This window comes from Mercurialis annua, linkage group LG1-X (genome assembly GCF_937616625.2).
Source record: "Mercurialis annua linkage group LG1-X, ddMerAnnu1.2, whole genome shotgun sequence".
Classification (NCBI taxonomy): Eukaryota; Viridiplantae; Streptophyta; class Magnoliopsida; order Malpighiales; family Euphorbiaceae; genus Mercurialis; species Mercurialis annua.
This window is the reverse complement of record NC_065570.1, coordinates 61207603-61351173: the sequence shown is the minus strand read 5'-3', so window position 1 is coordinate 61351173 and position 143571 is coordinate 61207603. Positions and strand designations below refer to the sequence as shown.

The window sequence follows — 143571 nt, the reverse complement described above, 5'->3', positions numbered from 1 at the left end:
AGAACATTTTCCCTGGCATTAAGAGACGATCATCGGCGGCCTCTTGTCTATTGCTTTCTGGACGTGGACAATAGAACGGAAAAGTGATTCAGCACGTTGGCCACACATGCAAGATAAGTTCTTTTACTGTTTCATTTTAATTCTCATTTACTGTCTCTTTTAGCCTAATATTCAAGGGATAAATTAGTTTTTGTGACGGATGAGTGATAAATAGATAACTTAATATAATAATTTTGATTTAAACAAGTATAACATTCCTTTTGAAAGCTAATACATTGTTAAACATGTTTGGATTGTTCCATACATCTATGTTTTAGATGACGGTTAATTTTTCATCCAAATAATAAACACACTCCAAACTCTATACAACTAATGGCCCATAGTAATTTTTGCGTAGTAATTTTCTGTAAAATATACTTCCTTGGTGTTGAATCTTTAAATCTTTGTTCGTACTGTTTCAAATATTATAATAGTTCAATCTGTTTTCATGTCGTGTTTCTTGATCGTTTTTGTTTAGTTGGAATTCAAAATTGAAATTGTTAAGATTAATCTAAGATCTTTATTGGCTGCCTTTTGACATTTGTAAATTGCTAGAATTTTTAATGGGTGTCTTATCTTCGTTATCAACCTGTTGCAAAAAATAAATTCTTGTTTAAATTAATTTTTGAATTATATACTCCTTTTCCTTTTTTGTATTCTGTCAATTTTAATAATGGTTTAATTGTTCTTTTTGAAACAATAAATGAATAGTTTTTGTGCTTATTCTATTTTCTTATTCTTTCACTGGGTTTTGAAAATCGAATCCATTTATGACAAACTGGGCTTGTTTCTAAAAATGCTTCTCAAGGTCGTAATTCTAGGCGACAATAGCCAATTTTTTACTTTTTAATAATTCAGATATACCTGAATTTGTGATTTTCTGCCATTTGCAAATAAACTTTTACGCAACAACATTAATCTTACTATTTTATCATGATTTAATATAACTATTTTAAAAATATACCCCACTTATAAAAATATCTACTCTGATTTTCCAGAAAAGATTTTTTCTTTTTCATTTTAATTGCATTATTAACCGCAAAAAATTGTAATATTTTTCCCTGTAAATTATAACTATAATTTTTTTTTCTTTAATTTCATTTACTGAATTTGTCAATTATATTGTCAAAAATAGATATTCATACAAATTCAGTTTTAACTATTTTTGACACGATTCTAACTATTGAAACCTCAATCGAAATCAAATTCATTATAATAAAATTTAGTATTTAAATTACCTACTATATATTATTTTTAAATATTTGTATAATTATATGTTATTTTTTACTCTATTTAGATCTTATTATTTATATATAAAATTTGTCATTTCAATTTGTGAAGTTAAAGTACTCCTTGTGAGGTTAAAGTACTCCTTGTGAGGTTAAAGTACTCCTTGTGAGGTTAAAGTACTCCTTGTGAGGTTAAAGTACTCCTTGTGAGGTTAAAGTACGTTGATGAAGGCATCTACCGTCTGCAATGTTTAAGATAAGTTCTGATGCAGATATAATATAGTATCAAACATTGGTATGATTTGTATGAAAATTTTGAGTTTTATCACTTATTGTAGTTCTCATTGTTTTTCAGGAATAATATCACCCGAAGTTGCGACGACACTGGAATAAGTCGAGAAAGATATTCCATCAATAATAGAAGTCATAATTTTATACCGTTCGCTTACTTTGCATATGTTAAGCGAATGTGTACTTGGATGGCCCATGAAGTGGCTAAAAAGTCCTTAAAGCCTCCTTTTTAGGAGTATTATTGTAATCTCTATTGTCTAGATCTCACAAACGTTATGTACTTCTATTTTCCGAAATTAATACAATTGCTACTTTGCCAAAAAAAAAAAACTAAAATTCAAAATCAATCGTGTAAAATAATCATCATGCAATCAAAACTTGTAAAAATAAATTCCGGAAATAGATATAATTTGGGATTTGGATATATTTATCCCAATTCGTAATATTCATGAACAAAAATGTCCAAATTCTTTTTTGAAAATTTATTTGACAAAATTATTAAAATTGTGGATCTAAACAATTATTTTACCTTTAGTTTATTAATTTTAAAAGTAAAACTGTAATTTGTACCAAAATAGTACCAAAAATGTACCCAGGCCTGGTAAAATTACATTTTGCAAAGAACAAAAATTTTCTGCAAACTTAATTGCAGGAAACTCCTGCAACAGGGGTTGAGAGGATGCCACGTACGTTATTTTCTTTTGTCTTGATAAAATGGCTAATTAATCATTTAGTTCCTGTTTATTAACTAGTTCAGTAATTAGCCAAACCTTTAGAGAATAATAATTAGCCAACTGTTGGTAACCCACTGTTAGAAGATAATTTGGTTAATTTAACATGCAATATTCCGTAAATTGAATACATATATATATATATATATATATATATATATATATATATATATATATATATATATATATATATATATATATATATATATATATATATATATAGGATTGTAGAAGATATGGAAAATTGCAAAATTATTCACACTAAATGATGCCTATATGCTATATGAACAGCTTCCTGTGTACAACTTCAACGTCCAGTCATTGTAACGCCTCATTGGATAGGTTCATGAACCGGATCTAGGTTAGGATTTTCCTGAGTATATTCATATATAACTTTACTTCACCAAGCATTGTTGAAAAGATAAACAATCAGAACAACTAACATCTAGGAGTCTGGAGGGACAAATAAATTATAGTTTCCACTACTCTATTCACTTTATGAATATGACATGCCTGGAAATTTCCAGCTTATTCTCCTTCACATTCAGGACAAAAGAAACAACCCTCGTCAACTTAAAGTGTACATTTTCAAGCCAAGATGGGTGATAAAAGCAAAGATATCCTATCTAAATACAAGATACCCACATCCACATGGACACACTAATCATAAGCTACAGGCAAAGTTACTAGATTTCAGAATGTTACATATGCCTTTCTTAACCTCGTTTGGAGTTCTAGAAAATCTAACATACAGTGGTGATAATATGTTAAAAATATGAAGTTCTAAGCTGTACTGATACTCAAGAAAGGCCTCATCCTATTCACATTTACTTTATCCTTCATCCAAAAACAAACAATTTTAGAGAAAAAGCATGTTTTTTGTTTTTTGATATCTAATTTGGAGAATGTTGAAGTGAACTATAATTAAATAAGTATGATTTTAATTTGGACTTTTTAAGTTAGATGATTTAATAATATATTCAAAATCATTTACTTTAATTATAATCGGAATCTGTTCCAATAAAGAAAAATCTCACCGTACGTGCTTTTAGTTTTAGGTTCATATTTTTGGTTAATTAATCAGTTTAGTACCTGGACTGAACTGGTTAATTAACCAACATTAATTGTTAAATTAATTATTTTATAAGTGATAGGTGGCATCCTCTCAACCCCTGTTGCAGGAGTTTCCTGCAATTAAGTTTGCAGGAAATTTTTATTCTTTTGCAAATATCTATCTTGCAACAAAATGCTCATAATCTACTTTTAAGTGGTGAAGCTCAAAGAAGTCTGATCCTCATATATAGCTAACATTGAAACACAAACTTAAATTATAGACTAAAACAAAATTCCCTACAAGGAATCAGAGACTGGAAGATGATACATAATTTTTTTATGTCACATCCAAAACCTAATGACCTTAGATAAAAGTTGATAATTAGAGATAATATCCTGCATATACATAATATATATATCACTTGCAACACAAAAGTAAAATTGATGTAAGCACGAGATGCATATAATAATAAATGGTTACTTGAATGGATTGTTAACGTTGTACTGGTCTCTAGTTTCTTCCGGCATTGGATTCCACTCCCACAATCGATCTGAAAAGGCAGCGGCCGGTAGCGAGCTTGGTAACATAGTGGGAGGTAACGTGTGCGGCTGCATCATGGAGAGTTGTTGTTGATGAGTAGTAGTTGTGTAGTATTGCTGATAGTTTAGTAATGTATGAAGATCATCGACCGGGTTTGATGAACCGGCGTAGAGGCTGTTGTTAGGGACTAAAGGAGAAGCTTGTCGCGACTGGTGAAGAAACATATCCTCTTCTTGTATGGAAGCAGGTGGTAATCCAAGTGATGAGGTAGTAATTGGATGATGGTATGCATTAGTCAATCCTAAAGCAGTGGTAACATCTGAGCTACTGCAGCTTCCATCTGTTTCGCAACTAATCTTTTCGGCTTGTATCGAGTGTCCTCCAGAAACGTGAATTTGAGGAAGCTCTATGGATTTTGATGGTCTAGAAGATGAGGATGCCCTTGTCGGAAATGACCGAGGGACGGATGGGTGATCTTCCACTCCAGCTCTCTTGTATACTCGGCAAAGTGATATCTCAGCCTGCAAATTATGAATCAAACTATTAATTAAATTGGCTACTAAAAGGACTCAAAACTGAAAATACTGGTTCCCCACTGAGCGATTGTAGTTATGAAAATCATGCAGCAAGGAAACGGAAACGTCCAAACCACTTAAATTTGAAAATTGAAATCTTAAAAAACCAGTAATAACTTTTTCCAAAGGACGGACGGACACGGACATGAAAATGGAACACTTGAACATGGATATGGTGATAATTTAAAGTATTTCAGTTTCCTATAAATGGGAAACGTTGATTGAAGGAAATATCCATACTACCTTGCTCTTAAAGATAATTTGGACCCTTAAGAAATGAGAGGAAGAAAGATATATAGATGAAAATAAAAAGAGAGAGTTCATCTTATAGTTCATAATGAAAGTAGCAGTAGTAAGGCTAAAGCCGGTAAGAAAAGTAAGAGTAAGAAGAATAAGACTAAATCTTGTTTGATTACCTTCTGATAACGTTCAGTGTCGATGTGAGGCAAACGGTATTCATTCATGATCCAGCTTGTTCGGATGCCTTTGGGAGCTTTCCCAGAGTAGAAAACTAGGGTTTTCTTCAACCCAATAGACCTGCAATTCTCACTTCTAATCATCCGGTCAGCTCCAGTCGCCTTCCAGTACCCAGAAGTCGTCACACGATTAGGCCGATCCCCGTTTCGATACTTTCGATCTCTCGGAACATAGAAGAACCATTCTTTCTCTCCAATTGCTGCCAAAGCTGACCATACACAAACCAAACTCATTTCAAGAGATACTTATAAGTAAGAGACAAAAGAAAAAGAGAAAAAGTGCCCTAAGGGAAGAAATACCAGGAAGTTCCCAAGGGTCATAACGATAAAGATCCAAGAAAGTAATGAGCTCAACGTTGAAACGTTTGCCCTCAACCTTACGGCGAAGGTAGAACTCAACGAGTTCTTCTTCAGTAGGGTGGAACCGAAACCCCGGCATAATTATGTCATGTTCGTGATCATCTTCTTTATTATTAATATTAATATTACTATTACTATTGTTGCTGCTGCCGTCGTTAAGGCTCATCATTGCTGCAATTGCCATAAACTAATCAAATAAAACTCTATTTCTGCTTTACCCTCCCCTCTTTATATTGCAAGCGAAGATATATTATTTGTACGAATTGAGACGTGCAAGTGGCAGTGGATAAAAAGAAAAAATTAAAAGAAAAGATAAAAATTGTCCCATACTAATTAATCAGTTTCAATTTAATCACATAGAAAAGAAATTTATTAATCAGGCTTTGTCTCTCTCGCTGTGGAGTTAATGCAAAGATCCACAGAGAGCTTAGAGGGCCTACATGAGTGTTTAAGATAAAGAAAATGACATCTCAAAATATAGGAGGACAATATGTGTTCAATCTTGTGCGGTGGTTTTGGACCTTTCTTCTACCTCTACCTTTTTCATTTTTTTTCTTTCGGATCATTTTTTTAGGATGCTACATGAGATAGTGCATCATAATATTTGAAAATTTTTAAAATATCAATTTATTTTACTCTATGTAGTCAAAGAATTTGTGAATATTCTTTTCAAATTTTTATTTTTTTTAATTCATCGGATCTTATTAAATTGAATATGAAACAGTTACATTTGTAAGAAATTCGGGATAATTTGAAAACTAAACCCGATGACCTGACATGAAATAGACAACATGCTGTCTGATTCGCAGACCTTACTTGCGAAAATAAAAATAAATTACTAATTGTTTCGCGAATTAAGTGCAGTCTTCAATCACTCTTAATTCGTTCAAACTTCTCCAAGCACCCGCAATCTCACAGAATCCGATTCAATCAACACTTGATATAACTCCTTCTAAAAAAGAGACAACAATTTCTAAAAAGGAAACAACAAACCTTTCCTAAAGAAAGGACAAAGTAAAACATCATAAATAAAACTAGTATAGCTCATAGACGGATCCATTTTGTTACTGAAAGATCTTCAATCTATCGTCACTTCTTGATAATTGAATTGCGTTTCGTGATAAATTTTAATCCGTCAGAAAAATGAAAAAGAATTGGCTATTTATTATATTTTATGAAATTAAAATAACATAAACAAAAGGGGTGGCTACCGTCAATAGAAAAATTAAGGCATTGACGGCTGCCGAAGAAAAAATAAGAAAAAAACTCTAGGCGCCTAGGGTTTGTTAGAGTAAAAGGCAGAATCTATCCCCATATCTTTATATTTTTTATTTTTTATTTAGTTCGTCTTTGATATATTTTTTTATTTAGTCCTTATACTTCTGTATTTGTCGCCGTCCTATATAAAATTTATTATTTACTTAATTTTTTTGAAGGTTATTTTTTGTTTACTTAGTCCAATTAAGGATCAAATAAACAAAAAATGAAAAATACAGGAACATGAAGATGGGTTTTGCCTATATAAAATTTAACAGTTTTTTTCATATATAAAAGGATTTAATAAAAAATTACTAACTATTGTTTAAAATCGATTTAAATCTTCATAATTTTATGGATTTATTTAAAAAAAATGGATCAAATTTAATTAATTTTTAATAATTAGATTTTTCAATCAAATAGTAGTAAATTTGATTACTATGATAGAGAAAAAAAGTAGATATTTTTTAATTGGGAAGAATTTAATTGTTTTGACTAATTTCAGAGGTTTTCAAGTCATATTAGTAAAGTTTTTAAGTTATATACTCCAAACAAAAAATTCTACAAGATATACTTCCAAACAAAAAATTCTACAAGATTTCCATAAATCCGTCACGAAGTCTTCTCACATATAAAGACACAATTGTAAAGACCTTCATGATGAGTTGACTTTCAGTTTAATGTGTCCAAAAGGTGAATTATTGCTTCCATCAAATGTTGTGGTGTCTAAGAATTTGCTTAAAATGTTAGGCTAAATCCGTGTCGATGCTTCTGTATATTTTTATTCAAAATGTTGTTATTGTAAAAATATAAATTTTTTAATTTCTGTAGTTATTTAATTTGTGATTTTATGTCTTTATTTTAATTTTTCAGTCGCACAAAAGGACATAAAAATAAAAAAATTAAAAGAAAATAATTTTACAATAGACATTTTCTTAAATAAAAATATTAAAATACAGAATCATCAAAAATGAGTTTTGCCAAATATAACGGAAACAAATATGCAAATTTCAATTGTCATTGTTCTATGGCAGTGAATTGCAGCAAATGCTAGATAATGTCGAATAAACCCTAAAAAATTATTTTGTGTACTATGATCATGAAATTAATAAGGATGAATAAATATATCTATCGATAATTATAATGTTTTTACTAAATATACCATAATTTTTTAATTTTACCAATTTGGTCCATTTATTTAATTTTTGCTAAATATATCTAAGACTCGCTTGTTGCCAAATATACCCAAATATGCTTAAATCTTGAATATATTTGACAAAGATCGAATAAATGACGGATCAAATTGAAAAAAAATTAATAAATTATAGTATATTTGGTTAAAAAAAAGATAGTTATGGGTAGATAAATTTATTTTACCAATTAATAAACGCACATAAATTCAAATGTGAAAATTTCATGTGGACATAAGGGATTTCTATAATTATTTTATTATATTTATATATTTTGTTTATCTAAACATCGGATGAAAGTAATGATGATCATTCATTCAATGGTAACAAGTGAATAAAGTAATGATTATTTTATAAAAGAAATAAAATAATCAGAGAAAACACCAACATAAGATTCTTATTACTTAACAATCGTATAAGTTAGTATTACTTTAGTTGATCAATTTTGCATTGATAGTGGCTAATAGTATCACAAATGTACATAAAAAAATTGAATGAAGAACTGAAGATTACATTAAACTCTTAATCTTTATCAAATAATTAGTCAATTCAAAAAGTTAAACAATTAGATGAAGCTCCAATAATCTCGATTGGAACCGGTTTACTGGAAGAAAGAAAAATCATATAGCCAACTCTACATTTATATACACTAGTGCAAAGTCTTATGTGAACATAAATTAGAACAGAATTTTCATGTGAATTGTCTTGTCATGTAATTTAAGGTATTTAAAACTACGATTTTGAAGAAAACGAATGTCAGAGATATGAAAATTTACTACAAATGTCAGATGCTACTTAATTATGTCGCTATTTATCAGACTCTTGTTGTTCATGTGTCCATAATTAAGATTATTTTATTTCCAACTTACCTGGCTGCCTGGCTATAGTTTTTAAGACATGATTAAACAATAGAGGTTGAGAAAATACGATCAATTTAGATGATTTTAATAATTTATAAATTTACATGCGATTATATGCATATAAAAAAATAAAAAACAATTGCTGTAACCTTAATATTATGTGAAAATTATTTTTTGCTTTTATATTTTAAAAATGATTGTTATTTTCTCTTAAGGTTTAGATATTAGATAACTGAAATCTCTTTTATAATAGAGTTTCAATTATGTGAAATTAAAATATAAAATAAAAATTAGAAAATATTAATGTTAATTTAATGCCAAATTATTAAAAAATATAGGAATCTAGCTGTGGAAATGCAATTGGGGAGGAGATGAAAATGTGGGGCTTGAAGGAGGCAAGAGGTGGAATTGATATATGAAAATGATGATAGACTCAAGAGATACCCGTGACCGTTACTCTTGTCATCACATTTACATGGCCTCCTTTCTCCTTATTTTTATTTTATTCGCACACCCTCTTTTTCAAAATTTTTGGCCAAATTATTTTTAAAATTTAATTTTTTAAAAATTAATTTCAGTAAAATCAAATATTTGCATGTTTATCAATTATAACAAACTTTTTAAATCGGCTAGTTTATACCACGATCCAATTTCACAGATCGTGACCGGCGCTAGGATATGAGTATGGTTGTACCGAAATTCGTAGCTAGTCTCGCAGATAACCACACAATACAATTAATCTGCACAAATTCGGGGGAAAACTAAACATTTTCCTTAACACTCAAATTGAAAAGGAAAACTAGAGAATTTTTTTATATAAACTCAGTGCAGCACGTCATTTGTGAATTAAGCCTATTATATTATGATACATCATTAAATAATAGCAATTTTATAAATTACTATTCAAAAGTGTAAACAAATAACGAATTTATAAAATTACCATCGTTTTAATGACGTGTCATAATATAATAAACTTATTCCATGAATAACGTGATAAATTGAATCTACATACGAATTTCTCAACTAAAACCAATGATAATACATATACTATTTTATCTTACATTCTTATCTTACATGCAATAAGTAAGATAAAGTTTTGTATAAATCAAATCAACTTATGAGTAAGATAATTTAAATTTATGAGCAAATTATTTTAAGATTTTTTAATTTAACCATTATTAATAGTTTAATTTTTTTGTTTAAAATTCTATTTAATTGTCCCTTTCAATTATGTTAAATATTAGGTTCGATTTATTAATTTTGACATTTACACCCCACTTTCAATTTTGTTAATGATTTAATCCTTCACTTTTAAGTTTGTTAACAATTCGGTACCTCACTTTTAATTCCGTTAACGATTTGGTACTCCAAATTAACAAAAGGGCCTAATAGTTAACAAAATTAAAAGTGAGGGCTCATTAAATAAGATTTTCAAATAAAGAATATCAAACTATTAATTTTTGATATAAATGAAGACCTTCATAATAATTTACTCTAAATTCATTATTACTCTCTCATATAGTAAACTACTCCCTCCGTTCTAAATTGATAGGCATTATTTTGAATTTTTGTCCCAAATTATAGGCAGTAATTTATTATTTGAATGCTTGAATTACATTTATATCCTCATTAATTATAATATATTACATTAAAAGAGAGTAAAACCCACTAAGAAATAAAGTCAACACTGCTTAAATAAAGGCAAGTATGGTATGTTTTTATAAAATTACTCATTTGTATAAATTTACTAAATTTTTGAATAATTGTGTTTGTCTTACACTGGCTATATATTTAAAACGGAGGGAGTATTTAATTACTTTGAAATTTGTACTACGCATCAGAATGAGCATTAATTTTAAATTTTAAATTCAATTTGATTATATATGTCTCTCTTTTCGAATGAAGATTATTTTAAATATGAAAGGCATAAAAATATTGTTCGATAGTTAAAACTCATCATCTCATGGCAAACCAAAATGAATCTAATTTTATTTTTTTAGTCTTACATAATACATCTTAAATTTCATCCATCTCTCAAGATCATCCCCATATTATCTGCATTTGCATGTTACGAGGAACTTGGATCATATTAGAAGTGTATAGAAACCGACTGAAATTGAAAACCGGACAAAATTGGTTCAGTATAGTTTGAAATTGTAAAATAATTTTGATTAGTCGGTTTGATTTAATTTAAAGCATAAAAAAATTTGATCAGTTTTCCATATAAATCAACCAAAAAATCGAACCGGATCAATAAAAGCCGATCGAAACAATAGGTTTGGTTCGGTTAGATTTTACAATTTTATTTTCATCCAAAATTTCAGTTCGGTCAGTTTCAGTTTAACCAATTGCACATTCTTAAATCTTCACTCAATTACGAATCAAAAATACGGTACGACTGTGTTATATTTTTTTTTAAGGGCACTGCTATTTGGCCCGAAAAAAATGGACACAAAATGGACAGAATATTATTTTTATTTGCAAGTAAGGACCGATATAGGAACTGTTTGCATAATAACCTCGTTATATTCTTTGATGAAAAGAGCAATTAACACTTAGATTTCCAATACAAGTAAATTTTCATTTCCACTGCAATTAATCTTTGTGACTATAAATGATAAACTATTTCCAAGACTAGATTATTAAATTAAAATTAAAACTACTAACCATGACAAACTACTTTCATCATATTATATGCGTGATACTTAATAAAAATTACAGTGTATATTACTATTTGTTGACTTCAATTAATTAATTTACTTTTTATTATATTTCTTCTAAATTTAATTGTGTATTGTCATATTTAGTTAAAAAAAATTAAATACATAGCAGAAGATTATTTTGATAATTATTATTTTTTTATTAAAATTGAGACAAGCTCGAACTCGGATATCTCATAAGTTATTCGAACTCGACTTCTCGAATGTTATTCGAGCTCGAGCTCGAAAAAATTAAAACTCATTCAAATTCGAGATCAAACTTGTATAACACACTTTGATGTAACTCGAATTAAACTCGGCCCACTTTAATCATGTAAAACTAGCGGATTTAATATGAATTATTCACATAAATAATCTTATATTTGTAAATATTTTAAAATTAAATATAATCCGATAACTCATGTTAGCCAAAAATAATGTAATTTTTTATTTTGATTATATGCATACTTTAAAAAAAATTGACACTTCAGCTAATATCTACGTACTAATATGAATTCTTTTAAATGTAAAGAGCTACTTTTTTAACTCTTAATAAAATTTACTAAATTTTATTAATTTTCATTTTTAATAAATTATTAGAATATAATTCAGCTAAAAAATTTAGCTTGAAATATGTGGTCAAAACGAAAATAAAAATGTATATTTGAATAAAGAGTCAACGTAGTTCTCAAACTAGTGTCTCGGTGTCAAATAAATTCATTTTAACTATTTGGATCAATTAAATCCAAAACTTGTATTTTCGGGGTCAAATAAGTCAGTTAGTCAATTAGGGCTTCAATTTTGCGGTTTGGGATCAAATAAGTTCGCATTTTGAGGTGTACAAATTTGGGAATACTTGATTTAAATTAAGAGAGTTTTGGGTCTATAGATATGTCCTTTTTAGATGTACAATTTGGACAATCGTGTTTTCTTTCTATAGATATTGCGGCTTTATCAAGAATTTTTTTATTGAAATCATGTCGAGCTCGACCTCAAGTTGCTAAGATATTATTCGAGTTTGACAGCTCGGATGTTATATGAACTCGAGTTTGAGCTTGAAAATTTAAACTCGTTCGAGTTTCTGTTCAAACTTGCATAATGCATCCCAGTTCAAGCTTGATGTAGCTCGGGTTAGGCGCAATTTATTTAAATTATGTATTCCCTCAGGTTCACAAACATTTTTTGTTTTCAATTTATGTTAAATAGTCAAATACGATAAATATTATCGATCGAAAAAAATAAAACTAGTCAACTTAATATGAATTACTTTTATAAATTTTTTTATTTTTGTATATTGTTTTTAAATTAATAATTTGGGAATGATCTCATCAACTATTATTAAATTATTAGACTAAAGGATTCACAATAAATTATTTATCAATTTTATATAGTACACATTTTGTATAAAAAAATTGTTAAATAATCAGATATTATATATAAAAACATGTGTATGTATTATATTTTATAATAGACATTTACATCGAAAACCAACACTTCACTTACCACTTACATACTAGTATCGATTCTTTTAATTGTGATTATTATTTTTAAATTATTTTTATTTGATTTTATAGAATTATTTTATAATTATTTAACTCCTGACCAAAGTTGGCTGACAAAATTTTATAAAATTTTATTAGTTTTTGTTTTTAATAAATATTTTAATTTGATTCAGCTAAAAAAATTATTTTCTATAAAGTATATGATTAAACAAAAGCTTGTATTTTAATTCGTACTATTATATATTTATGTCTACATTTTCAATTATATAATTTTTTATAAAATATCATTTAATTAATTATTTTAATATTAATAATTTATTCCAACATATATAAAGATAATTTTATTTACCATTATCTTCTAAACAAAAATTAAAAAGAAAAAGTTGGATTATGTATGCCTATATTCAATGATATGATATAATAAGAAAGTATAGGTTATTTTTTGTGGAAGAAAGACATAGGTTATCTATTAATGTGAGTTCCACGTCATAATTAAAAAAGGAGTCCAAATGGCAGTTAGTCCCATTATCTTATGCATCTTTAATAACCTATTAATTATCAAAGAGAAAATAAAACAATTAATATTTGCTGTTTTTTGCAGAGATAACCTTGGCTGTATTTTTAATTATATTGTCCTCTTTCGGGCCATTTTATGTCCATATAATTCGGGTCAAATAGATTTTCCCTTTTTTTAAAGTACTGTTTTATATTTCATATATGGCGTTTTTTGGTGTTCAAGTCTACCGTACAGCTGAGGTCACATTTATTTTGTCTAAGTATAAAACACTAAATCATGTTCCAGTTATGAATGACAAAAAGTCAGAGAAATAAATTTAACATAATAAAAGTATGTTTAAAATTTAGATAATGATTAGAAAAACTTTTGAACAGAAGATCAACGCGGCTTTTAAATATATGCCTCAAAATTAAATAAATCTACTTTAATTTTTTAAGTCAATTAAACTCAAAATTTGTATTTTCATTGTCAAATAACCCTATTTTAACTTTTAGCTCAATTAGGCCCGAAATTTGTGTTTTGGGTCAAATAAATCTACATTTTGAAGTGTATAATTTTAGGATTATTTGACCTAAATTGAGAGAGTTTTTGGTCTAATTGATCTAAGAGTTAAAATGGACTTATTTAATCTCGAAAATACAAATTTTGGGTCTGATTAACCTAAAAGGTTAAAATTATCTTATTTGATTTCAAGATACAAATTTGAGAGGCATGTTTACCCTTTATTTAAAAACTTTTCGTTAAAAACATACGAGAGGGAGAAAAATACAAGAAAATTATATACCTGAAGTTGGAATAAAATCCTTAAAAATAGTTCCTCAATCCTAAAAAGTTATCCACTTTTACATTATCACACACTCTAAGAAAATGTAATTAATGTATAAATTTTTATAATTTTTTTCTACTTTTTTTTATTATATTTCTATTTAATGTATCTACTAACTCTTATTTATTTAAATTTTTTACTAGATGAATATAAATGTTAGCTCATTAGTGGGAATTAAATAAGAGTGATACTGACAAAATAGTTTTAAAGACCTGTTATTTACTATAAGTGGATAATTTTTTTGGAACAAACAATATAGAGAAAACGGACAACTCTATTGGGATCGAGGGAGTAGATGATATCATATTCACACCTTTACTAAAATTGATACTAATAAAAGTGCAAATTACTTTAAAGCCCTCCACGTATGTTATAATTCACAATTTGGTTATTTTTATTTGAAAATCAAACGATTGGGTACCTCGGTTATAATTTTGCAAATACTTACAGCTTTCTATTAAATATAGGTATTAAATCGTTAACGGAATTAAATGTGAGGTACCAAATCGTTTGAAATGAGGTACCAAATCGTTAACATAATTAAATGTGAGGTAGCAAATTGTTTGAAAGTGAATACTAAATTATTAAAGGAACTAACAAAAGTCCCTAATTATTGACGGAATTAAAATGAGGTATCAAATCATTTAATTTTCAAATAAAAAATATCAAAGTGTGAATTATGACGAATGTGAAGAGTCTTAAAATAATTTGCTCTAAAAAAATGCAAGTGAGCTGTGGCCGGTTTGGCTAAGCTTTCCTCTGCAATCACTAAAGGTAGTGGTTCCGATCCAGCCTCTACAGCAGATAGTCTGAAATTAAAATTTAAACAAGATTGATAATATCTCTCTCTAAAAATAGTGCTCCCCCTTCTCTCTAAAATCAAAAGAGTTTTTCTCTTCTTCATCTTATTAAGGATGGGAGAAGATGATTTTTTCGCTTAACCGAAAAATCGTTATCTCTCCGACCATAGTACTATTAATCGTAGATCTACTTTTTTTGTTTCAATAAATCTTTTCTTAAGGTGTTTGTTTGAGAATAAATTTTTAAATGTTGTTGTAGATCTAAGAATTGGGAGATAATTTATGAATATATATGAAGATGAGACTTGAAAAGTTTGAATCTTTAAGAATCAAGCTGTTTCAAGATCGTATTTTTAATTTAAACCATTTATATTTTAGGTAATCATTTGATGGTTGAAAAATCCCTAATTGATGACTGTATTAACATCGCTCATCATTATTTTAAAATAGTTCTTTCAATTTGTTGAAGAACCATTCATATATGTAATTTTCATTCCTATCAATGAAAGTTTTAGCCATTGATAAAAAAATAACTAATCTTCAATAGACCCTAGTAAGCATATCTCAATAAAAAAATACTAAAAGAAAGATTGTTAAGTACACATCAATATAAATTAATAATTTATAAAATTAAAATTACTATATAAATATTGTTCAATAGAATTTTACATGTATAAAAGACATAAACCTCAAAAGTACAAATCAATTAATATTGATATGATAAATTTTAAAGGCAACGTCATAAAAATTTACAACTTTATACGTTTTTTCAATTTAATCACGTCTTTTAAAACTTGTCATAAAAATACACCAATTTTTATTTTTTTTTTCCAAATCCATACACGGTGCTGAGATTACACTCATTCATTGGTGAATTTGCTGAGGTGGAGATCATTTTTAACCAATGAATGAATGCCACGTCACCACCATGTATGAATTTGGAAAAAAATAGAAGCTGATGTATTATTTATAACAAGTTTTAAAAGGTGTGATTAAATTGAGAAACGTATAAAGTTGTTGAATTTTTATAACATTAACCTTAAATTTTATAGGTATTTAAAAAATACGCTTTTTTAGGACAAGAAAGTTATTTTATTTTTGTGAGATACAATGAATTTAATATGTGTAACTTATTTTTAAATTTCAAACACCAATAATTTAAATTATCTATTCGTAATCTCACACGTATCATAATGAAGAAAGTACACAATTATTATTTTTAAATTTAGTTATAATAATACTGCAAAATTTTGAAACTTAAATATGCGTTAAGAAGTGCATGACCCCTAATGAAATAGGTAGGTCGGTATAGCTCACCATCAATTATATTATATTTAATAATGTATGATTCCTCCTTTCTAACACACCATTCAACTGTGGTGTTTATACTCATACTTTAAAAAATTCATACTTTTGATTTTATTTTTATTTTTTTACATTGTTTAAAAACAATACTTGCAAATCCGCCATAATCTCACCAAAAAAATTTTCGGGCCCCGGAAATTAGCTGGAAAAATTTCATGTACTATGTGCGTTGTTGACAGTGGACTGTTGACTTTATTGATTTTTTATATATAAGTGTTTTCGGTGTTTTTCAATGCATTTTTGATTAATTTGTTGTATTTTTATGTGTATTTTTTGATTTTTTTTAAATAAGTTGCAGCCTTTTTTAAGTGCATTTTTCGGTATTTCTGTAAATCCTTTTTTCCAGTATTTCATTTTTATTTGAAAATTTGCCCAGTATTATTATAAATATTTTTCTCAGATATTTGAAAAAAAATCCTTAGCATAATTTGATAATAGTATATACTAATAAATGTGGTTTATATTTATTAACAGTTTTAATATAATTGTGTTATGTATCAGATTTGGCTAATAATCAACCACAGATCCTCTACTTAGGCCTTCCTATCAGTAAATTCCATGTACTTTAAAAAGTTTTCGTAAACTCCCTATACTTATAACGGCACTCATTCACAGCCCTTGTGGACGAAAATACCCGTATCACCGTTATTCGTTAAAAAAAAATTGGCGGCGCTACGTCAGCTGACACATCACCAAAAATCTAGAAAAAAATTGAAACACCCAAAACACCCCTAAAAAAATTTAATCAAACTAAAACCCAACCACACCCAATCCAACCAAATCACTTATCCAACCACACTAAATTCAACCAAACCACCCGATCAACCACCACCCACCGCCGCCTGCCGCCGGTCGTCTTCTCCGGCGGCACTCTGTTCTTGGAAGAAGATATGTGAATCTGTTCGATTTCTCAGGTGCGAAGACGACCGGAGGCGGCGAGTGGTTTGGATCTGAATGGGTTGTTTTTGGTTTGGTTGTTTTGGGTTGGTTAAATTTTTATAGAGTGTTTTGGGTGTTTAATTTTATTTTTTTGAATTTTTGGTGACGTGGCGACCCAATTTTTTTTATTTTTTTTAAGAATGACGGTGCCGGGGTTTTTTCGTCCACAAGGGCTGCAAATGAGCGCCCCCATAAGTACAAGGGGTTTACTGAAACTTTTTAAAATATAGAGGATTTACTAATAGGAAGGCCTAAGTAGAGGGTTCATGTTTGATTATTAGCCGTCAGATTTTGAATACATAATTTATAGTCCTATATTTTTTAACTGAGTTTATCGAAATATTTTTTCCATCTTTAATGTTTGATGCGCAAAAAAATAATAAAAAAAACTGGTTAATTTTTTAATATCAGAGAAGATAAGTACTGTCTTTATCTTCACATTATAAAATTTAAAACAAAAAATAAAATACTAACTCATTTTTTCATTCTTAAAATTATACTCCCTTTGTCCCATTCTAATTGAAAAAATATCAATTGCACATTGTTTAAAAAAATTTAGTAACTTTACTTTTATATCCCCATACTTCATTAAATGCTTCATCACTTTTTAGAAAAATGCTTTTAAAATGCATTAATTGATGATGGTAAGAAGAAAAGTGGTGTGGAAATATTCTAGGGAACGGATTTTCGCGCTCCTCACTTTATAATTGCGCTCCAAATGAGTTTTATATTGACTAATGTACCCTGACTTATATTTATTCCCCAAACAACAATACAAGTCCTTGAATTTTGAAGTTATAACGATATACATTTATTCATTTAAATAAATTATATCTTTTTATTACTCTCAATAGTTGGCTTAATTATTGATTGTGATACTTACTTGGACCGAATTTGTACATTTATATTTTACATGAATTTTGGCCCGACTCTGATATTAAACTTTTTTACATGGAATTTAGACTATTATAGTCGGTTAAATTTAAATTTACGTTAAAAAAATACGGTTTGAACTTGCATAAATTTGATATATGTGGCAGGTTTGGATATAAATATTAGCCCCGAGCCGGACAATAACCGAGCTTGGACTTGTATTTAAAAAAATCAAGCTTTTTTAGTTCCAATTCAAAATCATCCAAGTCTGACACATGGATAAGTATAAAGATAAATAATGATATAATAATTAAAAAAATAATTTAATACAATTTTTTTTAAAATAAATTAATTTTGTTTCAAAACGTGTACAAAATAATTCATTAATTTTTTTAAAAAATTAATCATATAAATATAAAAAACAATACAACAGTATAGTACTACTTTAATTATCATTTAGTATCACATTAAATTTATTTAACATTATAAAATGTGAAAATATTTTGTAATCTATATTAAAAAGTTAATTTTATAAAAAGAATTAATGATATAAATATATAAAAAACAACACAACAGTGGTATAAAATTATGCTTTAAAACGAAGTCTATTTGTACTACATTACAGCAATTTTATAGTTCATGACTTATCAAATAAAAAGAACTTACTAAGAAAGAAATAATAAGGGTATATTAGTCTAACTAAATATTTTTGGAGTGTGAGTAGTAATAGTTGGAGCGGGAAAATCGCTACCCAATATTCTATAAATAGAAATTTTCAAATAGAATGGGACACTCAAAATAGAAAATTTGGTCAATTAGAATGAGACGGAGGGAGTAATAAATAGTGCGATTTAATATGTGTATTTTTTTAAAAATTTAAGGCAAATTAAATGAAAGATAAAATTAAATAATTAATTATAGAATTACGTGATAAATAGAAACTCATTTAGAGGGCCTTACTTTTGAGAATTTTAAAAAGTTTAAAATTATCATTTTAAACAATTATAAAGTATTAATTTATTTGAATTATCCACACAAAAAATAATTGACAATCTAATGGACGAAAGGATAATACTTTTGTGTTTCAAGAAATATATTACAATTCCTTTATTTTAAAAAATTATGAAGATATTTTCAGCCTGTCGTTTAGTCATTTCAATATCAATGCAAGTGATAGTGTTGGTGCTACTACAAATGTACGTACGCATAAATACAGATTGGGTTAGTTGATGCCTAATTCCTGATATAAGGTTTCGGTGGCCTCGACTGAATTGGCGGTTGTCAACCCTCAATCTTGCCTTTTTCTGGCTTAATATCATATTTTTATGTTCTTTCTTCTTTTTCATAGTGATTATTTAAATTAATAGTGCAATTCAGTCGATTCAACTTGCGGGATAAATAAAATTGATTCGAAATAAATGTAAAAAATCGAGAAAAATAGCAGTAATTTTTTTATAAATTGGCTGTGGATTTCGAAACTACCACTTCTATTTCCTACCACGGGACGATGTGCGTAAAATCAGACTTTTATTTTCAATTGTGATTACACCCTTATTTAAAAATATAGAAAAAAACAAAAAAAGTTGCGGTTATGTAGAAGCTAACATTAATGAATATTGGTATATGGACAATTACAAGTTGGGGTACTCACCGACCATCATTTGTGCCACTTTTATTATGAACCGTCCAACCAATCCTTGTGTTTGTGAGATCCTCAACTTATTTGTCTGTTCCAAAATTTATGATAACCAAAAAAAAAATCTAAGTCTTTTTCTTGTTACTTTTTCGCAAAACAACAAAACTTAACTTTTTTGAATAAATTCATTCCATATATCTGTGTGACGTCTCCTTGAAAATGGCTAAACAAACTCTTATCTATTTTGCACACTATATCTTTTAGGCCACATTCTTACGAACGTTTTTATACTATATTATTTTTATTAAAAATATTTTTGTATTATTATTTTATTTCTTCAGTCCCTTCACTTATTTAATTTACAATTTTTAAATTCTTTTATGTGATTAGAGAATAAAAAATTGTAAATAAAAAAACTTAAAAACACTAAAAAAAACCTGAAAATCAAAAATTGAACAAATAAAAAGACTAAAAAAATAATGTAGGAATTTTTTGAATAAAAATAGTACAGTACATAATTCGGAATAATCGAACTACATTGATTTGTTTTTTCAATATATTAATAAGGGTGTGATTTATTATAGATATCATAACCCGGAATTTCCTTTTGGTGGTAATAATGTATTCCGTTGCTTAGATTCTTTTACAAGGATCTAATGTTTTTTTGCCTATTACGTCATCTTGTGTTAGAGTCAATATAACTACCATTTACCAAAAAAAAAAGTACAGTACATAAACTTTTAGATGAGTTTAACATATTTTTTAAAAACATTTCCAAATATTTTTTTTTAAAAAATTACATTTTTAAATTTAAAAAATCTAATAATAAATTAAATATTTTATAAACTCTTAAAAAAATATAGAAAAAAGCTTATATTATTCTTAACAGTTTTATAATTTCAACAAATTATAAAATGATGTTTAGTTACTGACAGATCAACATTAAATAGGTATACATTTTTGAAAAAACATATATATATTTTTCTAATTGTATTTTTAAAATATAGTAGTGAGTAAATGAATTATACAAAAAGATAATCACTATTATCTTCGAAAGTTTAGATCTATATTACTATCTCCCCCATGAATTTAAAAAATTACTATTTTCTATTTTAAGTTTAGTTTTTTTTAACTAAAACCCTCATTTATAAAGGAGTTTCAATTACATAAATTATAGATATGAGATAGAAGTAATTCGTTAAAATTTATAGAAAAAAACAGTATTTCAGACCTAACTCGTGGGAACAATAATAATAATTATTCATACAAATAATTAGGAAATGTAATCATATTATATTTTCATGAAGTAACCTTTATGCTTAACAAAGAGTTGTATCGGATATGATTCTCGTAAATGCTGGACAATTAGATCAACAAAACTATTTATACAATATATATATATATATATATATATATATATATATATATATATATATATATATATATATATATATATATATATATATATATATATATAGTTTAGAGAAATTGATGAAAATACACCAATTTTAAAAATAATATGATTTCCTACCTCGATAAAAAAGTACAGAAAAAATATCTCACCTTTTTAGCACTTCTATTTTTTTACTCTAAAATTTGTTTATATTATAATAATATCTATGTTTTATTATTTTTTACTTTAAACTTTTTTTACTCTCTCTCTCTCTTTGATTTTTCTTCTTTTTTTTCATTATTTTTCTTTTTTTTGTCGCTCTGCCATCGTTTCGCCGTTCTTCCGTAACTAATATTAGCGATTTTTTCTTAAATCATACTCCGTCCGTCCCATTATTGTTTTTCACACATATTAAGAAGACAAAAAAAATATTGTTTTATCCTTATTAATTGTGTTTTGAAATTGTGCATGTCATTAATTACCTCACAAGAGTGTTTAATTATTAAGATAAAAAAAAGGATAAAGAAGTAAGTTAAATCTAAAAACTTAATAGGACTTTTTAAGTGGGACACAAAATAAATGAAATGTGACTTTCTAAATGAGACGGAGGGAGTAGTAATTATTACAATTTATTTTAACTTCCAGATCTGAAAAAATTGCTCTTGAATCTTTCCAGTATCAGATCTAAAAATTTGTAGAAAAAATAATTTTATTTTGAAAAAAAAAAACAATTTTCTGTAGAAAACAGCCCCTAATTATCATGTCAGTATCTGATTATCATATCAGTATCATACCACTGCAGAGAAAAACAATTTTTTTGTAGAAAAAAAATGCTTGATTATCATATTGGTATTATTACATTATCATAACGGTATCATAATATTATCATATCAATATCATAACATTATACGTTTATAATAATTATTAAAATCAATATCACTTATATTTTCAGTTTAGGCTTTGTATATATAAATTGAATAAAATTTTAGACTATTTCTTCTATGCTATAAATCTAGGATTTAATGCTTATATATGACAATGTTTTTCTAACTTGACAGGATTAGCCGTTGAATGTAAACTTGACAATTTAATACACGACACGGTTAAATGATATGACACGACATGAAGTTAAACGGGTTTGGATTTGATGTAAACGGGTTTGGGTTATAAACGGGTCAACTCATTTATGACAAATTATTTCGTGTCTAAATGGATTATACGTCTAACCCGTTTAAACACGTTTAATATGTCCGTAAGCGAGTGGAACGTTCTACAAATCTCTCGAGTAAAAAAGGCGACGACTAGATCACCAAATTATCATAAGTCTGAATGAATCGAGCCACGACTCAGAGACTGCTCACCTCGCTTTCACATATAATATGAAAACTATTTTTAGATGGTTTTTAGTATTGTTAAAAAAAGAAGCTGGTTTTTTAGTGGAAAAACGTAATGCCTATTTTGAAGAAACATATAGGCAAAAGACACATTTGAATCCTCACGCTATCATATTTTTTGAAAATGTGACTTTCCCCTTTTATCTATCAACATTGAATTTTTATATTTTAAAAATAGCATAAAAGAAAAATAAATTCAAATTTTTACGGATTGTTTAATATTAACTAAATTTTTTATTTTTTATAATAATATTAATTTCATTACAATTTTCACCATTTTTTAATTAATTTAATTTTTTCAATCTTTCAATACTTATTAGCTTTATTTGATTTTTCTGGTTAATTTTAACTTCGATTTTTTTTTTTTGCTTTAGCTGTCAAAAATTATAGAATTTAGAATTAGATTTTAGGCCTAATTACTTAAAAATACCCCATCTTGTAACTTTTTTTTATTTATACCCTAAACTAGGAAAAAGTTCAATTGTACCATATTTTGAGTTTTCATGTTTCGTCTCTAACCCGTATGAGGGTACAATTGACAATTTAATTAATATAAGGATGAAAATGTTAAAAATAACTAAATAGAAGGGCTATATCATATTTTTTTCTATTCGAAAAAATACAAACATGTTCCCCAACTTTAAAAATGTCCAAATAAGTTTAATAATTAATTATTTTTAAAAAATTATTAAAAAAATTAGATAAATTATTAAATAATGAGAAGGAGCTGCTGCTCCTCTTTAGGGTAAAGACGATACATGAAAACTCAAAATAGGGTATAAACGAAAAAAAGTTACAAGGTGGGTTTTTTTTAAGTAATTAGGCCTAAATTTTAATATTATTTTTAAACTTTTTTAATATTAGAAATTTTGAAATTCTGAGAAATGGATTTTGCTAATTACGGAGTTAATTTATTTATTCAACTAAAAGTTGGAACAATTAAATTATTTAAAAAAAATGGCTAGATTTGCAACGAAATAATGAAATCGGGATATTATATACAAAATTAAAAAATTTAGTTAAAATGGCAAAAATTCACAAAGTTTTGGGTTTGTTGTACTATTAAACTTTATTTTATAGACGTTAGGTTTCTTTGTAGCGCGACTGAGATAAACTTTGTATCCGTTTTTAGTAACTTTTTTCATTTGGATTCATATAAAAAATGAATAGAGAAACTCAATTGAGAAAAGTATGATAAGGTGGAAGCTCAAATATGTATTTTCTTTTTCAAATATATATAAGTAAAATGTGTGATATGCATGCATGGGGAGGCGTAAGAGTGTCCCTGTAATTGGATGATAAATGGCATTAAAAGTAGTAAGGATCGGTGAAGTTTGGTAAAGCCATAATGAGACTTATAGTTGAAGTGTGTTGTAGATACAGAAATAACGAAAGAACCATCACAATCCATCACCGCCATGCCATAGCCACCACCACTACCAATCTATCTCTTCATTGTACACTATTAATGCATAGTTGAGGTGTTTTCTAGCTAGTTTAGCGTTTATCGATATATTTTGTTCATTCTTTTTATAAATGATGGGCAATGAATATTGTTTTATATCTTTCATGTTCAAAACATTTCTAATTGATAAAAATAAGATATAAATTAGCTGTTTAACTCATTTTTAAAATAAATTAATCTATAATTAAACGAAAAAATTATTAAAAAATTGATAAATAATACATAGATATTTTGTTCATTCTTTTTATAAATGATGGGCACCGATTGGTTCTCTTGCAAAATGACCATGCTGAATATAGAAGCATTCGATGAGATACGACTCTGAACTACAACATAGTAAAAAAATGAATTCTTGGAGGAATTCTAGTTTTTCAGATTCGTTGAATGAAGGTCTGAATATTCTGAATGCTCCTGAAAGTATCGACATGTTGGTGCAACAAAGAAGCCATAGAAGCCAAAGAGAAGACCGGTTTCCCAAGCCAAAATAGCCGAAGATATTATATTGCATCATATTTTTATTAATTAGACTCTTCAACTTTTTTATTTACCTTTTGAATATAATTGACTAAAACTGTAAATTGTTGAATTAAGTTATCAGTTTTTTATGCAGGATATGTTTATTAATTTAGGGTATTTCAAATTCTAACATTTTACGTTTTTGTATTTTATAGTCCAAATTTCCTTTCCAACAATTCCTTTTTCATACGTGGCATAAAAACGTTTGATCATACAGCCGTCTCCTACCACGTTTGATTGCTACAAACATCATATTTTGAAATTCAATAGTCAATATCTCATAAATTTATTATAGTTGTGGATATATATATATATATATATGTTTTCTATATTTGAAATATTACAATTTTAATTTTTAAGGTGTTTATTTACTGTTTTTATCAAATGTTTTATCATTTTTGGTCAAATTAAATAAGATATACTTCCTCCATTTTTTTAATTGTCTATTTAGTTAAAATTGTACTCCATATTAAGATAGTGAGTGTTTTGTTTTAAATTATAAAAGTAAATACTAATATAATCTTATTAATTAATAAATACATTGTAAATTAACTTATAAGATCATTTATTAGAAAAAGATAAATTTGAAAATAATAACTAAAGTCATATTGAAATTCTAAAAGTATAAGTAATTAAGAGACAAATATATTTATTTAAATAGTCAAGTAAAAAGACAAAGAGAATTTTGTTGAATTTCAATACCTCGTAATTTTTAACAGAACCGATCAATAAAAAAAATTAATTCATTTAACAATGAGTTATAACTCAAATGATATAAATGCTGAGCAACAAACTGTTAGATCATAGGTTTAAATATTTCCACAAACACTCTCTCTTTTCAATTATATAAAAAAAAAAGTGAATTAGTTAAGAGATGGAAAGACAGTTATCTGACCAAATCAGGTTCTCCAAATGCATTCCTGAAGTTTCGAAAACGAGATTTAGCGCCGCCATATTTAGGCGGAGATTAACATAGAATAAATTATATTTAACAACCAACATAGAATATGGAAGAAAAAAGATAGTAGTGAATTTTGTATGAGCTGTTTCTTTTTAATCATTTGGAATTGAAAGTTAATCCTATGAATTTTGCAGAATGCTTAATATTTTTAAGTGGCTTAATTAATAAACAAGGAAGAGAAGATGACAAATAAAGAATGGGGCAAAGCAATATGATGCGGACAGCAGCATAATCTTAGAAATGAATAATTAGAGAGGGTCCACTACCACCGTTGGATTTAATGAAAAAGAGTCCAATATTTGACTATCTGACCACTGGACCCTCATTGACCGTCTGACTGTTACATTTAATGGTGATTTTAAGTTAAGGTTTCTGGACTCAAATTATTATATGCTCTTCTACTTAATTTTAGAGGTGGAGTTGTTGTTGTGCCCTAGCTACCATTTACTGCTGTTTCTGTTAGGTCTGAATTTATATTATTTGGGATTTGTGATTGTTATTCTATTTTATTTCGATAATCCTACTATGGTTTATTTGATTTGGTAACAGTTATTATCTTTTAAATTATGAATTATTCATGTCAAATTTTATTTCTATACACATAATAAGCTAAGAATCAATTCGATGTTTATGTATTTGGTAATTAAAAAATCTTATTGTTGTCATTTAAAGGCAAATTCAGTTATCTAATAGAAATAAATAAAAATATGGTCATCAAAATAAACATATAAATCAAATATAGTGAAAGTCGGAATAATAGTTTTTTTTTTTCATTTTAATAGAGTTGTGAAGTTCTTTTTATTTATTCTTTTACTAAATTTTTATTCATTTTTGATAAATAACAATCTTTAAAATTATTATTTTTTATACTTATATTTAACAGTTACTAATGAGCAGGTAATTTATTGTTATCTGTTAAAATATATAAACTTTTTTAGTAACTAGTTTCGCATTACGTGCTATGCACGTGGCTCGTAACGTGACTCGTCAATGAACATATTAATAAATTTATTATAATTATATCAATTTTTTATTTATAATTAATATTAAATTAGTTAAGAATTTTTATAAAAATAAATATAATATATTCGGTTATTAAATTTTTTCCATACTGAATTTATTCTTCTTTTGGTTTTATAATAACCATAAATTAAATAATTAACTTAATTTTATTAATAATATCTTTAAAAATAATAAGATAAAAATTTAATAAATTTTTCCATACTGAATTTATTCTTCTTTGATTTTATAATAACCATAATTAAATAATTAACTTAATTTTATTAATAATATCTTTAAAAATAATAAGATAGAAATTTAAATAATAATATGCTAACCAAATACAGTATTTTAATTTTATAGTTCAATCAAACTAAAAGATAGATATTCCTACTAATTTGGAGACAATTTAGTTATTTTTTACATACTAAAAACTAAATTGGAGATAATTTAGCTATCTATTCTAATTAGGATTTTAATTACAATAATAATTAATTAAATAAGTAATTAGTTAATGACTATAAAATCTTTATTTAGTACTACACTGAAAAGGATTATTCAGTAAATTTGCCTGTCCCACCCCCCCCCATCCGTGCTTTTATATATAGTATAGATTATACTAAATAAGGGGTATAGTAGGAGCCGAAAATATGAAAATAAAAAAATTTATAACATTAATGTGTTTATTAAATTGAGTTATATAATATCTTTAAAAAGAATGTGTGATAATGAGAAAAAAATGGAAAATTATATTGATATAGAGTGAGTATTATTTAGCTTATAGTGTCAAAGATTCAAATCTTCGGGTGTTTTAGCAATTTAAACCAATTTTTTTAATTTTAATAAAACTATTTTGATTTTTTTTCCGCTGCAATTCTATCTAATTTTTTAAAATTAATTTTATTTTTTCACATGACATGCCACGTTGAAATTTAATATGGAATGACTATTTTACCCAGTTATGTGGTATCTAGTCAGCAGCCTAATGGTGACAGATATTCAATTTTTTTTTGACTTTTTGCATATATATCTAAAGCTTTCAAATTTGTACATATATTCAAATTAACAATTTTGTTTTAATTTTATTTGTTGTTTTCAATTAAATTAATTATATTAATTTTTCAACTCAGTGCAATACCTATTTGCCTTTTATGGTTTTTCTAATCGTTAATTAGTTTTAAAATTTGCCTATATTTACTTCAACCACCAAAAATTAGATAATTAAAAAATTGATTTTGACATTATTTATGATCGTTTTTAGATTAGAAGTTAACTTTTGAAATTTTGAAAAATTGGATTTTTTAATTACGAAGTTAATATACAAAATCTACTGAAAATTTGGAACAAGTAAATTAATTAAAAAAATTAGACAAAATTGCAATAAATTATCAATTTGAGTTAGATTTGCAAAATGTCAAAAGTATTGGCTTATTGATTCAAAGTTCAAACAACATAATTGAAAATTCTAGCGTGGCATTTGCCACGTGGATAAAATTAAATCGATTTAAAAAGATTGATTAAAATTGCAGTGAAAAGTAAAATTAAAATAATATTACATAGAATAAAAACACACAAAAATTTGAATTAATATTAGACGTGATAATTTTACGTTTATAGTAGATGTTAAGAGTAAAGAAAGACGGCAGATGTCTCGTGAATAATCCATTCCATTAAAACCTCTGCATAATAAGTTGACAAAACCTAAATGCACTTCTCTTCTCTTCTCTCCCCATCTCATCATTTCTACTATACCATACCCATTATTCTCTCTCATTTTTACACCAGGAAAAATAATTTAGTGACTCTTAGTTTGTTTGTTTTTTTAAATCTGCTAGTTTTTATTAATTTTTTTGTTTATATTTTTTAACCGTGTATCAAACGAGTGTTTAATGTCAAAAAATAAGTTTAATATTTCGTTGATATGGTTTATCTGATGTTCATTTAAATTCAATTGGCATTATATATATATATATATATATATATATATATATAGAGCATAAGCGAGCTTTGAATGGTCAGAAATTTCAATCTTATAGTATACATGTAAGTTTACAGACCATTTATTTATGTGTGTGCACAGTAAGAAAGATAGGGATGAAATAATAATAGTAATATGAAATATGAAATATGAATGCATGCATTTGTATTTAGATGGATTCGACATCAACCTCTAAGTTAGGGTAGACAACTTTTTTTTTGACTCTGAAAAAAGAATGCCCACTTGTCGTCTTGAATTGATTCAGAAATAGACATTCTTCTAAATATCGGAGATATAAATAATTTAAAGCAATGTATACTAAGCTACGTACGTAACTGATTAAAGATTTGAATGTATATATAATTTTATTTTGCCTAATTACAAGTTTCTTCTTAATTCTCCACTTTCTATTGGTCTCTCACATCTTAAACATAATTTTTTGATAAAACACACACGATAATATGGATGTTATAATATATATTATTTCGGTCTTTACAACAATATTTCGTTATCAGAAAATTGTTCGATGTTCTAAATTTCAAAATATTTATTATTCATATTTGATATTGCCAAAAAGTTTGTGAAAGGGTACATTAGGTGCCATGGCCATATCTCAATATTTACATTGCTAAAATTTGTATTGTCATCGTAAAATATGTTATATTTATGATTTAGGTTGCATCCAATCCTAATAATAATAAAAAAAATATTTAAAATTTAAGGGTTAATTTTATATAAATTTACTAATTATACATATTTTTTCAATTTAATCATGATTTATAAAACGTCTCAAATATATACACCAATTTTTATTATATGTCAAATTAATACACCGGCTCATAATCTGGTAATTTACTATGGTGCCTGCCATTTTCTGGTATAATTTGGTGAGGTGGATGTTATTTTCCGACTGCCCAGTGTGTCGATTTTAACACAAAATGAATTATATCGCACCAATTAGGGAAGTATCTAATTACTTTTTTGCATCCCTCACCTCCGATTTGTATTTTATGCGTTTTAAAAATATAATTATGGAGTTATTTGATTAAAAAATAAAGAGTTTTGGAGTTAGTTGTTTAAAAAAGTATAAATAAAATTAAAATGACCCCGTATCACAAGTTTAGGGGGCATGTTAACCCTTTGTTCTAATTTAAATTGTTGCCTATAGATTAGAGAAACAAACTGATTAAATGTGCAAAAACGTTTATCTTTATTAAAAAAATACTTTTAAGTCTTTACGCATAAATATCAATTAATCATATGTACCCAGATAATATAATAGGTGTTTTTTTTTTTTTGAGAGGATATAATAGGTGTTAGCTGACCATATAATATAGGCCAAATGCACATCCATTTGTGACCTGGATTTTAGTACCTGTTTGGATCAATATTAATATAAAATTTATTCCCTTCTATTTTATTTTTAAATAAATTTATTTAAAAATTATTTGAAAAAAAATTGTGTATTTAGTTTTTCGAATTTTAAATATAAAATTAATTTTAAATGAAATAAAATAAATTAAATATTATATATTCGAATGTAAATACAAATTTAAATTGTAAAATTTCATTTGAACCAAACACATGTCTTGGTAGACATTTAATTGAATTTCATAAAAAAATATAAAATTCATTTGGACTAAAAAGACCCTTAGTCACTTCCGCACTCAAAAATTGGTAAAATTATTTTCACACTTAAATATGATATTTTCTTGCAGAAATTACACCATTTACTAAAAAATAAAAATAATTACAAAAATAAATGTTGACTTTTTTATTTACAAAAATATCAAAAAATAAAAAATGATTATAACAATACGGTATGTATATTGTTGATATAATTTTAGTATACTAAATTCTTGTACATAATTTATATAAACTAAAAATATACTAAACATTATATCAAGAGTATACACAAACATATTAACATTTCATTAATATTAAACAAAAATTATACTAACATTACGCCACATCATATACTAACAATTAAATTAACACTATACTAAAATTATACTTATGAAAATAAAAAAAATTGTTATCGATATACTGAAGGTATATTGAAATTATACCAATATTGAACCAAATGCTATTTCTAAATTCTCTGGTTCATAAGTGTTAAATATGCTAAAATTATACCAACAATATACATTATCGTATTTTTGTAAATAATTTTCATTTTCTTATACTTTTATAAATATTTTTAAATCAGCCCTTTTATGAATGAAAAAAACTACTGCCTATTCTTGTAAATATATTCAAAATATTAGGTATTTCTGTGGGTAATTTACACAAATCCCTCAAAAGTGCTCTAGTCTAATGTTTTTACCTCAGCTTTTTATTTTTTGCAATAATCACCCAAAAAAATTAAAAAGTTTTTATAAATCTCTCATATCTCAAAATAAGTTGGTCTTAACATAAAATAGGACAACCTTACCCTTTTATACAAAAATATTAGATTGGTCAGCTGGAGCCACATGTGCTTCCCGTCACCATCACGCGCAAATGAAAAGATTCAAACATAATTAAAAAAGCTGTGCATATGGTAAGGATTTCTAAAGAAAAAAGGCGGCAATTGCAGAGAAGGAAAATAGGGCCACATGTGCTGTTCTTTTTCTTAAAATAAAATTCGTTTAGTGCTTTTATCTTAGTATAAGATGTTTGTGTCTGTGTGTCCCATCTTTTTGTTTTTAGTTTAGACAATATTTATTTGATTTGAATTGAATTTTTTAATAATAATAATGATATTTCATTAATAGGTAAATAAAAACATAACTTGATCTAAATTTAAACTAAACAATACATTCAAGAAGTACATAGAGAGTAGGACATCAGTAAAATACACATAAATTCATATCTAATTTTTTCAAACGCGTTGACGGAGCTCTTTGGATGTGCAACTCGGCGATCCGACCGCTACACTCGGTGATTATTTTTTAAAAAGACAAATCGACTCTTTGGTCTTTGTATGAGTCTGATTGATAGAATAATAGAAATAAAAATTCTCTTGATAATACTTTAGATCTACACCCTAAGATAATTTCCATGAAGGAAATAAGAAATCCCATAACGGGTAAAAACAAATCCACAAAGGGAGACAAAAATGCCATAAAAGGAAGAGAAGAAACACAAAATAAAACTAAGATATGTTGAATTTTGAACATCGGGTGTTGAATACTATATTTAATTTAGTATTTGTGTGCAAATGATTGGAATTTGATTGAACAATTCATAATTTTGATGATTTGTGATACATCAATTTTGCTATGTATGATTTTGTCAATCGATATGAAGAAACGCGTAAAAATCGTTGTTTTGCGGTCATGATGCGTTTGTTTTACTTTACATTAGCCTGATTCTTGTGATGTTTGGTTTCACTGTTGTATAGCTTGATAATTTAAAAACGCATGTCGTATGTTTATGCCATCTTCGTTTAAATTAGTTTACATTGAGTTGATATTAAGTTCATATTAGGTTGATATTGAGTTTACATTACGTTTATATTAGGTTCATATTGAGTTTATATTATATTTACACCGACCACTGAGAAAAAGTTTAAAAGTTTACTTTCAATTTACTGTTACTTTTTTTATCATTTCAAAAATTTATTTTTGAATTATAAATAAATTAATTTGATTAGACCAAATCAATTTTAAATTTATAACAATTTAAAAAAAATTACATTAAATTGACATTGAGTTTATATTACGTTCATACCAGCCACTATATTTTTTTTAAAAAAAAAATTACTTTCAATTTACTATTAGTTAATTTATCACTTTATAAATTTATTTTTAATAGTGTAAATTTTTAATAAATTAATTTGATTATAATAAGTTAATTTTAAATTTATAATAAGTCCACTAAGACTTTATTTTAGATTAGTTTATATTGAGTTAATATTAAGTTCATATTGAGTTGATATTAAGGTTATACTGAATTTATATTAGGTTCATACTGAGTTTATATTAAGTTTACACCGACCACTACGAAAAACTTTAAAAAATTTACTTTCCATTTACTATTAGTTTATCTATCACTTTAATCACAATTAATAAATTAATTGAATTATAATAAATTAATTTTAAAACTATAATTAGTTTATTAATAATTTATTTTATATAGTTTATTTTGAGTTGACATTAAATTGATGTGTTTTCAATACATTAAGTTTTAAGAGACCACCACAGCATAATTTAGATAGTTTATTTTTAATTTCTTAATAGTTTATATATCATTTTATATATTCATTCTCAATAATATAAATTTTCAATAAATTAATTGAATTAGATTATGTTACTATTAATTTTATAATAAATTTAATAAGAATTTACTAATTTACTCAAGCCTGGTTTTTTAAAGTTGATATTAAGTTTATATTGAGTTGATATTAAGTTTGTATTGAGTTTACATTAGGTTCATATTGAGTTTATTTTAAGTTTACACTGACCAGTATGAAAAAAATTAAAAAAAATTTACTATTAATTTATTTATCACTTTATAAATTTATTTATAATTGCAATTTTTTAATAAATTAATTTGATTAGAGTAAGTTAATTTAAGATTTATAATAAGTTTACTAAGAGTTTATTTTAGATTAGTCTATACTGAGTTGACATTAGGTTCATATTGAGTTTAGTTTAAGTTTACCGACCATTCCGAAAAAATTATAATCAGTTTACTAATAAATATAAATTAGTCCACACGGAGTTTACATTTAGTTGACATTGAGTTTATATTAATTGTTTACCGACCACCGACAATAATAATCGTAGATGGTTTACTTTTAGTTTTATTAGTACATTCATTATTTTATAAATTTATTCTTAATAGTATAATTGTTTAATAAAATAATTTGATTAAATTAAATAATAATTCAATTATTTATTAATTTTGCATAAATAAAGAAAATGAAATATATATTTTTAGAAAATATATAAAATTACGTTTTGTAATTAAAAATAATGTATTCTATTAAAATTAAAATTAAAATTTAATTTTGATTTTAATTAGAAAAATAATTAAGCAATTCACAACAAAAATTATAATAAGATATTTTTATATTAATTTTTTGGAAATTCTTATTTAAAAAAGATATTAAATTAACAGTAAAACTCTTTTGGTTCTTGTTAACATGGAACTTAGTCACAACAATATTTGAAGAATTAATTCCAATATTGACAATAGAACCATTAATTTCCTTCTAGTGATGCGCTCCATGTGGGGTCTTGTTGGCAAGCATATTTTAAATACTTGTACACCTGTCAAGTCAATCCACCATATAATAACAGATTACATGTCTATTATTTTTATATTCCCGCCATTATTTTGAATGAATGCATGAAGTAATGCATGAGCAGGTAGCACGCATGTATAAATAGAAAGGAAAATAATTGAGTGTAATAGAAACATAATAAGTAAAATATACTACAAGGATAAAATAGGAAGGGAAAATATAAAAAGGTAGACATGAAAACTTTTTTAAGAAATTGAGGGATTTTTGCAAAAAATAAAAAGCTGGGTGATTAACATAAACTTTTGAGATTTTGGGTGATTTGGTGTAATTTTCTCTATTTCTGTAAGAGGCTCTTTTTTCTTGATGTCCTTGCATATCCACCAAGTGGGAGACTCAACTTGTCTGGATAAAGGTTGATAAGCTCCATAAACTTTAAAAAATGAATAAAATTGATGAAAATTTACTTTTTTGTCAATTTATTCTGGATATATTATATTTTTAACTTTTTAAAAAATATAATTTTTATTTTATTAATCATCTCTCAAGTATAATTTATGTAATGATTCAACTATTTTTTTGTGTTGTGTTTAAAATTTAATAAACTTTTTGTTTTTATTTTAAATTAAAAAAGTTTCTTAAAATTTTAAAATTCATCAATAATACAAAATGAATAAAATAATTTTAACATAAATAACTATTTACATTAATTTATTATAAATTCTATAATGCATAAAGCATATAAAAGATAAATTTTTTAGAATTGGTAAAAAATCCGTAAGTTTAATATTGTATTTCTAAAAATAAATAAATTTATATAATTTTAAATAATATTTTGAGCGTTTCAATAATAAGCCTTATCTACCATAACCTCTAAACTTATTTTATTCTTAAAATACGTCCAAAAATAACTTTACTAGTATAAAATTTAATTTTTAGAATGTAAATTGTTAAATAAGTTTTAGCTTTGAATTAAAATTTAGAATTTTCTGTTAAAATATATATTATATTTTAATAACTGAAACTCCTAAAGCTATAATTTTATAAAAAATATATATATATAAAAAAAAAACTGTTTCAATATTTCTGTTTCTGTGCCATATAGGTGATAGTACAGAAATATGTAATACGTTTATAAAGCCAAATCAGCTTACTAGGCGCTTAATTCCCCAAACCGCCATGAAATGAGATGAACACACTCAACTAGTGTAGCCTTATACAAGTTCAATTCACTTTTGATACGAGCCAAACCAAAAATAAAAAAAAATCAACCGAATTGACTAGTTTAGTTTGACTTAGTTTGAAATATTTAAAATTCTTATATATTTGGTTCGGTTTGATTTTAAAAACAAATTAAAATTTTAGTATCATTTTGCAAACAAGAAATCAGATTACAAGCAGCAGCCCACTCCCAGGAAAAATACAAATGAACAACCACCCTGGAAAAGGTAATTACATTGGCAAATGGTAATCTTAAACTGCCTATTTTTCAGTGGCACTATTTCTTTTATACATTTATCAAACAGAAACTAGGCCACTAAAATATTAAATATAAAAACATTTGATCCAAAACAAACTTTGATTACTTACTTTTTGACTCATTCTGGGCTAGCTTATTCCTTAGATCCTTGAGAGCATCTACAACTTCAGAATCAAGATTGTGCTTTAACAATTTACCTTGAAAAGAAGTGTCCCTGCATAAATTAACATCATAATTCTCATATATTAGCATTAAACATGTAATCCACATTTGACATATACGCTAATGGAAAACGATAAAATGAAAAAAATGGAATAACAGCATGTTTTATAAGAAAGTGTTATAAATATAACATTTTGGAGTTTCAAAATGGAAACATAACACCGAAACGTATAACTCTATAAGTTTTTGTATAACATAGACACCAGCACAAAGCAAAGAAAGAAATATGTGTTACTAAGTGTCATAAACGGATCCTATGTCAGTGCCATCAAGTGAACTAATAAAAGGTTTTGACAAATCAATGCATCACAATCAAGTCAGTTAAACATTTTGAATCCCATGTACCTTTTGTTTTCATGCTCAGCGATATTAGTTGTTCTTAATAGTAAGAAGCAACTCAAACTATATGAAAGACAAATTTTATTCACATTTTCTAATTTGCATTTTGAATTTGCGAGTTAAAAAATTTCTGAAGTAATCAGTCTGTTAAACAAATTCTAAGCAAGATGCAAGCTGTTAAAAAATTTACAAGAAAATATCTTGCAGGGCACATACTGGTTTAAACCAGGATCAAAAAAAGTCGCAACCGAGTATTTCTCTTCAAGGATCTAGCAGGTGCCCTGCTATGATGAATCTGAAACTTTTCATGATTTGGCTTCATTATTTTGTGTTGTAACTGATTACTTAACTTTGTTTATATTGAGTCATAGGCCAATGATGAATATATCGGTGATATTAAACTCATGGTTATGTACTATTTAGTTTGAAGTTAAAAAAGTGTTCACTCAAGGGGAGTGCACCTTTGTTCTTGAAGCATCATTTCCGCCTCCTTGTGTGTAGCCTTAATCTGCACTCGAATGATTAAACAGAATGATAAGCAATCATTCATTAGTAGTTTGTGATATCAGAAATTTGAATCAAGAACACGAATAGATCACAGAAGATTGCTTACTTCAGAAGTTAAAGCCTTACAACTCCAGATATATGCTCCCTGACAAGCCAATAAAATAAAGCCCATCAGATAATTGATAAATATTGACAAAAACTTTGGAATGTCCATGATTTGTTCACTAATAGCCGAAGAAAATAAATTAAAGCAAAAAGTAGATGAAGACAATTTTACATAAATTATCACTAGTGAAACATTGCTTCATTTTCTAGAAGCAAATTAGACAATAGTCTCAGTTTCACCTAATGACATATATATTTGAAGAACAATAATACTTAAGCGGCAATTCTAATTTCTAAAGTATTTATAGTTGTGAGAATGAAAATGTCAATAACATAGGCAAAACAAAAGTATCGAAATCTGATTCTGTTACTTGGACAATCTATGGTAGCTTACTTTGGTATTTTTTGATATTAGCAAAACTATATAAACGATAGTGAGATACTCAGAAAACATTTGATCAATGATTAAAACTAAATTGACAAGATCAAAGAAACATAATGTAATAAGTTCAAAAAACGAAATTGCAATGATGGGAAATATCAAGACAATGCATACTGCTCCATGTGCCGCATGCTGTTGTTTACGATCTGAAGTCACAACCCATACTTTGGGGCAGCCATCTTCTCTCAAGGCTGCTACCTGTACGAAAAGCAATATTCAACTTCAATCCATTTATAAAATACTAGGTAAAAGTAAAACAAAAAGAAAGATAAAATCAGTTAATAGAATGAGAATCCATTCATCAAGTATATCAAGTAACTCAAGATGTTTATGGACAAAGACAGTCTAAAAGCAGATTAGTATGCTGAAAAATAATTGTTTTAGAGACTAAAGTGCTCAGCCTGAACCTCGATCTTCCTATGTAAACAAGCAAACATAGCAATCTTAACAAAGCTTGTCAAGGTACTACCTCCTCCAATGAGTTGTTGATGCTATACTTATAAAGAAGGAAGTGATAAAAACAAACTGCGATAGAAATATAGTGGCATTTTAAAGACGGGTTGATCCCGATTTTATCCTACAAACACCCCATTGATGCATGCATATAGAGAAAAGATATGCATATATATATAAAATGCTTTGCATTTCATCCAGACATCTGCTAGAGTCTCAAAGATTTCAACCAAAAGCAAGTATATCGTTAGTGAACATAAAGTCCCAAAGTATCAAATATCTAAAAGAGGCTTGCCCAGCTTAATTGGGAAATGCTAGCTTCTATATGGTCTAACATGCTTGCCAATACATTATTCTGATTCTATTCCTTATTGTAAGTACCTGCACTTTCCGGACAATGGAACTAAAGAAGCAATTCTACCTCCAATAACAAATTCATGTGGCACAAACATATATGTAATGTATATGAAGACTTTCTAGTATCAAAAATTGAAAGCAAAGATCATATTCATTTATTAGCTTGATTTCAGAAGAATCAGAACACACTTCTCTCTCAATCCATGCATCAGCACATGATTCCCCCGAGTAAACCACATCAACACTGCAAATTCGCAAATCGATAGTGTCACGATATGCAAAATGTTATAGCACAAATAGAACTAAAAAAAAGGAAATTTCTAAATTTAAATGGATTAACAAATTAGCAATTCTTTAGGGGTAATGAAAAAAACAAAATCCTACACACAATCAATCTTGCAAGCCTCACATAACTGTTGAAATTACTTGGTTTCACTTCAACTACACTTCATTATCATTATAAATTCAAACCAAGAAATTAATTAACCTCAAATTATGAAGATGTAGAACAAGCTCGAAATTCAAGCTCAAATTTACAATTTTGTCAGATATTTTAGGGCAAAATTGAAGAGTAAAATAAATTAAGTACTTGATTGCTCTAGCAATATTATCAATGAGTACTCAAACTTGACTCAACTCATTCTTTTGACTACTTGCGAGTTCAAGCATAACTAGATTTAAATCAAGTCAAAATTCAATTGTTTGCAAGCTAAGTTTGAGTAGCTCCTCGCCCCTTCATTCAATTACTCCCCTTGCGTGCATCCAGTAGAACATATGGGCTGGGGCCATAGTTATTAGAGGCGAAAGGCGTTTCGAGGCGCCAAGGGGTCCTAGTGCCCAAGGCACGAGGTGAGGTGCCCGCCTTTCGTAAAAAAGGCGTCGGTGAAAAAAAGAGACACTATAAAATTTATAAAAGCACAAGTCCAATGAACTTTAACTTAAATACTATTAAAAAACCACACAATAAAATTTATAAAAATTAAATCATTTGTTTTTGGTGGATTAGCCATGTAACAATAATTCTATGAAAATATTACATTTATTGCTAAAAAGAAAAAATTACAACAATTATCATAGTCAAATAACAGTAAAATAAAAGCAACAAAACTAAAAGCAAATCAAATAAAATTAAAAGCATAGACCATATAATAGAAAAATAATAAAAATTAGAAAAAGAAAAAAAAGAGTTATAAAAGAAATTAAACAAACACAAAAATAATTACAATAGGAAAAAAAATAGGAGACAAAATTTGTCTTTGGTGGATTAGCCATGTAACAGTAATTATTATGAAAATATTAAATTTTATTGATAAAAAAAAAATTATAGTCAAATAACCGTAAAACAAACACAAAAAATAAAAAAATAAACTTAATAAAATTAAAATAAATCAGATAAGAATTAAAAGCAACAACCATAGAAAAGGAAAATAATAAAAATTAGAAGGAAAATAAAGACTAACAAAAGAAATTCAATTATAATAAAAATAATTAAAACAAGAAAAAGAAATTGGAGAGAAAAATATTAAAAAATTAATATAATAAAAAAAGAAAATAATAAATCATTGTTGTCGGAACTTCAATTTTGTTGAAAAAACTTCATTTTTGGTGAAGCTGAAGAAATAAATGGTTATCTTGTTTTCTCCTCTATAACTGATCGGCTTCTTTTAACTGATGATTGTCTCATTTTTGCTCTAACTTTTCTAAAATTCTAAATGTTCATCAAAATTGCCGCAAGGTTTAGATTTTCTTATGTTTTAAAAGTTTTGGATAAATAATAGAGTGAATAAGGTGTTGGTGGGTATTATAAAATCTTGAATAAGACCTCGAACTAGGATTTTACTTCAATTGCCCAAAAAGTCAAAGAATGCCCTAAATATCCTAAAGGCGCGCCTTGCCAGCACCTCACCTCCGGCAGAGGCGCCAAAGATGCCAGACGCACGCGCCTCTTGGCACTCGCCCTCCTCTCGGGGGGTGAGGCAACCTGGCCGGCGCCTGATAACCATGGCCGGGGCCATCATAGAAACATTTACATATAATAGTGTGCAAGCATTTATGCAAATGTATAAGGGAAAGATCAACTAATTTATAAGATTAACATATTTTGATAAGAAAAAAACAAAAAATGATACAAGATAAAGACTTAAAATAGACTACAAGGAATTTTAACAATTAGAAAACAACTCATCATACCCAACAAAATTGTCTTTGTGTGAGGGAAGCCCTGACATCATGGCATCAAAGACAACTACCACTTTTACCTCTGCAAAAATTAGCAGATAGATAAAGATATAAATGGGCGGAGAACACTCCAACTGCACAATCATCTACATTCTTTAGCAAAAGAAATATGAAAAGTCGCCAATATTCTGTAACACCTCCACATTTAAATTGTTTTAAGATAACAACACAGTACCACATTCCAGCAGTAATAACTATGGACAAATGAAAATCTAAGATCATTAGTGTCAATTGTGTGTATATATGACCACTATATACATGACTATGAAGAAGGAAACAATCATCAGATGTTCAGATTTTTTTCAAAGAGAATCAAAGGTAAGGAAAAGATGAAGGAGATGAAACCTCGGAGCATACTGAACGATACAAGTTCGTCAATTAATTTTTGTCTGGCAATATCAAGTCTTCCATTCATAAAATGCTTCTTCAGCTTTGGCCAATAGCCACATACATTATAGCCATCAACAAGCAAGACAGGGACAGCATCATCTATAACCAGGTTTGTACTGAAAATTGTAGTTAAAGATCAATGTGAGTTTTACTTTTGCATAAATAAAAATGAAAAGTTAAAACAGCAACCTAAAATAATAAAAAACTGTAAAAGATCATAACTAGTAGAGAGATAAGGTAGGATCACGATAGAGCTCAGTATCTTCGGGAAGGTCCTCCTTCTCCACCTTCTTTTTGCGGTAACTAGTAGCAGGCTTGGGTGTGGTAGTCTTCCTCTTTTGGAATTCCTACAGGACCTACATTGGATTAGATAGAGGATAAAAATTCATACAGCTTTACATGTTTCATAACACAACTTACCTTCCATAACTTCAGAAACTGCAAATTCTGCTTGAGATTTGACGTAATTCTTGGAGGAGCTGACTCGGAATCCTATCACCAACAAAATTGCTAAGACATTCTAATTAGAAAAAGACCACATTCATAAGTGTACTAATATTGCTAAATAATAACATGTATGTTTTTGGCCCAAATAAAAAAGTGCCAAAATTTGAACTCTAGCAGCAGGCTTAGACCAATTATGTATATGTTGTTTCCATGACTATGGCTGAAATTTTGTTCTCAAACATTTTAGTGCAAAATCTAATATAAACTTAAGTCTATTCCGCCAAGAAAATTTAAGCTTCATGGTTTCAAAAAACATGAATAACGGATACAACTTTTAGACTACCATTTTAATCGCAATGATTCATAGGATCGCCCTCTGTAAACTAATCCAAAAATTGCATGATGGTCTTTGTAATTGTTTAATGAGCAAAGGGACAATCCGGTTATTGAACTTGTTCTCATTCATTTTGATCAACTAAAGACAATATATTCTATTTTTAGATCAATTAAGGATAAAATTGGGTCATTTGATCCCTAAATTTAATTAATGTGAGTAATCCTAAAATTGCAACAATTTCAGTTCTATCCAAATCCAAGTAATCATTTTTATCAATTCCATACACTTGAGAATCTACTGTGGGAAATGTTAAAATTAAAAGAAAAAGCATGTACATTGCAAAGGTAGCATAAAAGAAAAAATGAAACTAAAAAACCTTAGACTTATTGTTGCTGTTGCTGTTGCTGTTCTTTCCCATTACTATTACACCAGTCTTCTTCTTCTTGTATGAGGATGAGGACGATGATGAGTAAAACCACCACCCACTTGCATGAATGCTGTCATTACAAGGATACTTTAACCTGGACAACAATGTTTTCATGGCCTCATTTATATGTAATGAATTCTTCCTTCTTGTCTAAAAATTTAAACTCTTTTTAGCAGAAATCTTGGGTTCTACGTCATCATGGGTTTTCAATTGGGTATTCTTCTGAAGAGAGAAACGATGAAGGCATGTGCGAGTGAGTGTTTGTGGATGTTATTTGGACAGGTAACACCACTCTGTTTCACTGACCGACATGTCGTTTCATCTTGTAGAAACCAAAAATGACATGCCGTTTCACCTCTCTCTATTTTTTTTACTAGCATTAGTCCCGTGCGCTGCACGAATTTTATTTAGTTCATTTTTTTAATAACTTTATAAATTGTTATCAAAATTTGTTATATCAATTTACTTTGTTAGCAATTAAATAATAAATTAAACTTCAAAGAAATATTTATATACAATATAATTAATCATTAATTTTTTTCATAGTTTTAAATTGTTATCAAATTCAAACAAATATTATAAAATCAAAAAGTCATTTCTTAAATGTTTAATTTATATATAAATAAAATTATCAAAAGAATTAATGTAATATTAACATCATTGCAATTAATAAATTTTTAAATATTAATTCTAAATATAATAAATAATGTGTTAATAAATGAATGGATTCTTTATTATAATTATGTCCTCTGGCACATTATTTGTGGATGGTTTACGGTCGTACGTGATAGACTATGATCACCTAAGAATTTCTCCTATTTTGGATTTGGATCATGCTAACAACTACTCATAATACTTCTTAGAATTCAACTAAAATAGTCAAAGGAGTTGTCCAAATGTATTACTACTACTAGTAATTTAAAAACCCTTTCAAAATCACCACTCCTTTTCTTTTCCTTTTCCCCACCAATTCCACTTTCCTTTCTCAAAATTTTCAATCTCAATCCATCAGCAAAGTCAAAGATGCCACAACTCTCAGAAACCTACGCTTGTATGCCCACAACAGAACGCGGCCGAGGAATTCTAATATCCGGAAGCCCAAAATCCAATTCCATCCTCTACACTAACAACCGATCGGTCCTAATCCTCAATCTCGACGACCCACTTGATGTTTCCGTCTATGGAGATCATGGGTACCAAGCTACTGTTGCTCGTTACTCCCCCAATGGTGAATGGATCGCTTCTGCTGACGTCTCCGGTACTGTCAGGATCTGGGGTGCTTATAACGACCATGTCTTGAAGAAAGAATTCAAGATTTTGTCGGGTCGGATCGATGATCTTCAGTGGTCTCCTGATGGCTTACGGATCGTTGCTTGTGGTGATGGCAAAGGCAAATCCTTGGTTCGCGCTTTTATGTTAGTAACTTTATCTTCTTGGATCATGTTTGCTCAATTATTTATCTGCTTTTCGTGTTTTTATATTTTGATAATTGGGGATGAGAAGCGCTTGTGTGAGGAATTCAACTCACGATCTTGGCAGAATGCTGTACCATTTGAGCTGTAGCTCGTTGGTTCTGCTTTTCGTGTTACTAACTGTTTGTAGATGTTGAATATAGGTGGGATTCAGGGAGTAATGTAGGGGAATTTGATGGGCATTCGAGGAGAGTTTTGAGTTGTGGATTTAAGCCAACGAGACCATTTCGTATTGTGACGTGTGGTGAAGATTATTTGGTAAACTTTTATGAAGGCCCTCCTTTTAAATTCAAGCTATCTCGCAGGTTTGTTCTGGTAATTGATAAAGTCGTTTGCTTTCTGAAGTCTGGTTATTATTTTGTTTGGCTTTTGACCTTTAGATTATGCATTTACTTGAATTTTATTTGTCTTGACATCAAATTATCTGGTGGCGGCAATCCTATTTTATCTGACCACTTGATCATATGTTTACATGCATTACTGCTGGTGTTCTGTAACTTTAATTGGTCCGACGATTTTTGTGCTCAAGTGTTATAGCTATGTTGTTTACCTTCTGTTCATGATCTTTTTTCTAGGATTCTGCCATTCATATTCAGGTTTAGGTGAATATAGGATAGTTGCTTAGTATGTATTTGAGTGAGAACTGCACATGACCATGTATTTCTTGAAAAATACTTTGATCGGAATGACCAATTAAAACATTCAAATTAGTGGCTCAGAATCTGATTTTAATCTGAACTCATCCTAGATGATTAAGTATAACCTTAGTTGAATATAATGTTGGAATTTGAAGATAAGAAATAACAGTGAAGAGATCTTGAGCCGTGCAAGATAGCACTATCCTTAAGGATTTATTTGGATAATCCTCCATAATAGAACAAGCCTTCTACGAAAATAGGTAATGTGAGCATTAGTGTATTAGCAAATAATGATAACCCAGTATTCTTACGTTTAAAAGAGAATTATATAGTCTGCTTTAAAAACAACAGCTATAATATACAAGTTAAGTCTTCTAAACAGTAGGAGAAAAATAAGTTATAAATCATCCACTATCTGTTAACTTTCAAGTGACATTATAGTGCCTATAAAAAAAAGGATTTAGTTGACTCATGAATAACAAATTAACATTAACAGCATTTGATCAAAGTAGTTAATAAGAATCTCAATAATGAACTGCCATATACATTTTAAAGTTTAAAAAGCTAAAATTATAGGCATTTAAAAATTATTGTTAATCAAGTATCAAGAGAACAATAAATCAGATTGTATCACATATTTTATAAATCAAGGAATATTAATTTTGAGTTTTAACGTAATTTAGTAATCATATCTATTTTGAAATAGTTTTTCCAACATGTAAGTCTTATGTTCCTTCTGGGCATCCTTTTATTTTTTTTCCCCTAATGAATATGGGGTGGACTTGGTAGGGAGCTTACCCTTAATGACGGTTGACGAACAAAAAAGCTAACTTTTTCTTTGATTTTTTTTAACTGTTATCAGTTACTTCGTAAGAACCTATCAAATTGGTTAGAGTAGATGTTGAAAGGAAACCACAGTATGTCTTCCAGGTGTTGCATTACATCCTCAATGTTCGAAAAACTTTTTTTGCAGGGATCATTCAAATTTTGTCAATTGCGTTAGGTTCTCTCCAGATGGCAGCAAATTCATCAGTGTAAGCTCTGATAAGAAGGGCATGCTGTTTGATGGGAAAACTGGAGAGAAGATTGGAGAGTTGTCGTCTGAAGATGGTCACAAGGGAAGTATTTATGCTGTTAGCTGGAGCGCAGATAGCAAACAGGTAGCTCTTTTGTTTGCTACTAGTGAAGCAGTTGTAATTGATATGATACTCTCCATGATCCAAAATGTACTTCAATTGGCAGTCTGGAAAATAGTTTGAATATTCCTTTTCATTTTTTTTTTTAAAAAGAACCATTTAAAATGTGTTTTTTCTCCTTTTATTGTACAAATTTAAAAGAAATCTGAATTTTTTTTCCTTTTCAACAAGAAAGATATATCTAAAATCTGTTTGTGTATGTTTCTTTTGGAGAGCCTTCTTTTTCTTATGTTTCATTCACCTATTAGCCTTGGTCTGTCTGTATTTTTCTGCTATACATTACAAAGGGTTAAATTATTTTGTAGGTGCTCACAGTTTCGGCTGACAAGTCAGCAAAAATTTGGGAGATCTGTGATGACGGTAATGGGAAATTGAAGAAGACATTGGCATGTCCTGGATCAGGTGGAGTTGATGATATGCTAGTTGGTTGCCTTTGGCAGAATGATTATCTTGTCACTGTTTCTCTTGGTGGTACAATTAGCATCTTCTCAGCAAATGATCTTGATAAAACACCTCGGCAAATTTCTGGACATATGAAGAATGTTACATCATTAGCTGTGCTTAAAAATATCCCGAAACCTATACTTTCAAGCAGTTATGATGGCTTAATAGTTAAATGGATTCAAGGCACTGGATACAGCTGTAAAATACAAAGGAAGGAGAACACTCAAATTAAATGTTTAGCCGCTGTTGAAGAAGAAATAGTCGCATCTGGATTTGATAATAAGGTATTAGCACGCTTATATGCCCAGTTATGTGCTAAATTAATTATGTGCACTTCTATTACCATTCTAATGAATATTCAGTTGCAAATGCTGAAGAAAACATTCTTATTAAATGCCTTATTCACTTTGTTTATTGTCTAATGATGTTAGGATAATTTATCATTTGAGCTACAGATGTACATATGATTTTTCCCAGCAACACTTTGAATCCTCGATACCTTTAAACCATATTTAAAACGGTTGACAAAAGAAGTTACATTTTAGACATAAATTTATTTATGGAAAAGTTATCAAAAATAATTTTTCGTTTTTGTCCTTGAATTTTTGCAACTTTACATAATTCTTCATGTAAGTAAGCCTTAATCCAAATAAGACGGAGTTGTCTCTGTAGATCTTTGTACTCCACTGCATCCATTTTACACTTGTGGAACCATCTAAGGCCACTGATCGTTTTCTCAAAAGTTCCCAACATGCTGGCTGTGGCTTCATTTTGCCACATCTCTAAACTTGGGAAAGAGTTGATGTCTCTCAGACGATTTATCCCAGTCTGTACTTTTTCATCTTTTCCTCAGCAGATGTTACTGTCCTTCCTATGAATTCATCCATTAGATACATAGATCCACAATTTACTAAATAATTAATTAATCTTTCATTAAGGCTCATTAGTTATGTTTTCACTCCTCCTTTGCCACCATGCACTTTTACATTTTAAAGAAAAAACTGTGCTAGTTTTTAGTTGTAGACTTTGTAATGTACTTTTATTTACTCTCTCAATTTCCCAGATATGGAGAATTCAATTCCAAGGAGATCAATGCGGAGCTGCTGATTCCATTGACATTGGTAGTCAACCAAAAGACCTGAATCTTGCCCTTCTTTGTCCTGAGCTTGCTTTGGTTACAATTGATTCAGGTGTTGTCATGCTCCGTGGTACAAAAATAGTGTCAACCATCAATCTTGGTTTTTCTGTAACGGCATCTGCAGTTAAACCTGATGGAAGTGAAGCAATCATTGGAGGACAGGATGGTAAATTGCATATATATTCTATTACTGGTGATTCGCTTACTGAGGAAGCAGTTCTTGAGAAGCATCGTGGTGCTGTCAGTGCAATATGTTACTCTCCAGATGTCTCAATGTTTGCATCTGGTGATGTAAACAGAGAAGCTATTGTATGGGACCGTGTCTCCCGAGAGGTACTGTTTCTTCCCATTTAGCCGTACTTGGTGATTTGATTTGCATCAAAGCAGTTTATTTCCTGCATAATTAGTTTAGCAGAAGTGGCAATTGCATTTGCACTAAATTATGTCACTTTTGTTGGATAATGAACTTTCTATGTTTTTCTTTAAATCATAACCTACTTACCGGCACCTTTTTGTCTTTGTTATTTTTTGTGCGATGGGAGTGCCTTTAAAAGCTTTTAGTGCTTCACTTCAAAATTCATCAATAGCTTTTGTCTAAAAATCAATTGTCAAATTGTACGATCTGATAAAGACACCAGATAAAAGGAGAACTTGAAATAATTATGCAATAAATTGATGTTTGGTCTTTCTTAGATTTGTTAGGTTCTGTCTATACTGTACTTAGTTCTTCCATTGCAGCTTACTGGCATAGTATAACATTTTTCTTAAGGATGCATTAATATGGGTTTAAAGGAATAAGTTTTTAAATGTTATAGGGGTGATGTTTTAGGATATGATGACAAAAGAAGGCCAACTGACTTCAATTGGTCAGTATTAACTAGGAGTTTCTTCAGGCATCCTTATGTTTGGCAATTCATACTCTTGCCTTGCCAGTGGAAAAACATGTTATAAAGTTGGTCGACTCTATCCAAATTCAACATGCTCCATTATGTCTAGCATCTGAAAAACAAGTCCAATTCAATCTCTTGAAAAAGTTGAAAGAACAAATCTTTGGTGATTGAATTTTCCTATTTGATTCATGAAAAAGCTAAAAGCTCAAATTGCATTGGGGTGCATGATTGAACACTACTAATCAACAACCCCTCCCCGTTACTCCTCCTTGAATGCAAGTTCCCCTTTTACAAGTGAAATCCAAAGAATAGTATCATCATCAACACCAACTGTGCAGAAGAAACACAAAGTCTGGCTTGTCGTTAATGCATTATTTAGTACAAATGAGGAGTACATTCACCTAGGTGAACGGTATAGAAACTAGTAGATATTTGTGCATTCATAATCGATGTAGTAGCACTAGGATTCCTACTTATGATCTATGAACATCAACAACTCTTGTTTTGCTTAGTTCTAGTGATGTTATGTGCTTACTGTATAACGGAATTGACCTTTTTTACTTTTTATGCTTATGCAAGGTGGTAATGTTTTAATGCTGGAAAGTCTAACTGGTATTTATAATTTATGGCATCTAAGTCATTGAATTACATTATCACCTGCAACTGTATGCAATTGGAACCTCTCCTGGTTTTTAATCAGTCCATATCTTGAATATCTTCATTCTTGCATTTTCTCATTCAAGATAATATGTGAAGTCCTGATTAGTGGTAACAACAGCAATCTCTGCTTTGTCCATTTTGCTTTTCCAGGATTATTTTCTTCTCTTATTTATTTATATACATATTATTTGCTGAAGAGAAATATCATTACACAATTTCTCACAGGTTAAGCTTAAGAACATGTTGTACCATACTGCTCGCATAAATTGCCTTGCATGGTCTCCTGATAGCAGCATGGTTGCTACCGGCTCACTTGATACTTGTGTCATCATTTACGAAGTAGACAAGCCAGCATCAAGTCGGATGACAATAAAGGGTGCTCACTTGGGAGGGGTATATGGTTTAGCATTCAGTGATGAGCTTAGTTTAGTAAGCTCTGGTGAGGACGCCTGTGTTCGTGTTTGGAAATTAAGCCGTTGATGATCATCCTGCATTGGAGGCCATCACAAAGATAGTAAGGTCAAAAAGTATCGAGTTTTGGTGTGACCATTTTGAAATTCCCTGCATTTTTCTGGTTATGAACCCTTGGTTGCAATGATGCAGGAGAGATTGACGAAATGCCCTTTCTACTTACAGTGTGATGTTAGAAATGTGCGTGCCAAATAGCAGTTTGAGTGAGTGTAATTTATCACCTTTTGTAGCCGGAGTCTGTATTGTCATGTCATGGCTGTGGGCGAATTGCTTCCGTGCTGTCTTTTGCTGCAAATGAGATGTTATGCCCTTCCATCTTTATTCAATAAGATGTTTGGATATGATCTTAGTTGTGTTCGATATTCAGAGTTTATTTTCAATCCTTCATGTGCTTTTCAAACAGTTGTTCGCGGCAAAGAAACACCATTGAGGTGAAGTAAATATGGTTGAAGTGTTGAAGGCAATGTCCATGAGATGCAATTACTATTTTGTTGTAAAATGATTGTTGATATCAGCTCATTTGTGAACCAAATCAACACATGAATATACTATTCTATTTGTTTAATATACTCTATTAAGATATAAAGATTGCGATCGGAGTGGATCTTAAACATAAAGTGTATTGTCCATACCCTTATAAGGATTCACCAACGAATCAATAAACATTGCTGCATCCGTTGTATCAAAAATGATCAAAATATTACACAACCAACCATTGAAAATCTAATACTGAAAGGATCATACCTAGCATTAGAGATATTAGCGGAAAAACTTCTATGCTATGTTGGGATGCAAGTGGATTTGAGCAGAGGCGGAGCCATGCACATCAAATGGTGGCCAAATTCTTTATTTGGCTTTCTTAAATTCCATGGATTTTGATTTGAAAATTGTTTCCGCAAAAATACTCTGAAATGCGAATAGTTGAATTAACTAATGGGTATTGAATGCGACTGAAAAAGTGATCGCAAATGGGTTGCTTAACCTAATTTAAGTTAAATTAATCTAAGACTAATAAAATTGAATCAATTGCAGGGATGGAGAGATAAATACCCAAAATTTTGAGTTTTGTTTGATAAATTTGACATGGCTTACATAATGACAGAGCCACATATGGATATTGGCAAAACAAATCTCAATATTTTTTTGTTGTAGCGATTTAATCATAATGTTCAAAATATTACAAAACAAATCTCGGTCTTCCGTTTTTGCATTTTATAGTCCAATTTTAATTTCCGGGAAGAATTTGAGGCCGAAACCGGAGGAAAGATGAGTTTGAAAAAGAAGAACAAATTTAATATGTTTTATATTAGGCGTTTACATTAGAAGAAGAAGAATAACAATATCATTTTGTTCAAAATCAATCAATCAATTTCATTTTGATCAAATCGACAACGTTTCTGTAATTACAAATTCAAAAAGATTGTTGCGTTTAGAAGTCTTACCTTGCTCTGCATGACCTATCAATATGGCATTTCACGTAGGCAAAAAACGACCGGAAATCAAAATTGAGGATACAAAATGCAAAAAAGAAAAAAGTTAGGATTTGTTTTGTAACATTAGGATTAAATCACTGCTAACATGAAATGTTGAGATTTATTTTGTCAGCACTCCTAACAAAAAAAGTTGCTATTATAGAAAACAATTTTTTTTTCAAAAATAAATTATATTTTGATATGGTTCAATTTTTTATTTAGATAAATACTAACAATGTAATACTCCGTAAAATTTCTAAATTTTTGGCGGGTCGATTTGTAGTTTGAGTTAGGCTGGGTTTGGTTTAATTAGTTTGTTTAATTTTTAAAAAGAAAAAAAAAATAAAAAAAATATTATTTTGCAACCTGCCCAGCACAGGTCTCGAACGAGACCTGTGCTGAAACAGGTTGGTCTTCGAGACTCAGGGTCTCGCACGAGACCCTGTTCATTTTGGAGGTCTTGTTCGAGACCACATAGGGTCACGGACGAGACCCTCACAACGTGCCTCAGCCTACCAGCTCCTAATCCATCCTGTATATATAGCTGTGCACGTCTCTTTTCTTCCAAACCTAATTTTTCCTATCGTTCTATACAAGACCTAGCCGCCATTCTGCTTAAACAAATCTGATACTTCTTTAAACCTTCATCATCCAAGCTCCATTCGATCAAGTTCAGTAAGTATTCTTTAACTTGCTTCTTGGTTTCGATATCGTAATTATCGTTCTTGATTATATCTCGTCCATTTCAGCGATAATCTGAGTTTTCTTTCGACGGTTCCTCACTATTCTTCAATCTTTTTAATCCTAACGCTTCAGAATCATATACGGTACGTAGGAATCCCTCTGTTTGTCGCCTTTTCGATGTCGACTTGTTCTTTCTATATAGTTGCCGATGAGATTGTATTGTTTGATGCGTTGTTCTTTTGAAAATAATACTGCCATTGTTTGTTTCCGGTAACCTTATTGAGTAGAATAGAGATCGTATAGTTCGAATCGTGATTGTTCGTCGGGGTCGCTACCGTTTTGATAAAAAAAATTAGAAATTTTTTTATTTGTTTTGATTATTTTATTTTAATATTTAAAATTACTAAATATTTTAGATGATTATATAATTTTTAGGATAATTTAATTTTATAATATTATATATTATTTATATTGAACAATTTATATTTATTTTTCAAATGTTTCATATATGTAATAAAAATATTTAAATATTTATATTAAAATTATACGGGGATGTAGAGATTTCCATGGAGATGGAGAATTCACGGGGATGGGGATGAGCATAGGTTAATCCCCATCAAATATATGGGGACAAAGATGAGAATGGATTAATCTCCATTAAATATATGGGGACGGAGATTCTCCATAGAAGCGGAGATCGGAATGGGAATAACTTTTTCACCCCACCTCGCCCCGTTGCCATCCCTATTATCATTTCTTTATTATATTGATTTTTCTGCATTCTATATGTATGAGTGAGTATGACTAAATAAGTTATCTCTCCTATTTAAATATTCGAGCTGGACAGCGCTATTAATATTTAGAGGACCACTGCCCATATAGTCATGTTCAGGGGCGGAGCCAGAATTGCGTTTCAGAGGGGGCCAAATTATATATAAAATTTTTGAATAATATAAAAATTGAAAGGGGCCATTCATATAAAAATCTAAAATTAATGGTGTATTTTTTTGGTAAAAACAGAAAAATTAAAGAATTTTTTGTTGACAAATGAGAATTGGGAGGGGTCCTGACCCCTCCCATGGTGTATGTGCCTCCGCCCCTGGTCATGTTCTACTTTTATGAATTGGAAAAGCACGCAAATTATACTCTTTCCATACTAAATTGATAAACAGTTGAGGATAAATATAAATATTAAAAATATTTAAATTTTTTAAATAAAATAAATTAATATATAAAAAATATTATATTTGTTCATATTTAATTGAAAATAAAACACTCTAACATTAGAGTTTTGGTATGAAATTCATACTATTTCACCTCCAACTATTATAGATGTCTTTCTATTTTATATTGAAGTTTGTCTAATCCCCTATTCAAGAATCGTATTCAATAACTCTTAATATTTATAAATTTTTATTTATTTGATCTCTCTAAATTTGACAATGTGTTCCATTTTTTCAAACGTATCGAGTTAGATAGATATTTAAACTCATATCACACACATTTTTTATAAGTGAGTGTAATGCATGCTTCTTCTCCGTCTAAAAAATGACCAAAAAAATTCAAAAATAAATAAAATACAGGGATACATGAAAACAATTATCTTAAAAAGAATTAGATAAACAAAATTTTAAAAATACATAAGAATAAAGATAGGGTTGACCTTAAAATATTTAAGGTTATATGTATATAAACTCAACGTTTAGTGTTTTTTTTTTCTATTTGAGCGCGTATTTAAAAACTTGATATAAAAGACCCACATTTTATTTTTTGTATTTTTCTAGCACCAAGGTGTTTTTCCGCAAAAACAATGTCATTTGAACCGTTTTGAAGGATTAAAACGGAATGATAAAACATTTGGGCGTAAAATTAAAAAAAATGAAAAGTTGATCTTTTTAATGCCAAAAAATAGATACATTTATGCCAAAAGTTAATTAATATGATTAAATTGTAAAAAACGCTAAAATACAAATAAGATATTAGGGTAGTTGATTCTAGGGGTCGCTGTATTTTTTAAAAATTGCAAAATAGTGACCAAACTTCAAAATGTAACGAAATGGTTACTAAACTTTCAAATATGTGACTTTGGAAGGTTTTTAAGTGTTTTACGGTCAAATTATATATATGTAGTAATCAAATTTTGATTATTTATGACCAATAATACCTTATATTTCATATATACATACAATCAACAAAAAATCAACTCGAAATATTTTTCTTTGGTGACCAAATTCCTTCTATCTTAACATAACCAAATAATATAATAACTAAAATGTTACGTATAGAAGTTCGGTCACCATTTTGCAATTTTTGAAAAGTACAGTAACCTCCAAAATCAATTACTCGATAATATCTCTTTCTGGAGTCTATAAAATAAAACGAAGACTTGCTTACTTCACACACCTCTCACTATTTGACTTCTAGTCTTCAATTCTTTTCTTTCTATCAAATCTTTTAATATTGTGGTAAAGATGAGAGGTGGCCAATTGGTATGGCCATTGCTACTATTATCTTTAGCAACCATAGTAATGGCCGTCGCTAATTCAAAGCCGGAGTCCTTAAATCTGGACACCGGAGGGCTAAGCAGAGACAAGTTTCCCAAAGGTTTTGTGTTCGGAGTGGCAACCTCTGCTTATCAAGTTGAAGGAATGGCCGATAAAGATGGCCGTGGCCCCAGCATTTGGGATGCCTTTGTCAAAATTCCCGGTAAGTTTCATTTTTTGCTGCGTTTAACTGTTAAACTTTACTTTACAGTATTATAAAGGTTAAAAAAATTAAAGTCGTGAGTTTCAGTTTCAGTTTCAGTTTCAGTCAAATTTAGTACAAATTAGCTTAGGAGCAAATAACCCTCAAATTCTTTATCACACTTTCGTTTCTTCTCTTTAAAAGTCAAACGATATAATTTTTTATTTATATTTTTGTCAACAATTTAGTTCATCCGTTCATTTTTAGTGTTACGTAGAAGGATTTTACTAAAAAACTTTAAATTTAAATTAAGCCCTTCATTTTTTTTGATAATTATAAATAAAAATATAAAATTTAACGGCTTAATAAATTTAATTTATTTAATTTTTACTTTTAAATTTTTTTAATTTTTTTTTATTTTCTTTTACTTCATTTAGTTTTTAAAATTAATAAAAATTTAGACTATTTTTTTTAAATTTCAATATTAATAAATATTAAAAATTATATCAAAATTGTTAACTCATTAAATTTCATAATAACTTAATTTTTATTTAGACGTATTAAAAAAAATTAATAATAAAATTTAAATCTATTTTTTTAATTTAACCATTTGCCTTAGTAGACTAACATTAAAAATGACAGAAGAATTAAAATATTGATAAAAAAATAAAAATAAAATATCGTTTGTATTTTAAATAAAAGAAATCAAAATGTAAATTATGATATATATGGAAAGTTTTAAAGTAATTTGCTTTTAATTTGAATAGATAAAAATTATACTTCAACTTTGGGATAAATCTATTTTAAAAATCTTAATTGTGGGAAATTATACTTTGATATAAACTTTCTGTATATATTTTTATTTGAAAAATAAATAGTAGTGTGCATGACTTTGTGGTCAATCTTATCTTATTGTCCCTGTCCCAGTAATGTATTCAATTGCTTGATTTGTATAGTTTTAATTCAATTAATATTTAAATTGTATAGTTTAGTTCAATTAATATTTAAATATATAAATTTATAAATCTAAAGATAATATTTTTATTGTTGCTAGTGCAAAGACTATTAAAAATATTTTCTAACCAGAAAAGAAATTGTTTCATTTGTGTACTAATTAATAAAATGATTGAATAAATTTTAGTGTAAGATACGAATATTATATAGTATGAAAGAAAATGTGTGGAGCAATGTAATGGTAACAAAATAACATGTGATGATGGCTTGGGAATAGGGGTCGTCGCCAATAATGCTACTGGCGAGGTTTCAGTGGACCAATATCACCGTTACAAGGTATGTCTTTTTCCTCTTTTTCTTATTTTATTGCTTTCTTATTTTTGTTTATATCCGCTTTTTATAATGACAAAATGGTTACTATGTCGGTTGTAAATTATTGAGAACAAAGGCTAGTGCCGTGATCGATTAACTCACACTTAATCATGATAATTATTTTAATATAAAACTATTTATTTTTAATATCAGTTAGAAACAATACTTTCTATTTTTAAATTCAACTAAGAACAATTTTAAAGTCGACTAACTTTTAAATTGGATCACTATATATCTGAATTTGTTCATTTTGTACAACAAATATTATTTTTAATTGAATAAAATAATTAAGTGTGAGTCAATTTACCGTAATATACATATCTATGAGCCTATATGATCCTTTGCTCAAAATTATTGATACTATTGGAACTATTATAGAAAATCTAAAAGTTCATTAGAGAAATTTTTAGATAGAGTAAGTGTAACATATCATCTATAGGCGGAGCCAATTATTTTAAAATTTATTAAATATTTTAAAAAATTAACAAATAAAATCATATTAATACCATTATTTAGTAATACGTTTTGAAATAATTTGTGCAGTCCACAGATAATGTAGTTGAACTAATCTACTTCTCCGGTTTATTGTCATAAAATTCCGTAGAATTTAAGGGTTTTTTCATTAAAAAACATTAAATTCAGGCGTTTAAAGTTAAACGCCTGAATTTAATGTTTTTTAACGAAAAAACCCTTAAATTCTAAGGAATTTTATGAAATCCATCTGAAATCATTAATAGCAATAAGGATGGATTAAAAGCATAATGAAAAGAAGTGTCAGCTTAGAACTTAGGTGACTAAATGTGGTTTTCTAATTTCTGCTAGTCATTTTATGTGACCAAAGATGCAATTATATTTTCTCACTATTTTCCTTTGAGAAATTGTAAAGTGAAGTTGTTGTATTGTATGGATGACACTACTTCTGATATTGCAGGAAGATATTGACATCATGCAAAAATTCAACTTTGATGCTTACAGATTCTCAATTTCTTGGTCCAGAATTTTCCCATGTAACTTCTTCATTCTTTTTCTTCACATTTTTACATTAATGATATTTATGCAGGGGTCTAACGAGTTGCGACAACCTGTGAGCTACTCATAACTTATTCAAAAAATACTAAAAATTAACTCAATAATACTCAAGTTAAGTCGAATTTGAGTTCACACCTACTGAAGTCAGTAGCAAGTCAAGTTTGAACAAAAAGATATTTGGCTTAAGAAATTTGCAAACTTAATCATACTTTAGAGTTTGAACCTCAATTTATTCAAAAAAAGCACATAAGCCCTTTTAGTTATTTTTTGGCCACTTAAACCCTCAATGTTTTAAATGGTGCAAAAGAGCTCTTTACTTTTTTCGGATAGAGCATTTAAGCCCTTCATTTTATTTTTCGGACACTTATCCCTCGCGTTTTTAGTTATTTCAGTGGTTTTTTCACAAGCGCGGGGTTTATTTGCACCATTTAAATTCATTGAGGGCTTAAATGACCAAGAAAAAAATATTAAAAGGGCTCATGTGCTCTTTACTTGGAAGGATTTTTTTTACCTTCTGCCTTAATTTTTTTATATAACTATACATATCTACAAATTTAATCTAAAATTAAATTTATAAATAATTGAGTTGAGTGATTCTCAAAATTCTACGGAGTTGAAGCTCAAACTCTAAAAATTAAATTTCATCTGTTTTAAATTGAGTTTCGAGCTTCATATTTTCGAACCTAGCTCGAATTTGACAGTGTTTCAACTCAATTTGACACACTAACATGTATACGATGGGGTTGTACGGTTTGATCTCTGACTGAGTGTATTGATGTAGATGGAACTGGGAAAGTGAATTGGAAAGGTGTTGCATACTACAACAGGTTGATTGACTACATGCTCGAAAGAGGTTAAACTTTACACTTAATGCATACATATATTTGATAGACATTTATCCTATTGATGACTATATTATAATAAGTGTAATGCAGGCATTACACCATATGCAAATCTTTATCACTATGATCTCCCTCTGGCTCTTGAGAAGAAGTACACCGGACTATTGAATCGCCAAGTAGTGTAAGTTTTTATCTATTATGTGTTGGTAATTCAATTAGAGTTTTGGTTTTGTTTGAAAAGACATTTGATTGAATATGAAAGTTTGTTTGTAACTCGGGCAGGAAAGACTTTGCGGATTATGCAGAATTTTGTTTCAAGACATTTGGGGATAGAGTAAAGAACTGGATGACATTCAATGAGCCAAGAGTGATTGCTGCTCTTGGTTATGATAACGGCTTCTTTGCGCCTGCTAGATGTTCCAAACCATTCGGAAATTGTACAGCTGGGAATTCTGCAACTGAACCTTACATTGCTGCACATAATCTGATTCTGTCTCATGCAGCTGCAGTTCAGAGATACCGCCAAAAGTATCAAGTTAGTTAGTAGTTATTCTACTACTTGTTGCATTTGACAGCTCATCAGTTGATTAACGAGCCTCTATGCATCGCAGGATAAACAAAAGGGAAGAATTGGTATTCTGTTAGATTTTGTTTGGTATGAACCCCTTACCAGATCTAAAGCTGACAATTATGCTGCTCAACGAGCTCGGGACTTTCATGTTGGATGGTATAAGTTCGTTTTCGTTTCTGTACGACATAGATAGTAACTTAAGTAATACTTATATTTGGCTTCACAGGTTCATTCATCCGATTGTGTATGGAGAGTACCCGAAGACGATGCAAAACATTGTGGGTAAAAGGCTACCTAAATTCACAAAAGAAGAGATCAAGATGGTGAAGGGTTCTATTGATTTTGTGGGTATCAACCAATACACCACTTACTACATGTATGCTCCACATCACTCGAAACCAAAGTACTTGGGCTACCAGCAAGACTGGAATGCTGGATTTGCTTGTGAGAATCTAGTGACTTTCTGTTTTCTTGCATAACACAATTTACTGTCAGAATTGGTTTTCTAATCCACTTGTGACTTGTGACTTTGTAGATGAAAAGAACGGGGTGCCCATCGGTCCAAAGGTATTGTCAAAACTTTTCTAAGACCTATGTTTCACCATTTTTTTTTCTCTATTCAAAAACATTTATGAAACTTCAAAACTCTATATTTATAATATGTTCTTATAAAAATGTCCTTTTTTCTATTTCCGTGCTACATATATAATATGCTTGCGTCGTTTCCTCAATTTAATAAGCATCTGCAGACTAAAAACGGATATTAATTCATATCACTGGAATAAGTGCAGGCTAATTCTTATTGGCTTTACAATGTACCATGGGGTATGTACAAGTCCTTAATGTACATTAAAGAGCACTACGGAAACCCGACTGTCATATTATCTGAAAATGGTATGTCATATTCAGAATATATTACTAATGTACAAGTATGGAGTTTGTTAGATATGTTATATGTTTGGTCTGAAATTCTGACAGGCATGGATGACCCTGGGAATGTGACACTTCCGAAGGGATTGCATGATACGAATAGGATAAACTACTATAAAGGGTATATAACTCAACTAAAGAAGGCCGTTGATGATGGAGCTAATGTGGTTGGCTATTTTGCTTGGTCGTTGCTCGACAACTTTGAATGGCGATTAGGCTACACTTCAAGGTTCGGTATGGTCTATGTCGACTTCTCCAACCTTAAGAGGTACCCAAAAATGTCTGCCTACTGGTTCAAACAAATGCTCCAGCGGAACAACCATTAATCAGCCAACTTCAGCATTAGTTCCTAGTTGCACCCCAACGGTTCAACCAATCAATTAAATAAAAGTGGAGAATGTATTCTGTAGTTGTTTGTGTTCCTGTTATGTCTGGTTGCTCAATCAACTTATTGCTCTCTCTTTTCTGGTTACCTCTGTTTCAGGACCTCTACCTCTAAGGAATAATCTATAGAAAATGGACAAGTACTTCATAAATTGAGTAATATTAATGCTAGCTAGTTGTCTCAAATTAGTTCGGAAAAATTTAATAATTTAAGTAATATTAGTACCGGTTGCATTGATATAATTTAAATTTAAATTATAAAGGTGCCTAATTGCAATTAAAATTTTAATATGGCATAATTGAAATAAATTTTTTAAATTGATGTAATTATAATAATAATATAATCTAATCCAACAAAAAGAACAAAATAAGAATCAGACTTGGATACTAGCACGTCTACCGAAGAAAAATAAGTCAATGGATATATGCAAAAGAAATAAGAATTCCCCGGTAATAATAATGTTTGCTATAAGGCAAGATTGGTAGCTTAAAGGCTATGGTCAGACAGAGAAAATCAAACGAGATATTTTTTTCATTAGAATTTTGTTGGTCTGACTCTTAATAGCACAATTGAATATGGAACTAATTCAGTTGGATATAAAAATAATTTTTTTACATGAAGATTTGGATTAGAAAATCGATATGACTCAGTGCAAACGAGCGAGCGGTTTGTGAACCCGATGTGCTCCACATGTTATGATTTACTTTATATATATATATATATATACTGTTGTTCCGATTTCACAACCTAAACTATAGCTCAAACATAACATAAGTGGTACTAAACTTTTTTTGTTACAAAATGGGTACTAAACTTAGTGAAACATTATAAAATGGATACTAAATTTAGTTAAACGTTACAAAATGGGTACTGTAAGCCACTTTTTGTTGACGTGGCTTCTTCCTTCGTCCAGTCAGTGGGGAATACGTGGCTGAGAGTATCAATTTGTAACGTTGTTTCACTAAGCTTGGTACCCATTTTGAAACAAAAAAAGTTAAGGGCATATTTTAAAATTTTCATAAAGTCCAATACCCTCACAAGTTTAATACCCCGAAAATGTTGAATTATATAAGATACAAATAAAAACAAAAGCCACAGCAGTTTGCAGAGAATAATGTAAGACAATAATCCGGAGAACAAATTAGAGAATTTGATAGAGACTAAGCTATGTGATCCCTACACAAGGGACAAACTCCATTAATCTGGAGCCATGAACGAATACAGTCATTATGATAAAGATGTGAACAAGCCATTTGAGTTGCTTCGACACCAATCACAAGCTCTTCCAAGCAAATTGTACATCTACCATTACCATTACCTGATTCTATTTTCAACTTCCCCAGTGCATCAATTACCGACTCTTTCGCCGGCTCCAGCTCCTCGTAGTAATCATCATCACTCTCGCTCTCGCTCTCACTCTCGCTCTCCTGTTCAACATGCACCAGAAAGTACAAAACCTTCTTATTCAAACCAAAACTTTGAGTCTCAATTTTTTTAGCAACTTGGCAAAATATATGACCTATCAACAGTTCTTGAGCTGGAAGATCCAAATCAACAAGAATTCCCCGTATAATACACCCGAACGTTTCACGTTCAAATATTAAGTCGTGACGTATTGTTAATGTTGAATCAGGCGGCTGCTTTTGATCGTCTTCTTTAAGCATTGATGCCGGTACTGCCTTGATTAAGAATTTTCCATCGGAAGAGGTCGCCGTCTTCTCTTGTTCTGCTGCTTCTTCGTCGTCTAATAAAACCACTCTGCAAGAAATTCCGTCGTCTCCTGTGTATATCATCTTTCTACACAAATGCCTTAAAATAACAAAAAAGAGAGAGCTCGAAATCTTAATGGATTCTTTCTTTAACTATTTATTGGTAAAACCAAAACAGGACTCTACTCTATTTTATGAGTAACTAGGTCGATGAGATTAAATTAAAAAATGTAAAATCTTAGTATTTCTGATTTAAAAATTATATTTATCATATTATTTTAATATTTATTGAAGTCTTATTTAGTTTATGTTTAATTAGTTTTACAAATAAGAGATAATTGCTAAAACTTCATGAGGTAGGTTAAAATAACTAAATTTCTCTCATATCTGAAAATATTTTTTTTCTTTTCTTTTGATGTTTGATCTGATTAACTACTACTCTTTTCTGCCATTTAACTATATCATTTGACTCGTCAAACGGTCAAATTATTAAAATTGAAGTTTAATTTGAATTCTAAATTATTTTTCGTTAATAAGTCTAAAAATTATAAAAATTAAATACTTTATGATACAATAGTTTATAATTATTTGTTAAATTATAATTTATTTGTATTTATTTTAAGTTAGTATATTCTTAATAGTAATAACATTTATTATTGTTGTTATTATTTTTAATAAAATATTTTTACAAATAATTGTAATGTAAAAGTGAAATTATATTAAAACAATCTTTGCAAATTTAGGAGTTGGTTCCTAAAAAAAGTATAATTTACTTATTTTTAAGCTACTTGATTCATATATTAAACATTCCTTCATTTCTATAACCTATATTAAATTAAAATTTTAATTTATCAATGTAAATTAACTTTTACAGCTTATTTATATAATTAGATTTTACAAAAAAACTCTCATATTTAATAACTTCTAGACATTAATATTAATGCTAAACTCTTTGATTTTATAATCTTAATTTTTTAAGTTTAAAATTTAAAAGTAAACTTAAAATTAAATGTAATATCAATTTTTAATTTTTGTTTTTCATATTTTACTAAACATAAATGATAAAACAAAACATTTCAAATTTCATAAATGGTTAAACTATTTAAATTTGTACATAAACCTTTAAAATTCTATAACTTTAAACTTTAATTAATTTACATTTACATTTTAATTTTTAAATTATTAATAATTTAATAAAAAAATTATTTTCATAATTTTAAATTATTTTAAATTAAATATTAAGTAATGATATACAGTGACGGAGTCAGACCCTAATTTAAGACTGTGCACAATATAATTAAAAAAATTAAAATTTTATACTATAAATAACAAGCTTAATCAACAAAAATTATTAAAATTTTACGAGTTTTATCAGTTATATTTTAACCTTTAAAATCGGCACATTTAGCCTTTTTCAGCATATTTGGTACCTTTTATAACCATTTTTTTTAAATCAAACCAATTTTTTGCTAAAATATTTTTGGTTTTTGTGGTTTAATTGGATGAAGAGTGTTGTCATATCACACATTTGTTAAATTGGTAGTGACGTGACTGGCATATCGAAACAAAATCGGTTCAATTCAAAAATGGCTATAAAAAGTACTAAATATACTAAAACAAGCTAATGAGGCGATTTTTAAAAGTTTAGATATAACTGAGAAAACTCACAAATATTTGGTATTTTTTGTGATTAAGTCTAAATATAATAATTCAAAAAATTTAATTTTTTAAATTATAAAATAGGATATTATTATAAAAAGAACAACTAATATTTTTGTTCAAAAGCTAGGTATATTGATAAGATAAAATATTACAAAGTAGAAACACAATTAAACTCTGTATAAATAGTTTACAAATTTTCCCTAAGCTAATTTTGTTGAATAAAGATTTGAGGTAGGGCCCAGGCACTGTCTGCCCCTACCTTGGATCCGTCTCTGATGATATATATATATATAGAATACATTTTATGAAAGAAGACTACTGTCATTTGACAATTTAAATTGGATACAAGAATCTATAAAAAAAATTGGATACAAGGAAAAATTATTAGAGAATTAAAAAAAATGAAAGAACACAATTAATAAAAAAATTATACCTTTAAAGTTGCACCGCACATAAACTATATATCAATCTTTTATTCAAAATCAATAGCTTCCATTTTTGTGATATTATTGTGACGTTAAAATTTAATAGGACTTGAGCTGGTATCTACATTAGTGTCAAAAAAACTATGTAGCTATATTAAAACTAAATTTATTGTAATAAATATTTCAATATGTAAAAGGTAAACTAATTAAAATCTTACCTGTCAAGTAGAAGTCGGTATACAATTAGAACGGAATGTAAGCAAGCCATCAATACTAATATTCCTAGTATAGTAAAAGTGAGCATAACATATGCAAATGAAGACAAAATGTGTATTTGATTCTCACCTCTTTTTATTTTGGCTTTACCAAATTTCCATTCTTCAATGCTCATTCTAAAAAAGGACCTTATCATTGAAAAACTTTACATATCTTAGCCTAAAAAAATGGTTGTGCATGTTTAGTTCTCTATTTATATATAATAACATGAAGAAGGGTGATAGTTAATTGAGGAAGAAGAAAAGTTATAGCCGTTGAATTTTGTTATTGATTGTTAGATATATGAATAGTTGCCATATGAAAATAATAATGAGAAATTAATAGTTAATTCCAAAACAAATAGTCATTGATGAAAATATGAGAAGTTGTTCATTTGAAAAAAGTGGTGATCAGAGACATTAATAAGGATAATAACATAGTTAACTTGTTTTCTATATTATATATATAAATATAAATATTAAATAAAAATCCATTTGGCGGAATTAGAAAAATCCATTTGGCAAAATTTTATTGAAAGTACTTATGGAGCTCAAGATTATATAATTGTATGATGATGATTATTCCGTATGTGTTTTGTGGGTACGACAACTACACTTGGACCGCTGATTAGCATTAAGCCGTGAGCAATTTGCTGTATTTTACATGGAACAATCTACAAATTAGTTGAATTATCTTCGGTATTATCTTTTAACTACTCGTAAGCTCGCACATTTGCGCGAATTCACGTTAATATTTAATGGCCTGATTACTTAAAAAAAACCCACCTTATAATATTTTTTCGTTTATACCCTCACGTAGGAAAAGTTTATTTTTACTTTTTTTTTTTAATTTTTCGTTTTCATCTCTACCCTAAAATGTAAATTTTTGACAATTAAATTAATTAAAGAATGAAAATCTTATAAATAATTAATAATATTAATGTTTAATTAGAATATAGCTAAATATAAAGGATCATTTTGAATATTTTTCCAAATAAAAAGAGGTCAAATTAGCTCTTTAGAGTAGAGACGAAAATGAAAAATCAAAAAAATGGTACAAATGAACTTTTTCCTATGTTAAGGTATAAACGAATAAATGTTAGAAGGTGGAGTTTTTTTTAATTAATTAGGCCATATTTAATTTATATAATAATACAAAAAATGTCAAAAAAATTCAAACTAATGAAATTTATTATAATTTCCAGCAAAAGATTATTTTAAAGCATATATATATATTAACAACAGTTTTTAAAAATTAAATAAGTTAAATAAATATTTTTATTCAATTTAAAAATTTAATGATAATTACCTATTAGTAATAACTTTTAAAATAAATTATGCATATTATTTTAATTTGAAACTCATGAGAATACTTATCTCGTATAAGTATTTTATTCAATTAAAAAAAAACTAATTATAATTATCTTTTAATAACAATTTTAAAAGAATTAAATAAATGAAAAACTAATTATAATTATATTTTAATAACAACTTTAATTTTTTTTAAATAACAACTTTAAAAGAATTAAATAAATGAGTATTTTATTTAAGTTAGGAACTTTTGAGAGTGTTCCTTTAATCCTTTCAATTATATGAGTATATAGATTGAAAAAGAAACTATATATCTAACCAAATGAACATCTCAAGAGTTACTGATTAGATAAAACACTTATTTAGTTTTTGAAAGTTATTATTAATAGATAGTTCATTAGTTTTCTAGTTTAAATAAAATACCTCGTAGTATCTCTCTAGATTTATTATTAATAGACAGTTCTGTGAAAGATAGTGATTTTTCTAGTATTTTTGTAAACTTTAAACAATTTGATAAAAGAGTGTTTATTCCACACAACGGATGTGCCATGTCATTTTTACAACAAGCCAATAATCATTTGCGATAGGGAATCTTTATTTATTACTTATTTTTTTATCATTAAACATTTGCACATGGCTAACGCCTCATTGGTTTGTTACACGAATGACGTGGCGCAACCGTTGCGTTGTATAATTATTCTTGATAAAACCACATATATGCAGCCATTTAAAACTTGAGTTAGAGCTTTGGCTCCCAACTAAGAGCATCTCCATTGCATGTTGTATTTTTTATGCTATTTTTAGCATAAAATAAGATAAAATGCTACATATAGCACATATTATTAAAATTTGCTCCATTGCAAAATGCTAAACTAAATGCTAAATTTATAGTTTTATAAGTGATTATCATTATTGATGGCAAATCTGTAAATAATTTAGATATAATAAAATTTAGCATATGCTAAACTTTCTAACAAATTTGGCACAAAGTTTAGCATATGCTAAATTTAGCACATGAAATAGAAGTGCAATGGAGATGTGCTTTTTATACTAAATGTTAAATTATAGCATTGTGAGGTATTTTAGCACTAGAGTGGAGATGCTCTAACTTGCTCAAGTGGGGATAAATCTAAATGTGAAAAACTTGAAGATACTCTTATAATTAGAATCCGTTCAAGACATCTCATAGTAGTACCAAAAAATAAAAACCACAAGTGTTTACGCCTTTTTTGGTGTTTTTAAAATTTTTTCTTTTCTATATTCACTATTTGCAGATATTGCCTAGGACAAAAGCAGACAAAAAAACTAGCTGACCAGTATTACTTCTAGGAAATTAGATTGCTTTCCAGACTATTGTATGAACTCCATAACTAAGGGTCCACAGAAAATAATACTAAATTATATCCCAAAATGGCCAAAAATTATATAATAAAGGAGATGAGATTGAAAAGCTACACTCTAGAAAAGAAATTCAAGATACTGTTCTGCTTACTCTCTGCAGTATTATTATGTTTACTTTTCTTCAATTTTCCAATTTTACCTATACCTTTCACTTCATAACTCTTTACAGGCTTGGAGTTTACACTTTCTTGGGATTCTTTAGCAGCACACAAGGTTTCTGAGACTTGTAGTTTCGTTATCTCAGAAGCTTCTTCATCCATAATTGCATTCTGATGCAACTTTCTTTTCTTGGAAAGTACATTTATAGCACTATCTGGGGTAGAAAACAGTACATCAGACCTGTCGTCGTCTGACAGATCTAAATCTGAGTCAGCACTGCTCTTTATGATGAATGGATTCTTGGGAATCTTTCTTGGAACATCTTCGGGAATCGTTATCTTTTCTGCTGGTTCATGGGTTTCTTCAGGTGAGACTAGTTTCTGAAGAGCTACGGCTTCACTCACATACTTCTTTTCAGTCAGAACAGGATCTTGAGTCATTGCTAAACCTGCTGCAACCATAATCCACAAATATAAGTAAATTTCATGTCTGGTGAACTGCTTTAGATTAGTTTTGTAGGCATAAGCCTAAACATTACATTCAAATGTTTGTGTCTCGGATTTGAACCTGACCTCTCATGGTAATAAATAAATTAAAAAAAGGCAATTCTATAATATGTGGCTCAAACTTCTTTGGTACTACGTTTTGGCGTTTTATTCCGTTTCCAAAAATACTCTTTAACTCTATGTATAATATATTCTTGTAAAATATATGGTTTTGTCAAATTTAGTTTCGGTTTTTCCTGTTTTCGTAATATGTAGGGCTCAAATAAGTGTATTCATAAGATATTTATGTGGCCATCTATGTTCAAGAAAGTTCAATGTGCTAAATAAACTTGCCTGTAACACCATTTTCGCTGGCTTTCCTTGATTTGCCCACCAAGGTTATTTTCTGTCTCGAAGCAATGATGGCTGCAGGTTTCTGGAGTTCACAGTGATTTCGGATAACAATGGGGTCCTGAAGATACTTAGAACTTGGGTAAACGTCAAAGGCCTCCATGTTGATAGGATTCAAGTTCCCTTCAGCAATGGCAATTACTACTGATGGAGGCAGTTCTCTGATAATCAGAGTCTAGGAAAAAACTTTCACATTACAACAATCACATGCCATCATAATCAAACGTGACTTTCAGGTTTCATCAATACAAGTGCATGATAGTAGTAGCCAGTAGGAGTAAGAATATGTTTATAAAGATGCATTTTCAGTAAATGATTCAAATTCTTAAAAACAAAATTGACCAAAAGAAAAAAGGATACGGTCCTAGAAAATCAAGCTTCTCATCCAGTAAATCCAGAAGATTTTGTGGAATGGGTTTAATGTGTTTGAGATTCTTAATTGTGGCATCATATCTGCATGTAACATCACAATCTTATTTTATGCATAAAATATACTAATATCATAACTGAATTAAATAAAGTTTGAAATTATTGAATGATGTAATTCAGAACTACACGCACATTCTAGCATGCTGGAAAACCGAAAGAGCTTCTCTGAAGGATTTGGAATAATCTTCTGGCATTTGATTCGCCTTCTCCAACTTCAGAATGGATAATACCTGCAAGAAGTCAACCATCACAGTATTGAGGATCAAGAAAATCTTCATAATTTAGAACTGTAATTTTAATGTAGTTTACAAAGGCATCTAACGTTACAAGAAAACTTTCATAGAGGAAAGACTGAACATCAGATGAAACTGCAGAAAAAAAGTGTCACTGAAAGTTAATCTGCAACTTATCTCTGTAAAATAATTATTTATTTATCTCGAACTCTACATAATATAGTGAGACTACATTCTTTTTTCAGAATGGTTCTGCGACTCGATCATTCTACCAATCCTTCAAAAGACTAGCTCAAAGAGTGATATATTAAAAACAAACAGTTGGATGATTCTAAAACTCAATCTCGGAATGCTGTCAAATTATGGTTCAAAAGCTGCCGTCTATGGAGAAATACACTTAAACTTGGAAAGATATTGTTACATAAACCCTGTGAACTAGATAATACTGCACTCTAGCTGACATTCTTTTTGAGATCCAACTCTTATACCTTCATTGTTGGAACAAACTGCTGTGTTTTTTTTATGCTCAAGGAGAAGATTAAGAAAAGATGATTTTCATATAGAAAATGGGGCATCAAATTTTTGAATTCACCAACATATGATGTTCACTCTGATAAGGGCTATACTGCCAATATTGCATGAATGGTTGATAGAGAACCAGTAGTCTTGTTTGTCGGCAATAAGTGATTCAATATGCACAAAAGATACAAATCAATCTGAATTCAACTCGAACAGAATCTAATATGAGTGATAATTTTTCTACGACAATTCTTTATACTCCTAATTAGAGTTAGAAGGCATATCAATATGTAATATAATTGTTTTGATTTCAAAAACCAGGCAGGAATACTTACACGGTCCAAGTTTTTATATTTTGAAACAAAGGAATGAGCCTTACAAATCCCGATTCCAGGAACAGATGGAAGAAAATCACAACCAGCTAATACACACATGCCTGTAAAAGTGTTAAAAGTTGAGCAAACTTATCAGTATTGACTATGACAAGATTGTCTGAGTTGCACTCCAAAAGATATTTTCACAGCAGACTCACCTGCAAACAATTCCCTGTCAAAATGCTGAAATGAGGGTTTGGATGGCACAGCATCAAAAATCTTGTCCAAAACCATCTCTTCGCCATTGCCATATCGATCCATCTTAAATATGATCTGTTAAAAACTAAAGGAAATCAAGACAAGACAATACCAATAGTTTCAATAACAAACAAAGTCGTATAAGTAATCAGGAGAGCGGTAGACCTCCATTTCCAACAAATCAAAGTTCTGTGGAAGTTCTTACAGCTTGGCAACCATATGCCAACAGATCACTATCCTCCGTGATAACTGCTGCAATGCCGCCCTTTTCTGCATCAACACTCGATAAGTATGCCAACTGTGCATCAGCCTCATATGGAGCTACCACAAATTCCACATTTTCAGTTCTCAATATCTGAAAAATGAGCAACGTGATATTTTTCACTAGAGGATGATATGAAGCGCATTACTTGTTTCTTAATTCTGATGCAGAGCAATAATCTTTAAATGTTTATAACTTCTGATCGGGTTGGAATTACGGGATCCATAGTATATCAAATAGTACATCTACATTATTTGTTTTGGATTTAGTTTTTATTTCTTTTTCATTGTCATTTAGATTACTGTTTAGACTCGATAAACATGTCTACTATAGTTAATTTTAATATAAAAGAACATTACCGAATTGTATCTCTCAGATTATATTTTAGTTTGTTATTTCGCTGAGTGAGTAATTAAACTAACTAATGTAAACAGGTGATAATGTGAAAACAAATAGTTACCTGAATCAGTTGATGTGCCATGAGCGGGGTGATACTCACTGCTCTCTACAAGAAACATAACTTATGATCGTTGAAAAGTAATGCGAAATGAATAAAAGTTGATCCTAATTATACAAATCTGTTTATATTTAAACATGCAAACAACAGGTTCAACAACATTTTCTGATAGCCGCAGTTTTAGATTAAAACATTGCTTGGAAATTTACAGAAGCAAATCAAACAGAAAATAAGCCTATCAATAAATTAAGATAAATTCATAAACAGTCCAGAATTAGTAACAGAATGAGACAGTCATTCAATTTAAGCCGAAAAACCTCAAAACTGCATTGATTTGCAAACAATATATAAAAATATGAAATGTTTATACCTGGAAGAACTCAATAGCAGCATTAACATTCCCTTGTTTAAGCTTCTCCATAGCCGATTCACGATTCGTTTCTCTTCTCCTTAAATAATCAAAACAAACCCACCCAAAATTAAATCTCTGTAACAGAAGACAAATTTAAGTTATACAATTTAAAAAAAAAAATTAAAAAAGAGACCTGTGTCTTTCATGTTCTGTCGAAGCTTTACAAGGAATTTTGGCACCATCAAAAACAACAACTGGGGTTATCTTGTAGTGTCTTAGTAGATTGATTCTGTGCATAAAATAGTTCAAATATCGAAGCTTTTTATCGCTATTCATATCCAAACATATCTCCATACTACAAGAATAAGCTGCAAAAACACACAGAATTTTAACCAACTCAAGAACCCAGAAACGAAATTGTAAAAAATAATACATTAATTCATTACACCCAGAAAGCTTTAAAAATAACGAACGAGCTATATTTCAAATGGTATAAACATTGGGCAACATTCTGCCAAATTATGGATTCAATTCCTCCCGCAATCGTTCCTCCTCATCGGTTATACAAAAAAGCTTTAAAAATAAAGAAAATGATTATAATGTAGAAAGATTAAAGACTATTACCTCCTTTGTGAAGCCATGAATATGCATCAATACCAACCTGCAACACATTAAAATAAAAAAGTAAATATTGATAAACAGAGAGAGTTCAAAAATAAAACAAATTAAAAAGTGGGAGTTCTACTCTTTTGCCGCTATATTTTTTGATGTGAATGGATTGCAAGTAAGGTTTGATGAACCTTAGAAGATCTTTGATACCCATCACAGATAATTGTGGCTGCTGCTTAATAAACCTTTCTTTTATTAGATGTTCCAAGATTTTCTTTTTGTCTGGTTAACTCTTCTGGTTGCTTATGACTGCTTGAGCAAAAATGGCGGGAAATTTTGCAAATGGCACAATATGGAGGCAAAGTTGAAATAGCGGTGTCTAGCTAAATCCTAGTATTTCTTTTTTTTTTTAATTAAATATCACTATATTAAATGAGGGTAAAAACACACAATAATCACTCCAGCATAATTATTAACCTAACTAATTAATCGATTGACGTTTACTAAGCAAAATTTAAAGGACACGTATTCGCTAATTCACTATCGCGTAATTAACTCATACGTTGTTAATTGTTATGGTCAATTTAGCTTTCTCAAATCAAAATTAAAACACATGACGATGAATAAACTAACCAAATAAATTCAAACAATAAGAACAAAAACACACAATTCAATCAAATATCCAACAAATCAGTTCAATTAAATAAGCATGATTTAAGTCAATAATCCTCAATAAAGAGTCTAACTACCCATAATCAAAGAAAATATAATAACAATAAAGATGGAATTCATAGTTTATATACAAACAATAGTCTATCTCTCTAATATCGCAATGTCCTCTAATCTATCGCTTGATTTTGTCTTCAACCTCAGTGTATAATCTTATAAAATAGAGTAATCGGATGAATAACTATGAAACTACGCTAATTTTAATTTTATATCTAATAAATAATTGAGCGAACCCATGCATGGATGTTGAAGGTGGTATTTATACATCTCCCGACTCATTAACATTTGGTCGAGCTTTGATGAAAACCCAAAAGTATCCTCGAGTTTGGTGGAAATCGCTGACATGTCGGGACATTTTTGTTCGTTTTCCCCAATCTCCATCGGAGTGTGCATTTGTGCCTTTGGGTGAGCGTTCGCACACCCGGCTATTCATAAAGTGTGTGTTCACACACCCTGTGTTGAATCAAAGGGGAACAGCCTTAGATAGCAAATGTTCGAGCAGGTCGTGCAAGCCTGCACGTTCGCACAACGGTGTGCGTTCACACAACTCTAGGTGTGTGTTCGCACACTATGAATTTTGTCTAAAACTTGCGATTCAGCCTCCAACTTTGCTCTGATCTATTCTGATTTCTGATGCCCAAAACTATTGAATTACATCAAATTAGCCCCGATTTCCGTAATAAATGCACACTTGTCCATAAAATCTCAAACAAGTAATAAAATACCAAATAAACTAATAAACATATATAATGTGCACATATCGAACCAAATACACACTCAATTATAGAAGTATTTCTACTCTTATTAGTTAATGTAGTAAGAATCTCAATTGTGATTGAAAATGGCCATTAATACCAACCATGAATATTTTATTCATATTTTTAACCTTTTAAACTCAACATACTTTATCTTTCAATTAACCTTAAATAAAAATTTATTTTCAACCAACTCACCCTCTCTCATTTGCGTGTGGTATTTCAATTTCAATGTCGATAAATAGTGGTGTGCACCAGCCGTAACCAAATTTTTAAACCGAATCAAAACGTAATACTAGGTTCAGTACAGTTTGATTCGGTTTGGCTTCTTGTATTGGTAAAACCAAACCAAATCAAAGCTTAGACAAAACTTTGATATTTTACCTTATTTTTTTGAAAAATTTATAAAAACCTAATGCTATTACTATAGCAAGATTCAAACATGTGACTAGTTTCTCAAAAAAAGTGATAATTTACTACCAGACTATGAATTTTTCTCATTTATTTTAATAATTTATAGTCCATAATTACCGACCAAACTGAACCGATTTCCCACTTCATTTCTATTTAGTTAAGTTTTCTACATTCTGAAAATACCATTCAGTTTGGAATTTATGATCGGTTCGGTAATCGAACAAACCGATGCACACCCCTATCGGTGATTCAATCTATCGCTAGAGTTTGCTAGAAAATAAGGGTTCACTACTGAAAGAAGCTCCGACTTTAGTAAAATAAACAATTCAATCATAACTTTTTTTATTTTTATAAGGTTTGATGATGTTAAAAGTCAACTTTTCCGTCGCTTTGCAAATATATCAAATGCTTTTAAAGTTTGTAAACCTATCCCAATTTGATATTTTTCTTATGATTTTACTCAAAAAAAATCCAATAAATTTCATTGTTCAAATTATTAGTTAAATTTCTATACTAACTCCTTAATTAACAAAAATCATTTTCCGGAATTGCAAAATTCAACTCCTAATACAAAAAAAAAATAGACAACACCAAAATTTAATTCAAACTTCTCAGGTATCTTAGTGGTTAAAGCAAAAACGAATCAAGTTTGAATATCAAAATGAACAAAAAAAAATGAAACAAGGGTTGATTACGTATGAAAACATTGGATAGAATTATATATTTAAAATGAAACAATGAACAATATATTTAATTGAAAACATTGGATAGAATTATGTCAAAATTATCTATTTTCAACGTTCAAGCTTCTAATTCATTTTGAAACAAGGGTTGATTACGTATCAAACCATCAATTTTACACCATTTTTAATTTTATCCAGATTTCTAAAAATCGTCATATAAAATCATCACCTTTTAAATGTTTTTAAAATCTATCACTGTTTTTAAATCCGCCTAGTTTAATCTGACTAAACAAACATAAAAAAAAGAATGAGAGAGTTCATGAAAGATTTGAAACAATTTGAAAGAGTCGTGCTAAAACTGAAAATTAGTATAAGGGTTGTGATTTAATATGTAATTAATTTTTTAAAAAATAATTTGCCGGTTAGCTAAAATTCTCTGGATTTTAACACGGTAATAGATTTGAATTTTTTTAAAAGGTGGTGGTTTTAATTGACAACTTTAAAGATATATTCATAAAATTGAAAAATAATATAAAATGGTGATTTAATATATAAGTAACCCTTAAAACAAAATACTTAGTTAATTAAGGATTAGCTATATAATATCAAAACATGATGAGACTCTAATTAAATAAAAAATTAACGAATTATTTTGAATAAACTAATTTATAGTGTCATGCAATAAAAAGTTTAAAAATAATAATTGATATAAAAAAATTGAGCAATGGTTTGAAGTATTATTAAGGTTTTTTCAATATTTATTATTTGGGATTGAATGCTAAATAAAATCCTTGAAATCAGACTATAATTATAAGAAGTTTTAAGAGATTTTCTCTAAAAAAAATTATCTTATTCTTATCAACTCAATTAAATGATTAAAATTGATACATATAAAGTTGAATTTAGGATGTCAAATAAATTATATACAACTATAAATTTTTAAATATATAAACCGGATCAAACATAAAAATATTAATTTTAATTAATTAAAGCTTTTTGAATTTTATTTAGAAAAAAATTGTTTGTTGTCTTATTTAAAAAAAGTTTACAAAATGATAATCTAAATATATTAAATCAATAAAATTGTATGTATATTTATTAGTTAATTTTTAAAATGAGTTGTAGCTTTTAAATGACGTGGCGTTTTATGTTGGCTAGAATAGTAAATTGTCAACACTTTTCGGCTCTAACCGTATGGCGCAGCAAATAATAAATTTGGTAGCGAAGAAAACAAAACTACATAAAAATACCCAATCCGTAATAATTAATACCCACACAAAGTTTAATATATCCATCATTCTCTATAATTTACTTTGTCTTGAAATTATTTATAATAAGAATGTAAGGGGAATTTTTACCTAGTTCCCGTCCATGAATTTTTCATGCACCTACCCAATGAAGTGTTAGAAAATTTAATACAATTTTTTCACTCTTCTTATTATTTTCTTTTTCTTCTAATTTCTCTGACATTTTATTGGATAGGTCCATGAATTTTTCATGGACTGGGTCTAGATAAGAACTTCCCAGAATGTAATACACCCAGAAGATAAAAAATTTACTTAACTCCACAATGAACCAATCTATCTTAATTGGAAACCAAATAAGTTGTTCAAAATTGAAAATGTGCCCGCACGTATAGTACTGATAAGCAACTATGTTTTATGTTTGGTATATTAAATTGTGCACACTACTAACCTGGATATGTTAAATTATAACATGCCCACATGTTTACTCTTACATCTCCATCTATAAAATCCCTCACCCTCATTGCTATTTCTCATCACCCCTCCACACTAACAATCTGAAAATTTAACAATAATTTCAGATATGGCTTCAAGAATTATAGCCTCCACCGCGTTTCTCGTCTCCCTCAATCTCCTCTTCTTCACTTTGGTTAGCTCTGCCTATTATCCACCATCACCATCCAAGTCAAATGACTATACACCCGACTACACTAGTAATCCAACACCAGCAACATCAGAGCAAAAAAAATACACATCAGACTACACTAGTAATCCAACATCAGCAACACCAAAACAGAAAGAATATACACCTGACTACGCCAGTATTCCAACATCAGCAACACCGGAGCAAAAAGAATATGCACCTGACTACACTAAGAATCCAACATCAGCAACACCAGAGCAAAAAGAATATGCAGCCGACTACACTAAGAATCCAACATCAGCAACACCGGAACAAAAAGAATATGCACCCGACTACACTAAAAATCCAACATCAGCATCACCGGAGCAAAAAAAATATGCATCTGACTACACCAGCAACCCATCATCAGAAACAACAGTGCAAAAAGAATATGCACCTGACTACACCAACAAACCATCATCAGAAACACCAGCGCAAAAAGAATATGCACCCGACTACACCAACAATCCATCATCAGCAACACCCGAGCCAATCAATTATGCACCTGACTACACTAGCAACCCATCATCAACACCATCAGAGCCAATAAATTATGCACCTGACTACTATTCCCACCCATACGCTAAACCTGCTAAATGTCAAAAGGATACTCTTAAATTAGGTGTATGCGTCAGCTTATTAAAAGATTTATTAGGTGTTACAATTGGTACGCCACCACATGCTCCTTGTTGCAGCCTCATTGGTGATCTTGTTGATCTTGAAGCTGCCGTTTGCCTTTGCACTACCATCAAAGCTAGTCTCTTGGGCATCAACTTGAATCTTCCAGTTAACCTCTCTTTGCTGCTCAACTACTGTGGCAAACAAGTTCCAGAAGGATTTCAGTGCGCATGAATTAATTAATTTTTATTTTCTCTGAACTCTGTTTAATGGTTGTACTGTAATTTTTTTTTTTTTCATTTTTATGTTGTTTATTTTGGTAGACTCGAGCTTTTTGTCTACGTCCGCTTCAAAAGTACAAGCTTTTACTCATTTTAATTGTATTGCTTTTAATTTATGAATTAATTCTATTTTTTGAATAAATATTTTAGTTTTTTAATTTCAATATACTTGTTTTCATTATCTTACAATAAATCAATGGGCGAATTCATATGTCCAAAATTATAATAAAATTGATAAATACATTATAAGTTCATAATTTACCAATTTGGTTCATTAATTCTGTAATATATATCAATCACATTCAATGAGCAAATAGAAAGGACGATTAGTCTTATCGATAAAAAAATACTTTATCTATTAACTTATATTAATGATAAATTTGTCCTTAATCGGAGAAATATTTATAATATTTAAAGAAAGAAACTATCAAATTTTATCATGGTTTTGGTTCAAGTAAATGTGAAACCAATCGTAAACCAGTTCTCCTTCGATTGTATAAGGACGAACAATGAAATTCACGGAAAGCTAATTAATAAATTTTATGGCGGCATTAATTGTACACCGGACATTGATTTGAGTATAGAATTTCAAGAAAAGACAGTAAAATTAGTGGTGTGCACCAACCGTCCGTAACCAAAAAAGTAAACCGAACCAAATCGTGATACTAGGTTTGGTTTGGTTCGATTCAGTTTGGATTTTTGTATAAATAAAACCAAAATGAACCTTAACCATATATATATCACAACAACAGCCTCAAGCGGCCCAGTGGTAGATGGTGTATATTGTGATCCGACTCCTACTTAGACAAAACTTTAACATTATTCTTTACGTTTTTGAAAAAAATTATAAATACAATGCTATTACTCTAGCAAGATTCGAGCACGCGACTAGTTTCTAAAAAAATTGGCACTTTACCGTTAGACCAACACGCTTTTCTCGTTTATTTTGACTATATATAGTCCATACTTACCGACCAAACCTAACCAATTTCCCACTTTATTTCTATTCAGTTAAGTGTTCTACATTATGAAAATACCAATCCGTTTGGAATTTATGATCGGTTCGCTAACCGAATCAACCGATGCACGCCTCTATTGGTGTTTTACTTTCAATCTATCGCTAGAGTTTACCAGAAAATAAAAGTTTAACTACTGAAAGAAGCTCCGACTTTAGTGAAATATACAATTTAATTATAACCTTTTATTTTTGTAAGGTTTGATGATGTTAAAAAGTCACCGTTTTCAATGTTTTGCAAATATATCAAGGCTTAATCACTAAAAAATGCCAAACCTATACGTTTTGTGTCAATTATAGCCAAACCTTTAAAAATCACCAGATTTAGCCAAACCTTATATATTCTGTTTCTTTTTTAGCCATTTTTGAATCGAACCGGTTTTTCTGACACCGTGTCGTCCACGTCACCGCCAACTAAGCAATTGACTAACATGTCAGCTGGAATATTTAAATAAGGTTTGGCTATAACTGATACAAAAAGAATAGGTTTTGTATTTTTTCGGTGAATAAACCTAATTTTAAATTCAAGCCAATTTTTAAATTTAATAATTAGTAAATTAATTATATCATTTATAAAATTTATATATATTTAAAAATAATTAATATTTCTTATTTAATACTAATTAAAATTAATTTTAATTTTTTATTAAACCTAATTAAATCTAATAAATTTATATTATAATATATTTTAATGAATATGTAATTAAAAAAATGAATTAATATATTACTTAGGAATTAATGTTGAATTAAATTTGGTGAAAGGGTTTAATGTTCATGATGATTTTAAACTTGATTTATTATTTTTAATGTTGCTGAAATATTGTTATGACTGGGTTTAGGTAATAAATAAAATAGTTATGTGTAAATTAAGGTAGGTTTTTGGCTATGCCGAGTAAAATGACATATACATTTATGCTTATAAACATCATGATATATATTGATTACACCACAATGATCTTCACTTTTTTTAAAAAAAAATGAGAAAATAATTACACTCGTCCTTCAAATAAGCAGTCTAATCAGTGTTTATTTTTTATTTATATGTGTATAGTTGAATTATGAACACTGTCGTATGTTTGTTGTGTATATTACTATGTCTCAAACGGCGACGGTGTCAAAGAACCGACGAATGGAATTTAAAAAAATAAATTTTAAGATGGATATACATTTTTTGTTTTTAATAGAATTTAAATTAATTATATATCCATCAAATATGTAAAAAAAATTATTAAAATTATTTAAATTTAATAAAAAAATTAAATTAATTTTAATTAGCGTTAAATAAAAATATTATTTTAAAATATATATAAATTTTAATATAATATAATTAATCATTTAATTATTTAATTTTAAAATTAGTTTTATTCACCAAAAAATACCAAATCTATGCATTTTGTGTCTGTTATAGCCAAATCTTATTTAAATATTTCAGCTGCCATGTCAGCCAATTGTTTAGTTGGCGGTGACGTGGACGACACGGTGTCAGAAAAACCGGTTCGATTCAAAAATGGCTAAAAAAGAAACAGAACATATAAGGTTTGGCTAAATCTGGTGATTTTGAAAGGTTTGGCTATAACTGACACAAGACGTATAGATTTGGCATTTTTTGATGATTAAGCCATATATCAAATGCTTTCAGAGTTTGTAAATCTATCCTAATTTGATATTTTCATTAGGATTTTACTCAAAAAAAAATTCAATAAAGTTCATTGTTCAAATTATTAGTTGAATTTCTATACTAACTTAATTAGCAAAACTTGTTTTCCGGAATTGCAAAATTCAACTCTTAATGCAAAACAAAAAAATTGAAACAACACCAACACTTAATTCAAACTTCTCCAATTTTTAGTAGTTAAAGCAAAAACGAATAAAATTTGAATCTCAAAATGAACAAAAAAAACAAACAAATGAATATTGTAATGAGGTGAAAGATCGGCACAATAAATTTAATTGAAAAAATTGAATAGAATTATAACAAAATTATCTATTTTCAACGAAGAATCTTTTAATTCATTTTGAGACAAGGGTTAATTATGTATTAAATCACCAATTTTACACCATTTTCATTTTATCACAATCTTTAAAAATAGTCATATAAAATCACCATCTTTGAAATGTTTTTCAAATCTATTATTGTTTTTAAATTTGGCGAGGTGAAGGTGAAAGGGGAGAGTTCATGATAGATTTGAAACAATTTGAAAGAGTCGTGCTAAAACTGAAAATTGGTCTACAAGTAGTGATTTAATATAGGCTTAATCACCAAAAAATGTCAAACCTATACGTCTTGTGTCAATTATAGTCAAACCTTTAAAAATCGCCAGATTTAGCCAAACCTTAAATGTTCTGTTTCTTTTTTAGCCATTTTTGAATCGAACCGGTTTTTCTGACACCGTGTCGTCCACGTCACCGCCAACTAAGCAATTGGCCGGCATGACAGCTGAATATTTAAATAAGGTTTGGCTATAACTGACACAAAATGCATAGATTTGGTATTTTTTGGTGAATAAAACGAATTTTAAAATTAAATAATTAAATGATTAATTATATATAATAAAATTCATATATATTTAAAAAATAATATATTTATTTAACGCTAATCAAAATTAATTTATTTTTTTACTAAATTTAAATAATTCTAATAAATTGTTTTTACATCTTTAATAGATATACTAGAATAAAACCCTCGCTTCGCTTCGGAAATGACAAAGTTAAAATTTAGATATAAATTTAATAATTTAATTTTAATAATTTTGAGTTATCTAAATAATAGTAATAGGTTAGAAAAAAAATAGTTATTTTCATATCAAAATTGGATACATGAATAATTTGTATTTGATATTAATATTTAAGCTGATATGATGATATAAAAAATTGAATAAAATAAATAGATAGTATTATATTAATTAAGTATTAGATAATAGTATATCAGATAAATATAGATAATACTAAATGCAACTGATAATTCTTTTTAAATTTGATATAATTTTTAGTTAAAAATATCTTTTCATCAATATACTTAAAAGATTATTTAATATGAAATTCATACTTAATTCAATATAAAATCATTTTCAAGTTCAATAACATTAAATAATAATAATTTTTTTTTTAAAATTCTACTACCAACAAAAGTTGTCTTTAAATTCTAATATTTTAAAATCATATTTAAAATAAGGTATATTTTCTGTTCAAAATTGAACTTTTAGTCCATAATTATTTATTAAATGTATACTACACTCAAAAATATGCAAAATAAAACAAAAGACAAATAGATTTTCAAAGAAATATAAAATAAAATTCAAATGGAAAACGAATAACACACTTATGATCAAAAGACAATTGGAAATTAAATATTAACATGAAGACTATATATTTTTTGTCAAAGTAAAGATTATAGATAATTACCTTAAAAAACAACTGATTCAAATATTTTTGAACATTTAAATCATACGTATCAAAAAAGTATCAAAGAAGGTCTTCACAAACAAATAAATTAGATAAGTGTTTAGAATGCGGAATCTCTCTGTTTTATATAAAAAGAACCATCTCTGATTTTTTTTTTAAATTATCAAACTCTATCTATATTAAATGTAAATTTTAATTTAATTTATAAACGAATTTTACTTAATTTACTTAGAAATCACATAATTATATAATTAAATTGACAGCACTATTTAAATTCTACATTTGTTTCTGTCAATTTCTATTAATGTATTAGAATATTTATTTTAATTACTAAAAATATTTATTTATTATAACTCAATTCCAAAGCAAGTTAAGCTTATTGATGAACTCAGCTATCCAAGTTTAGTAACAAACTTAGTGTCAAGTTTTGCAATAAACTTAGCATCTAAGTTTACAGATAATATTGATATTTACTGTTATTATTAAAATTATTTGTTTATTCATATTATCTTAAATTGAAATCCAACCCTAAAACAGGTGTAAAAGTTCATTAATAAATTTAGTATCCAAATTTCTAATAAATTTGACAATTAACATTATTATTAAAATAAAATATTTATTAAAATTATTTTAAATTAAAATGTAATCCTAAACTTGGACACCAAGTTTGCAATGAACTTGGTTTTTATTTTTATTGCTAAAATGACTCAAATTATTTTAAATCAAAATTTTATTCCAAACTTGGTGTCCAAGTTTGGTATTATTTTTACTACCAAAATTGTATATTCACTCAAATTATTTTAAATCAAAATTTTATTCTAAATTTGATGTCCAAATTTACAACAAACTTAATATCTATTTTTATTATAAATTATTTATTTATGCAAACTATTTTAAACTGAAATTCTATCCCCACATTTGATATTAGCTATGGACATTGTAGTGAATATCATAAATCAATGAGTATGATTGTTACCGAAATAGTTAATTTTTTTTAAATTTGTTTATTTGTGCTATAATTTCAATTAAGCATAGCAAATATATTTGTACTAATTGATTAGCTACACAGTAGGGGTACGGTCTTTGGTCAATTGCAGGCTATTTTACACCTTTAAACTTGCTTAGCAAGTACCCTTGAAATTCAAGGAGATTTCTTAGTAAGATTCAAAATAATGACATCATTTAAATGTACATCAAATTTATAGAATGTCTTCAACTAAACAAATATACTGATAGCAATAAAATCACAGAAGATTATACAGCATATAAAAATAATAATAAAAAAAAAGTAATAGATTCATTATAAAATCGTACACATTCGTTTTTTTATTTGAATTACAAAAAAAGATATACTTTCATAATCATGGAAGGATTCGATTATATGCATATATTTTTTTATAGAAATTGTGCTTCTTGGAAGTAACAAATCACGACTCCACCAGCAGTTTCCACCCAAGTAATAAAAGATAGAAGCCAAGCAAAGGAGTTCTCTCAAGAATTGGGCGTTAACTTCAATACCCTATGCAAGTCTCATGAGAATTAAGTGCTCAAGATCATGGGGCGAAGCATTGCCCGCCATGTTTGAGACCTTCTCCATTCCATTTAGTCTTCCTTCACATTGAAAAGATACAATAAGTGCTCTACATCATTCTCCATAAAATTACATCACAGTTATAAAAAAAAATTGAAACTCCACACAACTAACAAATAAATGCAAAAAAAAGGTTTTACCATGTAAAAACAATTTACCACACAGAACCGTCCACCAAATGATTCCTTTAATCACTGGAGTCGTAGCCGGAGCAAAAACCAGAGGAACAAATTTGAAATTTTTGTCCTTAAAGTTGTACCAAATCATATGGCAAACAGAAAATGAACACTTCATAAAACCATACAAACCAAGCTTGTCCACTAAGATTGTTGAGACCACCAGATTATGAACCCGATCATAGGAACTGCACATCGCAGAAAAAAGACAGAGCTGGATGAATTCATAACAATAGTAATTATTGAAGAACGTGAGCAAATAAAACAAATTATATAAAATTGAAATATCAAAAGCACTAAACTCACAATGAAATATCAAAATCACCAATTATATAAAGAAAAGCAAATCGTGTTCCAAATGAACAATAAAAACACAATGAATCATGTAAAAGATCAAACACTGCATTCATGGCTCTAAATTTTGTTAGTTCCGCACGTATATACCTAGAGACAACGAAGACAGACCCGACACACATATCCTTCTCTTGTAGTGTTCTTATTCCGGGAGGACGGTTTTCATTTTCTGAAGACATGCCGAGGCTTCCCGATGTTCCCGTTGTCGTGTCTGTAGACTGACCTGAAAAAAATGGTCAACATCAATCAAAACCAACCCAAAACTATGAACAAAATGAAGAAAGTTGTGAAATGTTTGTTACCTGAGAAAGAAATGTATAAAGGCAAAAGTAGAGAAGATCATCTTGAGAAAGGATTCCAAAATTTGAAATTTTTCGCATGATTAATCAAATAACTCTCGTCTCTCAGTTACATATTACTGTTTCTTTCAATATCGAAACGAAAAAATACAGAAGGAAGAAAGAAAAAGAGAGACTATATGTTAAAAGATTGCGCTGGGTTTCCCGGTGATGGTGGGAGATAAGAAAGATAAAGAGAGAGGTAATATTTAAAAAAATGCATAATGAATCTGCAAATCCTTATCTTCAACTTGGAGACCAAGTTCTTACTGCTGTTTCTATCTGGTAATGCCACGTCAAAAGTCATGCAAATAAAGAAAGAAAGACATTTAATGTATATGTAAACTTAAAATAAATGAAAACAAAAAATCAAATTTAGATTGGTAGTTCTGTAATTAAATAGAAAAAGTTAGGTCTTTTTCTATCATGTAAAGCGGCAATTCCAAAAAGAGGCAAACATACCACTTATATTTTGATGATTTGATTGAAAATAATTGAAAGAAAAAGGTTATTTAAGTAAATAGAACACACGATGAACAGTATTTCGGGTTCATCTTTATACTAGTTATATAGATAATTAATTTAAATTCTATTAAAAACAAAAAATATCATATTCATCTTAAATTTTTTTTTTTTTAAATTCCAGTCGTCGGTTCTTTGACACCGCCGCCGTTTGCGACCCAATTGTTCGTCTTCCGACAAACAATCTGAGAGTTATATACACAACAAACATACGACAGTGTTCATAATTCAACTATACACACATAAACATAAAACTAATCGCTGAATAGACTGCTTATTTAAAGGACGGGTATAATTAGTTTCTCATTTTTATTCTTTAAAAAGTGAAGCTCATTGTGGTGTAATCAATATATATCATGATGTTTATAAGCATAAACGCATATGTCATTTTACTCGGCATAGCCAAAAACTTACCTTAATTTACACATAATTATTTTATTTATTACCTAAACCCAGTCATAACAAGATCTCAACAACATTAAAAATAATAAATAAAGTTCAAAATCATCATGAATATTAAACCCTTTCACCAAATTTAATTCAACATTAATTCCTAAGTAATACATTAATTCATTTTTTTTAATTACATATTCATTAAAATATATTATAATATAAATTTATTAGATTTAATTAGATTTAATACAAAATTAAAATTAATTTTAATTAGTATTAAATAAGAAATGTTAATTATTTTTAAATAAATATAAATTTCATAAATGAAATAATTAATTTACTAATTATTAAATTTAAAAATTGGCTTGAATTTAAAATTAGGTTTATTCACCCAAAAAATACCAAACCTATTTTTTTTTTTTGTCAGTTATAGCCAAACCTTATTCAAATATTTCAGCTGTCATGCCAGCCAATTGCTTAGTTGGCAGTGACGTGGACGACACGGTGTCAGAAAAACCGGTTCGATTCAAAAATGGCTAAAAAAGAAACATAACATATAAGGTTTGAATAAATCTGGTGATTTTTAAAGGTTTGGCTATAATTAACACAAAACGTATAGGTTTGGCATTTTTTGGTGATTAAGCCTTTAATATATAATTAACCTTTTAAAAAATATTTTGCCCCGCAATTTTTCGTTTGCTTAGTCAACTAAAATTTGCCGGATTTTAGCACGGTGATAGATTTGATAAGGTGGTAATTTTAATTAACAACTTTAAAGATCTTCGTAAAATTGAAAAATGATATAAAATTGGTGATTTTAAGTTACCCTTAAAACAAAATACTTAGCTAATTAAGGATTAGCTATATGATATCAAAACATAACAAGAGTCTAATTAAATAAAAATTAATGAATTATTTTGAATAAACTAATTGACAGTGTCGTGCATTAAAAAATAAATAATAATAATTGATAATAAAAAATTGAGCAATGGTATGAAGTATTATTAAGGTTTTTTCAATATTTGTTATTTGGGATTAATAGCTAAATAAAATATTAAAATCATTGAAATCAGACTATGATTATAAGAAGTTTTAAGTGATGTTCTCTAAAAAGATTTATCTTATTGTTAATTAACTCGATTAAGTGATTAAAATTGATACATATAAAGTTGAATTTAGAATGTCAAATAAATTTTAGACAACTATACATTTTAAATATATAAACAGGATCAAGCATGAAAGTATTAAATTTTAATTAATTAAAACTTTTTGAATTTTATTTAGAAAAAAGCTGTTTGTTATCTTATTTAAAAAATGTTTACAAAATGATAATTTAAATATAGTATAGTAAATCAATAAAGTTTTATGTATATTTATTAGTTAATTTTTAAAATGAATTGTAGCTTTTAAATGACATGGCGTTTTATGTTGGCTAGAATAGTAAATTGTCAACGCTTTTCGGCTCTAACTGTATGGCGCAACAAATAATAAATTCGGTAGCCAAGAAAACAAAACTACATAAAATACCCAATCTGTAATAATTAATACCCACACAAAGTTTAATATATCCATCATTTTCTATAATTTACTTTGTCTTGAAATTATTTATAAGAATGTAATACACCTATAAGGTAATAATATCACTAATTAACTCCATAATCAGCCAATCTCTCTTAATTGGAAACCAAACAAGTTGTTCAAAATTTAAGATGTGCCCGCACGTATAGTACTGATCAGCATCAATGTTTATGTTTGCTACATTAAGTTGTGCACACTACTAATTGGATATGTTAAGTTATAACATGCCACATGAGTCACATTTTCACTCTTATATCTCCATCTATAAAATCCCTCACCCTCATTGCTATTTCTCATCACCCCCTCCACACTAACAAAAGCTTATATATCTGAAAATTTAAACAAAATTTCAGATATGGCTTCAAGAATTATAGCCTCCACCGCATTTCTCGTCTCCCTCAATCTTCTCTTCTTCACTTTGGTTAGCTCTGCCTATTATCCACCATCACCATCCGAGTCAAAAGACTATACACCCGACTACACTAGTAATCCAACATCAGCAACACCAGAGCCAAAAGAATACACACCAGACTACACTAGTAATCCAACATCAGCAACACCAAAACAAAAGGAATACACACCTGACTACACTATTAATCCAAAATCAGCAATACCAGAGCAAAAAGAATATGCACCTGACTACGCTAAGAATCCAACATCAGCAACACCAGAGCAAAAAAAATATGCATCTGACTACACTAAAAATCCAACAACAGCAACACCAGAGAAAAAAGAGTATGCACCTGACTACGCTAAGAATCCAACATCAGCAACATCAGAACAAAAAGAATATGCACCTGACTACACCACCAACCCATCATCAGAAACACCAGAGCAAAAAGAATATGCACCTGACTACACCACCAACCCATCATCAGAAACACCAGTGCAAAACGAATATGCACCCGACAACACCAACAACCCATTATCAGCAACACCCGAGCCAATCAATTATGCACCTGACTACACTAGCAACCCATCATCAACATCATCAGAGCCAATCAATTATGCACCTGACTACTCTTCCCACCCATACGCTAAACCTGCTAAATGCCCAAAAGATACCCTCAAATTAGGTGTATGCGTCAGCTTATTAAAAGATTTATTGGGTGTTACAATTGGTACCCCACCACATGCTCCTTGTTGCAGCCTCATTGGTGATCTTGTTGATCTTGAAGCTGCCGTTTGCCTTTGTACTACCATCAAAGCTAGTCTCTTGGGCATCAACTTGAATCTTCCAGTTAACCTCTCTTTGCTGCTCAACTACTGTGGCAAACAAGTGCCAGAAGGATTTCAGTGTGCATGAATTGATTAATTTTTATTTTCTCCGAACTCTGTTTGCTAGTTGTACTGTAAACGTTTTTTCCATCTCATTTTTATGTTGTTTTCTTTGGTAGACTCGAGCTTTTTATCTATGTCCGCTCTAAAAGTACAAGATCTTACTCATTTGAATTGTACTGCTTTTAATTTATGAAGTAATTCTATTTTTTGAAAAAATATTTATATTTTCAATTTCAATGTGCTTGTTTTCATTAGCTTATAATAAATCATTGGACGAATTCATACGTCCAACACTATAATAGAATTGATAAATACATTATAAGTTCATAATTTATCAATTTGGTTAATTAATTCTGTAATATTTATCAATAACATTCAAAGAGCAAATAAAAAAGATGAACAGTTTTATCGATTAAAAAAATATTTTATCTATTAACTTATATTAATGATAAATGTGTCCTTAATCGGAAAAATATTTATAATATTTAAAAAGAAATTAACGAATTTTATCATGGTTTTGATTCAAGTACATGTGGAACCAATCCAAAACTAGTTCTCCTTCAATTTTATAAGGACGAACAATGAAATTCTCAAAAAGCTAATTAATGAATTTTTTGGCGGCATTAATTATATACTAGACAGTGATTTTAGTATAGAAGTTCAAGAGAAGACGGTAAAATCATTGATGTGCACCGACCGTAACCAAATTCTTAAACCGAATCAAATATCACAACTGCCTCAAGTGGCGTAGTAGTAGTAGATAGTGTATATTGTGATCCGAATCCTAACTTAGGCAAAATTTTAATAGTTTACCTTTTTTTTTTTGAAAAAATTAAAAAAATCAATGCTATTACTCTAGCAAGATGCGAACACGCGACCAATTACTAAGACAAGTGACACTTTATCACAAGACCAACACACTTTTCTCTTTTATTTTGACGATATATAGTTCATAGTTACCGAACAAACCGAACCGGTTTCCCACTTCATTTCGATTCAATTAAGTTTTCTACATTCTAAAAATACCAATCGGTTCGGTAACCGAACCCTATCGGTAATTAACTTTCAATCTATCGCTAGAGTTTACTAGAAAATAAAGGGTTAACTACTGAAAGAAGCTCTAACTTTAGTATAATATACAATTTAATCGTAATTTTTTATTTCTATTAGGTTTGATGATGTTAAAAAGTCAACCTTTTCGACATTTTGTAAATGTATCAAATGCTTTCAAAGTTTCTGAATATCTATTCAAATTTGATATTTTCATTATGATTTCACTCATGAAATTTCCAATAAATTTCATTGTTCATATTATTACTTGAATTTCTATACTAACTCCTTAATTAGCAAAATTCATTTTGCGGAATTGCAAAATTCAACTCGTAATGCATAGCAAAAAAATTGAAACAACCCTAAAATTTAATTCAAACTTCTCTAATTTTTAGTGGTTAAAGCAAAAATGAATCAAGTTTGAATCTCAAAATGAACAAAAAAGAAAACAAATGAATATCGTACTGAGGTGAACGATCGGCACAATAACTTTAATAGAAAAAACTTGATAGAATTATGACAAAATTATCTATTTTCAACGTGCAAGCTTCTGATTCATCTTGAAACGACGGTTATTTACGTATTAAATCACCAATTTTACACCATTTTTCATTTTATCACGATTTTTAAAAGTCATCTTATAAAATGACCACCTTTTAAATGTTTTTCAAATCTATCACTTTTTTAAATCCGGCGAGTTTAATCTGACTAAACAAATGTAAACTGACGTGGCAGAATGTCGCATTCCACATTTAAAGGTGAAATGATAGATTTGAACCAATTTGAAAGAGTCGTCCTAAAACTGAAAATTGGTGTAAGAATGATGAATCAATATGTAATTAACCTTTTAAAACATATTTTGCCCCGCAATTATTCGCTTGCTTAATCAGCTAAAATTCCCCAGATTTTAACACGGTGATAGATTTGATATTTTTTAAAAGGTGGTGGTTTTAATTGACCTTTAAAGATCTTCATAAAATTTAAAAATGATATAAAATGATGATTTAATATATAAGTAACCCTTAAAATAAAATACTTAGCTAATTAAGGATTAGTTATATAATATCAAAACATAATAAGACGCTAATTAAATAAAAATTAATAGAAATATTGAATAAACTAATTGATAGTGTCATGCATTAATAAATTTAAAAATAATAATTGATATAAAAACATTGAGCAATGGTTTGAAGTATTATTAAGGTTTTTTCAATACTTATTATTTGGGATTAAATGCTAAATAAAATCCTTGAAATCAGACTATAATTATAAGAAGTTTTAAGAGATTTTCTCTTAAAAAGATTTATCTTATTCTTATCAACTCAATTGAGTGATTAAAATTGATACATATAAAGTTGAATTTAGAATGTCAAATAAATTATAAATAACTATAAATTTTTAAATATATAAACCGGATCAAACATAGAAATATTAAATTTTAATTAATTAAAACTTTTTGAATTTTATTTAGAAAAAAACTGTTTTTTATCTTTTTTAAAAAATATTTACAAAATGATAATCTAAATATAGTATAGTAAATCAATAAAATTTTATGTATATTTATTAGTTAATTTTTAAAATGAATTGTAGCTTTTAAATGACGTGGCTTTTATGTTGGCTAGAATAGTAAATTGTCAACGCTTTTCGGCTCTAACTGTATGATGCAGCAAATAATAAATTCGGTAGCCAAGAAAACAAAACTACATAAAAATACCCAATCCATAATAATTAATACCCACACAAAGTTTAACATATCCATCATTTTCTATAATTTACTTTGTCTTGAAATTATTTATAATAAGAATGTAATACACCCAGAAGATAAAAAATTTACTTTAACTCCACAATGAGCCAATCTATCTTAATTGGAAACCAAATAAGTTGTTCAAAATTGAAAATGTGCCCGCACGTATAGTACTGATAAGCAACTATGTTTTATGTTTGGTATATTAAATTGTGCACACTACTAACCTGGATATGTTAAATTATAACATGCCCACATGTTTACTCTTACATCTCCATCTATAAAATCCCTCACCCTCATTGCTATTTCTCATCACCCCTCCACACTAACAATCTGAAAATTTAACAATAATTTCAGATATGGCTTCAAGAATTATAGCCTCCACCGCGTTTCTCGTCTCCCTCAATCTCCTCTTCTTCACTTTGGTTAGCTCTGCCTATTATCCACCATCACCATCCAAGTCAAATGATTATACACCCGACTACACTAGTAATCCAACACCAGCAACATCAGAGCAAAAAGTATACACATCATACTACACTAGTAATCCAACATCAGCAACACCAAAACAAAAAGAATATACACCTGACTACGCCAGTATTCCAACATCAGCAACACCGGAGCAAAAAGAATATACACCTGACTACACTAAGAATCCAACATCAGCAACACCAGAGCAAAAAGAATATGCACCCGACTACACTAAGATTCCAACATCAGCAACACCGGAACAAAAAGAATATGCACCCGACTACACTAAAAATCCAACATCAGCATCACCGGAGCAAAAAAAATATGCATCTGACTACACCAGCAACCCATCATCAGAAACAACAGTGCAAAAAGAATATGCACCTGACTACACCAACAATCCATCATCAGAAACACCAGTGCAAAAAGAATATGCACCCGACTACACCAACAATCCATCATCAGCAACACCCAAGCCAATCAATTATGCACCTGACTACACCAGCAACCCATCATCAACACCATCAGAGCCAATAAATTATGCACCTGACTACTCTTCTCACCCATACGCTAAACCTGCTAAATGTCCAAAGGATACCCTTAAATTAGGTGTATGCGTCAGCTTATTAAAAGATTTATTAGGTGTTACAATTGGTACTCCACCACATGCTCCTTGTTGCAGCCTCATTGGTGATCTTGTTGATCTTGAAGCTGCCGTTTGCCTTTGCACTACCATCAAAACTAGTCTTTTGGGCATCAACTTGAATCTTCCAGTTAACCTCTCCTTACTGCTCAACTACTGTGGCAAACAAGTTCCAGAAGGATTTCAGTGCGCATGAATTGATTAATTTTTATTTTCTCTGAACTCTGTTTAGTGGTTGTACTGTAAACCTTTTATTTCTTTTCATTTTTATGTTGTTTTCTTTGGTAGATTTGAGCTTTTTGTCTACGTCCGCTTCAAAAGTAGAAGCTTTTACTCATTTGAATTGTACTGTTTTTAATTTATGAACTAATTCTATTTTTTGAATATTTTAGTTTTTTAATTTCAATGTGCTTGTTTTCGTTGTCTTACAATATTTAAAGAAACTATCAAATTTTATCATGGTTTTGGTTCAAGTAAATGTAAAACCAGTTCTCTTTCGATTTTATGGGGTCGAATAAATTCACGAAAAGTTAATTAATGAATTTTATGGGGGCATTAACTGTTGTACTTGACAGTGATTTTAGTATAGAAGTCGAAGAGAAGACGATAAAATTAAGCAAAGAAGTGATTTCTCAACTACTGGAAATCTCAAAAGTTGGGTAAAATATTTTCATAAATAATGAGAATAAGCAGAGTAGAAGACTACGACGAACTAAAGTTTTACCATGAGAGTTACATTTTGGTTGGATATCGATAATGACCATCAACATGAATGTTATGGCAAAGTGTGGGTCACATTGGATGATGCTAACGCCTTTTTTTTTTAAAATATAAAAGTTAATATTCTAGATTTTAATAATAAGTTAATGAACAAAATTATAAGTTAATTAAAATAATATTAGAAAAATTAAATATTTTGGCCGTCAATTTTTTTTAAATTGTTTGCTTTTTAAAAATAAAAATTCAAAAATTGAAATTAAAAAGTTTTATTGGACCGTGGTTTTGATTTATTTTAAATAATTAAAATTATAAAATTAAATTATAAAATACTCTAATACAACTTTTTTCAAGTTCAAAGGTCAAACTCGTTTTAAAATCGGCTTAATCACTCAAAAACCCCCCACCTTTAACCCCTTTTGCAAAATACTATGACGTAGAAATTTCTCCAATTTTACCCTAATTTGTCCTTTTATGTTTCAATTGTACCCCAAAACATTAAATTGACCTTTTTTCACTTATAAAAAAGTTTAAAATAATTTTTTATTTTTTATATTATTAATAATATTAGAGTCTAATTGAAACATAGGCTAAAAATGGAGGATTATTTTAAATATTTTTTTCAAGTGAAAAGAGGTTAATTTAATACTTTAGGATACAATTGAAATATAAAAGAGCAAATTAGGTAAAATTGGAGAAATTTTTACGTCGGGTATATTTGGAAAAGGGGCTAAAGGTAGGGGAATTTTAAGTGATTAGACTTTTTAAAATCCCTATATTTTTAGTTTTTTCTCTCTTCCTATGATCCCTCTTAAAAATTTGTTATTCAATATGAGTGATTTTTTTTTATTTTTTTTATCAAATTTTACAAATAAAAGATTCATCTAAAGGTTATTGACTACCTTATTATTTAATTTTAAATTTCTTTTTGGTAAATGATCTAATTTTATACTTTAAATTTTATATACTAATAAAATTAAATTTTTTTCCCCCTTTATATTAATTTCTGACTTCACCCCTGGTTCCAACTATAAGTTGATGATGTGTCATATTTTTCAAACGTGTTAACTTCGATGAATATATAAATTTAGTATCACATGCATTTCAGAATGAGTGTAATATACACACTCCTCAAGACCTTAAAAATAAATTAAATACAAAATCAGATAATGATAAAATCAACGGATTATCAATTTTTTAAAAATTGGACCGGCCGGTCGGACCAAATTAACCAGAAATCGGCTGGTTGTCCGGTCCGGTTTCTTATAAAATTCGCAATGTTTAGAAATCGGTCAAAAGCTGTCAAAACCTAAATTTAACCGGAAAAATCAGATTTTCCATAAAAAAACGGACAAATCCGGTTTTCATTAAATGGGTTGAAAAAGGTACTTTTTTTGTCAGAAAATACATTTGTGGTCCCGTGCATATGTGTTTATTTTTCTCTCTCATTCATGTGCACTCTCTTTCTCTCTCATATTAATAATTATAATTTCACTCATATTAATTTTTCTTTCTCTCACATAAAATTTATTTTTTATAAGCTTTTATGTTGAATTTCAACTTTCATGAAAAAATATTTTCACTCAAAATTAGGTCTAATTACTTAAAAAAAACCCAAACTTATAACATTTTTTCGTTTATACCCTCACGTAGGAAAAAGTTCATTTGTACCTTTTTTTTTAATTTTTCGTTTTCATCTCTAACTTAAAATTTAAATTTTTGACAATTAAATTAATTAAAGGATGAAAACATTATAAATGATTAATAATATTAATGTTTAATTAGAATATAAGCTAAATATAAAGGATCATTTTGAATATTTTTCCAAATGAAAAGAGGTCAAATTAGCTCTTTAGGGTAGAGACGAAAATGAAAAATCAAAAAAAGAGTATTAATGAATTTTTTTCTAAACCAGGGTATAAACGAATAAATGTTATAAGGTGGGCTTTTTTTTTAAAAGTAATTAGGCCCTCAAAAATATAACTATACTCTATCTAATACTATTACACATAAAAATATTTAATTATTATATTTTTATTTATATATATTATCATATTTTTATTTATAAGATATATATTACATGTTTTATTTAATAATTAGTCATTATCAAAATTAAAAATTATATATTTGTTCTTTTATATAAAATAATTCTTTTATATACTCTTAAACATTATTATTTGTGATTATAGTTTGCACAATAAATTATTTTAAATTTTAAAATAAGAATATAATGACATATTAAATTAATAGTTTTTTTTCTTTCTCATACAATATAATTGTTCTATATACACCTAAATATTGATCAATTATAATTGTATTACACACATTTAGTAATTAATTCTATTTAAATACACTATTATATTTTTTATTTATAAACTTTAATTGTATAATTTTGATTTAATAACAATTATTATTAAAATTCAAATTTATTTTTTCCTCATTTAGAGTAATTATTCTATATATTTTTAAATATTGATCATTTATAATTATATTTTATATAATAAAATTCAAAAATATATTTAATTTAAATATTTTATCATACTTATAATACATGTATTTCTAATTTAAATAATTAGTATTTATTATAATTAAAAAATTCGGTTAAACCTGATTGAACCGATCGAATCGTGAATTCTCGATAAAACCGGTTCAGTGTTCGGTCCGGTTTTAAAAACATTACCATAAACCCTTGGAAAACCTTTGGTTGTTCATTATCATCTTCACAATCACGGCCACCAAGCTTGGATTACAGCAAAAAATGTCAGCTTCTTCAAAACTCTTATTGTCACGCAATGTATTCATGGGTTCCACAATTACCCACAAATCAATAAAAACAATCCCCACTTTTCTCTCCTCAAAACCCTTATCACTAATCCCTTCTTTTGAACTCCACCGTCATTGCTCCTCTTCTGATCTCTCACTTGATACTGAAACCCTAAATACCCTTCACCACCCTTGGCCGGAATGGGTGTCTTTCGTTGATCGGTTAAAAACTAAGGGTTACTTTAGCAAAACTTCAGATGCCACTGCAAGTGTTTATAAAGACGTGAACCAATTAAAAGACCCTTGTCTTAGTTTTGCACGGGACAGATATGATCTTTTTAAGTATGGTTTTACTCGTTTGTTTATGTATTTATATCTGTTAGTTAGTTTTTTAGTGTAAACTCTATTAACTGTTTTTGTTTGTTTGTGGGTGTAGATTATTGTGTGTTGATGATATTAAAATGGTTTTGAAGAGTGGATGTCCTACTATTCTTCGAAAAACTGTGAATTCTGCCAAAAGGTTGAGGGCTTATGCGCGATTGGATGAAGGAGATGTATGCCTTTTGTTATTCTTTTTGTGGGTTTGCTGAGGCTTAGCATATAGATTTAATATGAAATAACAGTTTGCTGTAACTCGTAATTGTACCAGTCTAGGTTTTTATTTTGATTATGAACAAAAAGGAAAAAAAGGGAAGAAGAAGCTTGATTGGTCCACAAGCTATAGCATTTCATAAAAATATTGTTTGCATTTTGGCATGAAGCTATAAGACTTTTTGCATTTGTGTTTGTCAACCGCATAATGAATTCCGATGAAATTGACAAATGATGTCTTTGATATGTAGTACTCTGTAATACTATACACCTTTAAGTCGGCTGGTTTTAATACAAACCATGTTTAGTTTAGTTTAGAGCTTCAATTTCTAGGAGCAAATTTTTCCATTTGATTAGCCCGTTGATAATTTATGGTAGCATGAAATAGAAGGTTTTTATTTTTTCTTGTAAATGGGTTTAAGCCTTAAAAACTGAAGTAAAAAAGTACTTAAAGCTTCAATCGAGGATGATTTATTTTATCTGTATTTGACAAATGTCTTATGTTTTATTGTTAAGAGCTGTTATTTATGGTCTAGCAAAACACTTGCTTGCAGACTTGCGGTGCTTGCAATCTAAGGGGGTCTTGTGACAGAGCTTATGTGATACTAAAGGATAATGAAGGAGATGCGCGTACTGTGGATATAGTGCGCATACTAATGTCTTATGCATTAGATCCACTTGTTATTTCAGAGGAAGGAAAACCTCCTGGTAGAGAGGCTGTCGAAGGATTTGTTAGAAAGCTACTCTCTGATTTGATTGAATTGAGTCAGAAAACTCCTGATCCGCCAGTCCAGGAGCCTGCTGCTAATGCTGTGCGTCAGAAGGAGCAAGGGAGGAAAATTAGTAGTGAAGCAAGGCCTCATCTATCTAATGCACTTAACAGAGATAATCTGTCTCAGAATGTTGAAATGAAAAGAGGGGATTGGATGTGTCCCAAGTAAGTCATAATTATGTTTTATAATATGCAACTTTTTTTTAATACTTAGGATGTAGAAGAATCTTTGCTTTGCATTAGAAAGGCATGGTATGGCTGATGCCCTATAAAGTAACAGAAACATACTCAACACTCAACTGTTATATAGCTAAAACTTGGACAAAATTTGTTGGTTGAAGAGATTATTGTAAGTGTTACCCTTGAGTAATGCTGGTTCCTTCAACTTAGGGTTGTATTCAAGTTGGGTCGAAACAGCATCATGGTCGAGTTCGACTAAACTCTGAAGCTCAAAATTCGACTTGAACTTCATCGAGTTTTACGTCAGGAGTTCGAGCTCGATTTTGATATAGTAATAGAGAATTGAATTGATTCGTTTGATATAGAAATTATTAAAATTAAGTTTTAATATAAAATATGGTAAAGACTTGCTAAGAAGAACTTTACTGTGAAAGGGCAAGGTTTAGTTCGATTTAGTTTAATTTCAGTCTTAAATAATCTTTAAATATTATCAAAAAGAGTTATAGTTATTGTGATTCTATTTATATAAGCTTCAAGTCCAAGGTACTTTCATTTTCAATAAATTATAAATGGGATATAGATAAGATCTGATGTAACTTCTTTTGCCCCTTTCTCTTTACCTTCCTGCCAGTTCAGTTTAGTTTATTAATTTGTTTCTTGCCAATAGTCTAATGTCGTGTCAATTATTATTTCTTGGTGCTGCCTCTTTTTAAAGATGACAGTTTATTATAAGAACACTTATTTTTATATAATTGACAATTTTCCCTCTTGATATTGATAATTACTGACAGATCACATTTCTGATTGAACTTTCTTTTCCTAGATTTTGATATGTTCATCATCCTCCTGTAGGTAAGGAAAACTAAAATTTGAAACTTGAAATGTTGTGATGTCAACTTTTGATTTCAGACAACCGTCCGGTTGATGCATGGATTTGTTTGTTTAATGCTACAATGGGAGAGATTAGTCTCCTCGATTAGTCAATTCTTTGATTTGATGGGGTCTATGTAGAATTTGGTTTGCCCAACCTAAGGGGGCTTACTGTCAGTGTCTAGAAGCCTGACTTGAAGGTTTCCTGGTTTTAGCTGTTCCATGCTTCTTGGTTCTCCTTGAGATATTATCAGCTTTTGGAAGTAGCTTGCATCATTTTCTCTTTGAAAGGGCTGTCAAGCTGGAAAGTTTTCAGTGTTATAAGCCAAGTGCATGACTTGTCCAGTGGAATTTTGCCTTATCACATGTTAAATACGCATTTTAAAACAGTACTCTTTATAATTATTTTCTCAGTATTTTGCATGTATAGGTTTGTCGATTTTGGTGCATGATATCCTTGCAACTTTTTCTGCAGATGCAATTTTATGAACTTCTCTAAAAATATTCAATGCCTAAAATGTGGTGAAGATGGCCCAAAAAAATCTGGTGTTTCTAACATGGAAATGAAGAAAGGAGATTGGTTATGTTCCAAGTAAGTTTCCGATCTTAGTTTTGCTAGATAGTTTACGTTGCTATCCGTTTTAGAAATACAATTTCACTGCTATTACATTGTCCATAAATTGATGGAAACAATTGCTTCAAGAAACAGACTATAGGCTCTCCTAATACTTATGATACCATACGACTCTGGCCCTATATCTTGTATTTACTAACTTGTGCTGGTGTTTTGTGCGCAGGTGCGATTTCGTGAATTTCTCTAAAAATGTGAGATGCCTAAAGTGCAAAACCGAGGGGCCTAAAAGAGTTGGTGCAAGTGACATTGAAATGAAAAAAGGAGATTGGAATTGCTCGCAGTAAGTTCCCCATATAGTTCTAGCTTGCTTTGTAGAGAGTAAAACATCAGTACAAAATAAGTCTTTTGATCGATGCACTATCATACAAGTACTATTATCAACATCATCATTTTCTTTAAAAGTTGATACAGAAGCATCGATATGCAGAGTAGAACTGAAACAGGAAACAACCAAATGATATTTTTTAGAAAAATGGGCTATAAACATAGAGGATCCAGAACGAAAATGAAACGTAGGTCTCAAGAAGTTTCCGTACAACATAATCACAATCCAGGAATATAGAAAATATGAAAACTTCAATCACGTATCCTTGATGGCAGTTATCATCACTGATTTGAAGAGAATTTAATTTATTTAATTGTCGAGGAAGTTTATGCACATATTTGCACATGCTGCACATGTTGCCTGATCTTCCTCAGGGACTTGCGACGTTTAACCTGAATAATTTCAATTTTGCTAGTAATTGATACTGTATTTGATCTCCTGCGCATTGTTGTACAGGTGTGGATTCATGAATTTTGCAAGCAATAAGAAGTGTTTGTCTTGCCGAGAAGAACGACCTAAGAGACAGCTGCATCCTGGAGAGTGGGAATGCTCGAGGTACTCTTCTACATTTTCAAAAAACAAAATACAGTTACTATGATGGTTCACTTAAAAAATCTGCGTGACTTGGGTACTGCAGGTGTGATTTCTTGAACTACAGCCGGAATATCGTCTGCCTCAAGTGCAAAAATGAGCGTCACAAAGCAGCAACTACGGAGTATGAAGATCAGATTTGGAGAAGACCTCAATAAAATAGTGCAGTTCTGGAAATGAGAGAAATGTTGTTGTATAATGTTTTCTTTTTCGCAAAGTATACAAATCTCCCTTCAGTTATTGGCAGATTTAATTGCAAATAGAAACAGAATCACAAAATTGGTGGTGTTCCTTCCTGTTCTGCAGCTAAATTTCTGAAAGTCCAGACAGATTTGGTATCCAAGAAAATTTAATGTAATTAGGATTCTTACTTATTTTTTTATTTGGTACGATGAAAAAAAAATTGAAATTAATGTCAAATGAAATGAAATGGTTATAAGCCAAGTGGCACTAATTTGAATGTTATATAATCTTTAATTAGATTATATTCACATCAGTAAGTTTTGTTTGTAGTATGTGGAGCCAAAGGCACCGATGGCACCAGTTGAGCTGGTTGCCATAAAATCACTAATAGCAGCAAACAAGTAAAGGGGCTGCTTTGAATGATATCAAGTGTTGGATTGTGCAGAGGGAGAAGTGAATTAAGCTTTTAAAACTAACTCCATAAAATTAAACACATCTTTCCCAAACAAATGGGTTGTGAACTAGCTTGAGTTTCGGAAGCAAAATTAAAATAACTCTTACTGTCCCACCAAATTAAACTACAAAACTACATACTAGTTACTTAATTTTAAAAAGCAGTAATTAACTCCGTGTACATTTTCTCATTATTTATATTTTAAATCGAGTTTGTTTAAAATTGTCATTCGCTTTATAAGCCTTTTATTTATTTCTATTAATATGTGGTTTGTCTTTTTTATTTATGAGTTTTTGTTGTCTCTTCTTTTGCAAAAGATTAATCTTCTCATGAGTCAATTTTATTTTTCTGTGGCAATACTTACATTTTTCCTGAATTGAGATATAAAATCTAATTAAACTTTTTTCATCAAAAAAAATTCTAATTAAATTTTGAAAACTTTCTAATATATTGATCTAATATTAATTAAATAGAATTGTGAAGATAATTCTATTATTGATTTGTCGTTATTCATTTATATTTATAATTAACAAATGTTAAAATAATATTTATTACAAAATCAGCAATCAAATTGCTCAATTATTTATTAAAGCAACATATTTCATATCTAATAATTTTTCATTGGTAAAATATTGTACCTAAATTGCTAATTTTGATGATAGCAGTACTGTGGAGTCAGAAAGAAAAAAAAGAGTACTATAAACTGCTGCCATCTGATGCTACAACCAAATGGTTCGATTATTCTACATACATGTTGAAAAAAGCAATTAGATTTGTTCCTCAAATTATATTCCTCATACAGCTACGCTATTAAAACACGACAGTACAAGTCATGTTCCTATTATGTAAGGTAAAATGGCCGGCTAATTTTTGGGCCTCCCTCCTGTCATTCTTTTTTCGCCTAAAAACGAGGCACTCTCCAATGGCTGTACATAGATTTAATCACAGAGATGATTTAATGGAGATTCAGATCGCGTAGAGGAGGTGCTGCATGATCCGCTGGTACAGCAGCACCAGCATGCCTCCGTTGCCTCTCCCGAAAGTAAAGGACTGTGAGTAGACATACAAAAAGGGTGAGAATTGTTGCATTTCCTTCCTCCATGATCACATTCTCCACCCATGCTTCAACTTTTGGGTACACTCCTGGTAATGAATCCATCATCTCCACCTAATACAAAAACATAAGCATTGTTGAACCGGTTAGTCAAAACTCGGCTAATATACATGCACCACGATGCAATTCATGCTCTGGAACCTAATACAAAAGCATGAGCATTGTTCAACTGGTTAGTCAAAACTCGGATAATAATACATGCACCACGATGCAATTCATGCTCTGGACTCAGCAATATTGTCATAAACCTGCTTAACACAACTAGAGCCATTTAAGCATGCCATACAAAAAGCTGACCAAAATCAGGAGTAGTTGGGTTTACTAGATTTTGGAATATATAAAAACAATTTTCACTGCTTAACATTGCATAAAAATGGAAACATAAATCCCCCATCAAGGGAAATTCATTCCCATTCTTGGTTTGTGTGTGTGTCGGGTGGGTGGGTGGGTGGGTGTATAAAGTCAGACATCTTACAAGACACAATGGGACCGGAAGGAGCATTAAATAGTATGCTTATCATTAGCGCAAACTGATCCTTCAATCATAGTTCCTTTCAATGAACAATAAATCTAATTGAGGCAAAACATCTTTTAACAAATGGCAGTATAGAAAAAAGCACAAATATGCTGCAATGACATGATAAATCACAGAACATCTCTTCATTCTCTCTCGGGATGCTTAACCTGGAACTACAATACGATCAAGATAAGTAGAAACAATACCTTGGACCATCTCCAGAGGGCTCTTTATATGCTTTAAAGTCATTACTATAGAATGTGACTATATAAATAAGGTTCTAATGGATACTTTAATATCGAATATAAATTAAAGAGTTCTCCACGTAAAAAGAACCAAACTCACTCTTTCTACTTTTAATTAAGGAACAAAAGTTACTCTGCACTTCATTTTTCAGCTCTATTATATATTTCAGAGACAAAATTCAAAGAAACCCGTGTACATGATAATATTTTCTTTCTCCATAGCCAACAATTAATGAGGATGCTCCTCATAATATAAAATATGCTCTTACATGAGCACCACTGGAGATGCTCTTAAAAGAAGGAAATGGATTACTTATTTACTTAGCCAGTTAGCCATATAGATGCCATTTCTATACAAACCAGAGGAAAGCAGCACTTGGACAGAATGAAGGGCTCCAGTGATGCATGAGCAAGTATTAGAAGCAATTAGGGCTCATAGCCCAACGAGGTAACAAACTAGAAGATAATGCAAAGTGATTAAATATGTTCATATTATGCAACTCCACTTTTGCTGCTACCTGTTTTCTGACTACAGTAAACCCCATTGAGATCTAAGAACCAAAAGTTTTCTTACTAATACACAAAAAGGGTGCCAATTTAAACAGATGACAATATAGCAAAAAAGAATCACATCAATAAGAACACTGCCATATGACTAATTTTTTCCATCAAGCTGCATATCATCTTCCATAAAACCCATTTTCTCTCAAGCTGCATATCACTCTTGAGTTTTTGTAATGGAAGTAGCTAGGTCAAGTAGCATTACTGTTTTTTGAAACAAACAAGACACCTAAGCAGGCAAGAGACAATTACCAAAGAAATGGTAGGAGTAAATGAAGGAGTCCAAATTCATTTAGAGGCATATTGATTTATGGATGCACCGATGCAGAAGTCTCTTAGCTACTTTTCATACAATTGCTTAAATAAATAAAAAAAAGTGTGGAAACTGGAGGAAGAAACTGACCAGGAAACTATCTGCATAGTTCCTCCGCACCCACAAGCTTGTTAGGGCCAATGTAACAGGCAACTTTGCCGCAGGATCAATCTCTAAGGCTTGATCATAATAACGTTTAGCTAGATGGAGATCAGATGGAAGTCCTTGACCATGCTCATGCATGTATCCAAGGTTGAACATTGCTTGTGCATTAGACTGAGATTTGGCATGCATGTAAGCCTCGGCAGCACGTTCATAGTCCCTCTCAGTACCCTAAGGAAAATAAAACAAGAAAAAAATTAAGAGAGCATAAAAAATCATATCATAATATAGAACTTAAGTTCCATAGATCCTGCAACTAATGTGTCTAAAGGGGTTAGAGACAGAGACTGGAAAACATACCCGGCCATAATAATATGCATCACCAATCAGCAAAGCAGCATGCTCATTACCCTGCTCGGAAGCTTGCCACCACAGAGAATGTGCACGCTGGTGTCTTTCTGAATCCGTACAGAATCCGGACTCTCCCATGCACATGCTACGATCCCCATATTTATCAAGAATCCATGCAGCATTACTCTGGGCAATCTCATATCCTAGCTCAGCCATCCTTGAATAAAGCAGGAATGCCTTGCCTACATTACCTTTTAAGTATGATTCTAGGGCCCATCTAGACAAGGTGCTCCATGGTCCACGTTCTGCTACTAGTTTGTATAATGCAGTAGCCTGGAAACAATAAACCCTTATAAATGGACGATTCAAGCATTACAAATGGGCAGCATGTGTTGAACAGTTCAGTTCTCAGACATCAACACAATTCGAATTTTCATATCTAGTGCTTCCATTCACCTCAACCAGGCGTGCATGCATTTTTTCTAATTTCCTTCTTTCAGCAGTTTTAGTTTCTGAAAAGAGTCTTCTGCACACACTATAGTATAGGGTTAACAATTACAGAATTGATAACCTACATGTCAGGTTCCATACGCCAAAATACAACCTATGCGCAACTTCTTAAGTATTTCTTAAAAAATATTTTGTACCATCTTGGAGTTCATAATCAGTAGCTCAGAAACAATCCCAAACCAATCCATTCATGATTGGAACATCCATCTAAGACCATCTTAAAATGGCTGTCCTATTGCAGAGACAACCAAACCAGAGATGCACGGTTTTAGTTGAATCACTAAACTACAAGATCAGATGATGAGACAAAGTATTCACCCTTTCCCCAGCCTTGCCTAATTAACATTCAGTTCTATAGCCTTGTAATATAGCATATAACCTCTTTGAGTTTACACAACCCGTCAATGTTTTACATACAACACATCACAACCTCTTTAAATTTACAGTTACTATTGAATTTTTTCTTTTTGTACTTGTATTATCAAGTCATCAAAATAGGTAAATATATATATCACTGGTCATTTAACATATAGGATATTTTAGACCAATTCAATGAAACCAGTTGCCATCAAGGTGTTGATAATCACTGAGGCAGTCTGACAGCAGAAAAAAAAAATCAAAAAGCAAAGTGGAGAAAATAAGTTTAAGCGGAATGACAAAGTACGAGAAAAACAACTGGATTTACCATAGTGAGGTCCTTCTTAAGCCCAACACCCGTGTGAAACATCTTTGCAAGCTGGTAAAATGCCTTTGGTTGACCAGCATTAGCAGCCACAATAAAATACTTGCATGCCAACTTTACATCTCTCTTTACACCAATCCCTTTAAAATACATAACGCCCAGGTTGTAGTGTCCTCCAGCTTCTTCATTGTCAGCAGCCTTCTCAAAATATTCTTTTGCCTGTAACAGAAAATATTTTGCAACATATAACCCCATTAGCGTGTACAAACCCGATACAAAAGATGTCACAATATGCACTTGAAACAACCACAGAAAATCAACAACTTCTTTCTAGTTATAGCAAGCTTACTGTGAAATGGTGGAAAGAAAAATAGAATAATATTAACTGAATCGAGCCTTATGTCAAAATCACAATGCACACTTTCGAAAATAAAAGAGATATGTACTTCATGCCGAAAAAACATTCTGAGCATAATTGTGAATGATATAATAACACCATAATAAGTAGAGTTGACAAACAAGACAGGAAATGTCAAAATCTAAAGAAAGCCCTAAAGATAATAGAATATTTCTTTCCCTTACAGAAAAATTAATCAAAGGAGATCCCCTATTGGATTTTCAGATGTTGACAAATTTCATCATAGGGATGGCTAAAAGATACTATTGGAAGATCCAACAAACAATAACCTGATAAGTCAAATGTCTTATTAAGGATGAGCTTACTACCTTGGTGAAATTCTTTTTCTCCACTCCATAACCTTTGACATATAAATACCCCATCCCGTTGTAAGCTGAATAAAGTTGCTGCTTTGAAGCAAGTGTAAGCCATTCTAGCGCTTTGGTGTAGTTCCTTTCAACTCCAGCTCCCCTTGCATATATTTCCCCAAGGAGTTCCATGGATCTGGGCTCCCCCTTCTTTACAGCCTTTGAGAACCATGACAATGCTTTTGCATGGTCACGCCTCAACCCTCTCAATCCAAAGTAGTAAAACAGGCCGATCTTATACATCGCTCCAGCATTTCCCTTCTGAGCCTGATATTCCAAAATCTGGAAATCTTCATCCTCTTCCCCTTTAGACTTCCTCAGAGCCTCCTTGTTCTCTTCAGCTCCATTGTGAATTCTAACAGGTTCAATAACAGGTGAATCCTTGGAGATCAAAAAACTATTCACAGCTACTTCAGCTAACTCAGCATATAATTTCACAGCTTTATCATACATCTGAACATAAACAATACAATACACCACTAATCAAACTATAGAAGCAAGAAGAAAAACATGAATAAAATTGTTTTAATCCACAACAACATACGGTATAGAACTAGATCTTCTTTACAAGCAATAAAACTGTTACTTCATCTTAGCAAAACCAGAGGCAGCACTTGTTTCAAACAATAACCAAGAAGTATAATATGCATTTGCAACACATGCCATCAAAGTTTAATAAATTGTGCTCATTAAAGCCAATTCAATATGAAAAAGTAACAATGAACAGAAATCAACCAGATATTATGTACAAGCAATAAAACTATCACTTCTTCTCGGAAAAACCAAAGGCACCAATTGTTTCAGAAAATAACGAAAAAGTACAATACGCATTTTAAAAAAAAAAGTAAACTACCATCAAAACTTAACTTATTGCACCAATTTAAGCTAACTTCACTATTGTGAGCTTAATAATAAGAAACAACAAAAATAAATCAGTCAAATAGACCAATTTTTGTTCGTTTAAATTCAAGCAGCCATCAACCCCTCGTAGAATTCTAAGCTTCATTTCACCATTTTAGCAGTTGAAATCTTATTTTAAAAATACGCACTCTTCACCTACACACTACTTATAAATATTAAAAGTAGATAAATTCAAAGTTCATACTAGAATAAAGTAGAAATCCAGCTCTAGCAGTTGCTAGCCTAAATATAATCCAATAATTAGATTTTAACAATAAAACAAAACAGAAAAAGAAAAACAATAAATACAACTCACATCTTGACGAGAATAGGTATAAGCAAGAGCCATCTTAGACTGCATATTACCACCTTCAGCAGCAAAATGATGATATAAAAACGCTTTCCCTTTATATCTTTCTTTCATTTGCCCTAACCCGTACAAGAAGCCTAACACTGACTGCGCATGAGGATTCCCATTCAAGCTTGCACTCTCGATCTCCGCTACCGCTTCCTCCATTAACCTAACTTCTCCTCCTCCTCCGCCACCGCTTACAGCAGTCAACATCTTCTCTACACCAGAATAATACTCCGACATTTCCGGATCACTGTCAGCCCCAGGCGCTGATGAATCCGGTTCGAAGATTAGTCGCCATGAGCCAGGGTCGAGTTCGTGTTCTGGTTTCGAATCGGAGTCTCCGAACTCGTCCCATTCCGGCGGTGAATCGGCAGAGGAGTCGTCGGAGTCGACGGCGGTTGTGGCGGCGTCTTTGAGGTCGTCTTGAGAGAGTAGGAGAACGAAAGGACGAGCGGTTAGAGAGAGAGGCAGGAGGGTGAGGATTAGGAGACAGAACGCTAGCTTGTATGCTGCTAAACGACGTCGCATCATCGATGAATTGTGTTTGCCTTGATTTGGAGGAAGAAACGAAACGCTGGTTCGCGAGTTTTTTTTGTAGTTAGGCTGAGGGGGATGGATATTACTAACTTAATATTATTATTAATTGCGATATTAGTTGTTTGCCACGTCAATCTGTAGTCGTTGAGCCAATGAGTTCATGCCATGCTGGCTGTTCAATTTCATTCCCGTAGCTAAAATTCCAATTCAATCCTTCCATTTAGTACATATACATCGTTTTGAAAAAAATGATTAATTCACCTTCTCAACTTAGCAAAGAATATAAATAGGGCCGTAAACCGAATCCATTCGTGTTTGTTCGCATTATACAAACCAAGATTGAACTTAATTTTATGTTCATTTTATCTAAATAAACTGAATATGGACGTAACAGTGTTCGGCTCGTTTACGCTCATAAACGAGTCCGATTAAAAATTCGTGAGCGAGTTCGAATAGAAGCTCGATAGAGCGTTAACAGACAGGTTCATTTAGAAACTCAATAAAAAATTTGGCGAATTAGCCGGTTGTATTTATCAATGATTAGAATGAACATTCGTTTTAATTTCTTCCCGCGCATTCTAAAGTCTGAACCGAACCAGTCCGGCCAGCACACAAGAAATGAGTGGAGAAGAAGAAGCATGGGAAGAAGCTCTTGACCTAGACGATTCAGACATCTCTCCTCTCCGCCCTTTCAAACGCCAAACCACCACCTCCATCGTCACCGCCACCGCCACCTCTTCTCCACCATTTCTCCAGCGCTGCAGCACCTCTCTCTCCCAACCCTCTCAAAATCCCAAAATCACCCAAACTCTTCCCAGCCAATTTCATCCCCCGCCACCTCTACCACCAACTCCTCCTTCTCGCATAATTTCTGGCCCTGCTGGAACCCTTCAATCTGCAATGCTCCGCCGTCGCCAAAATCAACACGAACAAAATGGCCTCCACGACTCTGTAATAATGTCCACTCAGGAATACGTTAGGAGAGCTGTCGAAGTCGGAGTTGAAGATGATGATGATTTTACACGCGCTCCCTGGCTCTTCGCTGTCCAATTTATTCGGCTACAAGGTGTTCTTTTATTTGTTTTGATTTAACTTCCTTAATTTTTAAGCTAATTTTAGTTTAATTTTGTTGATTCTAATTAGGGTTAGCAGATGGTGACGGTGCAATTGGGATTCCTTTGACTGCAATAAAGAACATGACTAACTTTGATAATAAGCTGCCTCAGGTATTACTATCCAATTACATGAAATTTCTACTATTTTTTTAAATCACAATGGCAAAGTATGTGTTATCTTATATATTCAAATTGTGGTTAGATTGTGGCTATTGTTAAAAGCTGCACTTTGAATGGCTTTGGAGATATGATGGTAGCTCTAAAGGTATATGTAATGCATTTAAAAATTTCATATTCTCATGTGAATTCATGTATGTTTCATGCAACTCGGTCTTATTTTAGGATCCAACTGGTACAATTGATGCTACAATTCACCGCAGAGTACTCACTGAGACCGAGTTTGGGAAGGATATTTCTGTTGGAGCTGTGATAGTTGTCCAAAAGGTTTCATTTGATCAGTTTGTTTAGTTTTCCTTTTATTTGGGGAAAGTATTATGTCTTAATTGTGTTTTAAACAGTAGCTTTATCACATTTTGTAGTTTAAAATACGAGCATTGTCATGTATCTGAGGCTTCAGATTGTGAAGTCTTGCATTATATTCTAGTTTGTTTAAGAGATTGACTAAAGATTGATTAGTCTTTCAGGTGGCAGTTTTCTCTCCAGCCCGCTCTGTGCATTATCTCAACATCACACATAGCAATCTAATCAAGGTGCACCTTTTACCTACTGTTTTATGAAATGACAAATCATTAGCAACATGAATTGGTCTCTAAATAATTATAGTCTTAGCAATGAATAACTGCTCATGACTCTTAATAATTTCGGTGTTTTTAAAATTTTTTTTGATACTTAAGCTGGATTAACATTTGTCTAGTTTGTTTTTTTTGCTATACATTTTGCTCTATTTTCAGCTGTATACTGTCATGATAATGTACTGATTCCTTGTGTATATCCGGTTAACGTGATACTGTTGTTAGGAATGGTGCCAAAACTTGCTAGTTTTTCGTATTAATGACCTTACACACACTTATAGTTTGGTGTGGATGTTTTTGCCACTTAGTTTGCATTCTGTTGCATGACAGACTGCTTCAAGCTGTAAGCTTATGTTGAAGAGCATATAGGTAGTTTAGATGTATTAGAAAATGCTCTTGTGAAGTTAGCCACTGTCAGTCATATTGTTATAGAGATCATTACATGTAATTGATTGAGAATTGATTATTATGACCTATAATAAATACAAACATCTATTTAGTACTTGGCCACATAAGGAGCTTTACATAGATTGTGATTATATTTTGCAGGTCATCCCCAAGGATACAGGAGTTTCACTAGAACAAAATTCCTCTGCACAAATGGCCAAACATGCTGCTTCTGTTTCTGGTAGGAACTGTTTTTTTTTATCTAGAGAGGACATTTATGAATCATGCACTGTATCAGAGATATTAAGTATATGCATTAGGTGGACCTGTACTCGTTCACATATTAAGTTCAATGGCATTCGCCTGCAGACATGTGCTGTGTTAGAGATGGTAAAAATGTAACTGAAATTCCATCTATCAGCTTGAACTCTTAGGTATATTAATTATTTGACATGGTATCATTGTCTCTATGATTAAGAAGAATCCATAGGTTAACAATTTGATTCCTGGCAATCCCCATTTGGTTAATTAAAATATTTGAGCACAAGATATTTGATTAATTAAAATATTGATCACCAGGTAATGTGGACCTGTGAGTTTTTGAGTGAATTGACACCAATAATTGCGTAAATAACTGTTTGTTGAATGCTTTTTATTATGGCAGAACACAACCAAAATTCATGGAATCCTCAGAAGCAAATCTCTCCGTCACAGGGGAGAACTGAAGGGATCATGAGTAGCCTCAGACAAGATGATACACATGATGAACATACGGAAAGACACAAGGAAACGAGGCGTAGCTGCGAAAGCAAAAGCGACGTAAACAATGAAAACCAAAATGTTATTGCTGAGAAGGAAATTTTATTGGCCCATGAAGAAGATGTGGCTGATGGATTTAAAGAAGCCACCAATGCATATGAAGCTGTGTCATGTGAAGTGGTAAAACCTTCAAGTCAGGCAGGGAGAGGCAATGTAGTGGAAAGTGTCCGATACGGTAGTGGTGCAGCAGACTCTGTGAATGCCTCAGACAATCAAGAAAGTGGAGAAGTTGATGGAACTAAATGTAGACAGAAACTGATTTCGAGTGTTGCACTCCCGCAGTGGACAGATGAACAACTCGATGAGCTTTTTATATTCGATTAAGTAGCTTTTCTACTGATTTGCTATTTTCTTGGATTTTATTCAGGAAAATGTGAATCAGTTTTTTGAAGTGTAAAGTATAGGTAAATCAATTTCTAAAGTGTAAAGATTGACCTCTGTAAATGTTTCTGTTTTTTCCCCTTTCTCCCCTACCTCTGTGGAGTTGTGAATTCTTCTATGGTAGCAAATATTCTCTATTTTAGATACGTATAAAGTTGAAAAAGTGGTGAGTTGTATACTTTCTTCATAAAGTTTAGATATTTTTACAAATTATTTAACACTTTATTTTTATAACAGAGGAACTTAGTGCCTATACAATTAAAAATGTAGGGACTTAATATTAATAAATAAAAGTGAAGATACGTAATTTAAAAATGTGATAGTTCAGAGATCTAAATACATATTCTACCTAAAAAAAACTGAGAATAAATATGTAAAAAGTTGAAGAGGTGCGAGTTGTATACTTTCTTCATAATATTAAGATATTTTATAATTTTTATAATACTGCATCTCTTGAAAATTAACTTGAAATATTTGTGAGAATTAAAATCTAAACTGCATTATCTTAAAATCTTAAAATGATAAATAATAAAAGTATTATATTTTAATTTTAATTCTTTTACTTTTAATTTTGAATTGATTTTAAAAAGTTTTTAATTTTCAACTAAACTTTAACAACCCTAGTTGGAAAGGCAGATATATTATAGGGATGCACAAAAAAATCATAAACTAATAAAGTTAACATTTAGGTAACTCATAAAATTTCTTGTGCTCATCTTAAATCCACATAAACAAATTTTCCTTTTTTACTATTGTTTTCTTTGAATACTGTAAGACATTATCAACTTAATTTTTATTATGCCAAGTGGTTAAAGTGCCTCAGTTCATTCCTGAAGTTTCAATTTCGAGTCTCAATAAGGCCAGTAATTTAAGACCATTTAAACTTTAAAAATTTAACCACTAATCACTAACTACTAACGTGATTGAATTTTACCTTTGTCAAAAAAAAAACTTAATACTTATAATGTAAATTATTATTCTAAATTTTTCTTATCTCTATCATATTATTATAATTCTATTTTAAATTCAATCTAAGACTCGTTATATCAAATCTAAAATATACAATGACCTTAATAATTTTTTTAGTACAAGATACGTAAAACAACACTTTAAACTTTCCACATTCAAACAAATTTCCACTCGAACCGGATAAATCTCTTGCGGAAAGCAAAACCCTATTCCTAAATTTTAAATAGTTGTATACATAAATACAGTTTCAAACTGTGACTTCACTTAACTTTGTATTGTCAGATTATTATTTTTAAATATGTTTATTCTATAATGATGATATTATTATTTAAATAAAATTGAACTAATGATTTTGAGGGTCACAGTATAGTGATGTAATAGTAATATGAGCATAATTCTAATAAACGTTTTAGAATTATAACAGAGAGCCAGAACCGTACCTTTTGTGAATTTCGCCAGAGCCGCACCTTTTGTGAATTTTGCAAGGAACGGAATTATAACTTTATAAGCTACATAATGAACATAAAATAATAGGCACAAAATTGTGTGAATACTAACAGATTCTTAAAAGAGCGACAATTATCCACTTCTGCTAAATGTATATGAGATGGGACAAAAATACTACTCTTCACATCTACAGTCTTTGCTTTCAACAAAGAAAGGGTTACTTTCCCGCCTGTATTCATTTGTTACACTCCTGTCTGTATCCACAACGCATCCTCGAAGAATTCTCGTGTGAGATAATCAAACGGATAGTAGTAGTAAGCAATCGCTTAATTAATGAAGTTCCCGATAAAAAATGATGGTAGTGTACGCCATTCTTTGAAAGTCTATTGAAACATCTTACGTAACCTTTCCGCAGAAAGAGCTGCTCTTTTATTAGTTGGCTCAAGCACCAGCGCATATTGGAAATCTGCAAACCCCACAAGTTTCATTGGGTCCAATGACTTAAAGATAATGATACACTCTTACGTATTTTTGTTTCAGACAACGGTCAGCAAAAACTAAAAGAAACAAAACTGGAAGTAGAGGAAAGAATAGAAAATTTTATTGTCTTTGCATTCAGTAACAAAAAAATTTATTGTCTTTGCATTACATAGAGAATTTAAGACTTGATCTTTATTCCTAATTTGAGCTATTTTTAAGGTTATTGAATAGCGTTTTTTATTGACAAGTTTAGTATATGTTGGAATTTGTCTTAAATAGGCTAAGGATTTATCATATAGTTTTCTCTAATAAGTTTGTGCATTTTGCTTTCAACTACGTTCGTAACAACTGAGGTCCATTTTGACAAAGCGGTAATAAAAAACACAAGCGGATAAATTTTCCAACGAAATCTGAGATGATGACTCACCTTCAATTGCCTCCTTATAATAACCAATCATCTCTCTCGCTGTGCCTCTTCTAAAATAGGCCTTTACGTTCTGGATGAAAATAAAAGCAGGAAACAATGTTAACAGAAATTTGAATAAAAATTATATTATTCTATTGCAATTTCTGAACAGGAACAGAATGCAGGAGAACATAGAAATTTTTAAGAACAGTTTCTAAAATTAAACCATGTGCCAACAGAGATCAAATGTATTTGAAACTTACAATGAGCTGAAGTACTTTATCATCTGCAGTACTTGCAGTACTAATTCTATTAACGAGATATACTAAAACCATGCAAACCTACCTGATAACATAACGCAACCTAGCTCTAAATTACAGTCCACCTTTTGTCACTAACTAATTTCCAATAGCAGTACAGAAGTTGTCAAACAAAGTTTGAAATCCTCTTTCAATAGGGTACGGTCCAGTTGAGCCAGACAATTACTTCCAACTCCGAAGGATGGACTCTCGGGGCTAACTACGTGTACCCACCTTATCTTTAAAGTGTCATATCATGTACTTGTCTCCATTTACTAATGTGCAGATATAAGACAGGTTAAAGTCCTAGATTCCAGTATCTAACTCAAGACCTTGTTTTATTATATGCACAGACCATGTGACCTATAGCCTCTGCTGTCTGACATAAAACAAACACTTAACTAACTGGCCATTGTTCCACTCGAGACTTTACACTAATTCAAGTGTCGATGTTACCTTAGTACATCCATATAGAAAAAGAAACAAGATTCCAATCCTTCTATCAGTCAAAAGCTAAATGGATCAGTTACAGTGACAGGAAAATTCAAATTTTAGACATTTCGAAGTAACTACAAAATGCATCCATACACATACCGCTTCACGATCCCACTAGTACCAAATGATGGAGACAGCATTCATAGTATGCCAAAACCCATCAAGAGTAGCCGACCATTATTGGTGATACAAAAAATGAACTATCAAAAACTAATACTTTAGAAATGAAATAGAAGTGAAAAGCAAGAGCTACCATCATCGAGTAACATCACTGATATCTTTTAAATGGACATTAACACATTAAGGTGCTCATATAAGAGAAAGCAATTGCATAATCAAATAATTTCTTTCTTGTAAGAAGTTAGTTACCTTCTTATCAAGGTTGATAGCTTTGGTACAATCAGCCTCAGCTTGAAGGAAACTGAAAGTAAAAAAAGAAAAAGGAATACATGAAGAATTCCAAAGTAACTTATCAGATGTATTGATTGATGAGATATTTTTAAGAAAAATAAATTTACCTCCCAACTTCAAGATATGCAGCAGCTCTGTTACTATAATATGTTGCATTCTTGCCATTCAACTTAATAGCTTCAGTATAACAGCTAATAGCTTTCTGCCACTGCTTTTCTTTGAATGCTTGGTTGCCCTAAACGATATAGTTCAATAAAATGAAAATTATTGAGCGGCTGTTCTAGTCTGGCTCTCAATAATCAGCCAACTGAAAGGATATGTGCACCACATAATTGATCCCTAGAACAGCATTAACCATTGCATATAGCAAAAAGAAAATGAAAAGCAACAGCCATCTGAGGATACAAAATAATTCAAACAAAAGAGACTTCAAATATTTCCTGGATGTTATGACTAGTTGATAAGAAACATGTCACATGGGGATGACCTTCTTTTGAAGGTTGTCCTGTCCTTGATTTATTGCGCCTTCGAGCTATGGTGATTGTTGGAGCTCAAGGGGAGAGCTGCCTATCCAAGCTCGCTATAGAGAGTTGGCTATTTTAGTAATAATATACCACCTACTCCAACCAGATTTCTTAACAGCACAACTTAGTACCACATCTAATGCATCTCTGGCGACATAAGGTTATGCTAATTATAGCTACTGATGTTAACTTCAAATACTTGATATTAGTCCTAGAACAAAATAGATCAGCCATCATAGAATGAAGATATGCACCATTGCTTTTCCAGAAGGCCCGAAATACCAACAGATTTGAGAATTACAATAGAAATGAATGTTTACCTTTTCTTTAGCCATCTCAGCAGATCTTTCCTGGCCATCTGGAGTATGAGAAACCTTAGATTTTGCAAGCATATCAACCTGCTCTTGTAGAGTTGCATACATGTTCTGTACAGTATCCAGTAAAAATCTATCACCCCCATGCCTAGCTATGAAGGAAACTGACACAGGACACTTCTCATAGAGTCCCAGTGGAACTGTTACCTGAAGAGTCAAGTAAATTTAAACAAGATTAGGCACAAAATAATTATTACTGTAGTAAGATAGAAAAACTATGGTTTGCTTTACAAACCACATATCTAAGAGACAGGTCAAATTCTTTTAGACGTGCATATGAAAAAGTAAATGAACACTCACCTGACAGCAACCTGATAGGCTTGCAATACTCAATAGACAAAATGAAAGAATTTGGTAGTCCTCAGAAGACATCTCCTTCGCACCAAGTTTTGGAGGAAGATATGCAGTAGTAGGGATCACTAGAATTCCATCATCCTGAACACAAATGATCAGGAAAGAAATAATTCAAAACAAAATATTTTCAACAGGCAAAATCCAACGCAAGTCTGGATAGCAAAACAAGGTGACTAGTGAAAGATGCACTAAAAATGCAGGCTGAGGAAGAGCATGAATTCCAGATTATAGAGGATCTCACTGCACAAAACACACATCTGTATTCTAAAAAAGCAATTGCAATGATCTGCCCACCAAGTTAACCACAGATCTATTACAGGCGGAGCAGCTAGGAAGAAGTGTACAGAACTATAGAGGTACTTAATTTGAAAAGTATTGATTTCAGAAGACGGAATGTCTCCTGTTTTCTTTTTCCTGAAGAACAACTTTGGCTTGCTGCTAGCAGTACGCACATAATTATAATCGATATTAACAAACATAATGTCAGCAACTAAAAAGAAACGTTACCTTCAAAAGTGAATTGATAGATGCACGTATTTCATCCCTAATTGATTTATAAATTTCCATCTCTGCATTTGGAATGTCTATGATTTCATGTATTTCTGCCAACATATTATGATCAAAATTAGGCTTCTCAATATTAATCCACTCTTCATGATTATTTCTGAACTCGTATCTGTCAAAAAGATCAAGACATAGTCATTATCCAAAAAGACCATCAAAATAAAAAAAACAACTGCTCAAGAGTATAGTCTTTTGGGCACAATAGATCAAGCCTAATATAACGAAGGAAGACAATGTAACAAAAAAACGTTTTAAATTAAATTTTAAGGGAATCACTTGAAAATGAGCATAGTTGGAAGAAAAAGGGGATATGAATCATTTACTTTTTCATTCATTTGTACTATTGTTTTAAGCATCCCTAACAAGAGGAACTGAAGACAAATAATGCAAACAGGGACACTGCATGGTTATATGATCATCGCACTTGTTACTGCATGACTTTTGAATTCCATTAAACTATTTATGGTGTTGGGCTTGAAAACTTTAGCAAGCTTTTTTTTGTACATTTAAAAATATAAGTCTCAAAGAAGTAACATTTGTAGTACGCACGCAAGCTAAAAGTTAAATAAATTATGTTATACAAGACCAGTCCATGCCTTCCCAGTAATCTTCCCAGTTCTTTCATTGCACTTGATTACTGTTCGCATGCAAGGTCTATACGGACAGGCAGTAAACAGAATACCGTTGGTACCATAAAATACAATACTAGCATTCTCAAATCTAAAATTAACTAAATAACAGTTACTTCATGGGAAAAGTGGAATGGTGTCAGCATGACACGAGAATATCATGATTCCCATAAGACAGTATAAGAAATGAAACGAGAAAGCTCACCTGTGTAGAAGCCGCATTATATTTGCAAACAATCTTATTGACGAAGTTCTAAGTTCGCCATTTGTCTTCTTGTCGTGTAAAAGTTTCAAGCTAGGAACTTTAGAAAGTAAAAGGTTGTCTAGATTTTCATGCTTTAAAATTTGTCCTGATGAAATTTCACAAGATATAAGTTGGCAAAATTCCATAGCACAAAAGTAAGACATACTTAAACTTGAAAATGATTTACAAATGAAACTCTCTAAGCATTCAGGAGAACATACTTCCAAAACACTTTTCTGTGGATTTAATTACAACTTGAGCAATCCTGTCTGCAGGAATCTTCAACAGTTGAAAACAATCATCAGCAATTATAACTTGTCTTGGATTACGCTGAGCTCCAAATGGCAATTGCAAAAGTAAATGTCCAACACGGCGCATAACATTGGGATCTCTAGCAAACCATCCTGCATAGAAATTCCAGAACGTCAGCATAGGGGAACAAGGTTGAAAAAAGCCAGCATTCTTGAGTTGATCCAGGACAAAGAAAAACACACAAGGCAACAACAGCATTTAGCTGAACTAACTTACAACTTATTCCACAACCTACACAAAACCCAGAATTCGTAGTAACATAGTTAAAATAGAAGACCTGGAAGATGGTCAGCATTCGGGCAGAAATTATGTGTCAACAAATTTTGCAAGTATACACAAGAGCTTAAACTTTAAGTTTGATTGACTTTGATCTTAAGGGGTGTCATTTGAAGAATTTTTATAAGGCAATGGATTAAATTAAAAAGACTTACGAAGATCCATAGAGATTGGTCAAAATTAAATTGTCAGGTTAACTAACATTTCATGTCCCAATGAAAGCCGATTTAGTTGTGATTTTTCTATTAAGGCAAGACTAAGCTCATCTTTGACACAGGAAACAAGCTGGGGGATCGCGGGTACAGGATAGAATCTAGCAGACAGATGTGGCTACACCACTGAGCTTTTGCTTTTAGATGTGTTGATACAGGCTACAGCATGATTAATTAACCATGTCAAAATCCTGAAACAGTAGATAACATGCCAATAGAGTCATAAATTTAAAACAAAGTAACATCAATATGCCAACCCAACTTACAAACCTACCCGGCATTCCCTCAGCCAACTTATTTTGCTGGAGTTGAGGAAGTCAAACCCACCATTAGATCAAGTTCTTGGAGTAAATTCAACTATTCGACTTGAGGTGAGCATATGATTTGGATGCATAACATTTAATATACATGTCAATATTCCCAATACCTTGTCACCTTTACATACCTTTCCATATGGTTTATAATATTATATCGCATGCGATTTCATTCAGTCATAAAACCCTCTCATCTCTGTCATAGCAAACGGACTTTTCATTTGATATCTTCTAATTAACATTTAACACCTAGAAAAAAGTGGTAAAGAGTGTTTATTGTTTTTTAGGGGTATTTGCAATTAGAAGTCGGCACGTCATTAAAAAGTTGGCACCCCACAGCCTTACCTTTCATTTTCTGGCATTTCTGGCTTAAAAGCATTTTTCCTTCACCAAATGATGTCGTTATTGGCAGTTTTTAATTAATAAAACGACACCGGATGATAACGTTGGGCTTAAAATGCCAAAAACATTGCAAATAAGGTTTGTGAATTTGAATGTTGGCTAGGTTTTAAAACCTTAATTTTTGGCCCAAAATCGTCTGGATTGATAAAGATAGAATTAAGGTATCCCACAATAATAAATAAAAAAATAGAGAAAAAAAATCCAATACACATGAAGAGACTTTAATTAACTAAAGTATTACACGCAATGTCATTCAAGGAAACATTAAAAGCTGGAATTAGTTTGTTCTCAGTCATAACCAAAAAATTATACAACCCCCTAAAAGAGAAAAGAAAAGAACATAGATCTTCAAATTTGTGTTGAAGAACTTAACTAAACATACAAACAGAATATACAGGTTTTGATATATCGATTTGATGAGTTGTGGGGTGTCATACAAAGAAAATTTGAATCATTTAAGGCATTATGATTAAAGAAAACAAACAGGGCCCCCAATCTCACTTTGTCTTAATCCAAAAACAGAATAAACCCCACACACCAAACAAAATTCCATATTTTATTGAGGGCTATATAATTTGTACACATCAGGATATAATAAAAAGTAGTATCCATACATACCAACAGTGTCCAGACTTGCTGAAACAGCTAAGACTCCCATGTGAGGGATTACTCCATATGAGGGTCTGAATCCTATAATGCCACAAAATGCAGCTGGTAATCTCACACCACCAACAGTGTCAACACCTGTCATAACAAATTGGTAGAGGAACATGTTTATGGACATAGCAACCACAACTGAAAAGCATCCAACAGTATCTCATTATACAATTGATATACGACAAATTTAAGAAGTCTATTCTACATATTTTTCATAAGAATTTCAGGTCTGGAAATGAAGAGAAACTAAAGAAAAGAAGAATAATTTTTTTAAGAATTGCACCGAAAAAGGTTTTCTCAAGGGTCCAGCGCAATCACATCTAGGGTTTGGGTGAGCTGAGTCAGCACAACTCAAATAATAAATGCTGGAATTCTATTAACACTCTCCCCATCAAAATAAAGAATACAAGACTAACATTATAGACTCGAAGAAACTATAATACTCCAACAATTAGTAATCCTAAATTAAAAAAATTCTAACTAATACGAACTAGGAAAATTCTAAGCTAATAAAGACTCTTAAATAAAACTTAAGATAAATTATTATTTTTTGGGTGTTAAGACCAAAGTAACCTAAAATCTTTAAATTGTGTCTTCCTTTCATTCACGTTGGCATCGTTCTCAACTGGTTAGAAAAAAATCGACTTCAAGTTTTGAAGTGCCTAAGCAGGAACAAAAGTAATGCATTGATCTTTCGTTATTCCTTTATTGTTGGTAGAAATAGAAACACTTAAAATCTTCTTCTAGATTCATCCAAACAGACATTGGGAATAACAAAGTCAATCATTTGACATGAGATATAGGCACCACCACAAATTCACCACTCTAGGTAGTTAAACTCGCCAGGTGGTACTAAGGCAAAACATCTCTGTATTGTCTTAGGCGCTAGGTGCAAAAAGACTAGCTTAAATAAAGCAAGACGCGGATTTCTTATAGAATATTGCTTCCTTCCACAAAAGATATGTTGGTTTCTATTTGGACAACCCAAGTTATAGGCTTGTTTCTATTTTTAGAAATTTGCTAACTATAATCATCTAAAATACCTTCAAATGAATTAGTTTTAGTCAACTAAATTAAATTGATTGTGGCTTGATAACAGTAATAATTAGTGATTTTTGATATTTCCATATTAAAAATAATTCTGTGTATTTTATGGGTCATTTTGAGTTACTAATTTAATAAAAATGCATTAAAAAGATGAATCCATTAATTATTTAATAAGCGTATTATAGGTAATTAATATACATTTAACTAAACAAGCTACATTTCTTAATATGTGTGTAAATCAAATAAGCATTATTTTTTATGCACGAAAGGAGTACTAATTATTAGGCCATCTTCAACCATTTATACACAAAAATGCTGCAAAATTTAGACCAAAATGCATCTGCTGTAGTGTTTTTGGTCCAACCATTTTCAACACCAAAAGAATATTTTCGGCATATTCTTATCTAATACTAATATTATATAAACATTTTACACATTACACCTATGCTTTATTCATTACTTACAAGATACGTCCATATGTTTATTTATAGTAAAACAAATAATAGATTGTAATAATAAATAATATAAATATGTCCATTTACATTTAAAATAAATAAGACATTAAAAACAATTAATAAAAAAAAGAAAGTTACATATTAAAGTTAAAATAGTCGATTACAATCGTTAATTAAATTGGAAAAATAAAAAACATTTTATTTTTAAGGGAAAAGGGTCAAATAAGCCCCTAATGTTTAGCCTATGGGTCAAGTAGGCCCTCAACTTTCGGAAAGGGTCAAATAAGCCCCTAATGTTTTTAAAATTTATTATCTAAGCCCTCCTTAGGGGTCACCGAGGACCCTAACATTTGTTAAACCATGTCAACGAGGACCCCTAAGGAGGGCTTGGATGATACAACTTAAAAACGTTAGAGTCCTCGTTGCACCTTTCTGAAGGTTGAGAGCCTACTTGACCCATAGGCTAAATGTTAGGGGCTTATTTGATCCTTTTTCCTTATGTAAACATTTGAATTTGAATATTTATTCCACAAATGTTCAAATGATTTTAGTGAATATTTTAATAATTTTGATGGATCTAACTCTAATTTACCAAATTATTAAATTACATGTATTTTATTTATGTTTTCGAGTAGTATTAATTTTCATATTGTTCTTGGGTGTTTTCTTAAATCGTTTTTAAATTAATGCAGATCTATGTTTGTTAAATGTTGCATACTCAAATTTGGACTAAATGGAACATAGTTAATTTGGACTATATTGACACAAAAGATAACAAATGCTTAATAGTGAAATTTATAATAAAACAAAAAATATAAAAAATAAAATGGTGTTGGATTGGAGATGGTTTTTTAACCAAAAATGGTATTATGATGTTGGGTTGGAGATGCCCTAAATAGTTAAAATATGTAGTTATCTTTATCTCGGTTGATCAGGGCTTCTAAACTACTTTTCAAGAGTTGGACACAAAAAAGAATTCTTTCGTTGCAGTATTATTTTTTATTATTTTTTGAATTAAATAAAAATTAAAAATCCAAAAAGACTTTTAGGATTCCTAAGATAATTTAAATTGCTAAAAGACTCGCACACTGACAATCAATCATATTCCAGAATTAGCAGGTTCATGAGATTAGACATGAAAAAAAAAATTGAAGCATAGGAAGGATTACATGGATACGAGCAAGATGATTTTTTACAAGATGATTATATACAAGCGGACGGCACAAAGGAGACCAACTATGTTAGTCAGTATCCAAAGATAGCCCCATATAGGGGTGTGCATCATCCATTTGGATCAGCAGTAAGAATATTCATATTCTTGGTTTTTGAAAAAACAAAAACAAAAAACAAACTGAATAAAAGGTCGCTGGTTAGTTTTTTAGTTTAACTGAAATATAAGAATATTTTTTCATTCTAAAATTTTTAAAGATATAAAAATTGAGATATTAAATTTAGTAATCAAATCTAAGGTAATAAAAAATAAAACATAATATTTTTAAGAATATTGTATAATATATTTATTGTTTGTTTTTTTTTTGGCTTGGATCAGTTTGTTTTTTCAGTCGGTTCAGTTAGTGCACACCCCTAGCCGCAAAGATGAGGTGCAAATGATAAAAAGCACTTTTAGAAGTTCGAGGGAGGACGTCATCAATCAGGTGACGCCTTTTAAGGCTGAGGCGATGATTTTAAGAAAAGGTTAGGCTAAAAATAGTAAATAGTTTAGCGTATGTTTTAATAAATTAAATAAGTTTTAAACAAGTTAAGTAGATCTTTTTCCTAATAAATAGCCTATTTTGCAGGTGTAGGAATTTAACTATTGGTAGCAAGCAACTTTCAAGAGAGCACAATCTAGATTTAAGAAAAAAATAGTACCAAAAACTGTAAACTAGTACATTAAGAAAAAGAACAACTGGCTGTTTAGTATTTTAATGTTGAGTTATGCCATTCTTCAAAAATTGGCCATTTTACATCAATGGACCTGTGACTCTTTAAGATGATGAAAACCCACATTGAGAATTAGGTGTTTTAAAACCAGTTAGTAACTATATATTATGGTAAAAACTGCCACTTAAAAAGATCAAGCGCAAACGAAGGTTAAAATTATCCAAGCTCAATGAAAATTTAGATGTGTAGAGAAGAGCAATAGAAGAGAAATGCATAATGATAATTATTAATTATGTTCTCAAATCTGTCAAAAAGAAATAAAAAGCACACCTAAAGAGAAGTCAACCAGATTAGCAGCTACAGCAACAGCAGCTCCGCTAGAGGAACCCCCTGGTACACATGCAGGCACAGCTGGATTAATGGGTGTACCATAATGCTTATTTTCTCCATTGATACTGAAAAAAGGCATTTCCAGAAGAATAAACATCCATTATATAACAGAATATACAGTTAAGAATCATATTAGGTATTTGCTTATCTACTATTATACCAGGAACGTGACCGTGCTATATATGAATTCACTAGTAGGAGCTCTTATTTTCAATTATTAACATGTGTATATCCACAATTCAGAATTCATGTTGAAAACTGCAAATCTGCAGGCAAACACATACCTATAAGCAAGTTCATCCACAACAGTTTTCCCTATGCAAGTGGCACCTCCCTCAACAAGAGCTGAAACCACAGGAGACGTCTGAGAAGCTACGTCATGTGTTCTCACCCAATCCGGATGACCAAATCCAGTCACATATCCTTCAATGTCAAATCTGATAATCACAATAATAAGAAAGTTTTAGAAGCTAAAGAAAAGGAAGATTCTAACCCAGAGCAGCATGTCAAACAAAACTTCAAACTGTAGGGCTGAGTTTCCAATTCAAATAAGTTCCATTCTAGCCATAAAATCAAATTTTCGACCAAATCCAAGACCATGCTAGCAACAAATCTCGTCGGTAATAGAAATTTCCAGCCTTCCTAACAACACAACTCCAATTAAGGACCACTAATATCAATCATCCAACTTGAAGTCATTCAATCAAAAAGCTATCGTTCGTACTCATTTTTTGGAAGAAAACAAATTCCGAATGGCAAGAGCTATATGATTGAATTGAATGCTATTTATTAAAATTTCATATTCAGAAAAACTCCTATAGATTAGCTAAAATTAAATTCTTCAACTTCAAAAAAATGAAAAAAGTCATTTTGAAAGAAATTAATGTATGCCAAAACTCATATCCGGAATTCAAATGAATAACTAAAAAAACACCTTAAAATGTACTTAATTTACTCTTCTTCCCTTTTACCAATTAATTTTAAAGTATTCAGCTTACTCAACTACAGAAAACAATGAAAACCAAAATTCGCACCAAAACCATACCAACTAATCAAATACAAAATTACAGTTTTTACAAAGACAAAAAAGGTCATGGAACATACACGTCGGAGACGGCAAAGGTAAGGGCGGTGAGAGGATGAGGAGCTTTAGGAGGAGGCGGAGGAGGAGGAGGAAGAAGCTGAAGCTTTTCAACAAAAGCACCAAAATCTTCTCTTATTGCTCTCTTCAATTTTTTAGTAACTAATAAAATACCAGCAATTCCCAGTCCTAATAGCACCCATAGATTGGCTGGGTTAGAAGCCATACTTAATTATGTTTGCCTCTGTTCGCTACTTAAAACCACCATAAAACCCTAAACTAAACACATAGAGAAGATAGAGAGAGGAGAAAGAGTTCAGAAGATAATGAGAAACAAATAGATTGAATTTGTTTTGTTTTGTTTTGTTTCGTTTTTTACAAAAATACATATACATAAGTAAAAGGTATTCATACCTCCTTCAATTTTGTGCAATGCATATTTTAACTTTTAAATTCAAATTATATGCAATTCGCCCTTCAAATTATAAAATAATGCACATTAGTCCTTTGAATCGAAATAATAGAGTATATTTAAATCCTTCACGTGCTACCAATTGTTATAAGAACAAAGGGTCAACACGCCTCCTGAACTTGTGACACGGGGTTATCTAACCCAATTTATATATTTTTGAGCAATTAACCCCAAAACTTTTCATTTTTTTGTCAAATAACCTCATAATTTATATTTTTGTTTCAAAAAATAGATTTAAAATAATTATATTACGACAATTAGGAAAGTATTTAATTACTTTTTTAGCATCCCTCACCTCCAATTTGTATTTTATGTGTATTAAAAATATAACAATGGGGCTATTTGACCCGAAAATAAAGACTTTTGAGGTTAGTTGATAAAAAAAATATAAATTAAATTAGATTACCTCGTGTCATAAGTTTAGGGGGCGCATTAATCCTTTGTTCATTGTTATAATACAAGAAGTAAAAGAGTTGGCCAACGTACTCATGGAACATTAAATACTTTTTAGAAGAAAAAAAATCCAAAATATATGAGTCTTTTAATTGAAATTTACTAGGTTATTTTTCATAAAGTTTGCATTTGAAAACAGAAGGGCCGTGGGAGTGCTCAGACTTATTGCAATTTGGTGGTTAACATTGAAAGAGAGATGTCATCTAATTGTATTAGAATACCTTTTATACCGACTAAACATCTCACTCGTCTATGGATATATAAAATGTCGTGCATCGAACCCAACTCGAGAGATTTGCTATATTAACAATATTATCGATTTATTGGTATGTTAGGCCACTAATCACTTCTGGTAATCGGCTAAAAGCCTACTTCTTAACTAAATGCAAAAAAACTTTCAATTATCTTGTTATTTAATCGTAGTACCCTAGGTACATATATTATTTATTACATGCAACAACAAATATAATATCAACTCGTATACAAATATTAAAATACTGAATTTTTTTAAGAAAAAGCTATAAAAATAGCTAGTAATAAACATGCATTACAATATGTACACTAGTACATGACTCATTCTGATTAGTCATGGCAAGCAGGAAACACATAATCTTAGACAAGCATCTAATCATGAGGTTTTTAGCAAATAACACGTAATAACTGATTCTATTCCAACTACATGTACGAAGTATAAATTGAATATAAAAGTTAGTTTGATTTTATATTTTAATTTTATATTTACCATCTTAAATGTCTATGCAATTACTAATTACATTTTTCATGAAAGTCCTAAGATTTCTAGATCTTTAGTTAATCTAGAGCTAATTTATTAATTAGTTGAATTGCAAATTTGGATTCATACCCTGTTAAAATATAAATTAGACAAACATTCAAAACGATTAAACAATATCGACGTGCTCAATACAACAATGTGTACAAATAAGGTTAAAATACCTTTAAACATTTAATTGATCTCTAAATCTATTTGTTGTCCAGAAATACCGATAAAACAACTGCTGAAACTTTATGAGAAAAATGACTCAGGGCCGATCTAAATACTGGTTAGCGGATATGGATTCCCATTAGACTTGAATCTGTGAAAAAAAAAATCAAATTTTGTATATTATGAACTGAGTTGGCGTGAAGCCATCTCAGATTGCATTAAGAGGGGGCAGGTTTGAGATGACGTTGATTTCATATGAGAGAGCTCTATCTACCATCCGGCTATGTTTATCTGATGATATTTTGCGTGAAGTTATACGCGAGAACTCCGCTTTGGGTTTGTGGAAGAAACTTGAAATACAGTTCTTGGAGAACAATCTCACTAGTAATTGTTTTAAATTGGTTTGATAACTCAAAAAAGTTCAACTTAACTTATTTAGTTAAGTCAAAATTCACTTAAAATAATAAATCAAAAAATTTGACTTATTGTTTTTTTACTGAAAACGTTAAGTTATTAAATATTAATTTTATCATTCAATAAACTTTATATTCTTATTATTTTCAATTATTACTCACGAATAAAAATATTTTATCTCACATATTTTAAATTTTTTATTTCTTCAATATCACAGTGAGCATATTACATTTAAATCAACACTTAAAATTGCAAATTACTATATTTTTCATTATGAATATTTTATTTTCTATCTTTTTTTTGTTTTTTTTTTTAGTCTATATGTCATTTATTTAATAGATTCGCTCTTAAATATTATTTGGACTTCCGTTTGTAACACATAACATCAATTATCAGATTTAAACGGTTTTTCAGAGGTTTAAAAACTAGTATTTTATTTTAAGGACTAATGTTTAAGTTGAAGGGGTGCATCTTGATATCTTTAAAGACTGATTATCAACATATGCAACCAAAAAGTTATGATTTTATTTATAATATGTGTAATATTCATAATATTTTTTATTTATATTTTAAAATTGTCTATATTTACTATTTAGTAATTTATTTTTAAAATAGTTAATCTTTAAAAGTTTCATATGTAAATAAAATAATTTCAATAGTATTCAGTAATTGCAGACTTGCAGTTATCAAACAAACTTATTTAATTCGGCATTTAAAAAAATCAGCAATTATTATTTTCAACACTTAATTTTCAGTTTTATCAAACGTTACCTTAATGTGAACCACAAACCTCTCAACCTTCTTGACCTAGCCACCGTCACCTTCTTTCATAAGGGAGGTGGTCTTTTGGCCCTTCTTGGCCAAAAAAAACCACCTCCCTACCCCAAAAATGTCTATTATTTTTTAGTCTTGTCTTAATTATGTCAGTTTCTTTTCATTTTTAGTTTCCTCTTAGCCATTTCCTTGGCCAAGAAGGTAGATTTTATTTTCAGTCTAGTTTTTTGGTGGAGTTAGAGCAGATCCAATCGGAGATCTACAGTTCTTCATCTTCTTGAGTTGAGAGAAGATGAGTTTATGCAGTTTAAAAGTGCCGGATTTCTGCTACATCCACAGTATCATTTTCTTCAGAGTTTCAAGGCTTTTAGTTGAGTATTTGTGAATCTCAGAGATATGAGTTTTTACGGTTCGAGAGTGCCTCATCAGAGTTCCCGTCAAACAGTTGTGTATCGATAAATCTTCGGTAGGCTGAAATTACAGTGTTTGTTCTTTAACTGTAATCTTTTTATCTGTAATTTCTGCAATTGTATTTTCTCCCCATGGGAGCTGTACTGTTGGCGTTTGCCTATTATGAATGAACTTTTCATTCCTGTCCAAAAAAAAAATGTTTAATCCATAGACTTAGGTTATTGGTTGTAATAATTTATTTTTTCCAAGTGAGTTAGGGCCGAGGTCATGCCTGGCCCTACCTTACATATGTCTCTGCACTTTTCCCAATTTACCTGCACATATTGCAAATGTTACAAATATGGTCATATATGATCAAATAAATATGAGGTACCTGTAATACCCCAAAATATTAAATTATCTAATTAGACCACGTGTCCAGTTTGAATTTGGCAGAGTGGCAAAATCGGAAAGTTTTCCGATAAATAAGTTTTAGTAGGTCGGTTTTGGAAAGGATTATATGCGAGGAATTTAATAATATATTTCAATTCTAAAGACAGAATTGGAATTGAAAAGAAAAATGTTAAGAAAGTCGCAAAATAAAGTACATGGGCTAAAATGGTAATTTAGCCATATAAATTCTGAAGTGAAAATTATTTCGCCAAAATGTTTTATAGTATATGTGGTAAAGGTTTCGGGTCAATCGGAGACCTTTTAAAATTTGGACGCGGATGCGTTTTGGGCTAAATTGCAACTTTTGAGAAGTTTATGGGCTAAAGTGTAAATTAGCTAACTAAGTCTCGAGAATAGTACTTAAAAGATTATTGACGGAAAATAATAATATTGAGTTAGTATTATTTATACGAATATAAATAATACGAAAGTAATCGAGTTAAAAGGATAGTTTAACCATTTAGTTAAATTAGAAAGTTTAAAAGAGAAATGGTTTAAGTTAAAGAAATGAAGAATCAAAGTTGTCAATTAGCCAAGACATATAATAAGCTTTCCTTAAGAATAAGGAAAAGAGAGGATGCGCAGAAGGTAACAGAAGCAAATGACGAACGATTACGATCCGTCGCCGTTTCGCCGTTTCTCGTCCAAATCGAGCGTTCTTTATATCGAATTGTTCAGAATTCGATTCTCTATCATCGTTAAGCTTCAAATCGAGGTAAACTTGACGTTTTTTTTTGCGAGAATTAGTAAATAAGGTTATTTCGTTTTAAACGAATTAAACGGATTGAAATCGCGTTTCTATTATCGTTTTGATGAATTTGGAGTTGAGTTTGTGTTAAATTGAGGCAGGAGCATGGCGGAATTGAGTTTTACCACGTCGGAATGCCCGAAATTGAATTCTGGGGTGTGTGCGAAAGACCGCACACAAAAGTGTGCAGGGGCACAAAATTGTGTGCGGGCGCACACCAGATCGTGCGCGCGCCCAACGGTTTGAGCATTTCCGACCTGTTTCAACCTGGATTTCCGACTTTAAGTACGTCGGACATTAAAAGTGAATCACGGACCTCGAAAATAAGAAGTTCGGATGTCGAACATGACGTGTTCGATTAGGATATCGAGATATAAGAAACATATGATTAGAAATCAATTAACAAGAGATATAACAAATATCTCGATTAAGTATTAGAACACGATCAAAGTTAAAAGACATATTTAGAATAAGATCGTGTTAACCTAAGTTTATAACTTAGAATTTTAGTATTCAGTTTACGTTTATGAATTAAACGTACGAGTAACGTGAATAGGTGAGTGACGTACCGACAAGCTACCAGGCTAACGAGCTGGAATAACTACGAGAACGACGCATGGAGCTTACGTTTACGGGATTATAATAATGCGGTCTTGGATAGCGGTCACAGTGAGTTGCACTTTACTTTCACGTATTATATATTAAAGTTATTTTCTATAGAAATATATATACTGTTTACACGCATCGCATTATATACAATTGATTGAAATGTTATATGTTTTATTAATTTTTATATACGAGAACTAGTATGCGATCCGAAGAAACTAGCTACCTATTGGGTGTCAATATGCTGTGTGATCACCAGTATTGAGTCAGTCTAGTGTGTTTGCATTTGAGTAATGATTGGATACGTATGATATGATATGAATTCGATACGAGAGTGAACTCGGCTACGGTGTAGTCTGGAAGTTCCCGTATCTAGTGGGCTGGGCCCACCAGTGAGTTGGACTCACAGCTTGAGATTTACGATTGGATTGAATGATATATGATTATTCGAGAAATGTGTCGCATGCTAGAATATTAGTTTCGTACGGATCAAATACATGTTTATGTGTTTTATAATATTTTTTTCTTAAGATGCGATGTTATATTTTTAAAATACGGTTAGTAGATGCCAACTCACTCAGTATTTCTCAAAATACTGACTCCCTCACAGTGTTTTATTTCAGGTGATCGGAGTCGGATCAGACAGACCATCTCCTTTGTGTTGGAAGTCTTCTGACTTGCACAAAGTACGAGTCCTTAGAGCTGCAGTAGTCAGTAGGTGTCAAAATAAGATTTATGATTTGATTTCAAACGGTATTTAAAATGTGAACTCTGATATAAATTTCATAAGTGAGTTGTTTAGAAAGATGGCGTTTATCCGTTTGAATTTGATACCAATTGCCGTAAGTGGAATTGGTGATGTTTGTGATCAGAAACAGGGCCGTGCTGGATATGAGATATCGCTCGGTAAGACCCTGGTTTCTAAGAATTGTTTCGCGAATGTTTTCAGAAAAGGAATACGATATTTTAATAATTGAATTATATCATTTAAAAAAGATTTCTGATAATGTATTATATAATAATATGTTTTAATCGCGAAAAATTTACAGTGGTTTTAGGCTTGGCACGGGTTCCGGAGCTACCACTCCACTCCCGTTCCCTAGCGCCGGTCGCGGCTCAATAATTTGGGTCGTGATAGTACCACATCGCCATCGACGACGCCCTTTTTCGTCAACATGTCGTTGATAGTGTAGTTGACTCCGACGTTGCTGGCGGTGGTGCGACCGTCCTTCGACAGTAGATTTGGGTGAAAACAACGGTAAAAAAATTGTCCGACAATGCAAAAAAATTCCAAAATACAAAAAATCAACTAATTCAAGTCAAAATATGTACAAAAATTAATACCGAAGAAATTAAAGACAGTCAAAAATTAAAACTATATTGCTTTAATTATGTTAAGGTCAATTTTTGGATTATGGCTAAATAATAAAAAGATGCACAAGAACAATACAAACAATGAAATAAACTAAAAAATGATAAATAAATGGATGAAACATGCTTATGCTGTTCTCAATTATGCCCTCATAACAGACCGTATTCCTCGCTAGAATACCTGTTCTTTGGTATTTGAGTAGTGTTTTGAAACTCGCAATAAAAGAAAAAAAAGTGCAAAGATGTTTGTATTTGTTAAAATTCTTATATTCTTATACTCCCTCCGTCCCGTAAAGATAGAAAAAGTACCACCTTTTTTTGTCCCATAAAAATAGAAAAAGTGGAGTTAGTTAAGTCAAAAATTATCAAAATACCCCTACATACTTATCATAAAACATTAAATGCATATTTTGAAAAAATAAAAAAAGAAATTGTAAGTGTTATATTTAGTAAAGTGGCTTTGGAAAATGTACATAACTAATTGATTACAAAGGGCAATTTAGACAAATTATCACAAGTTACCTATAAATAACTACTTTCTTAATTCTTGTAAAATGGGTGCTTTTTCTATCTTTACGGGACGGAGGGAGTATTTTTAAAAATTTGTGTTTTTCCCTCCTTAAATTTCTTTATTTATGTCTTTCAAAAGTTATCCATCCGTTTACATGCACGGAATTGTTTTTTTAAGTGTCAGAAGATAAAAATTATTATCAACCAAAAATCGAATTTTAAAATAAGAAATTAAAGATTGAGATAAAAATCCTATATTTTCTTTTCAATTTCAAAATAAATATCTTATAATTATCATTAAAATTTATTAATATTTAAATTAATAATTATTAGATAATTAATTGGAAAAATTTAAAATTGAACCATAAATATTTTTAGAGTTCTCAATTTAGTATATAAAATTATAATTGACTCCAATTTTTTTTAAAAAGCTTACAGTTAGGTGCACAAAGTTGCAATTTGACCTCTAACCTTTTTAAAAAATATCAAAGTCATCTTGACAATTTATAAATTGATTAAGTTTGAAAATATTCAATTAAGTTCAAGTTGAATTATTTTTAGAAAATTATTCATTTCAAGTCGGACGATTTTTTCTAATTATTATTATTAGTTACGAGCGCATATCTAAAATGAACTGTAAAAATCCATGAATCTTTTTTTTTATCAAAGGTAGTTAAACTTTAGTAAATGAAGCGTTCAAAGTAGAAGTAAGAAATGATTTCTCAACACTATCAAGTGAGCCACTTTAAAATTTAATAATGAAAACTGTAAATACAAAAACCAATAAACTGTAACTCAAATGGTATAAGCGCTAAGCAGTAAACTGTTAGGTCGTGGGTTCGATTCCTTCCACAAACGCTCCCCCTCCCAAATTATAAAAAAAAAAACTGTAAATACAATCATCCATATAAGTTTATTTTGTCACCATATAGACCATCCAAAATACACTTAAAATATAAAAACTAAAATTTAATATATATAAAAACCGATGAATTAGGTTAAGAATATTGTTATGACATCTTTATCATCAATAAAAGAAATCTTTGCATCTATAGAATTATGATAATCCTTTTAAAAATAAATAAAATAAAATATTTAATAGTAAATATTTTTTTTTATAACTATCAGAAGTTTCCGCGACTTTACCACAATTTAAAATGTCAAATTACAAATAAAATAGAATAATATTGTCTACCAGCAAATATAAGTCTACAATTATTTTATTTGTATAAAATCTATTTATCTACTTATCGATGTGATTTAAAATAACATTTAACAATAATAAAATTAGATGAAATAGTATAAAAAAAGGAATTGAAGGAAGAAGACAAAAAAAGTCATAAAATGAAAGATTATTTAAAGAAAGTAAAATAAATAAAAAGGCATATCCACAAGTAGTATTGTCACGTTGCCTAGATGACATACATTTTTAGCGAAATTAGCGGCCGTCAACGTCTGTTTTAAGACCATAAACTATTTCCACCCATATTTAATCCACTCTGTCTACCGGTACCTTCGGTTACCGTCTTCATAAGAACGCATGATCATATTTCCACCCCTTCATTTTTTTTCCATCTCCCACTTTTTCATGTAAATCATTTTTTTATTAGTGGGAGATGACATTGACAAAACAAATCCAGAATTCAAACTAAAAAATAAACTCATTGATTTATTTCTCATATGAGATCTGTTATTCTTAACAGCTCGTAAAAATTAGAGAAAATAAAATCATACTTATTGTTAGAAAAATCAGGTATGTGTTCTAATTCTTATTTTTTTATGTTAACATGTAAAGTATAATAACTTGACAAATTATATATCACTTTTTGAAGTTAATTTGTGCCATTTTGTGGGCGTCTTTCCTAAAACTTTCAAAAGCTTTAGCTGCACATTATAAAGAAGTTAAACACAACAAAACAAAGGTTCATTGTGCTTTCTAAATTTAACTCAAAAAATCAATTAAAATTAAGTGCGTAGCTTTAAAAAAAACACCTCGAATATGATATTTTAACTCGCTTTATCCCCTTTAGTTTTAAATTGTCGAATAATTTTCCGCCGCCTCAATTCTAATATGTATATAATTAGGGGTGTAAACGAATCGAGCTGCTCGCGGGTCGAGAAGAACTCGGTTCGTGTTTGTTCGTATTCTAAAGAAACCGAGACCGGACTTGATTTTATATTTGTTAATTTAAACGAGCCGAACATGAACATAAAGATGTCCGGCTCGTTTACGTTCACGAACAGTTCGATCAGTTTTTCGGGAACAAGCTCGTGAACGAACTTGAATAAGAGTTCGTGAACAAGCTCGTGAACGAACTTGAATAAGAGTTCGTGAACAAGCTCGTGAACGAACTTGAATAAGAGTTCGTGAACAAGCTCGTGAACGAACTTGAATAAGAGTTCATGAACAAGCTCGTTTACAAACTCGATTAGGTGTTTGCAAACTGACTCATATTTAAATTAATCATATAAATATATTATGTAATTCTAAAATCACATAGGTTTAACAAAACAATATAGTTTTGATAAAAGAAACTAACATAGTTTTGTGCTCACGAATTCTATATATTTTAGTGTTAAACGAATGAGCTCGCGAATGGGCTCACGAATGGACTCACGAATAGGCTCGCGAACGAGCTCGTTTGGTAGTTATCGAGTTTGTTTGTGAGCTCGTTCGTTTAGTTGCTAAACGAACAAACACGAGCTGAACGCGAGCAGAACATGAACACGAACACAAACACGAACGAACATGAATCGAACATGAACATCTAGTTTACACCCCTATATATAATGCTCCAGTCATTTTTATCACTTCATTTGAGGAGTAAAACGAGATAAAATATTTAGTGTATGTTGTTTGTTTTTCAAAATCATAAGTCTAATTTTAATTAATTTTGGCAAATAACTAAAAAAGGTCAAATCTTTCATGAAAGTTTCACAAAAATTCAAAATTTTCAATTTTATCCAATTTATCTTGAAATGCAGGATTTCGGGTCAATTATTTCCAACTACTCGATTTTGCTCATGTGGCGCTGAATCAGCAAAATCGTGAAGTGGGACATTATTAAAACAAAAACCTACGCTTCAGGACGATATAGATAATATTAAAAGATTTGAATTTTTGTGAAATTTTTATGAAAGATTTAGTGTTTTTAGTCATTTGGCCATTAATTTTTTGTGTTAAATTTAGAGGGCAATGAAATTTTGTTGTAGTTACTTATTAAAAAACGGGACCGACCGAACAAAATGGTTGGACTAGAAACCGGCTTGTGATCCAGTTCTAAAACTATAGGAAACCAAAAAAATTGGTCTAATTGGGATGGACCATATCGAACCAATAATTAAAGCGATGGTTGAACCGTTTCACCGCCGGACAAAGACAATTATGGACGAGAAAACTTGTTGCTAAATACTTAAAATACGTCATTAATTTTATATTTTTTTATTTTCTAAAATTTCATTCAACCGACTAAACCGGCGGTTAGGTTATCGGTTTGATTACTGGTTCAATTTTTAAAATGCTGGCATTAGTTAAATAGTAGTATGTATAAGAAAAAGTGTTAGTTTTTTTTTAGAAAAAAAAAAAAGAAGAAGTGTGAGGTGGCAGGTGTTTGGTGAGTTAATTAAATAATAAAATTGTAAATATAAAAGGAATGGAGGAGTCACAATCGCCAAGATCACCAGAAAGGAAAACGTCTTCGTTAATGGAAAATCTGCTGGGTTTGCTTAGAATTCGAGTCAAGCGTGGCATTAATCTCGCTGTTCGTGATGTTCGTAGCAGTGATCCTTATGTCGTCGTCAAGATGGGCAAACAGGTCCATTCCTTTCATTCCTCTCTTATAATCATCGTGTGTTATCTTCAATGAATTCCTTTAATTCTGACCTAGACCTCGTTCATGTTTAATTCATCGATCCAAACCAATCAAAATGCATATCATTTTCTATCATTTGCTTATATGATAGGCGCGGAGACTTCTCGAGTCCTACATTCCAGCGTGTCTACCTGTTTTTTTATAGGACATATCATTGCACCATTTTTTGTTTCAGCATTTCTCGTTTCGAGCTACGTAGGATATTACACTCTGTAATAGAAGAGTTTAACATATGAACTTTGAGGGACAATTAATGTAGAAAGGATAAAATATCTGGGTGATGGTGGGGCCATGGTCCCTACCGACCCCTCGGTCCACTGATGTTGATTTATATCTTCAACAATCGGGTTATATTGTGGTAGCGTACACTTTGTCGATCTTCATGTGTAATGGCGGGTTACACTTATTCTTGTTTATTTGGTGCTAAACATCTTTGCTCTGTTTATGGTCTTTTTTGTCATCAAATATAATATAAACTGCTGTGTGTATTTTCTGAATTTAGCATTATTAAACATTTGATGCAGAAACTAAAAACTCGAGTAATAAAGAAGGATGTTAACCCAGAATGGAATGAGGATTTAACTCTATCTGTTACTGATCCTACTCTTCCTGTTAAGCTGGTAAATTTCTTTGTCGTCTGTTCCCGAATCTCCCCTCCTTTATGCTATATGCATACAAATGTTTAAAAGAGATAATTTTGCATCATTGCGTTACAATATATTGCAGGTACATTGTTGTTGTATAAAAAACTAATGCTGTAAATAATTTTGAGTTTCAAATGTATTTGATTTGTCTTTTGACAAAGGTCCTGTAACATACTAAATCCATAGTTTGTCTCTCAGCCTCACCAACTGAAAGCAAACATTTAATATTAAAGAAAAGCTATGTACACATGCTTCTCCTTCATTGATGTGAACATAACTGCAATACGGTTTTATTGATATTGAATTTAATTATGTTTGAATCTGATCATGTGTCCTTAGTCAATAGTACTGTAACAGTACTTCACTTGTGCGGGTTTAGAGTTGAGAAATAAGAAGTTTAATTTGCTCATAATGTATGAATAAAATTACATTTGATCGTTGATAACTTGTCCCTTTGGTTCTTAATGTTATTTTTATATCCGTGGGTGATTTTCAGACTGTGTATGATCATGACACCTTCAGCAAAGACGACAAAATGGGAGATGCAGAGTTTGATATCAAAGCATATATAGAGGCCTTAAGGATGAATTTAACAGGCCTACCAAGCGGCACCATAGTCACAAGAGTACAACCAAGTAGACAAAATTGCTTATCGGAAGAAACATGCATAACTTATACTGATGGCAAGGTCATTCAGGACCTCTGCCTCAGATTAAAAAATGTGGAATGTGGTGAAGTGGAAATTCAACTGCAATGGATTGACCTTCCGGGTTCAAAGGGATTGTAAAAGGCTACACGAATTTCTGCATTTTTGTTGCGTGCGATCTGTGGTCTGGTCTGGTTCAATCTTCCAGCAGCAGTTACATTGCCAGGTTCATCGTTTTGCATTACAAGCTGACCTTGTATGTATTTGTATTTGCGTGTATAGGATTTGACAGTTTTGGGTTCTTGCTCATTGTCCCCAACGCCAAAAGTGCAATGTACCCTACTTTTGCACCATTTTGTTGGAATATTTCAAAACTATGAAATCACATATTTCTGAGTTTCTTTCATATGCACACCTATCTATTTACACAAAAATTTGGCATCTACCCCACAAGTAAAACATAAAGCAGTTTTGGCTGTTAATTCTGTTCCTGAAACTTACCAATTACCATCGGTGATATAAAAACCGGACCGGACTGGCCGGTTCAACCATGAATAGAGAAGATGTCCGGTTTTATAATCCTTTTGAACCGGAAATCCGGTTCAACTACACATACATATTTATATATTTTTAAAAATTATCTGAATCAAATTTTTAATTTTTGTGCTTCTTTTAATTATTTCGTTCTTTCTATGATGTTTCTATACTAAAATTAATTTAATCAATCAAAAGGTGTATAATTATTTGATATATTTAGCATTTGGTAATAAATCATGATAGATGATCTTTAATTACTAATTGAGTTAAAAATGGCAAATTTTCAAAATTTAATCAAATAAGTTGTTTGTTTCTATGTTGATTAAATTCATATTTAATTAAAGATTTTTTTGAGAGAAATTAAAGATTAAACAATATGATTTTGGACATATAATTATATTTTAATTTTATTAGCTTTTTTAAAACTTAAAAAGGTGTAATATTTATTTTATTTTATTTAGCATTTGGTAATGAATCATGATAAATCATTTTAATTATTAAGTAAGTTAAAAATGGTAAATTTTTAATATTTAGGGGTAGAAATCAACAAGGCAAATGTTTTTAATGAAACTGATAATAAATGACAATTTTTTTAATGAAACTGATAATAAATGACAATTTTTTTAATGAAACTAATAATAAATGACATAAACACCTATTGAGCTGAATAGCGCTGGAGTACTGCTAGGGTTTAGGGGAAATGTTCAAATGTTGGAGAAAAAAGAGAGAACCAAAGTTAGGATTGGGATTCCCTCAAGTTCAAATGAACTTGAGGGGGTCATGTTCATAATCTCTACCGTTCATTATAAAATGATTTTCTTCTCTTCATGGAGAGTTTTGTAAGATTTCCTACCACGATGTTTTGCGCTACGAGATCACTTGGTGGTCCTTCGCCTAAAATTTAACTAAAACAGGTGTTTTCGTTGAAATTCAAAATCTCTAACATCTTCTTTGGAAGATTAGTTTACAAATTAATTTTTACGGTTAAAATGATATTTCCTTAAATTGTTATAGATTTGAGGTTTTTTATTATTTTTGTTGTAATTTTGTATTTGTAAATTGTGTCCATTTTGGCTTGGTTTATTTTTAGATATAGTTTTTTTAGAGTTGTATTTTGAATGACACGGTTGTTGTCGAGTAGCTCTTATATCCTGTAATTTTTGACATGTTTATTGTGGTTAGAATTGAGACTCTTTTAGTGAAATTTTTATCTATAAATGAAATCATATTTCTGGCAAAACAAATGTGGACGAAAATAATTCAAAAATACAAAGATACAAATTCTTTCTAATTAATATTATTGAAAATGGGTCATTTAATATTATGTGCCAAATTGAGGGGGTACATTGATCCTTTGTTCATTATTTTACTTAGTTTATTTACCTAAAAATGAAAATATGTACATATAATAATCCTAAAGTATTAGACCAATTACTATGGCATCGTTGTATCTCTAGGTAGTACGTACATGGGCACGAGAACATGGGACATTTAAACACAGATATGGCGAACCAGTGTCTGAAAAATTAAATATCCGGAACGTTTTTAAAATGGAACACATCAATTAAATAAGGTGTCTGTGCTATCTAATTCTACCTTAATCGTCAAGCTCAATTTCTCGATTCTGAGTAGCATTAACATTAGGTAGGAGAGTTTTGCTGGCTAAGTGGTCATGCCTGGCCCGAATATAAATCAATTGGTAATATAGTAATATATAGTTTCTTTTTGAGTTATTTTGTTTTAAGATTATTTTATGAATTTTATCATGGGATGATAGTGATGATATTTCATCCTATGGTGTTAAGTGGACAAATAAAGTTTTATTTGGTCTTAACCGCTCGACCAAAGCTAAAATCATACTGACCGAACTTAAAATTAAATCAAAACCGAACAGACTGAATGAAAAAAAAACTGAGCTGACCGAATAGGTCGGTAATTTTTTTATGTCCAAACGGAAGCAACCGAACATTATCGGTTTAGTCCGTTAATTCGGCCCCCGTTTTTTCTCTCATCCCTACCCCATATATATTCTAAAAGTTTCCATGCATCATAAGCTGAAGTAAATGGACACTTACGTTGCACCGAAATTTATCAAATTTTACGATTTGACTTTCATTTAGTTTTCTTAAATTCCAAAACTTAAAATTTAGTCTATTTTTTTGAAGAAAACTTTGTTTCGTAATTTCTTATAGAATGTCGTTATAGAATCTGATGCTCCGTCTGATGACTGGTATTTGCTGGAAGATTAAATTGGGACGCAAGTTTTGTCCATGTTAGTGGTGGATCTACGAACCAATTAAGTTGATGGATGGGATTGCTAAAGTTGCTAGTTCTTTGTCCGGTCCGACAAGGTGGGTTGCTAATCATCCACCATTTATTTCTGAATTGTGATATATTGATGCCCTTTAATTTTGGCTTAATACATTATTTGACCCCTAAACTATACACTTTTATTCTCTGTGGCTCTTAAACTAATTTTGTATTCTATTTGACCTTTTAACTTTATTTTTTGTTCTATTTAACCCCTCAACTGCAATATTTTTGCCGATCTGACCTTTTTCGTCCAGCGTGGCAAAAGCGCGTGTTTTCAAACGCTTTGAAGCGCGTGAAGGATAATTAAAATGCATAAATTGTTCTATTTAACCCCTAAACTACATTATTTTGTTCTATTTGACCCTTAAACTTATTTTATTTTCTACTACACCTTCAAATTTTTAATTTTTACCCATTTAACTTTCTCAAAAATACAATTATTTAATTTTCTACCATTTTATATCTAGCATGAATAATTAGAAGCATATAAATTAATTTATGTACTATCACATATAAATTTTTCAAAAATAAATTTATTTTAGATTTTAATAATATTTTTATAAATTGTAAACGATAATAGAAATAAAAATTATAAAAAAATAAAAAATATTAAAATTTAGTCAAATAATTACATAATATAACTTCTTGTACATGGGAATATTTATTTTCATTTAAGTAATAAATGGAGTTTGTTTATTTTTAACGATATTATAAAATATATAAATTTATTATACTATGATAATATTAAATAAAGATTTAATTGTTTAAAATATTATAATTTTTAGTGTGTTTTACGAATTTCAATTTTAAAATTTTTAATACACTAGCTTTTAATTTTTTGCAATTTCTAACTTTTCAAATTAATTTTGAATTTTTAAAATTTGTGTTAAAATTGGAAAACACGCTAAATTTCATGATTTTTAAAATATAAGCCTTAAATGATTTTTTTTAATAATATGTAAAGTACATAACCTTTTATTTTAAATTAAAAAAATATATTTAGACTTAATATTTTTTTTTGGCCCCTAAACTTTACCTTTTTATTCTCTATGACCTGTAAACTATTTTAATGTTCCATTGGACCTCTTAAGTATTTATTTTGTTCTATTTAACTCCATGTCAGCAAAGCCATGTCAGCAATTTCATCCACGTCATCGCGCGTGGTGTGCACGTTTCGAATGAGGGGTTAAATAGAACAAAAAAAAAGAGTTAAAAGGTCTAATAGAATACGAAATTAGTTTAGAGGTCGCAGAGAATAAAATGGTATAGTTTAGGGGTCAAATGATGTATTAAGCCTTTAATTTTCCTTTGTTTCAAACAGAAAATCATACATATAGATATTGATTAAGGGCAATACGTTATGGCCAATTCTATTCAATTACTAACATTTCACGCCGGATATGAAAGCTATAAAATAGATTGTAGATCAAATTTTATCAAGATAATTTAAAAATAATGCATTTTAATCAAAAAAAATTAAACTATTAAATATATGTACATTTAATAAGATAAATAGTTTTTTTTAATGAATAAAATTATATTATTAGGAGGCTATAAAAAATGGCAAAAGAACTCCAACTTATGCACAAAAAGCGATTCTTGCGAAGCGGCACAATAAAAAATACGATTTAAGAGAAAAGACAAATATAAAACTAATAAAAAAAACTATATTTAATAGTATGAATCGCTTTAACTATAAATAATAATATTATCCAAAAAGTTAATTATAGTTCTAACCAATATTGTCAAAACCGACCTGGTCATTGAACCGGTTAGGACTGAAGGGTTATAGGTTCAACTGGGGGTCAAAAATAATAATATATCTAGTAATTATTAATATAATTTTATGAGAAATGATTACATAATAAAAAAATATAGAAAAATAAAATTGTATATTGCAAATTATAATAATATTAAAATAATAAACTTAAAAAAAATTTATCAAAAAATTAAGTGCAAGACTTCAAGTAATCTCTAAATAAAATTAAACTCGTATTATTGAGGTTAAAAATTTAAGGTCAAACCGATATTAAGCTTATATTATAAAAATAAATCAAATAAGGATATTACAATCATGATCTTTCCATTAATTATGTGTGTATAATTTAATTAAAGAATAAACATGAATTTTGTTTGTTTAATTTAATTTCAAATTATAAATCATGCTTGTTAAAAATAAATGGCTCTAACAATCGGTTAGATGATATATATTATATAAATAGCAGCATTATACAAATAAATCAAGTTAGTTCTATGGTTAGAAAGAAAACAAACTTACCAAATGAGTTGTACATCAAATGGTATAAGCGCTGAGTAGCAAACTTCTAGGTCGTGGGTTTAATTCCTCCCACAAGCGTTTTCCCTCTCCAAATTAAGAAAAAGAAGTTTTGTTAGTGGTGTGGGTGTGACTACTTTCACTTTTTAATAAGAGTGTTTAATTTTCTGGCCGAACCGGAGCCAGTTTAACCGTTCAATTCCAACAATTAACCGGCTAATTCGATAAGAAAAAAGAGAGTTTATGAAAATGCGGTTATTTGTCTATTCCGAACCAGAGCTATGACCAATTTTCGGTTTTTTCAGTCGAATCGGCCAATTCGATAAGAAAAAAGAGAGTTCATGAAAATGCGATTATTTGTCTATTCCGAACAGAAGCTGTGACCAATTTTCGGTTTTTCCGGTCGAATCGGCCGGTCCGGTTCTGACAACCATGATTCTAAAATTTGCTTCAAACAGACTTTGGGCGTCGCTTATGTTAGTAAGGCCGACATAGAAAAGGTTTCAGACTCAGAGCACACAAAATCATGGGTTTAGGCAGACAATGGGGTCATGATAGGCCATTATTTAATGGTATAAGCTAATCCAAAAAGATCGATGTTGCACAAAGCAGGAAATGAAAAGGAAAGGTGTGAGGGAAACTAAAAAGAATTAAGGATGTGACATTTGTCTCCCAATATACCAAAGAGGTCACCATCCCTCTAATGGAGGGAGGGCCCCTAATTGCACTATATATCTTCCATTATACATTCTTAAAACCCATTAGTTTTCTAATAACTGTAATCCTAATTTAAGGATTTCTTCTTGTTCGAAAGAAAAAACTTTTGACCATTTTGAAAGAATTGGACCTATAATTTTAACACAATTTTGCCCAATACAAATACCTTTTGAATTATACATTATTGGTTAGTTTTTTTAAATGGTTTTCAAAAGTGTTATGGCTAGTGAGTTGATTATATTTTACCCTTTCTTTTGCAAATTATCATTATCACTTCTATAATTATGTTGAAAGATAAAATAAAAAATCAATATTACTACTACGGAACTTTCAAACACTAAATAAATGAAATCTCAAGATTTTCAATTAAATAAAATCAAGAGTTAAAAAACCAGTAAAATTTCAAAATTTAGAGACACCATTATAATTTTGACCTAATATAAAGAAATAATGATTAATATATTCTTAATTACAATGCTAATTGCTAGAGCAAAATATTGAAATTGGGTTTAAAAGGAAATTAAATAAAGTTAACTAAGAAACTTCTTTTCTTTCCTTAATAATGTAACTAATAAACATCGATTTTACAGCTTAATTTTACTAATAAAAGAAAACAAATTGCTAGAAAATGAGTGATGATCATGGGCATAAAATGTCTATGGTTGCCAATTTGTCGATGTCACTTCTACAACCCCAATAGAACGTAGTACACAAGAGTTATGGGCAATGCAATTAGCATTCCGAATATTACACTGCCAAGGACCAAAGTGAATAAATTTGGTTAATTTGTGGGTCTGATTACGAATTTAGTAGAATTAAAGAGAGAGTAATAAAAAATAAATAGTTACCCCGTGCTGAGAATTTGAGGGTGTACGTTGTATTCCTTGGCAAAGACAAAGGGGACAATTCCTTGTGGTAGAGCTGCCTGTTTGTATTGTTTCCAAGTCCAACCCAAACAAACATGTTAAAATGAGTTTTTTTTAAAAAAAAAAATCGGCCAATTAAAATGAATTTGTATAATATAAAGGAAATGGATGATTCAGTATTATTTTTATTGATATAAAAACTGAAAACTTTATCCTTATTTGATTTAAAATAGAGAGTGTTGTCTTTAAATAAATAAAACAATTGAGATTGAAATATTTATTTCCGAATCATAAATTCAGGAACCAAGATGACCTTTTAATTAAAAAAATAAAGTGTCAAAAGAAGTATTATCTGAATAAAAAAGATTATCTTAAAATAGCAAATAATATTATAAATAGTTTTTCTTAAAAGAAGAAATAAAATTAGGATTGGTTGTGAGAGAGGAGTGACCTGGACAATAGCAACGTGTAAGAGCGTTCCTCGAAGACCAACAGCAATGGAAGCAGCTGCCATGACAGCTGGTCCTGTAAGGAATCTCACGGCCATAGTAAAAGCTGCGACGGAATTGCCACATGCTATGATCTTTGGCTGCAAAGCCATGAACAGACCTGTCACGCAAACAAAACCCATCACCATCACCACCACCTTTCATCATCATTCTCACCACAAACATAAACATAAACATAAACATAAACATGGCAAAAAAGTAATAATTTTATACTGTTTTTGTGGTTTGTTGTTGCATGTTTTGTTTGCTTTTTTACTAACATTCATCATCACAAAGTAAAATGATTCTCTCAGTGAACAAAAGCTTACCAAGACTGAACATGGCCATGCCAAGCCCTGCGTCTGACAGTATTGAGATGGACTTTGCAATTATGGCAGGCATTTCTACATTCCACCTAAAGTAACAAAACAACAAATATCAATTAATATCCAAAAATCATAACTTCATTTTAATGGATTTGGTAGTAGGAAGCACATGGACACAAACACGGTAAAACAATGTTATTTTAAGGTGTTTTTATGTAAAAATAAAGTTTTGTATCCGAATGTTCGACCAATTTTTTAAAACAGAACTCGTTGATTAAACGACGGAAGAAAGAAAACAATAAAAATGTACCTGAATGAAACTAAAGACCAAATTAAACCAATTAAGCTGGAATAAGTGTTGGGATTTCTAATGAGTTTCCTCCAAACCATAATCAGAATAAGCCTTGTCATCACACTTGTGGGAGGCATAGCTTTTGGTCTTCCACCATCCACTTCATCCTTCTTCTTCCCAAAGCTAAACTCTTCTCTTTCCATGTACTCACCCTCTTGATGATGTTCATCTTCTCTATGCCCATCATCAACTGAAACTCCATTAAAACACAATTATTAACCTAAATATTATAAATAAAACTGGGTTTTGTTTGAATATGGCCTCCGAACTAGGTTTATGTAAATATTTCTCCTAACATATATATATGGAATCAAAAACACCTTAAAAATGCAATGTAAAATAGGGTGATTAATACCTTTTCCCGGGGAAACAGCTAATCGAACATCTTTCTGGTCATGGGCACCGTACTCATGAGCACCAAATACATCAGAAACAGGAGAAGCACTAGAACTCCAAACAAACATATGAAGATCCTTACCATCTTCATTGCCACTCTTTTGTGGAGCTTGCCCATTAGCCTTACTCTTTATATTATTAGTATTACCACCAACTGTATTACTATTACCTTTAGACCCAGTTGGTGAAAACATACCCGGGTTCGGTGCAGGATAATGAGTTGCACCACCGCCCGCCGCCGCGTAATGGAACCTCGGCTTATTACTACCATCTTCTTCGAAATTCGACGGCCGAGGAGTCGGACCACGTGAGGCTGGGAGACCGAAAACATCTGATGCGCCAAAGTTGGAGTTTCTCCCAGCAGCCATCATTGAGTAAAAATCAGTGTGATTGAAACTAGAACCTCTTGGAGTAGGGTTTCTTGAGGATTGTAAAGAGTAAATCTCAGCATTAGTAAGATTCGACGGTCTCGGAGTTGTAGACGAGAATCCATGAGACCTTCTCGAGAAAATATCCGATCTTGAAGCATTAGATTTTCTTACGGTAACATGAAGTTTACCATCTTCTTTGATCTCAGCTTCGGTCTCAAGAGGGTGTCGTCCATCGAGCGACATAATATCGGAATCGACATGGATGGAAACAATAGAAGCGGCAGTATCAGGAAACTGTTCGGTGATCAGCAACTTAGCACCTCTATATTCGAACATGAAAAGCATCAAAGTATACCAAATAATACACTGCAAAACAACTACTTGCACCATTAAACTACCGGAATAGTCGCCGTACATTCCTTTAAGTAAAGGAATGCCCATAACGAGGGTGTTGGGTAGAGTTGAGAGAGAAAATAATGTGATAGTCCATTCTAAGCAGCCCCTTTTGCTGAGAAAAGTCCATGCAGTTAGAACTGCGAGAACGATGAGTTTTTGAAGTGAATCGGCTGCTATGAAACGGAAGTTCATAGCGTAAGGATTGTTAGAAGAGATGAAATGAAAAGAGAGCAAAGGGACGGCAAAAAGGGCCACGAAACGGTTGATTCCGGAGCATTGATCAGGAGTGAAAATCTTCCACCATTTGACTGATCCGTAGGCTAAGATCATGGCCACATAGAGTGGCACCATGGCTGTCATTACATGGTAGAAATCTAAAGCTGTGATCATCTTCTTTGTTTTGTTTAGTTTCTTCTCTTTGTTTTCAGTGGCACTAGAAATGAAGAGAGGGAATTCAAAGACTTAAAGGAGCATGATGATAAGAATGGGAAGGCATGTGGGTTTATGGGGGGTTGTGGAATGAATAAGAATTCTTTTTGTAAAATTTGCAGAGCTTTGCTTTGAGAGTTGCGAGCAAGCTTGCAGTCCCCAAAGCACAAGGGGGAAGGTTTTGCTTTTCTTTGTTTATAGTTTTATGTTTTTTTGTCTGTTTTTATCCTTTTTGTTTTGAGCTGTGAGAGAAAAAGTACTGTAATTAATTTGATAATTAGAAAGAGGAAGAAAAGTCTGAAATGTGGTGGTGGGTCTGTAGAGCTAAACATGACATGGTGTGTGTAGCAGTAAAAGCATTTTGGGTGGGAGAGGAAGAGGTAATACAGGCTTGCCTCAGTGGAATAAACTCATATATACTATTTTAATTATTGGTTTAATAATTTAATAATTCTAATTTAACTCATAGAATATTTTCTAATTATAATTTCCTAATTATTCTAATACAATTCATAAAATATTTCCAAATCCCACCAAAACTCTAATTTTATTAATAATAATTTAACTATTAATAAAATTTATCATATTGTTATCCTTAATATTACTTTAATTATTAAAATAATAATTTAATGGCTATTCTAATTTAATTCATAAAATACTTCCTAATTATA

General features: G+C 30.1%; 16 protein-coding genes across 20 annotated transcripts; 8 read left to right on the top strand and 8 right to left on the bottom strand.

Annotated features, from left to right (window-relative positions):
- Positions 1-3561: 3561 nt before the first annotated feature.
- LOC126670625 (NAC domain-containing protein 35) lies at positions 3562-5690 on the bottom strand. The gene is made up of 3 exons (XM_050364397.2): positions 5236-5690; positions 4876-5144; positions 3562-4405 (listed from the first exon to the last, which is right to left on the bottom strand). Exons 1-3 carry the CDS (start codon positions 5477-5479, stop codon positions 3821-3823), a joined length of 1098 nt encoding a protein of 365 aa, XP_050220354.1. The 5' UTR covers positions 5480-5690; the 3' UTR covers positions 3562-3820.
- Positions 5691-35048: 29358 nt separating this feature from the next.
- On the bottom strand, positions 35049-41708 carry LOC126665237 (uncharacterized). Its single transcript, XM_050357967.2, has 10 exons — positions 41389-41708; positions 40649-40720; positions 40451-40575; positions 40184-40344; positions 39791-39860; positions 37790-37844; positions 36905-36988; positions 36350-36388; positions 36198-36244; positions 35049-35389 (listed from the first exon to the last, which is right to left on the bottom strand). Exons 1-10 carry the CDS (start codon positions 41551-41553, stop codon positions 35278-35280), a joined length of 930 nt encoding a protein of 309 aa, XP_050213924.1. The 5' UTR covers positions 41554-41708; the 3' UTR covers positions 35049-35277.
- Positions 41709-42287: 579 nt separating this feature from the next.
- Positions 42288-48913, top strand: LOC126656176 (actin-interacting protein 1-2). Of its 2 annotated transcripts, XM_050350684.2 has the most exons (7): positions 42288-42854; positions 43055-43216; positions 44523-44709; positions 45051-45473; positions 46253-46660; positions 48103-48396; positions 48481-48913. In XM_050350684.2, exons 1-6 carry the CDS (start codon positions 42463-42465, stop codon positions 48355-48357), a joined length of 1827 nt encoding a protein of 608 aa, XP_050206641.1. In that variant the 5' UTR covers positions 42288-42462; the 3' UTR covers positions 48358-48396; positions 48481-48913. The 2 variants fall into 2 exon arrangements, with proteins under 2 accessions (XP_050206641.1, XP_055960266.1); XM_056104291.1 differs by having other exon boundaries at positions 42289-42854; positions 48103-48913.
- A 3984-nt stretch (positions 48914-52897) lies between these two features.
- Positions 52898-58457, top strand: LOC126662276 (beta-glucosidase 44-like). The gene is made up of 11 exons (XM_050356204.2): positions 52898-53210; positions 54421-54479; positions 55447-55522; positions 56326-56397; positions 56480-56567; positions 56669-56921; positions 56998-57113; positions 57184-57401; positions 57493-57524; positions 57749-57851; positions 57936-58457. The coding sequence occupies exons 1-11, from the start codon at positions 52976-52978 to the stop codon at positions 58211-58213; spliced, it is 1530 nt and encodes a 509-aa protein (XP_050212161.1). The 5' UTR covers positions 52898-52975; the 3' UTR covers positions 58214-58457.
- A 912-nt stretch (positions 58458-59369) lies between these two features.
- LOC126667789 (uncharacterized) lies at positions 59370-60111 on the bottom strand. The gene has a single exon (XM_050360872.2). It carries the CDS (start codon positions 60063-60065, stop codon positions 59433-59435), a length of 633 nt encoding a protein of 210 aa, XP_050216829.1. The 5' UTR covers positions 60066-60111; the 3' UTR covers positions 59370-59432.
- Positions 60112-64956: 4845 nt separating this feature from the next.
- On the bottom strand, positions 64957-69795 carry LOC126676428 (exonuclease 1). 2 transcript variants are annotated; one of them, XM_050370632.2, is made up of 12 exons: positions 69599-69795; positions 69478-69514; positions 69047-69221; positions 68872-68950; positions 68505-68549; positions 67988-68137; positions 67743-67857; positions 67546-67646; positions 66591-66688; positions 66390-66482; positions 65973-66190; positions 64957-65584 (listed from the first exon to the last, which is right to left on the bottom strand). In XM_050370632.2, the coding sequence occupies exons 1-12, from the start codon at positions 69674-69676 to the stop codon at positions 65085-65087; spliced, it is 1689 nt and encodes a 562-aa protein (XP_050226589.1). In that variant the 5' UTR covers positions 69677-69795; the 3' UTR covers positions 64957-65084. The 2 variants fall into 2 exon arrangements, with proteins under 2 accessions (XP_050226589.1, XP_050226598.1); XM_050370641.2 differs by having other exon boundaries at positions 64957-65581.
- Positions 69796-73813: 4018 nt separating this feature from the next.
- LOC130014773 (extensin-like) lies at positions 73814-75032 on the top strand. Its single transcript, XM_056104290.1, has one exon. The coding sequence runs from the start codon at positions 73871-73873 to the stop codon at positions 74819-74821; it is 951 nt and encodes a 316-aa protein (XP_055960265.1). The 5' UTR covers positions 73814-73870; the 3' UTR covers positions 74822-75032.
- Positions 75033-80563: 5531 nt separating this feature from the next.
- Positions 80564-82304, bottom strand: LOC126665411 (uncharacterized). Of its 2 annotated transcripts, none has more exons than XM_050358217.2 (4): positions 81709-82304; positions 81497-81629; positions 81017-81240; positions 80564-80896 (listed from the first exon to the last, which is right to left on the bottom strand). In XM_050358217.2, exons 2-4 carry the CDS (start codon positions 81583-81585, stop codon positions 80805-80807), a joined length of 405 nt encoding a protein of 134 aa, XP_050214174.1. In that variant the 5' UTR covers positions 81586-81629; positions 81709-82304; the 3' UTR covers positions 80564-80804. The 2 variants fall into 2 exon arrangements, with proteins under 2 accessions (XP_050214174.1, XP_055961048.1); XM_056105073.1 differs by having other exon boundaries at positions 81035-81240.
- A 2218-nt stretch (positions 82305-84522) lies between these two features.
- LOC130015282 (36.4 kDa proline-rich protein-like) lies at positions 84523-85749 on the top strand. Its single transcript, XM_056105071.1, has one exon. The coding sequence runs from the start codon at positions 84593-84595 to the stop codon at positions 85541-85543; it is 951 nt and encodes a 316-aa protein (XP_055961046.1). The 5' UTR covers positions 84523-84592; the 3' UTR covers positions 85544-85749.
- A 2866-nt stretch (positions 85750-88615) lies between these two features.
- Positions 88616-89812, top strand: LOC126665410 (36.4 kDa proline-rich protein-like). Its single transcript, XM_050358213.2, has one exon. It carries the CDS (start codon positions 88672-88674, stop codon positions 89620-89622), a length of 951 nt encoding a protein of 316 aa, XP_050214170.2. The 5' UTR covers positions 88616-88671; the 3' UTR covers positions 89623-89812.
- A 3032-nt stretch (positions 89813-92844) lies between these two features.
- LOC126666030 (zinc finger protein VAR3, chloroplastic) lies at positions 92845-97323 on the top strand. The gene is made up of 7 exons (XM_050358975.2): positions 92845-93248; positions 93343-93460; positions 94052-94434; positions 95795-95911; positions 96117-96233; positions 96735-96833; positions 96916-97323. The coding sequence occupies exons 1-7, from the start codon at positions 92902-92904 to the stop codon at positions 97025-97027; spliced, it is 1293 nt and encodes a 430-aa protein (XP_050214932.1). The 5' UTR covers positions 92845-92901; the 3' UTR covers positions 97028-97323.
- An 861-nt stretch (positions 97324-98184) lies between these two features.
- On the bottom strand, positions 98185-104542 carry LOC126683870 (ERAD-associated E3 ubiquitin-protein ligase component HRD3A). The gene is made up of 6 exons (XM_050379444.2): positions 103883-104542; positions 102628-103119; positions 101905-102120; positions 100719-101042; positions 100347-100589; positions 98185-98674 (listed from the first exon to the last, which is right to left on the bottom strand). Exons 1-6 carry the CDS (start codon positions 104450-104452, stop codon positions 98462-98464), a joined length of 2058 nt encoding a protein of 685 aa, XP_050235401.1. The 5' UTR covers positions 104453-104542; the 3' UTR covers positions 98185-98461.
- Positions 104543-104892: 350 nt separating this feature from the next.
- Positions 104893-108103, top strand: LOC126683886 (uncharacterized). 2 transcript variants are annotated; one of them, XM_050379446.2, is made up of 7 exons: positions 104893-105524; positions 105611-105684; positions 105776-105838; positions 105916-106017; positions 106218-106283; positions 106875-106953; positions 107377-108103. In XM_050379446.2, the coding sequence occupies exons 1-7, from the start codon at positions 105077-105079 to the stop codon at positions 107853-107855; spliced, it is 1311 nt and encodes a 436-aa protein (XP_050235403.1). In that variant the 5' UTR covers positions 104893-105076; the 3' UTR covers positions 107856-108103. The 2 variants fall into 2 exon arrangements, with proteins under 2 accessions (XP_050235403.1, XP_050235402.1); XM_050379445.2 differs by having other exon boundaries at positions 104899-105524; positions 105602-105684.
- Positions 108104-109372: 1269 nt separating this feature from the next.
- Positions 109373-121507, bottom strand: LOC126664212 (outer envelope protein 64, chloroplastic). Its single transcript, XM_050356488.2, has 13 exons — positions 121162-121507; positions 120342-120494; positions 119998-120122; positions 116243-116368; positions 114330-114512; positions 114070-114214; positions 113179-113347; positions 112618-112752; positions 112264-112464; positions 111527-111654; positions 111378-111429; positions 110236-110305; positions 109373-109794 (listed from the first exon to the last, which is right to left on the bottom strand). Exons 1-13 carry the CDS (start codon positions 121362-121364, stop codon positions 109712-109714), a joined length of 1773 nt encoding a protein of 590 aa, XP_050212445.1. The 5' UTR covers positions 121365-121507; the 3' UTR covers positions 109373-109711.
- An 8327-nt stretch (positions 121508-129834) lies between these two features.
- Positions 129835-133840, top strand: LOC126676879 (protein C2-DOMAIN ABA-RELATED 4). The gene is made up of 4 exons (XM_050371205.2): positions 129835-130025; positions 131924-132087; positions 132669-132764; positions 133285-133840. The coding sequence occupies exons 2-4, from the start codon at positions 131926-131928 to the stop codon at positions 133573-133575; spliced, it is 549 nt and encodes a 182-aa protein (XP_050227162.1). The 5' UTR covers positions 129835-130025; positions 131924-131925; the 3' UTR covers positions 133576-133840.
- Positions 133841-139801: 5961 nt separating this feature from the next.
- LOC126664878 (probable auxin efflux carrier component 1c) lies at positions 139802-143149 on the bottom strand. Its single transcript, XM_050357486.2, has 6 exons — positions 141664-143149; positions 141267-141498; positions 140960-141045; positions 140594-140751; positions 140125-140201; positions 139802-140028 (listed from the first exon to the last, which is right to left on the bottom strand). Exons 1-6 carry the CDS (start codon positions 142859-142861, stop codon positions 139962-139964), a joined length of 1818 nt encoding a protein of 605 aa, XP_050213443.1. The 5' UTR covers positions 142862-143149; the 3' UTR covers positions 139802-139961.
- Positions 143150-143571: the final 422 nt, after the last annotated feature.

Excerpts from the sequence above, each read along its gene's own strand:
- LOC126665410 (XM_050358213.2), top strand. The coding sequence starts at position 88,672 with ATGGCTTCAAGAATTATAGCCTCCACCGCGTTTCTCGTCTCCCTCAAT.
- LOC126665237 (XM_050357967.2), bottom strand. The coding sequence starts at position 41,553 with ATGAAAACATTGTTGTCCAGGTTAAAGTATCCTTGTAATGACAGCATT. Across the intron at positions 36,245-36,349 it reads GTAAGGCTTTAACTTCTGAA|ATTAAGGCTACACACAAGGA; the intron begins GTAAGCAATCTT and ends ATTCGAGTGCAG. Across the intron at positions 35,390-36,197 it reads ATGATGCTTCAAGAACAAAG|GGACACTTCTTTTCAAGGTA; the intron begins GTGCACTCCCCT and ends TAATTTATGCAG.
- LOC126664878 (XM_050357486.2), bottom strand. The coding sequence starts at position 142,861 with ATGATCACAGCTTTAGATTTCTACCATGTAATGACAGCCATGGTGCCA. Across the intron at positions 140,752-140,959 it reads CATGGCCATGTTCAGTCTTG|GTCTGTTCATGGCTTTGCAG; the intron begins GTAAGCTTTTGT and ends TTTGCGTGACAG. Across the intron at positions 140,202-140,593 it reads TACACGTTGCTATTGTCCAG|GCAGCTCTACCACAAGGAAT; the intron begins GTCACTCCTCTC and ends CAATACAAACAG.
- LOC126667789 (XM_050360872.2), bottom strand. The coding sequence starts at position 60,065 with ATGATATACACAGGAGACGACGGAATTTCTTGCAGAGTGGTTTTATTA.
- LOC126676879 (XM_050371205.2), top strand. The coding sequence starts at position 131,926 with ATGGAGGAGTCACAATCGCCAAGATCACCAGAAAGGAAAACGTCTTCG. Across the intron at positions 132,088-132,668 it reads TCGTCAAGATGGGCAAACAG|AAACTAAAAACTCGAGTAAT; the intron begins GTCCATTCCTTT and ends CATTTGATGCAG. Across the intron at positions 132,765-133,284 it reads CTACTCTTCCTGTTAAGCTG|ACTGTGTATGATCATGACAC; the intron begins GTAAATTTCTTT and ends GGTGATTTTCAG.
- LOC130014773 (XM_056104290.1), top strand. The coding sequence starts at position 73,871 with ATGGCTTCAAGAATTATAGCCTCCACCGCGTTTCTCGTCTCCCTCAAT.
- LOC126670625 (XM_050364397.2), bottom strand. The coding sequence starts at position 5,479 with ATGGCAATTGCAGCAATGATGAGCCTTAACGACGGCAGCAGCAACAAT. Across the intron at positions 5,145-5,235 it reads TGACCCTTGGGAACTTCCTG|CTTTGGCAGCAATTGGAGAG; the intron begins GTATTTCTTCCC and ends GTGTATGGTCAG. Across the intron at positions 4,406-4,875 it reads ACACTGAACGTTATCAGAAG|GCTGAGATATCACTTTGCCG; the intron begins GTAATCAAACAA and ends CATAATTTGCAG.
- LOC126665411 (XM_050358217.2), bottom strand. The coding sequence starts at position 81,585 with ATGTCTTCAGAAAATGAAAACCGTCCTCCCGGAATAAGAACACTACAA. Across the intron at positions 81,241-81,496 it reads TCTGTCTTCGTTGTCTCTAG|TTCCTATGATCGGGTTCATA; the intron begins GTATATACGTGC and ends TGCGATGTGCAG. Across the intron at positions 80,897-81,016 it reads TGGTAAATTGTTTTTACATG|GAAGACTAAATGGAATGGAG; the intron begins GTAAAACCTTTT and ends TTCAATGTGAAG.
- LOC126683886 (XM_050379445.2), top strand. The coding sequence starts at position 105,077 with ATGAGTGGAGAAGAAGAAGCATGGGAAGAAGCTCTTGACCTAGACGAT. Across the intron at positions 105,525-105,601 it reads CCAATTTATTCGGCTACAAG|GGTTAGCAGATGGTGACGGT; the intron begins GTGTTCTTTTAT and ends GATTCTAATTAG. Across the intron at positions 106,018-106,217 it reads CTGTGATAGTTGTCCAAAAG|GTGGCAGTTTTCTCTCCAGC; the intron begins GTTTCATTTGAT and ends TTAGTCTTTCAG.
- LOC130015282 (XM_056105071.1), top strand. The coding sequence starts at position 84,593 with ATGGCTTCAAGAATTATAGCCTCCACCGCATTTCTCGTCTCCCTCAAT.
- LOC126662276 (XM_050356204.2), top strand. The coding sequence starts at position 52,976 with ATGAGAGGTGGCCAATTGGTATGGCCATTGCTACTATTATCTTTAGCA. Across the intron at positions 54,480-55,446 it reads ACCAATATCACCGTTACAAG|GAAGATATTGACATCATGCA; the intron begins GTATGTCTTTTT and ends CTGATATTGCAG. Across the intron at positions 57,525-57,748 it reads GGGTGCCCATCGGTCCAAAG|GCTAATTCTTATTGGCTTTA; the intron begins GTATTGTCAAAA and ends GAATAAGTGCAG.
- LOC126676428 (XM_050370632.2), bottom strand. The coding sequence starts at position 69,676 with ATGGGTATCAAAGATCTTCTAAGGTTCATCAAACCTTACTTGCAATCC. Across the intron at positions 69,222-69,477 it reads TTCATGGCTTCACAAAGGAG|CTTATTCTTGTAGTATGGAG; the intron begins GTAATAGTCTTT and ends GTGTTTTTGCAG. Across the intron at positions 66,689-67,545 it reads AATATAAAAACTTGGACCGT|GTATTATCCATTCTGAAGTT; the intron begins GTAAGTATTCCT and ends GACTTCTTGCAG.
- LOC126664212 (XM_050356488.2), bottom strand. The coding sequence starts at position 121,364 with ATGGCTTCTAACCCAGCCAATCTATGGGTGCTATTAGGACTGGGAATT. Across the intron at positions 114,513-116,242 it reads AGCAAGTCTGGACACTGTTG|GATGGTTTGCTAGAGATCCC; the intron begins GTATGTATGGAT and ends ATTTCTATGCAG. Across the intron at positions 111,655-112,263 it reads CTGAGATGGCTAAAGAAAAG|GGCAACCAAGCATTCAAAGA; the intron begins GTAAACATTCAT and ends TATATCGTTTAG.
- LOC126683870 (XM_050379444.2), bottom strand. The coding sequence starts at position 104,452 with ATGATGCGACGTCGTTTAGCAGCATACAAGCTAGCGTTCTGTCTCCTA. Across the intron at positions 102,121-102,627 it reads AGAAAAAGAATTTCACCAAG|GCAAAAGAATATTTTGAGAA; the intron begins GTAGTAAGCTCA and ends TTTCTGTTACAG. Across the intron at positions 101,043-101,904 it reads TTAAGAAGGACCTCACTATG|GCTACTGCATTATACAAACT; the intron begins GTAAATCCAGTT and ends TATTGTTTCCAG.
- LOC126666030 (XM_050358975.2), top strand. The coding sequence starts at position 92,902 with ATGTCAGCTTCTTCAAAACTCTTATTGTCACGCAATGTATTCATGGGT. Across the intron at positions 93,249-93,342 it reads GACAGATATGATCTTTTTAA|ATTATTGTGTGTTGATGATA; the intron begins GTATGGTTTTAC and ends TTGTGGGTGTAG. Across the intron at positions 96,834-96,915 it reads GGAGAGTGGGAATGCTCGAG|GTGTGATTTCTTGAACTACA; the intron begins GTACTCTTCTAC and ends TGGGTACTGCAG.
- LOC126656176 (XM_050350684.2), top strand. The coding sequence starts at position 42,463 with ATGCCACAACTCTCAGAAACCTACGCTTGTATGCCCACAACAGAACGC. Across the intron at positions 43,217-44,522 it reads AAATTCAAGCTATCTCGCAG|GGATCATTCAAATTTTGTCA; the intron begins GTTTGTTCTGGT and ends CTTTTTTTGCAG. Across the intron at positions 45,474-46,252 it reads CATCTGGATTTGATAATAAG|ATATGGAGAATTCAATTCCA; the intron begins GTATTAGCACGC and ends TCAATTTCCCAG.